The sequence below is a fragment of the Panthera tigris genome, chromosome B1 (assembly GCF_018350195.1).
Source record: "Panthera tigris isolate Pti1 chromosome B1, P.tigris_Pti1_mat1.1, whole genome shotgun sequence".
Taxonomy (NCBI): Eukaryota; Metazoa; Chordata; class Mammalia; order Carnivora; family Felidae; genus Panthera; species Panthera tigris.
Window position 1 is genome coordinate 108,641,470 of NC_056663.1, and position 144,179 is coordinate 108,785,648.

Consider the following 144,179-nt stretch of genomic DNA (forward strand, 5'->3'; position numbering starts at 1 on the left):
CATTTATCTGGTTGACTTCTGTTGCCTTTTTCCAACTCTCACAGTTAAAAAGTCAGCCCTAAGTACTATTTACACAAGATACTTACATAATATGTTTAACCCTTTGGCCTGATTCATTAGATTTCAGTTCAAATGGCTTTCCTTTGTGTTCTCACAGTACCCTAGAGCTCCCCCACTGCAGTGCTTATCTGTATCCACAGTGAAAACACCCATTTGACAGTGTCTTCCATCAGAATGTAAACTCCATGAACACAGCCATCATATCTCTGTTGCCGTATGATACCATGGTATCTCCAGACTTGAATGAAGTTCCTGGAACAAGGTAGTTGCTTAGGAAATATTTTTGCATGAATGAGTAAGTGAAAGCATCCTAAATTATACTTAAACATAAGCATGGCAGCATCAATCATAATTCATTTCTAAATTATAGGTTATATAGTTTTCTGAAACTGTATCAAGCACATGCAATATCCTATATTCAATTTATCCAAGTGCTCACAATTTGTACACTGCACCATCCTAGGGATGTCTCACACATCAAATTCTAATAAGTAAGATGCCATTATATTTATGCATGATCAGCCTGGGCGGCCACACATGGCAGCCCTGATAAATGCTGACCTACAGCACCACCTAGGATCATAATGGAATAACCAGAATGCATGGTGTAAGAGCACAAGAAACCCATTGGGAAGTCCTAATCTTACTAAAAAACATTCATCATATACATACTAATGTTTTAAAAAAAAGTAATGCTTTAAAAAGAGTAATTTGTATTAGATGTGGTTTGGGTATTTTTGTTTTGTTTTTTGTAATGATTTTATTTATTTTTTTATTTAAAAAAAAATTTTTTTTTAACGTTTATTTATTTTTGAGACAGAGAGACACAGCATGAACGGGGGAGGGGCAGAGAGAGAGGGAGACACAGAATCGGAAGCAAGCTCCAGGCTCTGAGCCATCAGCCCAGAGCCCGATGCAGGGCTTGAACTCGCGGACCGCGAGATCGTGACCTGAGCTGAAGTCGGATGCTTAACCGACTGAGCCACCCAGGCGCCCCAATGTAACGATTTTAGAAAGAAATCTTCATATAAGATGTGACTCTGTCCTAGTTAAGATCCTCAAAAACATGAATTTTAAAACTGTTTTCCCCCTATTCATTTAAATCATACCAACCATTGTAGAGAATACTTGATGCTATTCATTCAGTTTTTATTCACAGCTCCAATCACAGATACGGCTCCAGTTTGTATTAGGCAACTGACAAAACCTAATGCAAATTAGCCTGTGCAAAAGTTATAATGTCTTAACTCACATAAGAAGAAAGTTAAGAAAGGACCTGGTTTCAGGATGACTGGACCTGAGGATTGCATCATTATTGCCTAGAAGTGTTGATTTTTCTTTCTGGCCAGTTCTCATCTCTGCTTTTGTTTTCTTTCTTAACCTCCTCAATATGATGGCCAAAATGGCTTTCATAAACCTTCATATCCACCCTCTTTTTAAAAACATGTGCATAAGATTCACACCTACATTGCAACCACTGTTAATCTTTGCAATTTTAATGCAAAATTTCATGTGCTTTTCATAATACAATGAAAAATCCCTTTAAAGTACTGAGTATTGTGGTGGGACAGAGTGTTAAAATAGATTTGTAATAGAATCTAAACTCTTAGAAATATCCTAACTACACAATCTTTTCCATGTTGGAGCAGAATGATTCTTTTTTTTCAAAGCAATACAATAAATAAAACCTGTTTCACCACATTCAAGTTATGTGATGGCAGAGAATAATTCGCTCACTTTCGTGCCTGAGGTCAATATGTATCTTTGTTTTTGTGCTTGGAGAAATTTATGTGATGTTTGTTTAAAGTGGAATGTTTCTATGTGTTGCATTCTCCTGGAAACATGGATTCCTGAGGTAATTAGGATGGAAAGCAATAATATCAGCTACTATAAAAAGAACTCTTTTTTGCTTATGTATGGTCATATGAAATTCTACAGTGATAGCTTATTATTTCTACAACTTGGCTGTTTATGTAAAACAGAGGCTTATTGTTGAGTAATTAGTATCTGTGTTTTCCTGTTGCTGCTTCTCTTTGGAGAATTGTCTCCGTGATGAAATACAGAAAGCATAGTCCCAGATGGCACACTGCTGCATTTATATTGACATGGAAGCACAGAAAACATGTCCAGAACCTGCCCTCCTCATAAGTGCCCAGACAACAGGCATAAATCAGACTACAACATACTTTTTTTCCACATAATATCTGCTTAGGTATGCACCAGGAATACCTCAATATGCCACACAATCTAGAGCTGTCTTGGGTCGTCCCAGTGAATGGATCAGAATGAAGATGGCATGATGGGCAAACAAGTGGTATCTCAAAATGAGGAAGGTAACGAGGGCAGGCAAACCAAGAAGAAAGGAGGTCTAAGTGGAAAGTATGACAAAGCAGCCCAGGTGCTGCTTTTCCCCAAAACTGTCCATAACTCTTGGAGATCAGAAACATGCCTAAAAGGTGGGTATTTGTGTGTATTTGTGTAACCTCTCTGATTTGATAAGCAGTGCATGTATCCAAACCTCTATTTCAAATTATGCTGCCCCCTCCCAGGAAGGCACCATTATTCCCCTCCTCTTGCATTCTCTTCTGCTAACATCCGGAATCCTATAATTCATCCATGCAGAAGACTCTCTGTGGCAGATGGGGCCCTGAGTGCAGAGAACAATTTCCTGGCTTTGGAATGGTTGTCAGACCTCTTGCAACTTCCATGTCTCTATAATCCTTCAGAAGCTGCATTCTCCTGGGCATAGAGAAAATTTACACCTTCACTTAATATTGTGAGCTTTCTTTCTTAAATCAGAAAACTAAAAAGCATGATACTCTTCATGAGTGTATTGTGTGTTATGAGTTATAAATATTACATATGTATTTATATAGCAGATTGCATGATACATTAGTTTTCTATTGCTGTCAAAACAAATTGCCACAAATTTAGCATTGTAAAAAACCCACATTCATGACCTTACACTTCTGTAGGTCAGAAGTCTGAAGGGTCTCATCAAGGTGTTAGCAGGTCACATTCCTATCTAGAATCTCTACAGAGAACTCATTTCCTTGTTCATTCAAGTTGTTGGCAGAATTCAATTCCTTATCATTTTGAACTGGCATTTCCATTTCGTTGGTGGCTGTTCAAAGGCCACTTGAATTCTTTGACTCATGGCCACCTTCTTCCACCTTCAAAGCCAGCAACTGTGAGCCAATTCCTCTCATGCTTCGAATGTCTCCTACTTCTTCTTCCCTTGTTACATCTCTCACTGAATTCTCTTTCTCCTCCAACTAAGAGTTCATGTGATTATACTAGAACCACCAAGGTAATCAAGGATAAAATCCCTTCTTTAAGGTCAACTAAGTAGCAACCCTAATTATATCTGCAAAATCCATTTGCTATGTAAGGTAACATATTCAGATTTGGGGGATTAGGGTGCAGAAGTCATTAGCAGAAACCTATTACACATTTACAAAATTCTCTTTAAAAACGTTTACTCACATAAAGATGGATTCTTATGAATTGGCACATACAATAACCTCAATCAGTACTAGGCACATTGTATTAAACTCTTCCCTTTGACTTGCTTTCCTGTAAAATATTGGTTATTATTTTTCTTTGTTGAAAGTATCTACTGTTAAAAAAGAGATAGCAGGCCCAAAATGGAGTCATTTGTACTAAACTCCATGTCAGCAACCCAAAACTTAATACCCAGTCTAACTGCAGTTTTAAACTCCCTGGAATGTAACCTTTAACTAGTCAATATGGAATTACTTAACACTATAGATAATCTGCTGATAAACTCCTTTCTTGGTTCCCTTTAGGCAGATTCAGTCTTTGCTAATAATTTCCTCTTTCAAACCTATTTTTTTTTATTTTATTTTATTTATTTTTTTATTTTTTTTAACGTTTATTTATTTTTGAGACAGAGAGAGACAGAGCATGAATGGGGGAGAGTCAGAGAGAGGGAGACACAGAATCTGAAACAGGCTCCAGGCTCTGAGCTGTCAGCACAGAGCCCGACGCGGGGCTCGAACTCACGGACCGCGAGATCATGACCTGAGCCGAAGTCGGCCGCTCAACCGACTGAGCCACCCAGGCGCCCCCCTATTTTTTTTTTTTTTAAAGAAGTTGTCTGGACAGCTAACAGACACATGAAAAGATGCTCAACATCATTCATCATCAGGGAAATACAAATCAAAAGTACAATAAAAGATCACCTCACACCTGTCAGAATGACTAAAAAATCAACAACACACAAAACAACAGGTGTTGGCAAGGATGCGGACTATCGGTGGGAATACGAATTGGTGCAGCCACTGTGGAAAACAGTATGGTGGTTACTCAAAAAGTTAAAAATAGAACTACCTTATGTCCCAGCAATTACACTTCTAGGTATTTACCCAACGGATACAAAAATACAATTCAAAGGGATAAATTCACCCCGAAGTTTATAGCAGCATTATCAACAGTAGTCAAATCATGGAAAGAGCCCAAATGTCCATCAGCTGATGAATGGATAAAGAAGATGTGGTATATATATATACAATGGATATTACTCAGCCATTAAAAAGAATGAAATCTTGCCATTTGCAATGATGTGGATGAAGCTAGAGAGTATTATGCTAAGCAAAATAAGTCAGACAGAAAAACAAATACCATATGACTTCACTCATATGTGGAATTTAACAAACAAAACAAATGAACAAAGGTAAGAGAGAGAGAGAGAGAGAGAGACAAACCAAGAAACAGACTCTTAACTATAGAGAACAAACTGATGGTTACCAGAGGGGAGGAGAGTGGGGGAATGGATTAAATATGTGATAGGGATTAAGGAGTGCATTTGTTTTGATGAGCAGTAGGTATTTTATGGAAGTGTTGAATCACTACATTATATGCCAGAAACTAATATACTGTATGCTAACTGGAGTTTAAATAAAAGCTAAAAAAATCCCAGAAGTTTCAATAATATCAAAATAACATCTATAGGAAATCACTGTTATTAAAAATATATAATACTAAAATACATGTTTGTCAATAATATCATGATAAATTATTAATGAGTAGAATATTCATAAGAGTAGAATTTGTTCATCAAAACATCAATATAAAATGCAATTAAGAAACATAAACTATTTTTGTGCCTCTAGTTACAAAGAACAAATTTTGGGTAAGAAAACTTGAAATTTATTGACTCTGCCACTAATTTAAGAAATGTGCTTCAACTGAAAAACAGGTGTTGGCTAGCTCTTATGAATTATTTCTTTGTCAGGGATTGTTAATGACAAGGAAACTCTCCAATTTGGGATAAAATCTTTATGGAAAAAGAAGGACACTAAGACGGATCATATTTCTTCTAGTCTAGAGAACCACAATATATGAAGAATCCAAACTTATGAATTGCCATAGCATTTTATCTGAACTTCTTTGACGAAATTTTAACTTTTAACTAAGTACATTGTGTCATAATTTTTATGAATATGTCTCATCTTCTAAGCTAGAATCAGAGAACCATTGATTTGAATCACTCCAGTTCTTGTCAAGCACTTATTATACAGAAGAATAAAACAGAGTTCCTGCTGTCAGATTAGTGTGGTACTATCTAATTCAATGGGTATAAAGGCTATGTTGGAAATATTCATAGATGTCACATAAAATCAGAGGCAGCTAACCATAAATGATATAAAGATATATGGGGAAGTTAACTCTAGCAAGTTTCAGCAAGGTAAAGAAGAATAAGAGGGCAAAGTAGGTGTCCTTATAATAGGAAACAATGTAAGCAAAGGTCGGGAGATAGGAAACATCCTTTTAGAGTGGTGTTGAGGAACTTACAATGTTAGGCAAGAGTAAAGGAAAATGAAGGTGAATAGGTAGACAGGAGTAGAATTATATGAAATCCTTATAAGTGATGCCATACTGCTCTATCCCTGCCAGCACTGTGCAGGCATATTTGCATTTCCCCCCCAAATTTAGCAGTTCCCTAAATTATCAGAGCTCCACTTCTCCCTAGAAAACACACAAAGCTGAGCACCTTTATGCTTCCTCTCCACTACAGGACATTTGATGTGGGATTGAAAGCCTGTTTTCAGTCTCACAGTCCCCTTCACTATTTCTCTCAGGGAGTCTAGGGATGCTTGTGAAAATGGAATCTGATGTTGTCTCCTTTCTTATACTAGAATTCCTTGGATGGGTATGCCCAATATATTTATCATTCTGTATATACTGCCCATTGTACTTCACACATATAGTATTCATTCAGTAAATATTAACAGAATAGAAAAGGGTTAGTCAATCAATCAATCTGGCCTGGTGCATACTAAACCACTCAATAAATACATTTTTTAAAGTAAATATGTTTTAAATGAGAGTGAATAAGTACATACAAAATTAACACCACTTAAAATGTAAATTATTTTGAGATTAAACTGCCTAAAAGGGATGAGGTCAGTATATGAACAAAAATTATTAAATTCTAAGTCACATGTTTGAAATAGGTGGTCTAAAAATTAATTAAAGGAAGACAATAAAGTCCAAGAAAGTGTATGAGGAACTGGAAACATAAGATGTGTTTCAGAGGATATAGTGATTTTTAATCACTCTATATATTATACAGATAAATGATGGGGTTGGCTTAAGGAAAATTAAAACATTTTTTTTGACAAAGGCCCAGGAACAAAAATATACAGAGAGAATATTTGAGGATCCCAAGTTACCTGCCTCATGCTCTCCATCTTTAATAGAAAAGTCACCAATCTTTGTAGATTTACTCCATTCCACTGTTCTTCATGGCCATGGATTCAAAGGCTTTGAAATTACATAGCCTTTTCCCTGCCACAAACCTGCTAACAGTGTCATCAATTACTTTCACCCAGGGCAACAACACAGTAACTGTTCTATATGGTTCAGCTGAGATTGTTAATATGCCTCACAGATCTGGAGATAAAGACTTTAGACCAATGATTTATAGATGTAGATTCATGTGAATTTTTTCCAGTATCCCACAATAATGCATTTATTATGCATTGGCTGCGAACTATAAAAAGATATATTGGACAATATATCAGACGGAGCAGAACAACAAGCCTTTTGCTAAACATGAAATCGTGATCCAATATCTACAAAAAAAAGTGATTCAGAGATTCTCTGCAGCATTCCATATTCAGAAAGCTAGATGAATGAAAGATTATATACAATATATTCAAACAGTGAAAGATTATTCATACGCATAGGTTTGTGGAGAATAATGGAACATCTTTAAGTATCATAATTAGATTAAAAGAACAGTCAAAACAAATCAAGAGACTAGACTGGAACAACAGGTATGAACTTGAAGATACAGTTCATTAAAAGGTCTATAAAATCAAATCCCTAACTCTACTGTCAGAAGGGAAAATGAGAGAAAGACATAGACTATTTCAGATCTATCTATCTATCTATCTATCTATCTATCTATCTATCTATCATCTACAATTTCAACTTATTTTCTGATGTCACTTTACTTCTAAAAGATGCCAGCCTAATAATTCCTGGAGTAAAAATTTAAGCCATGATACTAAAAATTGTCTTATTGATTTTATTTATTTTATATTCACTCTAGGTTTTAGTAAAAAAAAATATCAGATTATTTGATTATACTTCAAACCAGTAGAGCTATGCTTTTCAACATTTTACTAAGGAATAATATACATACAGAAAAGTGCATATTTCATAAACAACTCATAGCCATACAATGAACCTGGAGAGAAATCACAAAATGGTCCAAAGTATCCTTCAATGAATACATCTTAATTATTATCATCTATGATAATAAGGTTTACATAAGGCTCATAAAACTACTGCAAATGCATTGATCTTTCAGAACACTTTATCTCATAATTGTCTTCATAAATTTATTATTCTTGGGGTGCCTGGGTGGCTCAATTGGTTAAGAGGCCAACTCTTGACTTTGGCTCAGGTCATGATCTCATGGTTCCTGAGAAAGAGCCCCACATTGGGCTCTGCACTTACAGGATGGAGCCTGCTTGGGATTTTTTCTCTCCTAACTCTCTGCCTCTACTCCTGATCTCTTGCTCTCTCTCAAAATAAAGAAATAAACATCAAAAAACTTACTATTCTTTGAAATTGCTGCAACAAAATAAGTGAAATCTCTCCTTGTTGTTAAATTAGAAAAATAGAACTATATCCCCAATTGTGTTAGTATGTATTTCTGCATAACAATGTTACTATGAACTTTGCTGCTAAAAACAATCCAGATCTATTATTTCACAGTATCTGTGGGTCAGGAATCTGGCATGGTTTAATTGGGTCCCCTGCAAACCTGCAATCTAAGTGTCAGACATGACTGGGTTCTCATCTGGGGCTATCTAGGAAAGGATGTACATTCAAGCTCATACAGGTATTGGCAGCTTTCAGTTTCTTGCAGGTTACCAGATTAAGGGCCTCATTTTTTTGTTGGCTGTCAGCCTAAGGCTGTCCTTAGCTCCTTGCTATGTGGTCCTGTTCACATGGCATCTTACAATATGGCAACTTGTTTCTTCAAAGCCAGAGAAGAAAGTCTCTTAGCAAGATGGTCATTTCAATCTCTTGAAACATAACAATGGACATTCTATCACCTTTGGCATATTCTGTTGATTAGAAGCAAGTTGTAGTGGTTTTTTTTTAAATTTTTTAAATGTTTATTTACTTTTGGGGGGGGGGGGGAGAGAGAGAGAGAGAGAGAGAGAGAATGAATGTATGTGTGGGGGAGAGGCAGAGATAGATGGAGACACAAAATCCGAAGCAGGCTCCAGGCTTTGAGCTGTCAGTACACAGCCTGACGCGGGGCTCGAACTTACAAACTTAGGACCTGAGCTGAAGTCGGACACTCAACCAACTGAGCCACCCAGGTGCCTCAAGTTGTAGTGTTTTTAATTCAGATAAATTAAAAGTTTAAACAAAAGGGCCTACAATAAAATCTCCCAAATATGCTTACTGACATACTTGGGATAGACTAAATCACACTGTGCTAACTAACTGTTGCCAAAATATCAGTGGCTTAAAACAAGTGTTTATTTTTCACCTATACCAAATGTTTACTACAGGTCAATCAGGAATCTAATCAGAGTTAAAATCTGTTTGACAGCCATATTTTACAATATAAAATGTATCTGGGGCGCCTGGGTGGCTCAGTCGGTTGGGCGTTCGACTTCGGCTCAGGTAACGATCTTGCAGTCCGTGAGTTCAAGCCCCGCGTCAGGCTCTGGGCTGATGGCTCAGAGCCTGGAGCCTGCTTCCGAGTCTGTGTCTCCCTCTCTCTCTGCCCCTCCCCCGTTCATGCTCTGTCTCTCTCTGTCTCAAAAATAAATGTTAAAAAAAAATTTTTTTTAAATGTATCTGCCCAATTTTCAGAAACACAGATATGAAAATTAATCTTTCAAATAAGGTAAATTATTTGTGAATAAGTTTATTGAATAATAAATCTCATACAAATATTAAACTTCACTTTACATTTACCAAGTGAGTCAACTTACAAATGATTTTGAGGAATTTGCCTATTGAATAGAATTACTCAAATGCATCATAAACAATAGTCTTTTGATAACCCAAATTAAGTAAGTCATGAAAATTTCCTGAATTTTCCTGAAGATCATTAACAAAGATAGACATGGAAAAAATTCATTAATTTTTAGAAGAAAAATAGACATGATAAAGAGATGAGGAATTATTAAGATGATTTTTATTCCTTCCTGCCTGTACACAATAGGGTGTATGAGATAGCCATACCAGCTTTCTTTCAACATGAAAAGTATGACTGCACAACTTCAAACTATAATCCAGTAAGAATGGGCTTCTAGGAATAAATTTTGCTTTCCTTACATAAAAAGATGAGTGCTTTTGTCCAACATGAAAGAATGATGCTGTCAAGCAGTCATTTGTTTGAATAACTATGTCTTCATTTTGTTAAGTGACTGTTCTTCTTTGGGCATATTCCCAGTAAAATTTCCTAGCGTTGGACAAAACTATATAATAATTATAAAATTTGACCAAAAGCCTGCCTTATATAAATCTGTTCAGGCAACAGAAACTTAACAAAAAACAGAACTTAATGCAGTATGCCTGGCCAGATTGATTATATTGAAACATTTAAACTATGAATGATGCCACAAATTTTAAGAGTGCCAACAGAATCAAAAGCATGGAGTTGTGACTTACAGGAATTTCCTATATAAAACTTAATGTTTTTGCAATAATTTAGGCTCTGGGGGTGCCTGGTGGCTCAGTTAGGCGTCTGACTTCAGCTCAGGTCATGATCTCATGGTACGTGGGTTTGAGCCCTGCGTCTGGCTCTGTGCTGACAGCTCAGAGCCTGGAGCCTACTTCAGATTCTGTGTCTTCCTCTCTCTCTCTGCTCCTCACTCACTCACACACTGTCTCTCTGTCTCTCTGTCTCTCTGTCTCTCTCTCTCTTTCTCCCTTTCAAAAATAAATAAACATTAAAAAAATAAAAACTAAGGGGTGCCTGGGTGGCTCAGTCAGTTAAGCATCTGACTTCAGCTCAGGTCATGACCTTACTGCTTTTAAGTTCAAGACCCGCGTCAGGCTCTGTGCTGACAGCTCGGAGCCTGGAGCCTGCTTCAGATTCTGTGTCTCCCTCTCTCTCTGCCCCTCCCTCGCTCATGCTCTGTCTGTCTCTCTCTCTCTCAAGAATAAATAAAACATTAAAAAATTTTTAAAAATAAAAATAAAAAGTAAAAGAGAATAACTTAGGCTCTGAATTTCTCTTTTAAGAACCTACTTTAGGGGCAGACCTGGGAAGATGGTGGCAGAGGAGGACGCTGGGCTCACCTCATCCTGCTGATCGCTTAGATTCCACCCACATCTGCCTAAATAACACAGAAAACTGCCAGAAGTCTAGCAGAATGGACTCTCTGGAGCCAAGCGTAGACAAGAGGCCCATGGAAGAGGGTAGGAAGGGTGGAGAGGCAGTGCGTGCTACACAGACTGGCGGGAAGGAGCCAGGGCGGTGGAGGGGCAGCCCACCCAGCAAGACAGAGCCCCCGAAGTCTGGCTTGCAAAAGTGGAGGGGCTGGACACTATTGAGTTCTGACAACCAGAGGGACTTAACCTCTGGAATGTTAAAAGTTAACAGCTCTGCTCTCGGAGAGCAGGGAGGGCGACAGGACGCCAGGAGGAGAGTTGTTGAGCTCTGGAACGCAGAGCTCAGCTAGGCCAGGAACAAAGGTGCTGGCAAGTGCCATTTCCCTCTCACACCCCCCAGCCAAAATTCCAAAGTGAACCAGTTCCCATCACCGAACTTGCTTTCACCATGCAAAGGCCCAATGCTGTGTTTCTGTGGGTTCCACCCCTTAGACAGGCCTGCCTCCCTCCGGGGGCTGCAGGGGACCACCGACAGCAAAACGAGCTAAGCCTGCCCCTCCTGCCCCTGTGCACCTTGCAGATCCACCCCGGCTAATACACCCTTGCCCAGATCCCATCAAAACAGCACCACAAGCCTGGCAGTGTGCAACTAGCCTAGACAGGGGCCACGCCACTCCACAGTGAGTCCTGCCCCTGGGAGAGGGCAAGACAAGGTACACACCAGTCTGACTACGGCCCCAGTGGTGGGCTGGGGACAGACATCAGGTCTGCCTGTGGCCCCGCCCACCAACACAAGTTACTCCAGACAGCACAGAGGAAGTGCCCTGAAGTTTGGAGCTACCACGGGGACTACCCAAAATGACTAAAAGGAAGAATTCTCCTCAAAAGACACTCCAGAAAGTAGAGACAGCTAATGAATTGATCAAAAATGATTTAAGCAATATAACAGAACAAGAATTTAGAATAGTCATAAAATTAATCACTGGGCTTGGAAAAAGCATAGAGGATGGCAGAGAATCTATTGCTACGAGATCAAGGGACTAAGAAATAGTCATGAGGAGCTAAAAAATGCTATAAATGAGGTGTAAAATAAAATGGAGGCTGCCATAGCATGGATTGAAGAGGCAGAGGAGAGAATAGGTGAATTAGAAGATAAAATTATGGAAAAAGAGGAAGCTGAGAAAGAGAGAGATAAAACAATCCAGGAGTATGAGGGGAGAATTAGAGAACTAAGTGATGCAATCAAACAGAACAATATCTATATCATAGGAATACCAGAGGAAGAAGAGAGAGAGAAAGGGGCCAAAGGTGTACTTGAACAAATCATAGCTGAGAACTTTCCTGATCTGGGGAAGGAAAAAGGCATTGAAATCCAAGAGGCACAGAGAACTCCCTTCAGATGTAACTTGATCTTTTGCATGACATACCATAGTGACACTGGGAAAATACAAAGATAAACAGAAAATTCTGAAAGCAGCTAGGGATAAACAGGTTCTAACTTACAAAGGTAGATACATAAGAATGGTAGCAGACCTATCTACTGAAACTTGGCAGGCCAGAAAGGAACGGCAGGAAATCTTCAATGTGATGAACAGAAAAAATATGCAGCCGAGAATCCTTCATCCAGTAAGTCTGTCATTCAGAATAGAAGGAGAGATAAAGGTTTTCCCAAACAAAAACTGAAGGAATTCATCACCACTAAACCAGCCCTACAAGAGATCCTAAGGGGGATTCTATGAGTGAAATGTTGCAAGGACCACAAAGACATCACTACAAGCATGAAACCTACAGACATCACAATGACTCTAAACCCTATCTTTAAATAATAACAATAAATATAAATGGACTAAATGCTCAAACCAAAAGACATAGGATATCAGAATGGGTTAAAAAAAACAAGACCCATCTATTTGCTATCTACAAGAGACTCATTTTAGACCTGAGGACACCTTCAGATTGAAAGTGAAGGGATGGAGATCTATCTCGCTATTGGAAGAAAGCTGGAGTAGTCATACTTATATCAGACAAACTAGACTTCAAATTAAAGGCTGTAACAAGAGATGAAGAAGGACATTATGTAATAATTACAGGTCTATCCATCAGGAAGAGCTAACAATTATAAATGTCTATGCGCCGAATACGGGAGCCCCTAAATATATAAAACAATTAATCACAAACATAAGCAACTTTATTGATAAGAATGTGGTAACTGCAGGGGACTTTACTACCCCACTGACAGCAATGGATACATCATCTAGACACAGGATCAGTAAAGAAACAAGGGCCCTGAATGATACATTGGATCAGATGGACTTGACAGATATATTTAGAACTCTGTATCCCAAAGCAACAGAATATACTTTCTTTCTCGAGTGCACATGGAACATTCCCCAAGATAGATCACATACTGGGTCACAAAACAGCCCTTCATAAGTATACAAGTATTGAGATCATACCATGCATGCTTTCAGACCACAATGCTATGAAACTTGAAATCAACCACAGGAAAAAGTCTGAAAAGCCTCTAAAAGCATGGAGGTTAAGAACACCCTAATAAAGAATGAATGAGTCAACCATGCAATTAGAAAAGAAATTAAAAAATATATGGAAACAAATGAAAATGAAAACACAACAATCCAAATGTTCTGGGATACAGCTAAGGCAGTTCTGAGAGGAAAATACATGCAATCCAGGACTATCTCAAGAAACAAGAAAAATACCAAATACAAAATCTAACAGCACACTTAAAGGAACTAGAAGCAGAACAGCAAAGACACCCCAAACCCAGCAGAAGAGAAATAATAAAGATCACAGCAGAAATAAACAATATAGAATCTAAAAAAACTGTAGAGCAGATAGATCAATGAAACCAAGAGTTGGTTTTTTGAAAAAATGAACAAAATTGATAAACCTCTAGCCAGGCTTCTCAAAAAGAAAAGGGAGATGACCCAAATAGATAAAATCATGAATGAAAATGGAATTATTATAACCAATCCCTCAGAAATACAAGCAATTATCAGGGAATACTATGAAAAAATTATATGCCAACAAACTGGACAACCTGAAAGAAATGGACAAATTCCTAAGCACCCACACACTTCTAAAACTCAAAAAGGAAGAAATAGAAAACTTGAACAGACCCATAAACAGCAAAGAAATTGAATAAGCTATCAAAAATCTCCCAACAAATAAGAGTCCAGGACCAGATGGCTTCCCTGGGGAATTCTACCAGGCATTTAAAGCAGAGATAATACCTATCCTTGTCAAGCTGTTCCAAAAAATAGAAAGGGAAGGAAAACCTCTATACTCATTCTATGAAGCCAGCATTACTTTGATTCCCAAACCAGACGGAGACCCAGCAAAAAAAGAGAAATACAGGCCAATATCCCTGATGAATATGGATGCAAAAATTCTCAACAAGACACTAGCAAAACGAATTCAACAGCATATAAAAAAAAGTATTCGCCATGACCAAGTGGGATTCATTCCTGGGCTTCAGGGCTAGTTCATCATTCCGAAATCAATCAATGTGATATATCACATTAATAAAAGAAAAGAACCACATGATCCTGTCAATCGATGCAGAAAAAGCATTTGACAAAATTCAGCATCCTTTCTTAATAAAAACCCTCAGGAAAGTTGGGATAGAAGGAACATACTTAAACACCATAAAAGCCATTTACAAAAAGCCCACAGCTAATATCATCCTCAATGGGGAAAAACTGAGAGCTTTCTCCCTGAGATCAGGAACACGACAGGGATGCCCACTCTCACCGCTGTTGTTTAACATAGTGTTGGAAGTGCTAGCATCAGCAATCAGACATCAAAAGGAAATCAAAGGCATCAAAATTGGCAAAGATGAAGTAAGCTTTCACTTTTTGCAAATGATATGATACTATACATGGAAAATCCGATAGACTCCACCAAAAGTCTGCTAGAACTGATACATGAATTCAGCAAAGTTGCAGGATACAAAATCAATGTACAGAAACCAGTGGCATTCTTATACACCAATAATGAAGCAACAGAAAGACAAATAAAGAAACGGATCCCATTCACAATCGCACCAAGAAGCATAAAATACCTAGGAATAAATCTAACCAAAGATGTAAAAGATCTGTATGCTGAAAACTATAGAAAGCTTATGAAGGAAATTGAAGAAGATACAAAGAAATGGAAAAACCGTCCTTGCTCATGGATTGGAAGAATAAATATTGTTAAAATGTGAATACTACCCAAAGCAATCTACACATTCAATGCAATCCCAATCAAAATTGCACCAGCATTCTTCTCAAAGCTAGAATAAACAATCCTAAAATTTGTATGGAACCACAAAAGACCCCGAAGAGCCAAAGTAATATTGAAGAAGAAGACCAAAGTGGGAGGCATCACAATCCCAGACTTTAGCCTCTACTACAAAGCTGTAATCATCAAGACAGCATGGTATTAGCACTAAAACAGACACATAGACCAATGGAATAGAATAGAAACCCCAGAATTGGACCCACAAAAGTATGGTCAACTAATCTTGGACAAAGCAGGAAAGAATATCCAATGGAGAAAAGACAGTTTCTTTAACAAATGGTGCAGGAGAATTGGACAGCAACATGAAGAAGAATGAAACTAGACCACTTTCTTACACCATTCACAAAGATAAAGTCAAAATGGATGAAGGACCTGAATGTGAGACAGGAAACCATCAAAACCCTAGAGGAGAAAGCAGGAAAAAATCTCTCTGACCTCTGCTGCAGCAATTTCTTACTTGACACATCTCCAAAAAGGAATTAGAAGCAAAAATGAAGTACTGGGACCTCATGAAGATAAAAAGCTTCTGCACTGCAAAGGAAACAATCAACAAAACTAAAAGGCAACTGATGGAATGGGAAAGGATATTTGCAAATGACGTATCAGACAAAGGGCTAGTATCAAAATCTATAAAGAGCTCACCAAACTCCACACCTGAAAAACCATAACCCAGTGAAGAAATTGGCAGAAAACATGAATAGGTACTTCTCTAAAGAAGACATCCGGATGGCCAACAGGCAGATGAAAAGATGCTCAACTTCACTTCTCATCAGAGAAATACATATCAAAACCACACTGAGATATCACCTCACACCAGTCAGAGTGGCCAAAATGAACAAATCAGGAGACTATAGATGCTGGAGAGGATGTGGAGAAACGGGAACCCTCTTGCACTGTTGGTGGGAATGCAAACTGGTGCAGCCGCTCTGGAAAACAGTGTGGAGGTTCCTCAAAAAATTAAAAATAGATCTACCCTATGACCCAGCAATAGCACTGCTAGGAATTTACCCAAGGGATACAGGAGTACTGATGCATAGGGGCACTTGTACCCCAGTGTTTATAGCAGCACTTCCAACAATAGCCAAAATATGGAAAGAGCCTAAATGTCCATCAACTGATGAATGGATAAAGAAATTGTGGTTTATAGACACAATGGAATACTACATGGCAATCAGAAAGAACGAAATATGGCCCTCTGTAGCAACGTGGATGGAACTGGAGAGTGTGATGCTAAGTGAAATAAGCCATACAGAGAAAGACAGGTACCATATGTTTTCACTCTTATGTGGATCCTGAGAAACTTAACAAAAGACCATGGGGGAGGGGAAGGAAAAGATAACAAATTTAGAGAGGGAGCCAAACCATAAGAGACTCTTAAAAACTGAGAATAAACTGGGGGTTGATGGGGGGTAGGAGGAGGGGAAAGTGGGTGATGGGCATTGAGGAAGGCACCTGTTGGGATGAGTACTGGGTATTGTATGGAAACCGATCTGACAATAAATTTCATATTAAAAAAATAAAAATAAACAAAATGTCAAAAAAGCAAAAAAAAAAAAAAACCCACCTTAAAATAGTACATAGTCTGATGTGTTATTGTTTCTGCTTTGTTAGTCATGGCATCATTTTTTCATCTTGACCAAAGTAACTGAAGTTTATAACATAATCCTCACCACAACACCATGTGATGACTAAGGTTGAAGACAAGGTAGCTTTATACAAAATGTGTAAGCTAGAGATAAAACAAACCAACAAAATGGGTAAAGCCATGGGACTGGATGAATACTAAAGGGAGTCACTGAAGGAAAAATTAGAAGTCATTTCAAGGAGACTAATCTGGTAAAGAGGATAATGAGAAGTGTCCATAATGGTGGCATAAATAAATGAGAAACTTGTAGAGATAAATGAAGCTTCCATGAGAGCGTCAAGTGGTGGTTTTCAAAGTGTGGTCCTCAGAACAAAGGCATCAGACTCACCTAGGAACATGTTAGGAATGCAAATTCTCAGGCCCTACCTCCATCCTACTGAAACATAAACTCTGGAGTCAGACCCAACCGCCTGTGTTTCTGTGGATTCTGATGTATAATTCGAGACCCACTGGATAGAGTCTTGGAAACACACACAAAAAAACCAAGCAGGGAACAGTTTACATGTTGAATGCTACAGAGAACTTGAGTACAAGGACATGAGAGTGTTGCAAAGGTGGAACTAGGAGAGAAGGGAAAAAAAAAGTCTGGATATGAATATTTTGTAGGCATTTATTCCTATCTGCTAACTTGATAATCTAAAGGCCTAGATAATCCTCCTAAGGATTAATGGGCTGATGTTACAAGTATTATTAATGGCTCTTTCTTGACTATTGCTTGGCTGTGTAAGTCACCAAGTTTTCTGTCTATGGAGAGATAGAGAGGCAGCATTGGGTCTCGGTATAGTCAAAATAAGTTGATTCAACACCAGCTGCCACACCACTGGGAACTGTGTCTAGGGCTCAGTGTGTTCACAGTGGCCCCCTTCCAGTCATATGCATTATTATGCAAGGACCCCCAATATACTGACCAAGGTAGGTTGTCCGTCCATATCCATGTGCTTGAAAGTAAGGACTGTTTCTTGACTCTTAGACCAGTAATCCCAGTAAGAGAAGGGAGTCATATTTTCTATTAGACAATGATCACCTACACATGGGGCATGGGTCATTTCTTCAGGTCAAAATGCCAGAACAAAAGCATTCTTTCTTTCCCTCTCAGTATTCCCTTCCTTCTTTTTTCTCCTACTTACATGGAGATGGTGAAAACAAGGGAAATGACAAACTATAATACTAAGAAAATATGAAATTTCTTATTGAATTCTCATTTTTTAGAATATCCTGGAGTTATACTCAGAGTTTATATGGTTACTGAGTTAGAAATACTTAGCAAAGATAGAGAGTATGAAAGTATAAAATAATGTACTATAATCCTACCTCTTATTATCCCTGGAAAAGAGGGCAAAAATGTTGGGGATGTATGCTTGCTCTTTAGAGAAAACAAATCCATTTTCTTTTCCCAATAAACCGAAACCCTCCATAAGACAATGTTAAGGCAAATGAATTTTTAAGAATTGTTTTGCAGTGCTTCATTTATTCTGTGGCCTGTATTTATAGTGATTTATTAGATGTGATAAGTGAAAATAAGCCATAATACTGTTTGCCTGACAGAACCATCTTACCAACAATTATAAATCATGTGTAACCACTTGGAACATAACACAATGTATTCTGACAGAAATACAACTGTACAGGACATTACCCCTCTGATTATATAATATTTATAGAAAACCAACAGCACCTGGAGCACGAAATAAAGTCCCATATTATTTTATATCTCAACATTCTAAAGGCAGAAACACAAATTGGAATGCTCAGCTCTTTGATACTGACATCAGGCTCTCTGTGAAAGTTCAATGACCTGAGGAATTAACAATGAAGATTAATGGTCTATTATAGTTCAAAATAGACTTTTTGCTCAAATAAAGAGTTAAATTTTTCCAGTGTCTGCCACAGAAAGTTAAGAAGAGCATTTCTCTCAGATGACTTTGCTAATCATAGAACTATTCTAACCAACCTACCATAAATTCATGCTGACTATTTTCAATTGGGTTCTCAAAGCTACTTGACAATCATATTATTCATTTCTAGATGATAAATTAGTCCATTCCCTACAACTCAAATTTTAAATCTTCTCTCATCTTCTCAAGTCCTCTTGGCTAACTTTCCCATATACTCTAGATTGTCAGGTATCCTTGCCTTATTGTTTATTGAAGACATTTTTTTAAAGTGTACTCTTCAATCCCCTTCCTCTATTTTGCCCATCCCCCATCCACCTCCCCTCTGGTAACCATCAGTTTTCTGTAGCTAAGAGTCTGTTTCTTGGTTTCTGTCTTTCTTTCTCACTTTTTTCCTTTGCTCACTTGTTTATTGAAGACATTAATATTAAGACTATTAAGCTGAAGCTCTCACTTCACTTAATATTTTTATCTATTTATTAGATATTCTTTGCTTGTATCTCTATGGCTTTTTTTCACTGATATTGTAATTATATGCTTATTGTGCTACAATGATCATATATATGATTATATTTTCTTTCATATTATAGACTTCTCATGTACCAAAGCCATACCTAATACAAATGAAAATCTCCCACAGAGCAAAGCTTTTTACACTAACAGTTCTCAATTAATATTTGTTAAATAAATATATTTTGGGAAGAAATAATGATACTCTAGCTTCCATGTCATTGATCTTTATTTTAAAATAAAAACAACGTAAAGTTATTCTACAGATTGTGCAATTTATTTTCAAATTCAAAAGCCAATAAAAGAAAAAAGAAACAAAATTACCTTGTGTCTGAAGGATCTGAGAAGGAAATTTTAATATACATGGATAAAGATGAATGATTCCAGTATCTATTTGCATATATTTTAATTACCTTATGGTAGGTATAGCCAAAATCTTTAAGTCTGTCTGCCAAAGTATGCTTTTAGAACACTGGTGTCATTCATGATGTTAAAATATATTTTATAAAAAGAGTTTTGTGATCAAGGGTGCCTGGTGGCTCAGTCGGTTGAGCGTCTGACTTCGGCTCAGGTCATGATTTCGCGGCTTGTGGGTTCGAGCCCTGCGTCGGGCTCTGTGCTGACAGCTTGGAGCCTGGAGCCTGCTTCTGATTCTGTCTCCCTCTCTCTCTGCTCCTCCCCTGTTCATGCTCTGTCTCTCCCTCTCTCTCAAAAATAAATAAACATTAAAAAAATTTTTAAAAAGAAGTTATGTTAAATGGTATGATCTACTCTAGAAGATTCATATTGTATAGTAAGCTATTAGAGGATCTAAGGAGCCCTGTAATAAAAAAAATCTCTTTTAACCCAGCATTTCTAGAGATCAAGAATTCTATTCTGTAAACATCTACTAATGTCTCACAGAACATTAGTATTTAGTGAATCATAATTTGGGAAATTCCACCTTAAAGGAACTTGGAGAGAGTGGTATGGCTTTATTTGGCTATGTAATCTTCTGAAAGTCCTCTGGGATTTGTTTTATGTCATTAATTAGTTAATGTATTCAAAGACTTTATTAGGCACCATCTATGCATCAGCCTCTCTAATAGATACTATGATTACATTGAAACAAAATCCCCTCACTCAGGATTTTTAACTTAATTGGGATACAATGATTCTTTCTAAATATCTGAGGAAAGAGTAGAATTTACTAGGCAAAGAAAGTTATGGGAGGCAGAAAATTCCTCACAAAGAAAATAACACGTCTAAAGGTCACTTGGTGGGAGGGACCATGGATATTCAACTCACTGTGACTAGAGGCAGACATCAGGAAAGAAAGGGCCTGGTAGCGATAGGGCTGGAGCAGAATGTAGGGACAAAGCCATACATAGCATTATAGGCAAAGTTTAAAAAATAATTTTTTTATCTAAAAACTAATGTAAAACCATTTAATTATCATCAGCAGAAGAGTGATACGTGTTTTAAAAAGAAGATTTCAGCTACAATGACAACCATTTGGATAGGTACAAAAGGGGATATAGGCAGACCAATTAGAAGGTTAATTTAGTAGTTCAGGCAAGAAATAATGATAGCTTGGTGCAATGGACTGAACTGTGTTTCCCTAAAATTCATATGTTGACACTCTTATCCCTTCAAATGACTATATAGGAAGTAGAGCCTTTAAGGAGGTGATTAATCAAATGAGGCCATAAAAGTGGAGTCCTGAACCAATAGAACCAGTGTCCTTATAAAAGAGGAAGAGACACCAAATATCTATCTCTCTCAGCCATGTGAAGACATAGTGAAAATGTGTCTGTCTGTAAGCCAGGAAGAGAGCTCTAAAAAATTAAACTCTGTTGGAATGTTGATTTTGGACTTCCTAGTCTCCAGCAGTATGAAAATATTAATTTGTGTTGTTTAAGCCACCCATAAAATGACTTTAAGACTAGCAGAACAAACTCATTAACTCAAACTAAAGACAGAGAAGAGGTCATATAGAAGAGTGTAGGAAAGGCAGAGACACCAGGGACCTGAACAGACCTCAAGCCCTCTGGAGAAGGGAGGGATCAATGAGTGTGGAGAAAGGATAAAAGCAGACCCTCACACCAGGGAGCCCACACAGGGAAGAAGAATACATATAACATTTGGCTTTGGAAACAAGAGGGGCTGAATTTCATGAATTCTTATAACTAGTGGGACATAAAGCTTAGAATTTTAAAAATCATCAGGCTCCATTCTCAGAGAGACTGGAGGATGACAGGAAACTGAGTCTCTGTCCTTAAAGACACAGCACAACAAATAGCCTGCATAGATCCAGCATAGCCCACAGCACGTTGAAAAATACCTAGGGCATACAGAGGGAGAGTTACTTGCTAATCTCAGAGCTTAGAGAGGGACAGAATTCACAGAGGGTCTTCTCCAGGAACAAAAGAGCTGGCAGACTCCTTTTCCCTTCCCTAACCCCCCAGTATAAATACAGGGCCATCTGCAGGAACCAGCACAGGGGACATTTACTACCTAAATTGTTTACACCAAGCCCTGATCCCCTGTGGTTTGGTGGATCCACCCTTTCCAGTCATACTTGCTTCAGTCCCAGCACTGAAGGTCCCTGCTCCCAGAAGACCAATGCAAACCTTGCTAATACCAACACATTTCCACCAGGGAGCTAAGTAGGGCCTCTGTTCCAGTGACAGTAAGCCCCCTCCACAGAAGAGTGGTATGGATCTTGTTAAAATTGTGTTAAAGATCAATGCTTTGTTGATCTGTCCCAGTCATCCAGTCCTGGAATAGCTGTGGTGGGAGGTCTCAATTTGCAAGCAGACCATCAGATACCTTGTTAAAACATTGTGTTCTGTATCCTCCAATACACTCTTGACTGGAACCCGTTCAAACAAGGTCCATGTGCAAGCAGCCCTAACAGGGGCCAGAACAACTCCAAATAGACTCCTGGGTGAGAGGAAAATTACCACACATACCAGCCAGGTGGTGGCAGACCCAGCAGTGGGCTCAAAGCAGATAGCTGATCTGATTGCTGGCCTTGACAACCAAGAAAAGCTTCTCAGGGGACAACACTGGGTAAGTGCCCTGTAGTTTGATGCAACTGTATCTCTGGAAAATGCCTGGACTGACTCAATTCAAGCCCGATGTGGGGCCCCATACTGGCCCACTAACACGACAGAGAGCAAACACTGCACATGACGAGAAAAGAGAGCCACTGGAGATGACTGGAATGGAAGGAAAAAGTGGCCAAGACACAACAGCAGAGTGCATGCAAAACAGAGAGAAGATGTCCCTGAAATGCCAGGTTATGGTGAAGAGGGGACACTAACTGCATGGCACAACAGGACCTCTCCTTCATAAGGCCATTACCCTCAAGAACAGAAGACACAACTGACCTTCCTAACAGAGAAAAAGACACAGAATTAAACAAAATGAGGAGACAGAGGAATACGTCCCAAATGAAAAAATAGGACAAAACTACAGCAAGAGACCTAAGCAAAATAGATATAAGCAATATGTCTGATAGAGAATTTAAAGTAATGACCTTGAAGACACTCACTGGACTTGAGAAAAGAGTAGAGGATATTAATAAGACCTTTAACAAAGAGAAATAAAAAAGAATCAATCAGAGATGAAGAACACAATAAATTAAAAATATACTATATGGAATAAATAGCAGTTAGAGGAAGCAGAAGAATGACGCAGCAACCTATTGGACAGAGCAATGGAAAGTAATGAGCTGTGCAGATGAGAGAGAAAAAAATTATGCAAAACGAGAATAGATCTAGGAAACTCAGTGATTCTGTCAAGATTAGTAACATTTGCATTATAGAGATCCCAGAAGAAGAAGAGAAAAGAGGGCAGAAAATTTATTTGAAGAAATAGTAACCAAAAAATTCCCTAATCTGTGGAAGGAAATAGATATCCTGATCCAGAAGGCACAAAGATCACCCAACAAAATAAACCCAAAAAGGCCCACAAAAAGACACATAGTAATTAAAATGGAAAAAGTAGTGATAAAGAGAGAATTTTAAAGCAAAAAGAGAGGGGAGGAAAAAAGATAGTTACATATAAAGGAAACCCCATAAGGCCATCAGCAGATTTTTCAGCTAAAACTTGGCAGGCCAGAAGTGGGTAGCATGATTTAGTCAAAGCTCTGAAAGGGAAAAAAAACTGTAGCCAAGAATAATCTATCTAACAAGGTTATCATTTAGAAGAGAAGGAGAGATAAAGAGTTTCCCAGACAAACAAAAGCTAAAGGAGTTCCTGATCATGAAACTAGCCCTACTAGAAATGTTAAAGGGGATTCTTGGAGTGGAAAAGAAAGACCTTAAGTAAGACCTTAAGAAAAGTAAGAAGCACAAAAGCAGTAAAAATAAGTATATCTATAAAAATCAGTTAAGGGATTCACAAAATAAAAGGAGTATGAGATGTAATTATTACATCATATACCTAAAATATGGGGGGCTGGGGACGAGGACTAAAAAATGGGTACAAATTTAAGTGACCATCAACTTAATATAGATTGCTATATGCAGAAGAGTTTATATACAAATCTAATGGTAACCATGATATAAACCTAGTAATAGATATGCAAAAAATAAAGAAAAAGGAAACCAAGTATATCACTAAAGAAATCCAGCAAACCATAAGAGAAAAGAGCAAGAGAAGAAGGATCAGAGAACTAAAAACAAACCACACACACAAAAAACATAAAATTAGTAACAAAGTGGCAATAAATATATACTTAGCAATAATTATTTTGAACGTAAATGTACTGAACACCCCAATAAAAAGATATAGGGTAATATAATGAATAAAAACACAAGAATCACCTATATGCTGCTATAAGAGACCCATTTTAGATATAAAGACACATGTGGATTGAAAGTGAGGGGATGGAGAAACATTTATAATGTAAGTGGATATGAAAGGAAACCTGAGTAGCAATACTTATATCAGCCAAAATAGCCTTTAAAATAAATATTATAACAAGAGACAAAGGAAGACACTATATAATAATATAGGGGACAATCCAACAAGATGATATAATAATTATAAATATTTATGCACCCTATATAAAAGCACCCAAATATCTACCACAGTTAATAACAAATGTAAAGAAACCAATTGATAGTAACACAGTAATAGTGGAGGACTTTAACACCCTACTTAAATCAAAGGATGGATCATCCAGTCAGAAAATCAACAAGGGGGCATGTCTGCATGGTCAGTCAGTTAAGCACCTGACTTTGGCTCAGATCACAATCTCATGGTTCATAGGTTTGAGTCCCACATTGGGCTCTGTGCTGACAGCTTGGAGCCTGGAGCCTGCTTCAGATTCTGTGTCTCCCTCTCTCTATTCCCCTTCCTGGCTAACATTCTATCTCTCTCTCAAAAAAATAAATAAACATTAAAAATTTAGAAAAAAAGGAAAATCAACAAGGAAACAGTGGCTTTGAATGTTACACCAGACCAGACGGACTTAACAAATATATTCAGAACACTGCATCCTAAGAATACATATTCTTTTCAAATATACACTCAACATTCTCCAGAATAAATCACATATTTGGCCAAAACAAATTTCAGCAATTGAAAACAACTGAAATCATACCCTACTTTTTTTCTGACTACAATGCAATGAAACAAAAATCAACCACAAGAAAAAATCTGGAGAGAGCACAAATACATACAGGTTAAATAACATGCTACTAAACAATGAATGGATCAACTAAGAAATCAAAGAAGAAATCAAAATTTACATGGAAACAAATGAAAATGAAAGGGCAACCGTCCAAAAGTCTTTGGGATGCAGCAAAAGCAGTTCTAAGAGGGAAGATTATAGCAATATAGGCCTACCTCAAGAAGCAAGAAAAATCTTGGGGCACCTGGGTGTCTCAGTCAGTTAAGCTTCGACTGGCTCAGGTCATCATCTTACAGTTTGTGAGCTCAAGTACTGCGTCGGGCTCTGTACTGACAGATTGCAGCCTAGAGCCTGCTTAGGATTCCGTGTCTCTCTCTCTCTGCCCCTCCCCTAATCATGCTCTGTCACTCTCTGTCTCTGTCTCTGTCTCTCTCAAAAATAAACATTAAAAAAAAGAAGAAAAACCTTAAATAAACAACCTAACCTTACACCTAAAAGAGTTAGAAAGAGAATAAACAAAACCAAAAACCAGCAGAAGTAAGGAACTGATAAAGATTAAAGCAGAAATAAATGACAGAAAAACTAAAAACACAAACAAACAAAAAAACATATCAATGAACATATGTAGAATTTATAATTATAATTTATAATATATATAATAAATACACACACACATATATATAATGGACTGTTATTCAGACATAAAAAAGAGTGAAATCTTGCCATTGGCAACAACATGGATAGATATGGAGTGTATAATGTTAAGCAAAATAAGCCAGTTAGAGAAAGACAAATATCCTATGATTTCATTCATATGTGGAATTTAAGAGACAAAGCAAACAAAGGGGTGGGGGGGGAGAGACAAACCAAAAAAACAAACTCTTAACCATACAGAACAAACAGATGGTTACCAGAGGGGAGGTGGGTAGGTTGATGGGTAAAATAGGTAAAGGCATAACACTTATCATAATGAGCACTGAGTAACTTATGGAACTACTGAATCACTATATTGTACTCCTGAAACTAATGTAACACTGCATGGTAACTACACTGGAATTAAAACAAAACAAAACAAAATATTAATCTTCAAAAGAAAAATTTATTTTTATTTTGGAAAATATAAAATAAAATAACAATTAAGCTTTAAAAAGATGGCTTCTGAACTTTAAAAAAAATAATAAACTAGGGGCACCTAGGTGGCTCAGTCAGTTAAGTGTCCGACTTCACCTCAGGTCATGATCTCACAGTTAGTGAGTTCAAGCCCCACATCAGGATCTCTGCTGTCAGCACAGAGCCCACTTCAGATCCTCTGTCTCCCTCTCTCTCTACCTCTCTCTATAAATCAAAATAAATAAACAAACTTAAAAAAAAATAATAAAGCTAGCATTTTACATTGCATGTTATGGTATTATTTTTACTATTTACATCTTTTTTCTATCTGAAGTTATATCACACATACGGAGTTAAGTTTGTAATCTCCTCAATTTTCCTAATACCTTGAAAATTTTCACATTAATTCTACAATTGTTTTACAATTCACCTTTACATCTCTGGCATGAAATGACAATTGTGCTACATTCTAAATTTCATTTGGCCTTTAAGTCTATTTCTATACCACTTTGCTGTCTAAATCATGAATCAGTAACACTCTGTCTAATGGTTTGGCTCGCCTTTATTTAAAGCCTTATTCTGTGGAGGTGAAAACTCTACCCTGCTCCTGTACTCACTTTTCAGAAGGCTTCCTGCCTATTCTTCAATGTGTACCATTCCAGTTGACTATTAATATAACCATATCAAGTTTTACAAGTCTCTTTTTATTTGGATGACATATTTATAGATTAATTTAGGAAGAATTCACATCTTTACAGCATTAAAAATTATTATCCAAATATTAGGTGGATAATTTATTCAAATATTTTAAGTTCCTTTCCCTTATCAGGAGCAAGAGAAAACTATTATAATCTTCTTCCAAGGATTATTATTATTTTTTTAAATATTTATTCTTTTTTTTTTTTTTTTTTTTTGAGAAACAGAGAGAGAGAGAGAGAATGGGGGAGGTGCAGAGAGAGAGGGAGACACAGAATCCGAAGCAGGCTCCAGGCTGTGGGCTGTCAGCACAGAGCCCGAAGTGGGGCTCGAACTTATGAACCACATGATCATTACCTAAGCCAAAATCAGCCGCTTAACCGACTGAGCCACACAGGCATCCTCAAGGATTCTTATTTTGTATCTGAATATTCTTTATACTATTTTTGTTTCTCTTATCTTCTACTCAATTATAAGCTTTTACTTTTGGTAAAGTATTCACAGAGGAAAAGTTCTTAAATATCATGAAGAAAAAAAACCTAGTAAACCTCATTCAAAACGTTTAAATGTTAAGCCATTAAAAACAAAAAGAAATGAGGACACTTACCATCATCATATCTATTCAACATCTTTTGGATATTCTAGCAAATTTAATAGGTCAAGTAGAAAAAAAAAAAAAAACCTCATGTAATACATATTGGCCAGGAATAGATAAACCTTGTTCTTTTTAGCATCAACATGTGAAGTTTCCATTAGCTGCCTATCCAATGGCCATTCCCACCATTCTTTTTTGCTAACAAAACCACAGTCTTACTTGGTATCTTCCCCTTTCCTTGTTACTCATGGGTATGCCCTGTTTGTGTAAGTCAATCGTGGGGTCCCATTTACCTGTTCAGCTCCTGCTTTTGGTATGGGCATGTGACACAAGTATCACTAATTCATTTTTATGAGAAGGGCCCTGGCAATATTTGGGGAAAGTGTTTTTCTCAATGTTAAAAAGGAATACATGGAGAAAAGTTTCTCCCTTTGTGTGGCCTCTGTACTTTTGATAGTAATATTACTGTGTGATACATGAAACTGTGCCCCCATCCCATAACAATGAGTGGAGCCATCTGAGAGGAAGCTGACACAATGACAGGCACAGCTGAAAAGTAGAAGTAATCCGAGTCTTTGTGCTGCCGAATTAAACAACTGTAGACTCTCTCTACCTACAAGGCTCTGGTCATGTGACAAAATTAATTTTCCTTATGGTCTATAGCTATTAAAGTGGAGTTTTGTTCCTGTTACTTGCAGCAGAGAGTATATCAATGCTATACTGAGAAAAATCCAATAACTTCTAGTAAAAATAACAACAAAAATCAAAACTACTAAACTGAATTAAGAAAATATTTGGAAAATATTTGATATAAGGAATATTTGTAGAAAACGTTAGTTTTTCTCTAAAGGAATATTACCAAAGAAAAAAACTTAAGCTCATTTACAATATAAAAAAAGAGGGGCACCTGGGTGGCTCAGTCGGTTAAGTATCCAACTTCTGCTCAGGTCATCTCATGGTTTGTGAGTTCAACCCCACATTGGGCTTGCTGCTGTCAGCACAGAGACCATTTTATATCCTCTGTCCCCTCTCTGCTCCTTCCCTCCTCATGCTTACTCACTCTCTCTCTGTCTCTGTCTCTCTCTCAAAAATAAACATTAAAAAATTTTTTAAAAAGGTTAAGAACACACTTAACAATTGACAAAGAGGTATATATTAAGAAAATTATAAATTTTATCAAGGAACTTTAAAGTTAAAATCTGTATGTTACAGAATGAGGAAAAAAAAGAATAAATATATCCACTGAAATACCCACACAGACACACACTTGCACGCACACACACACACACACACACACACACAAAAGTAATCTATGATAAACTTATTTCAATTAATTTAGCAAAAGACAGCTTACCTACAAATAATGCTACTACCACTGACTCTTTATCTGGGGGAAACAACAACAAAAGTCCTATTGTAAACCACTTATATAGTCAATCTCAATAAATTAAAAATAAATGTAGAAAGTTTTTAAAAAGTAAATTAAAAAATGAAAGAAGAGGGACATCTGGCTAGCTCAAGTTGGTTGTCTGACTCTTGATTTTGGTTCAGTCGTGATCATGTGACATCTGGCATCACATACTACTCATATGGCAAGACATTGATCTTTTATCAAGTTAAAATTCATTAGAAATATTTGCTCATCTTGCAGAATACTTGCAGAACAACTTATTTGCAATCCAAGGTTTTACTTATATGCATATATATAACCTATTATATTACTCATGCTTATTTGTTCTTCTATACATTGAGATTGTCTATTTGACCTTCATGGGATCATGCAACAAAGTTTGATATAGATGTTGTGTTTCTGTGGATTTTTATCTTATATTTCATCCAGTTTTTGATTTGTGAAATTTGAGGCTATGTTATTAATTGGATGACCATTCAAGCAATACCTTCATAGTTTGTTTTTATCTTTTTATATTTCAAAGAGCACTTGTGAGATATTTTAATCTTCAATTTTACTTTGCTAATTTATTTTTGTTTGCGTTTGCTTAGTGTATTTTTGCACATCCTATTACTTTAAATCTTTCCTTATTTTGTTGTAGATGTACTTCTTTCATATGGTAGTTAAATACTGATTTTGTTCCAGAGAATTTTTATTTTATTTCATTTTATTTTTTTTTAAGAGAGAGAGAGCACTTGTACATGTGCATGAGTCGGGGAGGGGCAGAAGGAGAAGGAGAGAGAGTATTTTAAGCCCAGTGAAGAGCCTGACTAGGGCTCAGTCTCACAACCATGAGATCATGACCTGAGCTGAAATCAAGTGTCAGAGGCTGAAGCAAATGAGCCACTCAGGTACTCTGAGAATTTTTATTTTAAAAGGTATATTTATCTCATTTTTAAATTTAATATAACAAATAGTTTTATCTTAATTTTGTTATCTTACTTCACATAATATGGTCCTCATTAAATGTCTTATTCATTTTGTTTATTTTCTCGCTTAATTTTTATTCTCCTTGAGGGGTTTGTGTGTGTTCTCCATTTGTAATTTTTAGTATTTTTTAATTGTAAGAAAAAAATATATAACATAAAATGTATCATCTTAACCATCTTCACCATTTTTAAATTTGTTTTAGTGTTTACTTATTTTTGAGAGACTCTCTCTCTCCCTCTCTTTCCCCTCTCTCTCCCTCTCAAAGTAAATAAACTTTTAAAAAAAAGAAAAAGAATTTAAATCTTTTCTGTGGGATTCTTGCCTTGCTCACAGTATGAATCCTGTTGCTATGACTCCTTTCTTATCTCTCCTTATTTATTTGCATTAGTCCAGCTATATCTTACTCTTTTTTTCTCCTATAAACTATTAATATTTTTTAAAGGTACATGTTTTCCTTTCCCCTCCCAAGCTCTATTGAGATATAATTCACATATAATACTGTATAAGTTTAAAGTGTACACTGTGATGATTTAATACATGTATATTTAATGAAATGATTGCTACAATAATAAGGTTAGCTAACACCTCAATCACCTGGCATAATTCCTTTGTGTGTGTGTGACCAGAAAATTTAAGATCTATTCCCTTAGTAAGTTTCAAATATACAATATTGTTACCTATAGTCACCATGTTTCATATGACATTCTCAGAACTTACTCACCTTATACCTGGAAGTTTGTACTCTTTGAGCAACATCTCATCCCCTCCCCACCAGTTCCTGGCAATGACCAATTTACTATTTATACGTCTTAGAGTCCAATATAAGCAATGCCATATAATATTTGTCTTTGTCTGACTTTTTTCACTTAACATAATGCTCTTAAGTTTCACCCATGCTGTCACAAATGGCAAGAGCTCCATCATTTTTATGACTGAAAAATATCCCATTATATATCTTCTCTACATTTTAAGAGGCACATATTTTATCTCTAATATAATTGGATTCATATTTTCATTGTCTATGGCATATGCTAGTGTTTTATATAAGATAGTGTTTTTACAGAGAATATGCCATACAAATTTACACTGTTTTTTTTGTTGTTGTTGGTAACAGACTGCATGTTATCTCATCTGTTATGAAAATGAAATGATAAAGGAGAAAAGAAAAATAAGGAGGAATCTAGGAGCATGAGAAGAACAAGAAAAATAAGGAATGCACAGACACGAGATAATAGTGATTATAGGTCTTTTGCAGTTAATGTCTTTTCATGAACAAAAACCAACAAAAAATAGTGATTAAATATTACTCCTTATTCCATTTAAATAATAAAAATGAATTGTTTTTATATAAATACATGTAATACCCTAAACATGCAAAAGAAAATATATTGTTAAGATATTGTACAGTTAGTACAGCTAATAGTCAAGATTAAGAAGTGGCATAAAATTTAAATAAGTTAATATTCAAACACTCTACAGCTGCAAGTATATATTTATTTTTCTAAAAATATATTTGATGTTAAAGAACTTACCTTAGTATATGACTCTGACTGTTTCTATCTTTATTTTCCAAAATTATGTAATATGATTAAATAATCAGCTCTTCCAGACCAGTTAAAAACACCAAGTCTTCATTCCTAAGTAGCATCATTTTGTAAGAAAATTCAGGAGATGATTAGAATAAGAACTAATAAAAGAAAGAATGTAAAGAAAGAAAAAAATGAGTAGGTATTTACTAGCATGGAATCAGGATTCCTATCCAGTTATTTTAAATAGAAAGCAAGCACAAGGGAACTCTTAATAGAGTACAAATTACTTGGCAGGACACTAAGACAGTGTGTAATAAGATTTGTTACACAGTTATTCACTAAAAGAAAAGAGAATTGGGGATAATACCAAGGGTTCGATCTAAAAATTATTTAATCTCTCAAATGAGTTGGGGTATAACTCAAACTACTTCTCTTTCATGAACTTTCTTTGTCCTTTAAACTCAAAGCATTTACATTATCTCTTTTTGTAAAATTCTATACTGCTTTATGACATCTCATAAATTTGATTATTATTTAATATTTAGTGTGAATTCAAAATGATATCACACCTAGTTTGTAAGTTTCAGTATGACAGGGCTCTTGAAGCCTGACACATGCCTAGTATAATGGTGTCCACTTCCTGCTGTAATTATCTCTGTCTCCATTCCACTCAGACATTCATTAATGGATATACCAGATTATCACAGTTCTCATTCTACCCCTGTAGAAAAAAAATTATTTTTTCAGATATTAAGACTTTTCTTTCAGAATAAACCATATATTTGTGTGATAGGCTTATAAAAAAAACCCTGTCATCTTTATCTTGCTTCTACAAAGAGCTCCAAATTTCCAATATTATAATATATAATTGCAATAAATAAGTAGACATGAAAAGCTATTGTCTCATTTTTCTTCTACAGCTGCAAAGATTCTCACTGCATATCTTTTCTCTGCGACCTGAGTACATTAGAAAGTCTAGAAAGTAGTTTTTTCCAATGATGTTTCTTCAGAGATGCAAATCTCTCTGTTTTACATTTTAAGGTACTACACATATTTAAATTTTTATCTTTATTTTTATTTTTAAATGTGTATTTATTTTTGAGAGAGACAGACTGAGCAGGGGAGGGGTAGAGAGAGGGAGACACAGAATCCAAAGCAGGCTCCAGGCTCTGAGCTGTCAGCACAGATCCCAATGCGGAGCTCAAACTCACAAACCACAAGATCATGACCTAAGTCGAAGTCGGATGCTTAACTGACTGAGCCATCCATGCACCCATATTTAAATTTTTAGATCTTCACTTTCCTTTCTCTTAAATGTTCTTACTCCCACAGTCACAGAAATACAGCACTTCTGGAAATATATATTGAACAGCTAATCTGACTATTGATTAGCAGGAAGCTTTATAAAATAGGAAGGGAAAAAGACATAAGAAATTTGGCAGCAATAAGAAAATTTCCATCTAAAGATCTTTTAATTTGGATTTACATATTATGTAGACCCTACCTAAGCTACATAGTTATTAGGATATTCCCATCTGGAAGGCTATGGTAGAAATTTTAATATCTGAATTTATGCAAACTAATAATATTTGTGCATGCTTACTTCCATGTGTATGTATTATATGAAGCATCCACAAGCATACATAAATGTGTAAGGGTGAAGAGGAGCAAGACTGAATCATACAAAGTCAGCAAAATTTACAGATCATTAAGTGATTGGAATTGGAAGTGATTGGAATTGGAATTGGAAGTGATTGGAATTGGAATTGGAAGAAAATTTTGAGTTAAATTAGTATTTTTCCAAAAATATATAGATTTACAAGTATACTGTAAACTAGAAGTGAAAAACTGGTGAGCCACAGTAAAACTCCATGGCACGGATTTATTTCAGTTGTCCAAACACCATGTCACAGACATAATAGTTTCATAAATTTTAAAAAATTATTTGTTAACATTTATGTAATGTGAATTCTCATAAAATCTAGATTTTGGACTCTTGAAAAACCAAATTTTTGGCAACACTAGCCCTGGGTTCCCAAAAGGCAATGACCAGCTAGAACTGTTACAGCTTGTCTTCATGGTTTTATGGCATTTTAGGGCAGTCTTCCTATTGCCTCTGCTGGACTAAGAACAAGTGTCAGCGTCCTAACATTTAGATAATTTTTTTTTTTTTTTTAATGAACACTTCTGGTCTCCATATTCTGCCAAAAATGGGAAAATGGAAAGATCAGCAGCGAGGGCTATGTATTTCAGAATAAAGTGGGAGTGAGGAAGGAGAAAAGCATATGGTAGAAACACAGACTGTTTCTGCATGTTTAATAGCAAGCAATAAAAGAAGATTTTGTAAAAAGTAGTCTTATCTGCTCTACTCATTTATTCATGCCATTTAAGATTATAAACTTTGTTTAAAAAACTTATCTGTTCCTGTTTCCCTATCAAATTGGAAAGAACAGAGAATATTCTAGCACTGCCAAATCTAAATTCCACTTGATTGCTATTTCTTACCCAACCCTACTTCGATTTCACCACTTTTGTTAAAAATATTACCAAGTGTTTAACTCCATGACAATCATTTTCAATCCCAGCTGCATACTAGAGTCACCTCGGGCACTTTAAAAATACCACTATTGTGCCTCCACACCTAGAGGTTCTTATTTAATATTTATCAAAATGTGTCTTTTGCCCCAGTGTTCTTTAAAAAATTCCCTATATGATTCTACTGGGCATCCACAATTAAGATCACTGTTGTATAGATTTTGCTGCCTGTTAAACAGTGGAGTATACACACTCTCTGCCCTCTCTCCTTTACAAATTTCAAGAGTGGATCTAGTCACTTAACCTGCTTAGTATATTTCTTTATAAAATGCTATAGGAGGTGTCACAGGGCCAGTTCTTCTGGAAGCCAATCTAAGCCAAGGATTCCAGTGAAAGGACATATTACAAGCTTCCAGAAGCAATCACAAAGGCTGTGAGGAGAACAGAATAAGGAAAGGAGGCAAACCAAGCACAGGCAAATTTTCAGGAAAATTTCCAGACAGCCTGATACCATGAGGAGTTCTGGGGTGTTAATTATACCTCAAAGTTGATCACAAAGGGAGGCAAAGAAGCTAGGCTTTGTACTCTTGCACCAGTCAATGTCTATGGGGGTTTGGGAGGTGAGGGATGTCCTAAGAACCGCCAGGGCATCCAGCAACTTCTCCAGGTGAAAAGGCTCCATTACAATCCTCCAAAAGTCACAGGTTAAGAGGCATTAGCAGGAAAGCACTCAGAAGCTGGAAGATGAACTCAGAGAATAAGGGGTCCCAGGGGGCACCTCTGTGGGACACCATGTAAATGCATTCATTACAGCCCATCTATGCACTCCTACATAAGAGAAAATGCAAGATGGTGGTGGAGGATACAGAGGTGCTCAACTAGATCTCTACGACATTTTCTAGCTTAAAAAAATAAAGCTATAAAATGCTATCTGAAACAAGCCTTGGGGAGCTTTATTTTCTAACAAATATTTAAAGCTTCTACTTTCTTTCTGCTTCAATAATCTTTTGATTCCTGTTTTAGTAACTAACTGCTTGACAGTTTGACAGGGATACTAATTAACACCTAAACTTAATTCTTTCAAGGAAAGTTAAAGAAACACCCTAGAGCTTTAAATAATGAAAGAAAACATTCTTCACCATGGCACTTGTTCACTCTTACCAGCCAGAATGCTATGTTATTTGTAGTCAAATTTGAAGCCATGTGACACAACCGATTATTACATAAATGCGCATGTATGTAAAAGATAAAGTTTTACATTTACCAAATATTTATTTAAATAATTATGAGTACATCAAAATAATGAATGCATTAAGAAAGAGGCATCTATTACAGTTTAGTCTCTGTCATCTGTTTTAATAAGAAATCCCATGACTATGTAAGACTAATGTTCAGATGATTTAGGCTTATAGCAATTACATTTCCTTACTTGTAGAGAATTAGTAGAACAGAAAGTAAGAAAAGCTTTTCAGGCAGTTTAAACCCTTTTGCTATGGAAGACTATAATAAATGAAGCACTGCATTTTCACTGAAAATGAAAAATGGCAACTAAGTAATTTACCCTAAAAAGTAGAGCAGTAATCTTGAGGATAATATTTTCAAGCATATTAAATTTGACTTGTTGAGAGAATGTCTTGGAGAAGCAACAGTGTTGTAGGAATTCATGGTAGAACCTCAGCATTCAGCCACAGAAAATCAGTCTAGGAATTCTGACCAAGTTTTCTGACCACACTCTCTGCAGCTTTACTTAACCCTTTTAAAAACATGTCACTTTTTGCTATTGTCAGCAAATTGCCAAAATACCTGTATCAAATAAATAGGACAGGACTAGTATATAGTCAAAATTTAAATTTCTTGACAATGTATTAAATTAGTAATTAAATGAAATAAATTAACAAGTTATAAGAAGAATGAACATGTGTGTGTGTGTGTGTGTGTGTGTGTGTGTGTATTAGGGGGAGGCTAAGTAATTTTAAGTATCTATTTGCCTACTTTACATCATACACATTATATAAATTATCTCATTTAATACTCAACACATCCCTAATAGATACATTAAGCATAATTACAGGATAGGACACTAATAATTAAACAGGTAAAAGCATTTGGCCTAGGTGACACAGCTATGTAACTCTGAAGTTGAGACTGAAATTTGTCTACCTTCAAAGTTTGTGCTTTTGTCCACCACATCAAGAAAGAAAAAGGAAGTATGCGATTCTAAAATATATGAATACCATGAAACTTTCTGCCTTTTCTGAGATCAAAATCTACCATTACAAATTCTGGTTTCGATTTAGGTGAACAGGTCAATCCTGATGGTCCTTCTTATCTTTTGAAAATTTTTACTTTTTACATTGCAATGAAGAAAGTCATTTTTGGAATTTCTCTGAAGAGGCATCAGAAAATGCATAAGAAAAATAAAGAATGGTTGCCAGCTGACCTTGTCCTCCAACTGTGCTCTGAGAGCAAGAGTGGAAAGGATTCATGCCAGCTTCCTGACATCTGAATTTCTTTATGCTTGTATAATGAATTCTGAAAACAACCCACACTTTCTTTGTTACTTGTATTTTGTTTCAAAAGGAAACATAAAAAGGAATAGAAAAACATTGTTTCCTTGATACTTTTCTTAAATTTGGCAGCAATGACAGAAGCATTTGTTTCCTAACAAAAACAGACACTTACAATCTCAGGTGCTCAGTGTTTTGAAATGACAACTGAAAGTAAAGACAGAATTGTTAATCAGGATTCCAAAAGCAAAGACTGTCAGTAAAGAGAGTGATTTTTGATGTGAAAGAGAGGGTTTGAGTTTATGTAGACATTTTCTTCTGATATCTTAATTTATGTTTTTGATGAAGAAATTCAGTTTCTTTCATCTTGTTCTAGAAGCATATTTTCTTCATTTGGGCTCACTGAAGTACACAGGTTTCTGTGTAAAACACGATGATACCTATTACAAGCACCTACCAGGATCCAGGACTTCTCCTAGTATTCAAGAAATAAGAATGAACAAAACACAGCAACCTTACCCTCAGGGAGCTTACAGTTTAAAGGGGAGGCAGATGATAAGCAAAATATACAGCATGTTAGAGATAATGGTAAGTATTATGCAAAAATAAAGCAAAACAACAAAACAAAACAAAACAGGAAAGGGGATCTGAAGGATTGGGGCTGAAATTTTAGAAAAGGTGATGAGGGAAGGCTTCACTGAGAAAGTGACTTTTTAATAAAGAAAGTGCCAATATAAGTATTAGGAAAAGGGAATTTCAGGTAATGTGATAGCAAGTGCAAATGGAAAGTTGTAAAGCAGCCTAGTAGATGGGCAATAGATAATTAGTAGTCCTACAAGAAGGAACTGAAGTTATACTAGTGAGAAGACAGTAAGTTACTTAGTCTACTAAACTACAAATACAAGTACCCCAGGAAAGTTTCCTTTGATACAAGTAGTTTAAATTTTTAAACATGCTTAAATTTATTTAAAAAAAAAAAAGAAAAGAAAGAAAAGAAAAGGAAAAGAAAAGAAAAGAAAAGAAAAGAAAAGAAAAGAAAAGAAAAGAAAAGAAAAAAAAGAAAATTGTTTTGGAAGGCCATTAGAGTATTTCAAGAAACCAAAAGAAATGGGACCATGACAAATGCCAATATGGAACTGAAAACAAATTAAATGGTGACATGGAACACTAATTACAAAAGGACAATCATCATTTAAACAAACGGCCACCTAAAGCAATCCCTTTCCTATTGAATCACTTTCAACTAAGGTGTACTGTGCAGCTTCATCTATGGCTGTCTGGCTTCCTTCTCCATCTTGACTTCTCTGAGTTGTGGGTTCCCGACTCCTGGTATAATGTAACAAGGATTACATTTACAATCAGAATGCCCTCCTCCCTAGTTCATCTTAGACAAGTTGCTTCACTATCTTAGACCTGTTTTTTTAAACCACACTTCCTTTCAGTTATATTTTATGACTTTAGAAAACGTATGGGGGCTAATTGATTGTGTTCCACTTGGAATTAACCCTTTGTAATGAGATCACTCAAAAAGGAATTTTAGAAGAATAAAAGGAAAATTAAAAAATTAGAGGGTAGAAAAAAGACAGATTAGGAGCATGGAGAAGAATCAGAAGAGTAAAAGGAGCTCCTGGGTGGCTCAGTCGGTTAAGCGTCCAACTTCAGCTCAGGTCATGATCTCATGGTTAGTGAGTATGAGCTCCACATCTGTCTGTCTGCTCTCAGCAAAAAACTATCTTTGGATCCTCTGTCTTCCTTTCTCTCTACCCTTCCCCCACTTGTGTGTACTTGCTCACTCTCTCAAAAATAAATAAAACATTAAAAAAAGAGAGAGAAGAGTAAAAAATAATCTCAGAAAGTAATAGAAGACACAGTCATAAAAAAGACCTGGAGATCAGTAGTATCTTCTGAATAGGTATGAAGGTCAATCACTCAGAAATAACCATTAAAATTGGTGTCAAGATTATTTGATAACCAATATGGAAAACAGGTTTGGAGTGACAAAGAGGAAACAAAGAAAGGGTACTAGAAGTAAAGGAGCCAAGTTGCAACAAGTTTTATAGTAAATGGGTGATGACTGTAGAAATGAATACTCATTACTCTTTTGAAAATTTGGTTTAATTTCTTTAAATTAATTGTAATACTGATCATAATCCTTCTGACAAGCTCCATTTCTTTCAAACATGAATACAGTCTAATGGCAACAAGAATATTTCATGGACACATGCCAAGCACAATTAACAATGCTATTGCATGTTCCCTATGATCCCTAAGATTGTCTTCCATAAAATTTTGGCTGTGGAAAAATTCCTAATAAGAAGCAGATGTTCTCTCATTGAAACTTTCTGTACCTTTGAAAAGTAATCAAGGAGATTAGTTTAAATAGCATCTTCCCTGCTGTACTCACTCGGGTGGTCATCTCATTATATGATCAGGACACATGCACTCTGTTATTAGCCTTCAAGATATCACTATTTTTAAATACGAGGAATTGAAAGATAGTAAGCTTTTTATTTCCCCTAAAATCCCACATCTCCACATGATCAGAAGCTTGAGTTTTCAATTATTTATTTGAAAGAGAAAAGAAAATGACTTTTTAATAACTGGATATCTGAGTTCTAAAAATCAAGAAATCTTTCCCAAACTAAATACACTTACTGATTCATTCAAGAAGGAGATGGTTATGGGATTCAATTTTTTTCTCCTGAAATGGATTATAATTCTTAACAATACCATGAAGGACTCTCTGTTTGGATCTTGGGCAGGTGAGATTTATTATTTTTCTCACTCATATATAAAGATGCAGATTTGGACTCTGTAAAACAACAACAACAACAACAACAACAACAACAACAAACCAAAGAAAGCTCTATAGGTTTTTATTTATTTTAAATGCCAGGTTTAGAAATAGTTTTAACCAAATAGAATAAATTAAATAAAAATAAAAAAGAAAAATATTTTCCTTGCCATTTCCTAATCCTTTCTGCTCTGTTATCCTTAATTTGGATGGAATTATAGTATTTTTAGAACTACAAGAGAATTTAACCACCCAGTTGAACATTCTTATATTTTTTTATAAAACCTTTGAAAAATAGATATGTTATGAATACATATGTTCATAGTTATGTTCCTAGAAATGTTCCTAGAATGTTCCTAGAAAAATGCATATGCACACATAAAAATAACATTTGCATATAATTTTAGAGTTCTCTGAATCCCAGAATAAGAACCTTGAACTAACTAAACCCTGTAGTTTTAGAAAGAAAGAAAGAAAGAAAGAAAGAAAGAAAGAAAGAAAGAAAGAAAGAAAGAAAGAATCAGTCGCTAGGAAGGTAGTTTTTTCAGACAACCAACTTATATATAACATGATGGAAATTTAAAGATCTGTGTTAAAATAATCCATTCAATACTCTTTCTACAATGCCACCTCTATTCTCTGTGAACATGTTCTGTAAAAAACAATTATATTTATCCAACAAACTTTAGCTGTACTGAAAGTAGAGTACACACAAGAGACTGGGGTAGATGCACAAACAGATTAACAGAGAGTGGCTTCTGGAGGCTTGACACACCAGCTGTGGGACCCCAGATGGGAGACTACCTGATACAAGTGTTGTCTGCTCATGGCTGATATCTCTGAAACCTTCCTAATGGTGCTTTTGGAGAATTACACATGATAATACATGAAAAAAAGCTATCAATGTTCTTGGAACATAGTGGCAAATAAATAACAAGTTAACTGGTAGTAGTAGCAGAAGTATTATGATGACTAGGTTATACAGAAGTTAAATTGGCAGGATCCCCTGCCTTGCAGTCAATGGATTGATTAGGTTATACGTAAATTTTTAACAACAGAAGCCATTAACAAGCATTTTGACAGGTGCTCTACCTTCAAGTCCTAATATTTATAGGGTTTTAAGTATGGCACTTAAATCCCCTATATTGGTTCAAGTGTCTAAGGTAAGCATACATGAATAAGCCTGTTTATTTATCTTTTAGGCTTATAATTGCGATTCAAGAATCAGTCACTAGGTGAGCACTGTTATGGTTTCATGCTATTGCTTTATGACCCATATGTCTCAGTTTTCTCATATATTTAGATAAGTTAGAGCCACAGGAAGCTAATAACATGTTTTTACTATTTAAAAATAGCAAAATATTAAGGTCAATCATTTTAAACAAACAATACAGAATTTTATAATTCAAACACCGGCTCTTGTGGCTACCCTGCTTTAAAAGTACATGGCTTGCCACCCAAAATTTGGTTCATGTTGAGACCAATGACATCACACACACACACACACACACACACACACACACACACACAGGGTGTGAAACGGTTTACTGCTTATATAATTGAGGAATTTCTGAGGAGAGGAGGGCAGTCCTTCAAAGCAGGTGTGAAATAGCTTGAAAGAGCAAGGAAAGGAAAGGGGTTAAGGTTTTTATTGCAGTTAGGGGCTAGGGCTAGAGTGAGGGTTCCCATGCATGGGCAAGAGATTTCATTATTTGAATCACCAGGGCCAAAGGAAGGAGCACCTGGACTTTCTTACCAGCTTGTCTAGTACTGGAGGAAAGAAAAAGACACAGTGTGGGGTTAAAAGCTGCCAGCAATCAAAAAATTAAAAAAAAAAAAAATGGAGTCAGCCTTCATCACACTGTATGGTGAGGTACCATCACACTGTAATTAGCCACTACCAGTGCTTAACCACTCTCAGATGATTAATCTGGCCCTATTTAGGGAAACCATGAAACTCATCTTCTGGGTGCCCCAAACCTCCTTTGGAACAGCTTCAACTATTAGGGCCACAGGCCTACAATTCAACTGAAACTTAGGTTTCTTACAGCACTGCCTTGCCCATTTATACCAGGCTCTGTCCTTGCAAATGATTTAGCTACAGTTCTGGAAGAGGGAGAAATCCCTTCATATAGTTAGGGAAAAAGTAAATAGCTAAAAATGATAGCTATGCTTAGCATATTTATTCAGGACTATCTTTTTTTGACTCGGTAGAAGACTTTGCTTACATTCCAAAGATTTAAAATTGAATATATTTAACTTCTTTACCAAATTATACAGATCTGTCCAAGTTTGCCTCCACTTTTAAAAATACCAGATGCATTTTCCTGCAGACCACTTTAAAACAGCATGCATAGCTGCACACCAAACAACGGCAACTGTGAGTAACAGTGACAGACAATAGTCTCTTTCCACTCTAAGTGGCAAATTACCATATAGTATACAACATAAATGCTTTAGAGGAGAGACAAATCTACTTGAGATGGACTGAACAGAAGAGATCTGAGAGAAGATTTAGATAAATTATATGGTATGAGGAGGACGGAATTTCAGATAGCGAGTAAAGCATAACACATGCATGGGTAAGTGTTAATATAAGACCCCAATTTGAAAGAAATGTATGTATTTTAAGTATACTGGCACATGGGGCCAGGATAAAAAACAGAGGGAAAGTGATTATTTCTTACATATTCAAGGAATGTGTAAATTCTTTACGTTATTTAAAAACCCCTTTTTGAAGAAGTCCTTAGATATCAGCTGAAATTATGTCATCTGCTCTGAGACAAGATTTACAAAACACAAAACTACATGAGAAATAAGAAAAGTTATAGAGATTTTATGAGGGCTTTTAAGATTAAAGAAAGGCTATTGAAAATATAGTATATGTAGATGAGAAAGGCTAATCAAGATTTAAACAGACCTTTGAGACAGTACCATCTGTCAGGAACCATGTCTGAACTTTATACCATGTTACTGGTATATGCTTAAGTTCAACACAGTAGATGATCAATAACTGTTTTTTGAATAAATTAACAGCTTTATCTTCTTGGGAATATGCAAAATACACTGTATTAACACACTGAGTTAACACACTGAGTTAATAAAACCTTTTGCACAGTATGGTTAGAATCTAATTCAAATCCAATCTTTTTTTTTTTAATAGACCATATGTCTGCAGCCTGCCAGTCACCTTAATTAGAAGACAAACTACTCCCATTAGAAGGCTATCCTCTTCTTTAAAACAGTAAATTAATGTTTCAATAAAAGCATTATTCTGAGAAAATGCACTGAGTGAACATGGGAATTGTTTGGGGCAGTCTAGAAGGGCAAGCGTCTGTATGTATCAGCATTCAGATAGGGTTTCAGTTAAGCAAATTGAGGACAGAAAGTTCTCTTCAACATACTAAGTGGAACATGTTATTACCAAAAGAAGTTGTTTTCCTTTGCTTTAGAATTATTCCTCAATAGAGTTTATTATCTCTTGTGCAATGTATAAGTCATATATGTTCATTTTAGAAAATTTAAAGTAAACTCCTCAAAAATATAATGAAGATGGAAACTCATAATCACTCAACCCTGAGATAGCCATTACATATATAAGACTGTCAGAGCCAAAGATGAAAGGGCCAGATCGCCATATGCAGTCTTCCCACACAATACCCCCCAACAAAACTTGTCAGCTTTGGTTGTTAGTCTGTGATTTTCATAGATATTCTCTGAGTCTAGGGGGTACTTGTCAATCACAATCCTTCTCACGTAGGGAGTTAAAAATTAGAGAGGTATACATAGGAGCTGTATAGGAACTAGAATGTAGCACTAGCTTTGTTTTTCAAGGTACAAGTTTTTTGGCAAAACTAACTTTGAGAACACAGCTTGATTCAAAGATCAAAATAAAATTTTCATTTATTCAAAAAATACTTATAGAGGTATGCCAAGAACTATTCTAAGCCCTGGGGATAGAACAGTTAACTTACATTTTTAGGAAGCTTTCATTCTAGTTGGGAAAACACACACAAGGAAGAAATGGACTATATGGCATATGCAGGAACAGGTAGAAAGGGTGCTAGTAAGGGGACTGCTATTTTAAATAGGGTGATCTGGAAAGGCCTTATGAAGAAGGGAACATCTGAGCAAAGACCTGAAGGGCACACATGAAGGCACAGCATTCCAGGTAGAGTTAACAGTGAATGCAAAGGCCCTAAGCTGACAGCTTTCTGGTTTTCAACCTCTATCTTCCTGCATTGGATTGCTTTACCTATAGCTGGAAAACTACAGTCTACCCTAGTGGGCCACAGAACAGCATGACAATCCCCATCCTTCCCATTCAACCACTCAATCTTGCTTCATTCTATCGTACACCCCATTGGAACAGAAGCACAGAAAGGGCATGTTTACCTGTAATCTATATAACAAAGAGAAGCAGAATCAGGATTTGAGGCTATGCTGGAAGAATGTTGTTTTCTCCAATATCACCAAGTACAAAAAGACATCCCCTAGGAATCAGAAGTGACCCTAAACTGAAAAACTAAATTTATTTCCTTTACCTCTTTCTGAGGGTGGGGAATTGAATAAGTGTCTTCCTTATATTTTTATATTATTTTACATTATATATCTTCTTCAAATATTGTAAAGGAATTGGCATCTCTATTTTAAGTCAGCATGAGTAAAATTCTCTCTGCAACAACAGAATTACTCCCACTGACTATTATTCAACCACTTGGGTTACTCAATTGTACTGAATAAACATGTGAATAATTCTCTACATAGAGGATGAAATCTTGGCAAAAATCTATGAGAGAGTTCTGTTCTAATGTCAACAGTTACCCCATACTTTTTTATTAGGAGAAGTTATTTTTCACTTCTTGAGTTCAACTAAAAAGTAAGGGATGCGGGGGGGTGGTCACTGACTCGGAACTCTCAGACCATGCAAAGAGTCAGATCTGGATAAATTGGGTCCTCAAACCAAGCCAGGAAGGAGCTAATGTTGCTGGCTATACTTTCTTCTCCATTAGGAATCTGAGCAAGTCATAGAGAAACAGAAATAGATATGATGAATAGATGATCATGTGTATGTTCATTCTGATAATTTTTATAAAAAAGTAATTAGCATTCTACACTACCAAGTGTGCAATCAACACATATTGCAAGGAAACTCACAATTTAGCATTTCAAAATGTTTGAACTATTGTAAAGTAGATTTCTTGTACTAGTTACCAGTTTTCATACAGATAAAATAGTATAATTCTGAACATCAAAGATGGTACACAGGAAATTGAACTTCTCATTAAAATAATGTAGTTGATTGAATCTAGTCCTGGAAAAACATTTACTCATAAAAAGCACTTGAAGCTATCTTGTTTTACATGCCATTTCAGTCCTAGCTCTTAAGATAAAATTTTTCAATAAAGAAAAGAATTCAAGTAATGTTGAAACTTTCTGTGGACAGCAAATTATCAAATTAGAAAGGAGCCTTGTTCATCTTACTTTATGGAAAATGAATAATGTTATCTTCTAAAAAATATACTCAAAGTATAATCTCCCTATTTTGGTCAGAGATAGCTCAACTTGTGTGTTGAGTAAAATTTATTCCTGGAAAATAAGGTTCCCAAACATATATAAAGCTTCCATTCCAGAGAAAATAAGGCAGTCAATGCCAGCAAGATGTCAGCAACATACTATCCCTGCTTACAGAATGTCCCTGCCCACAGGAAGACACAGGTCCAGAGGCCTGGGAGAAGGTCTTCCTTCCTGATAGCATCTGAACAAAGACTTTCAATCTCACAGTTACAAATGCGTTCCAGCTCAGAATGATGGATGGATTCCTTTAATACATATAGATGAACTACCTAGCCTGCTCACAATATGTACTATATTAGATTATTCCTCAATTAGACAAGCAAGTGCTTATGGCAATAACAAAGCATGGATTATGCAAAAATTAAAACATAATAGTATTTGATTATATATATACACACATATATGTTATCAGTTTATTTATGTATATGATTATAAGTTACGTATGTTATGTATATGTATACAAGTTATATATATAAATTATGTATATAAGTTATACATATACATATATGTATATAAGTTTATTTATTTACTTTGAGAGAAAGAGAGCAAGCTGGGGAGGGGCAGAGAGAGAGAGAGAGACAGAAAATCTGAAACAGGCTCCACACTGCCAGCATGGAGCTCGACACAGGGCTCGAACTCACGGAACTGTGACATCATGACCTGAGCCAAAATTCAGAGTCAGATGGTTAACTGAGTGAGCCACCCAGGTGCCTTGATCATATATTTTAAAGTATAATGTGAAGATCATAAAATGGCTGGATTTTTCTCATGCATATTATTTTTTGTGGGTTACATTTAGTGTTGGGGAGGACAGAGGATACACATTTTCTCTTCAAAAATCAGGGCCTTCAAAGGACTTTGCTCTGTCCTATGTGTGTAGTTGTGATAACATTCCAATAATTAGGATACAGTTAACCACAATTTAATAGAAATTGTTTAAATCAACTGTTCTCATTCAGTGCAGCTGGGAGAAGGCTACGTCTCACCCACTTATACTAAAAGGCATGCAAAGCAAAAATCCTAAACATTTAATTTCAGCTGAACCAGCAGAGTTGCTGCTTGTCAAATAACAAAGAAATACAAAACTATATTTCAAGTCAGGTTCCCTAGAAAAGCTGAAACAATGACTACAATACATTTAAGGCAACTTTCACCCAAACACGAGTAGACAAAGATTACAGATCATAGGAACATACTAATTTTAAGGAGTTACACCAAGCCAAGTGTTCAAAGAAGTGGTTTTCATTGAGTACATATTTAGTTAGAAAAACAGAACAAAATCTTGAATGAGCTCTAATGTAAATTCTTAAGGTTTTACAATATAGCACAATGGAACAGAGAACTACAAAATAAATAGTTTTAGGAAACAGAAAATATAGTTTCAAAATCTTAAGTTTTAATAATGAAACTCAGAACTGTTATAAACCAAATTATGTCCTGGGAAGATGAAAGGAAGATATAGAGGAAAAATAATAGAAGGCATAAAAGAAAAGATAAGGGATATGGAACTAATCCAGGGCATCCTAAAAAGAGAGAGGGATAGCTGGACAAGAAAAAATAATTAAACAGATAATGGAAGAAAACTTCCCAGAATGATAGAAAGATCTAAGTTTTTAAATAGAAAGTCTTACTGAGTTTAAATAATTTACAAAGAGGTACCTAGAAATTTGTCTGAATAACATAGATAAAGAGAAAATTCTGTAAGCCTACAGATAGAATATATTACAGAAGAAAGAGAATAAAAGTTTCTCATGTAAGCTAAAAACAGAAACAAAAACCAAACAGATTTTCAGAGAAAATCACCATAATACAAGAATGATCTCCTAGCAATTTTTCAGTCTAACAAGACAAGACAACATTTAAGGATATGCAAGAAAGCTAAAATTATACCAATTTTATAATAATTGTAAGTGATTAATGAAGTTCACCAGTGTGAAAATTAAATCAGGGCAAAGATTTCTATCTGGCTGTCTTAATCTGTTTAGGCTCCCACAGCCAAAATACGACAGACTGGGTAGCTTAAACAACAGAGACTTATTTTCTCACAATTCTGGAGGCTGAAAGATGACAGCATGGCTGTTTCTAGTGATGGCTCTCTTTCTGGTTTGTAGATGTTGCCCTCTCCTGTGTCCTCACACAGCAGGGACAGAGGAGAATGTAGCCATCTACAAGCTGTGTTTAAGAAAAGGGAAGAGGGGCACCTGACTGGCTCAGTTGGTAGAGCATATGATTCTTGATCTCAAGGTCATGAGTTCAAGCCCCATTGAAGTGTAAAGCTTACTTAAAGAAAAAGAGAGAGAGAGAGAGAGAGAGAGAGAGAGAGAGAGAGAGAGAGAAAGAAAGACTCAAAGGTGATTCAGCGATTATCAGAGTTGCTACTTCTACCAGAGGCTAGAGTGCACAGGCCCCAGAGAACAAGACTACCTCCAGTTTCAACCAGCAGGCCCACCACCCAGCAGACCCTTGTGGGTGGACAAAGTAAGAAGCAGTGATAAATCTCCTACTCTCATTGCTTCTAAGGAACTCCTCCATCTCCTTCTTGCTTTGCCTCCTAGCTGGTGAACTTCTTGGAATTTTTTTCCCTTTAATGTAGGTATGATTGTTGTGTTTTGCTTTTTTTTTATTAATCCTTTATGCTAAGTCTTTATTTTTTATGTATTTTTTTTAAGTTTATTTATTTTTGAGAGACAGAGAGAGATAGAGCACAAGCAGGGGAGGGGCAGAGAGAGAGGGAGACATAGAATCTGAAGCAGGCTCCAGGCTCTGAGTTGTCAGCACAGAGCCCAAAGCGGAGCTTGAACCCACAAACTGTGAGATCATGACTTGAGCTGAAGCCAGATGCTTAAATGACCGAGCCACCCAGACACCGCTATGCCAAGTCTTTTAAAACATGCCTGACAGCTGCTGAAATAGTAGGCTCCTTCTGTGGTGGTTCACAACTTTCCAGCATATTGGCAGCTATTAGAGTGATGTGATAAGAAAGATGGTATTCCTTGCTGGTATCATTCTATTCATTGCCCTAAGAGATCTCTTTCTTGGGGTATTCACAAATGCATTTTTACTTCCCAGTTTTAGTTGGTATTTTTAACATATGCTAAAACAATTCTTAAGGGCTCTGCTTTTTATCTGAGTGGCAGAGAACAAATGTCTACTAGAAATTAAACAGTTTAATACAGCATCAAGAATAGGCTTCATCTTAGACTCAATGGTGGGCAAATATCGTGAATTAAAAAGGAAAATCTAACATAAAAGTCTTCATCTGTTTGAATATCTCCACAGAATGAAGTAAAACTCAACAGAATAGATAGCAGCCTCTAATTGGATAGGCCTATGCACGCTTGGGTAAGACAGAATATAAAACGAAGATTGTGTCAATAATCCATGGATCCACCACATATTAGAAGACTGCTCGGCTTCTCTGGATTGAAATCCTAATTGGTGTTGAGGGATATTAAGAACCTGATATTCTCTGGAGATGAGTTTTAGTGCACTTAGTCTACTATAACCATTTTGCCTTGGTCATCAATGACTAGTTTGGGGTAAATCCCAAGGTGATCAGAGAACTTCTATGGATTTACATGCTAATCGTAGTAGAAAAGAAAATCACTGAATGAGTTAATCATTCGACACAAACACAAAAATAGAAAAAGCTAAAAAAAACAAAACCTAAAGAAACAGAAAAAATGAATTTGGAAAAAAAAACCCCAAAACTAATAAATCAGTTCCAGAGGTACTTCTTTGAAAAAACACACAAGCAAAATAATAATTAAGCCCATATTTAACCTAATTAAGAAAAGAGAGAGAAGATATAAAACACAAAGAGACATAAATATTAAAAAATTATTATAGATGGGAAGGAAATTAAAATAGTATCATTTCCTCAAATATATGCAATTAAATTTGACAATGTGGAAAAATATGGATGCTTTCTTTGGAAAATAATTTCTAAAACTGACCACAAAAGAAATAAAGATACTGAATATTATCTAACATTTGTTGAATGAGAAAAATAATAGAGCTGCTCTGTAGAAATGATAGAGACCAGATAGTTCAAAGTGAACTCCATCACACTTTCAAGGAATAAGTAACTCCAACTGTCTAAAATGTTCCAGAATATGTGATAAAGGAAAGCTTCCAAATGTCTATGAATTCACTATACCACTGATCACAAAACCAGACAAAAACAGTAAAAAAGAAGAAAAAAAATTAATAACGTTAATGCAAAATGTTGGCCTATAGCTTTGAGTAAGATATTCGAAAAATAACATGAACTTGAATTCACTCTAGAAAGCTGTTATGATATTTCAAACTCTCATAATATAATTCACTATATTGATAGCATTGCAGGTTTTGTTGACCATTTCTCTCAGTAGCCATTCAAGTCCTCTTAGGGGTGCGCTTCCCTTGTAAATCAGAGGCTGGGAGTCTAAAATCTGCATTACCCAGTCACACTTAAATCTATGAACATGGGTGTGATTTTGTTTTCACCAGTCAGGAATGCAAATGAGATTTTGAGGCTTGAATTTAGAACTGAGTTAAGCAGGAAGAGAGGTAGGGAATGGGGGTTCGCTTTGTAATATGGTTTGAAGTAGAACTTTGTGGACCCAGGGACACCAGCTTCCTGATTCATCTTCACTTGAATGGCATTGGCAGCTGCTTTCCAGATGAGGGCAGCGCAGCAAGTACAATACTAAAAGGCTGGGGCCTTATTTGGAATCTCAACCTAGAGCCAGCAACTCTGGCTCTTCAAAAGATTTTGAAAGCCGTTAGATATCTGGTATGAAATCCCTTTCTGCCTAAACTAGCTAGAGTGGTATCTGTTGCCTACAGTTGATAAATAGGTGAAAGGAACAAGAACACATGGCCAGGACCCTTGATGTCTAAAAGACTTTGAGAAAATGCAACTACCTTGATTCCTGTTAGAATTTCTTAATGAAATGGTGATATAGATGGATACTTCCTTAAGGAAATAAAATGTATGTCTTTAAAAAAAATTGGTATTGGGGGCATCTGGGTGGCTCAATCGGTTAAGCATCCGACTCTTGGTTTTGGCTCAGGGATGATTTCACGGTTCACGGGTTCAAGCCCCATGTGGGGCTCTGCATTTACTCTGCAGAGCCTGCTGGGGATTCTCTTTCTTCCCCTCCTCTGCTCACTCTCTATCCCCCGCCAAAATAAATAAATAAACATTAAAAAAATTGGTATTATGCTTACTGGATGAACACTAAAAGCATTCTCATTGAAGTATAACATGAAGTTGCCCATCTTAACTAGAATTTTTTAAGTTATTTTTTCTGGAAGTACCAGCCAATACAATTAGAGAAGTAAAAAGAAAAAAAATGCATAAATATTGAACAGAAAAGAGGCACCTGGGTGGCTCAGTTGGTTAAGCATCCAACTCTTGATTTCAGCTCAGGTCAAGATCTCACAGTCCTTGAGGTTTAGCCCTGCATTGGGCTCCATCTCACATTTCGTGAGATCGAACCCCACACTGGGCTTAGCACTCACAGCACCCAGCCTGCTTGAGGTTCTGTCTCCCTCTGTTTTGCCCCTCCCTCGCTCACACTCCCTCTCCCTCTCCCTCTCAAAATAAAAAACTAAACTCAAAAAAAATTGAGTGTAAGAAAAAAAATTTTTATTTTCATAACTAGAAAATCCAAGAGGATCATCTGAAACTATTAGAAAGACAGATTACCTAGTTATTAAATTAATATATTGAAGTTAAGCTTTTCTGTTTACAAATAACCACACAGAAGAAAATGGGGAGAAATCCCACTTCTAAGCCACCAAATGCAAAAGAAACTAAACAGAACCTAGAAATAAACATAACAAGCAGTATGTCAATTCTATATGCAGATAACTTTAAGGCTCCAAGAGACATAAAAGACATGAACAGTTTCTTACTGCATATGAGTACTTAGTATTTTAAAGACATCTGAACTATAATCTGTACACTTTATATGACTCCAATAAAAATAACAGAATATTCAATATCCATTTTTTGAAACTAGTTTAAGTGATTAAAACGTTTACAATGAAAATAAGCATTCAAGAAAAGCCATAAAAATTCTAAAATGTTAGAGATGAGATAATTTATGGCAATACTTAATAGCTATGAAAACACATTTGGTAGTGACAGTCATTAAAAGGATATAAAGTACTTTCGTGATTAGATGGTGAGTTTTTAGAAATAGTCCTAAACAAATGTCAACAGTTAGTATATGATAAAGGTGGCCCTAACAATTAGGGAGAAAGATTTTTATTTAATTTGTTTTTTAAGTTTTATTTATTAAGTAATCAAGAGGCAGATGCTCTTCCAACTGAGCCAGCCAGAAGAAAGATTAAAAAATAGTAATAACCTCAGATAGAATGATTTATCTTGTACAAAAATGTGTCTAGTGGCATTATTCATAATTCCCAAAAAGTAGAAACAATTCATGTGTTCAACTGATGAATAAGTAGATAAACTAGTATATACATTCAATGAAACATTATCATCAACAAAAAGAAATTAAGTATTGACAATGCTACCCTACAACATTACAATCTTTGTACTCTACAATCATTACAATCTTTGTAATGATTTATTTTATTTTTTAGAATATTTTTTTAAAAATTTTTAAATTTATTTTTGAGAGAGAGAGAGAGAGCAGGGAAGGGTCAGAGAGAGAGGGAGAGAGAGAATGCCAAGCAGGCTCTGCATGTCAGCACAGAGCCTGACACGGGGTTCGAACTTATGAACCATGAGATCATGACCTGAGCCAAAATCAAGAATCAGATGCTTAACTGACTGAGCCATTCAGGTGTCCATAGAATAATAATTTAAACAAACAAAATAACCCATAAAAGTACTAAAACAAAAAAAAAAAAGGGAAAACTTTATTACAATCTTGTGTCAAGAAATTCCTTTTTAAGTAAGACACAATACACAAAAGCCATAAAGAAAATTTTGATAAATTCAAGTAGATAAAAATTTTGTATGTTAACAATATTATAAACTAAATACAAAGTCAAGTGACAAAATGGAAAAAAAATATATAATTACAGCACATTAGCCAAAGTACAAATTTATTTTTAAAAAAAAATTTGTTTACAAAAATTTTTTTAAATTTTTTTCAAAACCTTTTTAAAGATATAATTTATATACCATATTATTAACCATTTAATGGTTTTGAGTATACTCAGAGAGTTGTACAACCTCACAACTATCAGTTTTAGAATATTTTCATCACCCCCAGAAACCTGTATCCATTAATAGTCACTCTCCCATTTCATCCCAAACCAGCTCCCTCCGCCTAGGCAACTTTCTTTCTGTCTCCATAGTTGTACATACTCTGGGTATTCTATTTAAATGGTATTTATTATTATGTGGTCTTTTGTGATTGACTTCTTTCACTTAGCATAATGTTTTTGAGATCCATCCATGTTGTAGGGTAGCATTGTCAATACTTAATTTCTTTTTATTGATGATAATGTTTCATTGAATGTATATACTAATTTACCTACTTATTCATCAGTTGAACATATGAATTGTTTCTACTTTTTGGGAATTATGAATAATGCCACTAGACACATTTTTGTACAAGATTTTATATGGACATATGCTTTCATTTTTCTTGGGTATATACCTAGAAACAAAATTGTCAGGTCATATGGTATTCTATTTTTAAACTTTTGAGGAACTATCAGACTGTTTTCTAAAGTGGCTGCATGCATTTTACATTCCTACCAGAGTGTAGAAGGGTTCCAATTTCTCCATACACTTGAAAACAATTGCTATTATCTGCATCAAGTATTATGTGTTTTATTTTTAATTTTTTTTAAATGTTTATTTATTTTTGAGACAGAGAGAGGCAGAGCATGAACGGGGGAGGGTCAGAGAGAGAGAGGGAGACACAGAATCGGAAGCAGGCTCCAGGCTCTGAGCTGTCAGCACAGAGCCCAACGTGGGGCTTGAACTCACAGACCGTGAGATCATGACCTGAGCCAAAGTCGGACGCCCAACCAACTGAGCCACCCAGGCGCCCCATATGTGGTTTTAATTTGCATATCTCTAATGACTATTAATGTTAAGAATCTTTTGGCCATATCTATATCTTCTTTGGAGACACAGCTATTCAGTTTTTTTTGCCCACTTTTAAATTGCATTGACTTTTTCTATTGAGTTATAAGAGTTCTTTATATATTCTATACGCTAGTGCCTAAACAGAAATATGATTTGCAAGTATTTTCTCAAATTCTGTGGGTTGTCTTTTCCCTTTCTGGATAGTGTTCTTTGAGTTTGTTCCTCTCGACTTCCCTTTCCCAGCATGAAATCTCCACTCTATGAGCAACCTGGACTGGGGGCAGAGTCCCAGTATTCTGGGCCTGCCATACCTAGGGTAGAGCCTCCATTCCATCATGGGGCAGAAATGAAGGAAAAGAGCCCTTAGCCTCTTTGACCACATCTTTTCAGAATTTTGCCTCTTCAACTTGGTGTTGGAGGAAGTGAGAAATGCTGGTGGCCTGCCCCTCCAGGTGAAATACTATCTCCTTTGGTTGGAGATGAAGACACCTGAAGTCTCATCTATTTGGCCATATACATCTGAAGGAAGCGAGGGGGGAAGCAGCAGGTCATGCCTCAAGTGCCACAGACACTTTTCTTCCTAAGATTTGGTACATTTTTTCCAAATAAATGCTTCTTCATTTGCTTTGTTTGCTTAAGACAATTTCCAGAGATTTTAATTGGTTTTTTTTATGATTTTTACCAATTTTAGTTGTTTCCCTGGGGACACATCTACAGGGCTCCTAATGCCACCATTTAGGAAAATGGAACTCTACTAATTTACTTTTAAAAAGGATTTCTAAAAATTTTTAAAGAAGATAAAAACCCTTTATCTTTAATTTGGCTATTCTACCTGTTGCATCTGAATCACAGAATGTTGCATTTAGAAGGAAACTTTAGCAATCATTTGTTACAGTCACCTCCTTTTTCAAATGAGGTAACTGCTCCTTTAATAGATAAAAGACTTAGCTAAGGTTCACACAGCTACTCAATGCAGAACAAATAGAGGATCTGCTGCCACTTGATTGACACATTTTTTAATGTCAACTTGAGAAGGAGGTCTTTACATGACCAACTTTGTGAGGCCAGGCAGGAGGGAACAACATTATCATTGCTTTCTTTACATATGTATCATACCTTCATGATGTACAGCACCTTTTTTTTTTTTTTTTTTTTTTTTTTTTGCCTGATGTGTTATGTGCTGTGAAGACAGGAAGGCAAGGGAGTGTCCAGAATGAGCACGAGAATGAGTAGGAGGTGGCTGGGGCCACTGCGGCTGACATCTTTGTCAGCAGCACATATGATATCTTTTGAATGGTTATTTTTGACAGGCGAGGAGGTCTGTCATATTGAGGATATGAAGCAAATTATGTTAGGCACCAATTTCAGTCATTTGTTTTATCTTTGTTTTTACCAATTTTAGTCATTTGAAATACTCTCCTACACCTTTTTCTACAATCCAAGTTTACTTAGTGGTTTCAACATGTTTTGTACTAAAAATCGTTTCTGATTCACAAAAGAAATCTTAGGTTAGACTGACAGCATGAGGGTAATTATATAAGTACAAGCAGGACTGATATTCTGGGGATATAAATGTGCCTACAAGTGAATGTTAATTGCGAAAGGTAATCATGTCACTTAATAGCAGTTAATTTGCTGGCTGCAGATAAATATATATTTTTAAAATTCACCAAATTCCCAACAATTGCATCAGTCCACTCTTCATTGTCTGGTATCTACCCTTTCCCACTGCTACCTCTGAGCTAAGAGAATACAAGCACATATGCACAGATGAAAAAAGCCACAAAACCTTCTCATCCTTCAAATCTCTGCTTCCCTCAGCCAGGCAAAATGCCCAGCTGCCTGACTTTGAGGTCAGGTTGCAACACATATTTATGTAAAATATCTCCTTGAGGCTAGCAGTTTTAATATAATATTTCCAGTTTTGAATTACTGCTGAGTTTTGTTTTATTTGATCCTTGATGCAGCTTTTGAAAAGATACAATCAAAAAGCAACTAAAATGTAATACAAATGAGGTAGGATGGGATAAGATGAAATGACAACGTACATTTGAAAGAAATGCATTATGTGAAAGGAAGAAGATGGAGAAAATTAGAAATAAAAAATGATAAAAATATAATGAAGGAAAAAATGACTAAGAGCAAAGTGGACAACGGTGTAAGAAAAACTGGAAAAGATGGAAAAGACAATAAAATGATTGGAAAGATGTAAACATGTAAATAGTATAGTTTCAACTGCTAATTGTATACTTTCCTGTGCTCATATTTCTACTCCTGCTAATCATCACTGCCAGTGTTATTTCTATTTCTTTTCAGCTAGAACATAAAGACTTACATGATATAAGCACCAAAGCATGCCTTTTGGATAATTTTGTATTATCATTCCAAACTTCAAAATAACATCATCCATTGCTAATTCAAAGCAAAAACTTTTGTAGACATATAAATGATGTAATGTACTTAGTATTAGGCTAGATGTTAAACACATAGGAAATATTTTTCTTGATAAAATATTTGGGTTGGAGTAATTGCCTCTTTCTCCCTGCACCAATTCTGAATTATGTCAAGGCATGGATTTGTTACAGAATCAAAGGAATATCTTTGGACAGTATTAATTAAATCTGGATAGAAGCCTGAGAGATTCGCCTGTAAACAAAACACAGGAGATCTGTGGCGTGATCTTTCTGAGAATTCTTTTCACATCTAAGAGAATTTTCCTGCAGAGCTGTAAGAATAACAATTTCATTGCTGCATCTTCCAGGTTAAGAGGTCTCTGGATTTGTGAAGAGCCATTGACCTATTTTCCCCAAGTGTCTCTGTTAACAGGACAACATATCTTGGTCATCTGGTTTTCCTACCTACAACAAATTCGAAGACAAAAATGAGAAAGCAGGAGGTAACAGCTCAAAACAGATGTGACTATTCGGGGATTAAGGAACAGGTGACAATGAGAGATGTGAGAGAAAACTCTCCCAGAACCTGAACATGGGCTCAAAGTTTTTACAGAAAGTATAGAACTCTAGGAGTAATGAAACATAGTTAATACTTTATAAACAGCCAGATGATAGAGATAATATACAGATAAATGAATAGATACGTGATAGAAAGAGGGCAGAGAGAAAAGAAAAGAAAAGAAAAGAAAAGAAAAGAAAAGAAAAGAAAAGAAAAAAGAAAAGAAAGGAGAAAAGAAGAGAGAAAGGAAGGAAGGAAGGAGGGAGGGAGGAAGGAGGGAGGGAGGGAGGGAGAAGGTACCTTTGAAAATAGGTTTGTATCCCCATAGAGTGAGGAAGTTCATGTAGTTCATCCATGGATAGATTGGCTTATCAATTCTAACGCTCTGCAGCTTCAAATCCTAAACTACTACCTGTAGCTTCAATATCTTCCAACTTCTATAGTGGAGGATTTCATTTTGTTAATCCTAAACTTGCATAATGGGGATTTGAGAAGCCAACCTAACATTTTAGTTCCATTTTCACCTTTCCATGAAGATTTAGTCTTATGTTCCACGTTAATGAATGGCTCGGCCTGTGTTCAGGGATCCTGATCCTCTGAGACCGTGACTCCTTCTCCAATTTTCTTGGGTGCTTGATCATCAGCAGGCTGCTCACTGTGGCTCTTCACTGATTCCCACTGCCCCCTTGCCCAACCTTCTCCCACTGCTGACAACAACACTCATTCTACTGCCAGGGGTCTGTCTGACCTTAAACCTCTGGCCAGCCTATCCTGTCATCACTCAGGCCTGGATTATAACATACTGAAACATGGACAGGAGCTCAAGATGTGTTCATCCCCAATGTTCAGAAGGGAAGGATCAGAGTAAGCATTCTCGTAAGATATCATTAATAAATATTAAAGAAAACACAAGGATCTCCAATGAGTGCATTTCCAGATGTCTGGGAAAACCATTCACGCAGGAAACATTGTTTTTTTAACAAAAGTACAGGTAAATGTACATATTTGCTCATTATTCCATTTGGCACAAACATATTTAAGATAAGCATTTAAAGTGCCACTTAATGTAAGTATAGTGCTAGGTATAGAGACATTAAAGCTCTCGTCAACCTCAGAGGCTCTGGTCTGGGCAGGGGCCTGGGGCGAAGTTGCTTCTGCTTATAGAAATGGAAAGAATATTACCAGAAGTGAAAAGTCTCAGCGTTCACATTACCTCTTACATCTAGCCCAACATTCACGTGAAAGACAGAGGTCACACCCTAAATCACTCAGTCTAGATACTTCTCCATATTAAGCATTTTCTCTTTTCAGTGTCTTTACAAAGTCTTCACAGGGAAAGGCTGGCAATCAGGTCATCCTGCCGCTCATGGCTACACCATTAGACTGTGCTCAGGTTTAAAAGATTGGACAAAACCTCCCTGGTAACTGCACCCCTGAGGCTGCCCACATGGATCCTGCCCTGCACAGTGGCCTACTTCAGGTTCCAAGCGCCTTTTTTCATTAGAGCAATTTGCCTTGTCAGGAAAGCAGCAACAGTCAAAAGCCAGTGATCCTATTCCTTTTGCACTGTTCTCCATTCTAATGTGCAAAACAGCACACTTCATCCCTCAGTGAAGAAAAATAATTATATTTTATGATGAAGTCTTTTTATTGAGAGGAAAATTCATTACAAAGCCATTATCTGAATATCAAGACATTCCCCCATATTTGGAAAGAAGTGCATCAAAGAAAAGTTTGTCCCCATTTTTTTTTTTTTTTTTTTGGTCTGTATTGGCCATCTTTATTTTATTGCTGTATTCACCTGAGTGGAGGGTCACCAATAAATCTCAATTTTGTTCAGAGGTAGCATTATGACTGAGAAAATTGAGGAGTAAGGTTCATACCATATGATCAAGGCAACCCATTTATCAAAAATATTCTGACAGAGAAAATAAAGTGAACTATTTTGTGCTATTAATCATGGCACCAAGTATGAATAAAATCAAGGTCGATGCCAGTTACTCTTGAATTGATTCGAAAGGGAAAAACCAAGTGAGTTAAGTAACCCTAAACTGATCACATTAATGCAGTGATGCAGGCAAATATTCTTCATGTCTTATAAATAAATTTTACAAATTTGTAAATACTCCTTGAGCTGTTTCTCAAGTGTATTAATTTCCTGTATCTTTTTTTAACTTGCTTCCTGGGTTCCTATGACATAGTAATAAAATGCTTAAACACTAGACAGAGGCAAAACATGACATACCACCAAACTGCTATGTCCATCACTGAGGAGGCACAGAATCATCAATCAATCAACGATTGACTAGTGAGTTGATAGAGTCAGAACGGACTTGATGCCAGGCACTGTACTACTTATACCGTGACACAATAGGAACTGTGCTATCAACAGGACAGAATTTTGCCTTCAGAAGCAGAGGTTCACTTCTGTTTGACATGTTTTTGACAGCCAAGTGGATTTTTAACTCTGCCCAACTTGTCTTCTGTCCTATGAGACAAATATCAATGCCAGCAAGAGGACCCGTTTTAGCTAGAGGATGAAGTATATTAACTGGCCAAGCGTAAGTAGTATTCCAAGATATTCTTCCAATAAGAAACATACTGAATTTTAGAAACTCTAAGCAGGTTTTGTCTAGTGTTTACACTATGAATTATACATTACGAATGCTTCACATTTGTGTTCTCAAAATTATGAAATGAGGTAATGTACACAAAATTGTCTCATAAATTCTAAAGCTTTGCAGATAAAAATGTGTCTCTGTAATGTTGGTTTTCATAGGAAAGAAACTATAGAACGGAGTTATACTTGGTTAGTCATTACTGATAGCCATTCAATCATTGCAACACATTACAGACAGTCAGATTTATAAGCAGTTTCATAAGAATAAACATGTCTAGTGGCACCTGGGTGGCACAGTCGGTTAAGCGTCCGACTTTGGCTCAGATCATGATCTCACAGTTCATGAATTCGAGACCCACGTCGGGCTCTGTGCTGACAGCTCAGAACCTGGAGCCTGCTTCTGATTCTGTGTCTCCCTCTCTCTCTGCCCCTCCCCCACTCATGCTCTGTCTCTCTGTCTCTCTCTCTCTCAAAAATGAATAAACATTAAAAAGAATAAACATGTTTAACGGTCCTGCCAGAAGAGGGACACACCCTTCCAGTTGTCTCACATCTGCAAAAATCCACATATGGGAACTCTGGAATCCAACCATTAATGGCAGAGCTATCCCATCAACATGTAACTACTCAACCTCTGGGATTTTACTTAAGAGACAAACTGTTTTAATTTGAGCCTCTGTATGTTTGAGACTCTTTATCATAGCAGCTTAACCTATCTCTTAACTAATACTTCCAATCACTATCTGTTTAAATATGTTTATTCCCAAAAAATTGTATAATGTTGCCTTATATGTTTTTTGAAATCCACGAAGACTATCGTGTCAGAGAGGTCATTCTATTTCCATCTGTTTACTCAAACAACAGTGCAGTGGATATTTCTGCACAGTCTTAGTGTGTACCTTTCTAAGAGTTTTGAGTTTTTCAGCTTATACTAAACATGCAGTTGCAAGATGTATAAGCACATTGCTTCACTAAGTAGCTGCCACTTTGCTCTTCAAAATCTCATCAGTTTTTATTGCACCAGCAGTGAATGAAGATCTCTCTTTCCAACACCCTTGCCAACACTTAGTATTATCCAACTTCATAATATTTTTGTCAACCTGGTTGATGGAAATTGGTATCTGTAGTTGTTTTATATTCACCTTATTCTTGCTTATTTGGGTTTTACTGTTACTCTTTTTCTATCTTCTTGAAATAAACACTTATCTCATTTTTTTCAGTTATTTTTGGTACATGAAAAATGTATGAAATGTGTCATTTCCCCCTAAGTACTGCATTAACTATATTTCACATATTTTAGCATACAATGTTTTCCTGGTCATTCATTTCTAAAAATTTAATAATTTACTTACTGAGTTCCTAATTAACCAGATAATTATTTAGTGTCTTTCTCTTTTGTTTTTTGGGTTTTTTTAGTATGCTTCTAGTCACATAGGACTTTTTTATAGGTAGTCATTTATTACTGATTTGTAGTAATACCACATTTTGATTAGGAAATTTAGCCTGTATAATATTAATGTTTTAAAAATTATTGGAGCTCTTCTAGGGGACTAGCATATTGTCAATGTTTGTAAATATTCTATACATTTTGGAAGGAACATGAATTTGGTATTTGTTGAATATAAGGATAAATTTATGTACTCATATATACACATAAATACACATAAATACATACACAAGCTTATTGATCTTACTATTGAATTTTTCTATACCTTTACATATATTTTATTTGCTTAATATATCTGTTCCTGAGTGAGTCCTCTAAACATTTCCAGCTCTTATTCATAACATCCTGCATGCACCACTCCCCACCCCCAGGGACAAATGGGATCAAATAGCACCTCCCAGAAACTAGAAGCTAAACTTATACTCAAGGCTATGTTTTTCTCGTTCATGTAATTTTTTCACCGATACTCTTAAATACTATGTATGATATATACCTAAGGATTTATTTAACTGTCCCTTTGGGGAGATGAGAATTCAGCTGTTCCCTTACTATCACCATTTCTTAATAAAAGAAAATTTAAATATATCATTTAATTAGGAAGTACTCTATGGTAAGATCAAATTACTGTGAAATAAAATAACACCTTTAGACTGAAAAATATTATGTATGCACTTTAATAAGAAAGAGTTGAAAAGGGAAAATAATTAGATGATACATTAAAATGTCTTCCTATTGATTTCTTCTTTGCATTTTCTGACCAATTCCCTATAAATTATGGTAACTTCATGGTAAAGAAATCTTAATTAAAATGCCAAGTGCAAAAGGACAGGATTTGGCTGACAAAATATGTAAATGCAAATAAAAAAGACTGTAGGGAAAGCGAGACTTCATCGAAGGTGACATGATTGCGGAAAGAAGATGTGCTGAGCAAGCACCTCAGCAGAACAAGCAATTTGGGGCAGTGCCATAAGCTGCAGGCAATATAGAAAAAACACACTGAAAATGTAATTGAGAACAGCTTGGGTAATTAGACCCCAAAACGGCATCAATCTTTAGGACTGCAAAGGCAGAGGAAAACAAATTGACAATAAATAAGAAATAATGATAATGCAAAAACAACAAACACACATATAAGGAGAAGCACAACTTGCTTTGACTTTTGGGTAAACAGCATTATAAAAGTCTGTTTTCAAGTTAAATGTATACAGATGTAGATTTATACATATGTGTGTGCTCCTTTATGTGTGTATATGCAAATGAAGAGATATACTAGCACAACATAAGTGTCTTAAAAGCAAAATGGTGTTCTGCAGCCCCCAGAGTCTGTAAAGATATTCTAAAGGAATGTCCCTTCTTTATAACAGAAGTTGGGATAGGGAATCAGGACAAAGAGAGTATACAGTGTAAGAAGTCTTCCAAAAGAAGTCATCCTCATTAGTTTTTTCCCCTAACTAATGAAGTCTTGTTATGGACAAAGCAAAGAGAAAAGTGAAATTGTTATTGTTTCAAAAAATAACATGGAATCTATTAAATGTGAAAGAACAATCAGCGACAGAAGGAAGACTCAATAAAAGGGTGCTTTTCCATCTAGTTTGCCTAAATGGCACCTAGTCTAGAGGCTAAATAACTCTCAGTTTCTATTTCAGAAAATGATCAAACCACAGATATAATTATATAATCTTAGGGCTTATCAAACACAGATTACTTGTGAATATCATATCTTTGACTATACTGTACTTTCCACTTGACATTTCCCACTTACCCTCTTTATATTTCCTTTCTCAGACATGGGTGTATTTGAACAACACTTAATATTAAAGGCATATTCCAAAGGTGGACTTGCCTAAGGCTAAGTACATGGTATAATAACAGTCACTAGGGTAGCCCAATAAATAAATTACCTACTTCTCTAAAACCAGAGGTAGAATAAATTTCCTTAATGAAATTGTCATGTCTCCACTCTCTCAAACTCAAGATTATCTAAGCCGACTCACTCATTCAAAAAATATCTATTGAACTCTTACCATGTTTCAGGTGCTATGATAAGATCAGTATCACTATCTAGAGTATGGAAAAACAAAAACAACACCAAAAATCCCAGCCCTTGGGGCACCTGGGTGGTTCACTGTGTTAAGCATCTAACTTTAGCTCAGGTCATGATCTCACAGTCCGTGAGTTCAAATCCCATGTCGGGCTCTGTGCCAAAAGCTCAGAGCCTGGACCCTGCTTCTGATTCTGTCTCTCTCTCTCTCTGCCCCTCCCTGGCTTGCACACAGTCTATCTCAAAAGTAAATAAACATTTAAAAAAATTTTAAAGTCCCAGCCTTCGTGGAATTTATATTCTATTGTAGTGGCAGACAGTGAGAAAAATAAGAAAAGGTATATAGTACATTAAATGGTGATGATTGCTAAAGAATAATACAAAACAAAGGATGGAGATGGGCAATAAGGTGACAGTAGAAATTCAATAGTAATCATATTTAGGATGTAAAATATAATTTGTGAAATAAAAAAACACATAAAATAGAATAAGTGAAATGAATGGATGAGCTGGTGAGTTAGAAGACTGCATCAAGAAAATTTTCCCATAAAATTGTAGAAAAGGACAAAAAAAATGAAAACGTAATAGTTACATGGTAGGAGAGATGGATATGTTTATATCTGCATAATGAAGTCCTAGAAGGAGGATAATATTTTTTCAAAAGGAAAAAAATATTTGAAAAAAAATGAAGACAAATGGTCTTCAAACTGAAAGGGTCACAATCTAACAACTTCTCACCACCTCCGTGCTACTACCTTAACCCAAGTTGTCACCTCTGACCTGGATAACTATAGTAGCCTCCTAATAGCCTAATAGCCTCTGAATAGCCTCCACTCTTTTCCTCCTAAATCCAGTCTAACATAGCAGTTACAGGAAACTATTCAAATTATAAACCATAACACATCACTGTTCTCTCAAAACCCTATAACTGCCACTCTGATTAAAAGTCAGTATTTTTACATGGAGTATCCAGATACTGGTTTCTAAACCACTCCCCAATAAAAGTCACCAGGGTTCCTTGAAGAAAGGGCTGATTCTAGAACTGAGGCAGGAAACACACAAAATTAACTTGCAGCATCTTGTGACAGAAAGCACGGGAAGTGTCCAAATTAAATACAACAACGGGGGTTTGTCAAAGGGATAGAGGAGCCAACTGAAAGAGTTCCCAATGGCCAGAGTTAGAACAACATAAACACAAAATGTAATGCAGTACTGAATTATAACCTAAAGTAAAAAAAAATAAAAATCTAGGAGTCCATACAGATATAAATATTTAAATAAACAAATACATAAAGTAGAAGAAATAAATTTCCTATGCAGAAGAATCCCAAGCAATTTATGCAGACACCTGCACTCAGGAACAATGGAACTGGTAGGACATAACAATAATGTCAGGTGGAAAATAACACTCTACTCTTTGAATGTGGGCTATGCATAGTGACTTTCTAGCAAAGAGTACAGCATGGAAATGGGAGGGAAAAAGAACAACTTTACAGTAGATAAACCTGATAAGCAGTACTCCATCAAGGTGATCAAGATTAAAAACAATAGTGATAAGTCATACAGATAGGATGTACCGTCAATGTGATAGGATAAAAATGGCACTTTACCTCTGTGGTCTTTCTTCCAAAAACATATATAAGCTAAATCTATCATGAGTTAGACATCAGAAAAATTACAATTGAGGAACATTCTATAAAATATCTGGCCTAGAATCCTTGAAACTGTTAAAAGTTATCAAAAATAAAGAAAGTCTGAGAAACTGTCACAGCCCAGAGAAGCCAAAGTATACTAACCTGAATGGGATCTCAGAACAGAAAAAGAACATTAGGTAAAAACTAAGGAAAAATGAATAAAGTGTGGATTTAGTTCTTTTAAAACATAAATTCTTACAATGATCTGAATTCCTCTACGTGTCCTGGCTTTCTAGTATTTTCTAGCCATATCTCCTACTATTTCTCCCATCTTGATCAGTTCTTTGTTTTGTTTTGTTATGTTTATTTATTTATTTTGAGAGAGAGAGAGAGAGAGAGAGAGAGAGCAAGGAGGGGGAGGCCAGAGAGAGGGAAACAGAATCCTAACCAGGCTCCATGCTGTCAGCACAGAGCCCAAAATGGGGCTTGATGTCACAAACCATGAGATCATGACCTAAGCCCAAATCAAGAATCAGACACTTAACCAGTTGAGGCACCCAGGTATCCATCTTGCTCAGTTCTAACCACAATGTTCCCTACCATTCTTATGCTCCAGAATGTTCTGACCTCAGGCTTTTCACCAGTTGTTCTCATTACCTGGAACTCTCTTCCCCAGTTATCCCAAGACTCACTCTGACTGCCTTCAAATTTTGTTCAAATGCAACCTATTCAATGAAGCCTATACCCTGATTACTGCAGTTAAATCATAAACTGGTCCCCCCAACAATCTCAGACCACTCTAACCTTAACACTGTGTAACAAATGATATACTATACTTATTTATTATATTTATTATAGATCACTACTCCTCATCCTCTTCCCTCTCAATTAAGTTACATGTTCAATAAGTAAAAAATCTGTGATGCTATTTATAGATATATTCTGATATAAATACATTCTGTTTATAGATACATTCTAATAGAAATACATTCTGTTTACAGATACATTCTAAACACCTAGAACAATGACTAGATAGAGTGGGTTTTTAATATATATTTCCTGAATAAATTAATAGATTGCCAAACAGATGATATAAGAAAAAAATACACACATAGAACTATTTCAGAAAAATTTTAAAACACTGCTATGGCCTAAAAGTTTGTCTTCCCAAAATCCACATGTTGAAATTCTAAACCTCAAAGATAATGCTATTAGTTGATGGGGCCTTTGGGAGATACTAAAGTTATAAGGGCAGAGCCCTCATGAAATGGGATTAATGCCTTATAAGAGAGGCTTCAGAGAGATCCCTAGTCCCTTCCACCATGTGAGGATCCAGAGAGAAAGTGCAAGCCATGAACCAAGAAAAAGGATTTCACCAGAATGTGACCATGCTGGCACTTTGATCTTGGACTCCCCAGCCTCCCAAACCGTGAGGAATAAATCTCTGTTGTTTATAAACTACCTAGTCTGTATTTTGTTATAGCAGCCTTTGAACAGACTAAGACAAATATCAAATACAGAAGAAAGATTCTAAAAACTTCAAGACCAAAAGAGCAAAACAACTTCCAAAGAACAAGAATTAGGTTAACATAAGACACCCTCAACAGTCACACAAGGTTTAAGACTACAGTGAGGAAATATTTGAACTATTAAATGAAGAGAACTTTAACATCACAATTTTGCATTCTGCAAAGTGGCAGTCAAATGTGAACGTACAATGAAAATATTTTCAGACATTTAAATTATCTAAAACATTGTCATTTGAAAAGCACACTGAATAGTTTCTGAGGAGCTGGACCAATAAGAAGAGAAAAAAATCCAAGAAATGCTGAAATAGTTAGGGAAAGGTAGCAATAGTGATAAAAATTAATTGGAAAATCTATTTAAATCTACCTAAAACAAATAAAGTAAATATGAAGAAAAGGAAAAATGAAAGGAAGGATAAGAGGGAGGATGGGAAGAAAGGAGGGAGGAAGGAAGGAAGGAAAAGAGGGAAGCAATTTCAAATAACCCAGATTTAAAATTCTAGATGATACTAACGTTACTGAAGGGGTGAAAGGGAGTTCAAGGGGTCTATGAGCATGCCAAGAAGATTCAAACATTCTTATTTTCCTAAATGCAGAGATAGATATAAATGTAACAGTAACAAAGAAAAAAAGGAAAAAAGAAATTTTGTAGGAGAGAGAACTGAAATGAAAAGTAAACAAGTAAGAAATAAGTCCAAAATACCTGCAATCACAATCAATATAAATAAATTGATTAAATTTATTAGTTACAAAACAGAAACTGTTAGATGGCTTTTAAACCTCCAGCTACAGTTCAATTAGAAAATACTCAAGTGACACTTGAGGACAGAAAAGCTAAAAGTGAGAAAAATGATGGTAGGCACATACTATTCAAAACAAAGCTGGTATGGTCATTTTGTTTTCAGACAAATTCAACTTTAAGTGAAAAATTGGTATTATAGATGTGATTGCTTCATGAAGATGAAAGATCCAGTTTATTAAAAATTTTTATAACTACAGATATACTGTACCTAGTAAAAAGTCACAGAATTTATAAAATCAAAATTAATAGACTTCTAAGGAGAAATTGGCAAATCTTCCAATCAGAGGACAAGACTAAAACACAGCTCTTTAAAGGAAAAATAGGTACATCAGGATTATGGAATAGGTATCATACATACAGAGATTATTTGACTACACCAAAATTAAGTTAGAAATTAATAAAAATACAAATAAAAATTCCCACATATTTGGAAATAGAGCGTACTTTCTAAGTAACTCTTCTTTCAAAGACAACATAATGAAAACTGCATAATCATGAAAAGACTGTATGTCAAAATTTGAAGCTACAGCAAAACAGTACTGAAAGGGAAATTAAATATCTCAAATAATTACCAAGTAAACAAACAAATGACAATAATTAATAAGTTCAACACACAACTTAAGAGTTTAAGAGAGAAAAGAATGAAACCAAAAAAATAGAAAAAGTAATAAAGGTAAAAGCAAATATTGGTGAAATAGAGAACAAAATGAGGCTCAAAAAGTCAATGTTGGTTGTTCAAAAAAATGAACAAAGCACAAACCTCTAACAAAATTGATAAAGGAAAAAAAAGAAGATATATATAAATAACATTTTGAATAAGAGGAGATATTATTAGAGATAAAACAGATATTAAAGATGTAACAAATGTATCAATATACTTATGATGAGTAATTTTAAAACTTAGTTGCTTGGAAACATTTCTAAAAAATGTAACTTGCCACAACTGATTCCAAAAAATAGAAAAATGAAGACTCATAATTGAAACCATAGCTTAAAATCATCCCATAAGAAAATAATAGTCTCAAATGATTTACAAGTGAGTTCCACCAAATTTTCATGAAAAAGATCATTACAATCTAGTAGAAACTCTTTTAGACAATGGAAGAAAGACTAGTTTTCAAGCCTGTACAATATTAATGCAACACCTGACAAATAAATTATAGGTTCTTCTCATAAATAACCATACATGAAAAAAAACTAAATCAAGGAGCATATTTGAGATACATATATGAGAATCACACATGAGCAGGTAGGATTTATTCCAGGAATGTAAGGATTGGTTAATATTAGGTGGGTTAACATTTAATATGTAAAAATTTAACATATAATAATATATAGCACTTAATATATAAATGTCACCACTGGTTATCTCAATAGAAAGAGAAAACACAAAGAAATGGATAAACATTCTATGCTCAAGTATCAGAAAAACAAATATTGTTAAAATGTCTACAAAGCAATCTACACAATCAAAGCAATCTACACAATCAAAGCAATCCCAATCAAAATAACACCAGTATTCTTCACAGAACTATAACAAACAATCCTAAAATTTGTATGGAACCAGAAAAGACAACAAATAGCCAATGTAATGAAGAAAAGAAAAACCAAAGCTGGAGGCATCACAATTCCAGACTTCAAGCTATATTACAAAGTTGTAATCATTAAGACTGTATGGTACTGGCACAAAAACATACACACAGATCAATGGTACAGAATAGAGAGCCCAAAAGTGGACCCACAAATGTATGACCAATTGATCTTCAACAAAGCAGGAAAGAGTTTCCAATGGAAAATAGACTGTCTCTTCAGTAAATGGTGTTGGGAAAACTGGACAGCGACATTCAGAAGAATGAAGTTAGACCACTTCCTTACACCATACATAAAAATTAACTCAAAATGGATAAAAGACCTAAATGTGAGACAGGAAACCATCAAAATCCTAGAGTAGAAAACAAGCAGCAACCTCACTGACCTTGGCCATAGCAATTTTTTACTAGACATGTCTTCGGAGGCAAGGGAAATAAAAGCAAAAATGAACTATTGGCACCACATCAAGATAAAAAGCTTCTGCACTGCAAAGGAAACAATCAACAAAACTAAAAGGCAACCGAAGGAATGGAAGAAGATATTTGCAAATGACATATCAGATAAACGATTAGTATCCAAAATCTATGAATAACTTATCAAACTCAACACCAAAACAAAAACAAAAACAAAAAACAAAACAAAACAAAACAAAATAATCCAGTGAATAAATGGGGAAAGCACATGAACAGGCACTTTTCCAAAGAAGACATCCATATGGCTAACAGACACATGAAAAGATGGTCAACATCACTCATCATCAGAGAAATACAAATCAAAACCACAATACAATACCATATTATACCTTTCAGAATGGCTAAAATGAACAACTCAGGAAAAAACAGATGTGGTGGTGATGCGGAAAAAGGGGAATACTTTTGCGCTGCTGGTGGGAATGCAAACTGGTGCAGCCACTCTGGAAAATGGTATGGAGGTTCTTCAAAAAAATTAAAAATAGAACTGCCCTATGATCCAGCTGATTCAAAGGGGTACATGCATCTCAATATTTATAGCAGCACTATCAACAACAGCCAAATTATGGCAAGAGCCCAAAATGACTGGTGAATGGTTAAAGAAGATGTGTTATATACATACATACAATGAAACATTACTCGGCAGTCAAAAAGAATGAAATCTTGCCATTTGTAACAATGTAGATGCAACTAGAGTTTATTACACTAAGCAAAATAAATCAGTTAGAGAAAGACAAATCTCATATGATTTCACTCAAATGTGGAATTTAAGGAACAAAATAGATGAACATAGGGGAAGGGAAGGAAAAATAAGATAAAAACAGAGAAGGAGGAATACCATAAGAGACTCTTAAATACAGAAAACAATGAGGGTTGTTGGAGGGGTGTTGGATGGGGGGATTGGCTAAATGGGTGATGGGCATCAAGGAGGGCACTTGTTGGGATGAGCACCCGGTGTTATATGTAAGTGATGAATCACTAAATTCTACTCATGAAACCATTATTGCACTATATGTTAAATAACTTGGATTTAAATAAAATTTTTTAAAAATGGAATGAGTGGGAAAAAAAAATAAAGATCTTTCAACCAGAAAAAAAAAAAAAAAAAAGCACGGCCTATAGACTAAGATCTACAGTATCAACACCACCCAGGAGCTTCTAAGATTTTCAGAACTTCTAGAGCCACCAGGATTGGTATTGAACAAGAATCCTGGCTGATTTACATGCACATTGTAGATGGAGAAGTGCTGGTCTAGAATAGATTTTCTCACCTTCTCACTGTTGACTTCTGGGGCTGGATAGTTATTTGTGCTGAGTGCTATCCTGTGCATTATAAAAACAAACAAATAGAAAAAAGAAAACTCTTAGTGAACTTGAATTTACTGAAGAGGAGAAACACCTCAACAAATATAAGTTTTTGTCAGTCTTATCAATCAACAGTTTGATAGTAGGTTAATGAATGTTAACTATACTATTTAAAAAAAATTTTTTAATGTGGCCATGCATGGCTCAGTGATGTCAATGGACCACAAATCATGGTTTCTTATGATCTGAATACTAATTCTGAATACCTTAAGTATGCATTTTTAAAATAAATGGAATGTGCATCCAACACACTTTCCAGTGCACTTTTTTAGTGATAAAGTGGGATAGGGGAGGGAGAGAGATGTTTTTCAAAACAGATAATAAAAAAAAAATAAATACAAGGAGCTTTTTAATCACTGACATTAGATTATAGAATCAAAATCTATTTATGTCTGATGTTCAATACAGTAAGATGTGTTCTATAAATGTAATATAATTAGTAGTATATCTAAATTTTCTAATAATATGGCCTTTACTGAATTCAACCACAAAGAAAAAAATGGCAAAATTTTACTATGTGACATGATGGGATGTCTCCCAATGAAAGGCAACACCTATATTATTTAACACACTTTGTAAAGAACCTAGCACTAAGCCCTCATGGTGGCACTTAAAAAGGTATTTTGTTGTTTATGCCTTCAATAAATAGAACTCTAATCACATTCTCACAGTGTAACAAAAAGACATCTTGGCAGAGAAAAACTCATAACAAGCAATTTTCTTTTCCTTCTTAAAGGAGTCATATTTTACACACATCCTACTGAAAATGCAGTCTCCTTAGTTGTCAAGATTTTTTCTTCTGTGCATAAAAGCCCATCTTTGTTTTAAGGCTGAAACAAACCCTTGTGCTCACTGAAACTAGATTCCAACCACAAACTTCTCCATAATTGACTTCCTGAAAGGACCACCTATTAAAGTTTGTGGATCTTATCCTAAGTCTGGATTATATACCCACTAGAAATGACTATATCATTTTGCTTATTATCCTGAAGTAGTAAGAAGACAAATTAAATCAGAAGCAGAGAAAAAAAATTATGTGAAATAAAACATTTGCTCTGAAGACTTTCTTCAGAAAAATATACGCCTATATTGGATTTTCTTCATTAAAATTCTGAAGGTGACTACTTCTAGCTTCTTTTTCTGATGCTGAAAATCTTAAATTTGATTTACCACAGCAGCCATTTCATCAGGATTTCTGAACAACTGACAGTCTAAAGCTCAGTTTATATAAGGAAGAGAAAGAATGTGTAATACCACAAGGGAGAAGGCACTAGAAAGACTTCTCTAAACACTTTAATTTTTACTGATTGAATATTACTAACTATAATCTGTTTAATTCCATATTCAATGTGATTTGACTAGTATAATAGATGCATTTGTATAGTTTAACCATACTGACCAATCAAGGTTTCTTAAAATCCCCAAAATCAATAAAATATTTTTTCCAGTCACAGTGTAAATCAAACTTTTCCTAAGATACAGTAAAAAAAAAAAAAAAAAAAAAACCTTCAGGCAAAAACTGCAGTTTTTCTTGTGACTTTCCTTGCTGTTAATGGATAAGAGACCAGTCAATGAGATCAAAAGTGCTTTACTCTAACATGATACTTAAATATTGCAAAGGTAAGCAAGGAGCATTGGATTATTCCAAAACTGGACATAGTATATTATTGAAAATGACATAGAACTTAACAAAGGATAGAGAATAACTTTTAGGAATGAAGGAAAGTCTGTGGAGTCAATAATCATATAAAAATATTAACAAAAGATAAGTAAGATTACTGGGAGCGACAGACTTGCATATCATGTAATTTGTAAAGTGAAATAGGCCAATATCACTGAAATACGATGTCTGTTCATGAAAGCCTTTATTTTTCTGTGTCAATCATTAGATTATTTTCTAATGTAAGGACAATTTAAATTAGAAAAATTATTTACTATCCTGCTTTTTAATAAAATGTCACTTACTTTTCAAAGAGGTAAAAACATGTTGCCTAATATCATGTGTAAAATTGCTTTGTTAGACAACAGTTGAAGATTCTCAAGAGTACGTAAATTCAATGATTAGCTTAAGGTCACACTACAGTTTATAAGGCAGCTTCAAGAATGTACCAAACTAGTAGTTTGGTACCAGGGTGATTTTATACACAGTGTTTCATTCTAAAGGTTTGAGAGAATTGAAAAGTAAAATACAACAACTAGTATTAGCTTTAATGACTATTATTTCAAGAGCTTTGAGAATTATCTCTTAAGTAGTAATATTTTCCAAGGTATTCATATGATTAAGGGTTATTTTTTTTCAAAATTTCATTTTGGAATTAATATCGATCCACATAAAATTACAAAGAAATTTACAGGAAGATCCTCTGCACACTTCACCCAGCTTCTCCCAATGTTAACACTGTGCATAGCTATAGTAAAATATCAGAATCAGAAAATTGACATGTGTATAAACCATAAAACTTATTCATATTTCACCAGCTGTATATGCCCTTGTGTGTGTTTATGTGTGTACAGGTGTCTAAAATTTTATCACCTATAACCACCACAACTTCTAGCAATTGAAATGTGTCATCCCACTGCCTTCTAGACTCCATGATTTCTGATTATAAAATAGCTATTGATCTTACCAAGTTTTTGTATGTGATGAGTCACTTCTGTTGCTGCTTTCAAGACTCTTTGCTTGGCTTTCAATAGTTTATGATGTCTCTAGGGGAGGATTATTTTAAGATTATTGTACTGGAGTTCATAGAGCTTCTTAAATGGGCAGATTAATTTTGTTCATCAAATTTGGAAAACGGTCACCTATAATATTCAAATATTCTTTCTGCCTCTTTTAATATCTCTTCTCCTTTTGGGACTGCTACTATATTTTTTGTTGGTATGCTTGACAGTGTTTCACATATCTTTGACTCTCATTCTCTTCCTTTATTCATTTATCTTTCTATTCCCCAGACTAAGTAATCTCAATTGCCTCATCTTCTAGTTTGCTGATTCTTCCCTCTGCCTGTTCAAATCTGTTTTTGAGCACTTCTATGAGTATTTTTTTTAATTTTTCATTTCAGCTATACTTTCCACTCCACCGTATCTATTTTTTATTAAATATACATCTACCTGCTTAATGATATTCTCCTACTTTCCTTTAGTTCTCTGATAGCTCATTTATAATCTTTGTCTAGTGAGTTGAACATCTGGGCTTCCTCAGGGACAGTTTGTATTGATCACTTTTATTCCCTATATAAGGGTTATACTTTCTTGTTTCTTCGTATGCTTCATCATTTTTTTGTTGGCAAAAAAAACCATTTTTTTTAAATGTGACAAGTCTTAAAAGGAGCTTCTTAGTTTTCAAGTCTACTAGAACTGGAGAGGGAGAGGAAAGGATGGAAATTGGGCAAAATAAAATGCCACTAATCTCACACCAAGTTTCAGTCACTCTTCTGAATAAATTCTCTGCACATAGTTGTCAGCCTTGTTAATTTTCAAAATTTGGAAAAGTTTATTTTGATGTTTTTTTTTTTTCAAGTGTCCTTGTTGTTTCTGTGGAGGAAAGGATTTGTAGAGGATTTTACTCTGCTCTTCCCCAGGATATCACCTCTGATTACTAAAATTCTATTGAGGATTTTGCAGATATGTTCATAAGAGATATAATTTTTAGTTTTCTTTATGTGTGTATTTGAGTGTGTGTTTGTGTGTGTGTGTTCACATGTGCATGTATATCTTTTGTTATCTGCCTTATAAATTTGGAAGTTAGGAAATGTTTCTTCCGTTTCTGTTTTCTGGAAGTCACTGAATAATACTTTCAATAATTCTTTGAATGTTTCCTAAAATTCTCCATTAAAACTACCTGGGCCTGGATATTTCTTGTCAATAACTTTAAATTATAAAGGTCAGGAACACAACAGGGATGTCCATTCTCACAACTGCTGTTCAACACAGTACTCAAAGTCCTAGCCACAGCAATCAGGCAACAAAAAGAAATAAATGGCATATAAATTAGCAAAGAAGAAGTCAAACTTTCACTCGTTGCAGATGACATGATACTCTACATGGAACACCTGAAAGATTCCACCAAAAAAACCTGCTAGAACTGATATGTGAATTCAGCAAAGTCACAGGATATAAAATCAATGTACAGAAATCAGTTGCATTTCTATACACCAATAAAGAAGCAGCAAAAAGAGAAATCAAGGCATCAATTACATTTACAATTGCACCAAGAACCACAAGTTACCTAGGAATAACTCTTAACCAAAGAGTTAGTAAAAGATCTGTACACTGAAAACTATAGAAAGCTTATGAAAGAAATTGAAGAAGACACAAAGAAATAAATAAACATTCCATGCTCATGGATCAGTAAAACAAATATTGTTAAAATGTCTATACTACCCAAAGCAATCTACACATTCAAAGCAATCCCTATTAAAGTAACACCAGTATTCTTCACAGAACTACAACAAACAATCCTAAAATTTGTATGGAACCAGAAAAGACACCAAATAGCCAAAGTAATGGAGAAAAAGAAAACCAAAGCTGGAGGCATCGCAATTCCAGACTTCAAGCTATATTACAAAGTTGTAATCATCAAGACTGTAAGGTACTGGCACAAAAACAGACATGCAGATCAATGGAACAGAATGGAGAACCCAAAAGTGGACATACAAATGTATGACCAATATTCCTGCTCTGTATGGCTAACATTTCCTGCTTCAACAAAGCAGGAAAAAGTATCCAATGGGAAAAAGATAGTCTCTTCAGCAAATGGTGTTGGGAAAACTGGACAGTGACATGCAGAAGAATGAAGTTGGACTACTTCCTCACACCATACACAAAAATTAACTCAAAATTGATGAAAGACCTAAATGTGAGATAGGAAATCATCAAAATCTTGGAGGAGAAAACAGGCAGCAACCTCTTTGACCTCAGCCACAGCAACTTCTTATTAGACATGTCTCCTGAGGTAAGAGAAACAAAAGCAAAAATGAACTATTGGTACCTTATCAAGATAAAAGGCTTCCATACAGCAAAGGAAACAATCAACAAAACTAAAGGGAAACTTACCAAATGGGAGAAGATATTTGCAAATGACATATCAGATAAATGGTTAGTACCCAAAATCTATGAAGAATTATCAAACTCAACACCAAAGAAACAAAAAATCCAGTAAAGAAATGGGCAAAGCACATGAATAGACACACAATAAATTGTGTTACTGCTTTTGCTTTAACAGTAAAATATGATTAAAGAAACTCTTGAGTTGAAACTCTATTTAGTTTACTTCTGTTTTTACCATGCCATTGTTCTATTCTGAAGGTCACAGCCTCCTTCTATTGTCACTATCTTTCCCTTAGAAGAGCTTCTTTTCATTATTCTTGAAGAGTAGACTTACTAGCAACAAATTATTTTCCTTCATCGGAGAATGCCTTTATTTCCCCCTTCTTATTTAAGGACTGTTTTAACAGATACAGGAAATCAATTTGACAGTTCTGTTCTTTTAGCACTAAAAAAATCTTCCAATTCCTTATGGCCACCATAGTTTCAGATAAGAAATCTGCTATCATTTAGATGATATCTGGAAGACACAGCTCCCTGGCCAGGTAGTGTTTAACTACCCACTTCAAAACTTATATAATTTAGAGGTAACTGGGTAGCTCAGTCGGCTGAGCATCCGACTCTTGATTTCAGTCAGGTCATGGCCCCAGGATCGTGGGATTGAGCCCTGTGTCAGGCTCCATGCTCAGCATGGAGCCTGCTTGAGATTCTCTCTCTCCCTCTGCCCCTTTGCCCCACTGGTGCATGCTCTATCTCTCTCTCTCTCTACCTCTAAAACAAAACAAGACAAAACAAAAATTTTATAATATGTGGAGGTAGTGGCCTGGAATTCAAGAATATTTATTTTCATGCCTCAAGAACTACTTCATTTCAAATGACATGTGTCCTGCTGCTTATGAATAAAATTAGCTAATGTTGGAAGTTAACACGGAAAACAAAACAAAACAAAATCTTTAGATTTTTCTTAATATTATTATTCTAACTCTCTCAGGTGCTTTTATTATTATTTTTTGTAAGTTTGTTTTGAAGAGACCATCTTTGAATGGTAAAATAACTGGATACATTATATGTGCCTTTTTCATTTATAAAGCAATTGGGCACATAAGAGATTTAATCAAACATGTATGTAAATATTTTAAATGGCCACACAAAGTAAGTCCTTTAGTTTTTAGCAATCATTTAGCTAGGTTTCCAGGAAGTAATCCAAGACTTACAGTAAAAGGGCCTGACTAAATTATTCCTTCAGCTTTTGAAATCCACCGTGAAATAGCATTAAGGGTTTTAAAGGTTCAGGTAATGAGGCATTAACAACCCAAAACTATGAGAAATAAAATGGAATGTTTTGAAATGTTACGTATTTCAAATTGAAGATGTAAAGAATGAAATACACTCAATGAATTTCCTTTATTTTTTTAATTCAAGTTTTTTTGATGTATAATTGATATAGAACAAACTCCACATATTTACCTTTCCTAATTTGACAAATTTGCATATATATGTATATATATACACACATATGCATATATATACATACACACACACACACACACACACAAACACACACACATACCCATGAAACCACTGCCACAAAGTACTGAATATTTCCATCAACTCCAAAAGTTCCTTCATGCTTTTTGTAATTGCCACTTCCCTCATAACAAAATTGTTTTGGCTATTCTAGGTCCTTTGCATTCCCATGTGACTTTAGAATAAATTTGTCAACTTCTACCAAAAATAAAAACAAAAGAAAAAGCCTATTGGCATTGAAGTTGAATTTATAATTAACCTGGGAGAACTGACATAGTGATAACTTTGAGTCTCACATCTGTGGATGTCATACATCTATTTATATAGATCTTTAATTTCTCCCAGCAGTACTTTCCATTTTAAGTGTATTCCTTTTAAATCTTTTATCAGATTTATCCATTAGTATATCATAATATGATGCTATTCCAAATGGTATTCTTTTTAATTTTAAATGGCTCATTGCTAGTATATAGAAATACAATTGCTTTTTTATATTGATCTCATATTCTGCAAATTTGGCCAACTCACTTTTCAGTTCTGTAGCATTTTTGAAGATCCTATCACATTTTTCTACATAGACCACATGTCATTTATAAATATAACAGATTTACTCTTTCCAATCTGGATGTCATTTATTTATTTTTCTTCCTTTATTGCATTTGCAAGAATTCTCTGGTTCAATGTTAAACAGAATACTAAGAGTGGATATCCAATTTGTTCCTGATCCTAGGAAGAAAGTATTTAGTTGTTCGCCAATAAATATGACATTAAATGTAGGTTTTTCATAAATGCCCCTTATCAAGTTACGCAAGTTCCTTTCTATTCCTACATTGTTGAGAGTTTATATCAAAAATGTATGTTAGATTAAGATGATCATATGTTTTTTCCTTTTTTTCAAAAGTTTGCTAATATGATGAATTTTGTCCCTACAATGTAAGACAATGTTAGGAGCATATGATCATCTTAATCCAACATACATTTTCCATATTGCTGGATTTGATTTGCTAAAATTTAAAGAGCAATTTTTATATCTATGTTAGGCGAGATATTCGTCCGTCTTTGTTTTTTCTTGTAATGTCTTTTTTCTTATTGTGGTATGAAGGTAATTCTAGCTTTACAGAATAAGTTGGGAAACATACCATCCTTTACAATTTTCTAGAACTTGAATCGAACTGGTATTATTTATTTCTTAAACATTTGGCAAAATTCAATAGTGAAGCCACTTGGGTCTAACTTTTTTTTCTGCCAAGACCTTGAATTACAAATGCAATTTCTTTAATTGATACAAAGCAATTCACATCATGTATTTCTTTTTAGGTGAACTTTGCAAGTTTGTCTTTCAAGGAATTTATTCATTTCATCTGAGTTGCCAAACTTACTGACAAAAAGGTTGTCCAAAATATTTTCTTAGAATATTTTTTATATGCACACAATCTGTAGTGATGGTGTCCCTTCTCTCATTCCTGATATTGACAATTTCTGTTTTCTCTTATTTCTGCTCTGTCTGGAGGGAGTTTACCAATTTGATTTATTTTTTCCAAGAACTAACTTTTGATTACATGGTTTTCCTTTATTGTTTTCTTTTCCTATTTGGTGAGTTTTGGCTCTGATTTTTATCCTTTCTCCTACTTACTTTGGATTTAATTTGCTTTTTTTTTTTTCTAATTTTTTAGAATGGAAACTTAGGTTATTGATTTGAGAACTTTTCCTTTTCTAATATAGGTACTCAGTGGGCTATTAAGTAACCTCTAAGCATTGCTTTGGGACACCCCACAAACTTTGTATTTTCATACATTTTAATTCTTCTTTTAATTTCTCCCTTGAACTGAAGGTTATTTATAAGTTTATCAATTAGTTTCCAAATATTTGGAGATGTTTCTGAGATGTTTAGATTATCTGTTTCTAATCTAATTTTACTGTGGTCAGAGAACACAAAAGCAGGTGTCAGGGGGTTTGAGGGAAGTAGAGAGTGACCACAATTGAGTATGGGGTTTCTTTTTCAAGTGTTTAAAATGTTCAAGGGGCTCCTTGGTGGCTCAGTCAGTTAAGCGTCTGACTTTGGCTCAAGTCATGATCTCACAGTTCCTAAGTTCCAGCCCTGCATTGGGGCTGACAGCTCAAAGCCTGGAGGCTGCTTCAGATTTTGTGTCTCCCTCTCTTCCTGCTCTTCCCCCATTCTCACTCTCTCTCTCTCTCTCTCTCTCTCTCTCTCTCAAAAAGACAAACATTAAAAAACATTTTAATAAAATAAAAATAAAATAAAATGTTCTAACAGTGACTGTGGTGACAGTTGCACAACTCTGTGAACACGCTGAGAAACCCACTGAATTTGTACTTTAAATAGGTGAGTTGGAATTATATCTCAATAAAACTTTTTTAAAAAGCAGCTGTATATTACATAAGCTCAGCAATAATGCCCAAAGCAAATAGTTTAGCATCTAAACAAATACGTTTAGAAAAATAAAATATAGTGGAAATCAGATTATGTATGCCTATATAATCAAAATAAAACTCACAACCTGATCGACAAGGTTGAATTAATCACACTAAAATTAATTAGTCAATAAAATTGACTAAAAAGTCCAGATTTTGGTCAATATTATACATATCAGTAATTTCCTTAGGTTTTATTAACCAACTACAAATCTTAGAATTTCCTCCTTTTAAATAAATGTTAATAGATGGGGCGGCTGGGGGGCTCAGTTGGTCAAGTGTCTGACTTCAGCTCAGGTCATGATCTCATGGTTCGTGGGTTCAAGACCCATGCAGGGCTCTGTGCTGACAGCTTGGAGCCTGGAGACTGCTTCGGATTCTGTGTCTTCCTCTCTCTCTCTGTCCCTCCCCTGCTCATGCTCTGTCTCCCTCTTTCTCTCAAAAATAAATAAACATTAAAAATTTTTAAATAAATGTTAATAGAATTTACATCTATATATGTGTTGACTTGTTTATGGCCTACATTTCCTATACTAATATGAGTTCCATAAAAAGAGTGATATCATTCACTCTGCATCTTCAAGGCTAGGACATGTCCTGGCCCAGGGTTGGCACTCAGTGAAGATGTGCTGAATGAATGTCCAGATGACTGACTGAACTATTAAAGATCTCAGAGAAAACTGATGGTGGGGAGAAAGTCATTTCTTCAAACTCACATATAAAATGTGGCAGAGCCAGGATAACAACTCATTTTCTGAGTGTTCTTTCCATCACATGTCACAAAGCAAAGTGTGGTTAAGTGCCAAAGCCAGGATATGAAGTAAAATTACTTAGGTTTCAGTTCCATTTCCAGTAGAGTAAATTCATTTATATAATCATGGGCAAATTATCCTGGAAATTAAGTTTCCTCACTTGAAACACAGGGATAATGACACCTTATTCACAAGACAATGGTTGGAATGAAATGAAAGTATGAAAATAAACAGACTGGAGGTTTAAAGCATTATGAGAAATTACGCATTGCCATCATTCCCTCCTCTTCATTTTAATTTTTTCCCAAAAAATTAGCAGTACACTGAAAAAAATTAGAATTAAGATAAAATTATGATTATCATGTTTGAGGGGACCCCAAAGCATTTTTGACTGCCTTGGAAATGCTATACCTTCCTTGAATTTAAATCCTAATTAACCTTATTCTTACATGAATTACCTATAAAGTCCAAAAATAGAAAGTTACTATTGGTTTTTATTTTGTCCATATGTCAAGTTCATGATCTTCTATAAAATTGGCTTATTAGAACAATATTTATGAAATAATAACATCAGAAAAAATGAAGTTTGATTACTGCAAATATTTTTGTAATTATAAAATTTAAATACACAATGAGAAATTTTATAGGAGAAGTAAATAAGTAAACATTTACATTCCATCCATAATCTATATGGACCTGAAAGAAGTTTTTCATTTTCCCAAGATCAGTTTGAGCGAACATACAGCAATTATTTCAATTTTTGAATAACTAATTTAGGAATAATAATGGGAAACCTCAAATCCCAATACTTTCTTTTTTTTTTTTTAACGTTTATTTCTTTTTGAGACAGAGAGAGACAGAGCATGAATGCGGGAGGGTCAGAGAGAGAGAGGGAGACACAGAATCTGAAACAGGCTCCAGGGTCTGCACTGTCAGCACAGAGCTGGACGCGGGGCTCAAACTCACGGACGTGAGATCATGACCTGGGCCGAAGTCGGACGCTTAACCGACTGAGCCACCCAGGCGCCCCTCAAATCCCAATACTTTCTATGAATCACCAGAAATGAAACCAGCAGAAGGTTAACTTCAAAGAATATTTAGGTTTTTTCAATCCTAGACTGATTCAAACTAATTTTTTTTCCAAAAAAGTAAAGAAATATATTAATGTGAATGTTTATTGTTTAAAATGCCAGTGAAATTGTGTGCGTCAACAAGTGATGTATCAAATGCCAAGTCTTACCTGAATTTGTTTTGGACCTGACTTGACAATCATGCTGCAAAGCATTTTCACAATGTTTATAGCTTTCAGAATTTATGGTTCTCATTTGGAGGGCCCATATTTCAACTTTAATTTATTCACCTATAATGGATCTGATGTAAGTTACAATGTAATTCACTTGAAAATACTTTAGCATATACAGTGTGATGGTGTGTGTGTGTGTGTGTGTGTGTGTGTGTGTGTGTGTGCGTGTATGTGTGTGTGTATGCGTTGGGGGAGGGGGCTGTTGGATTAAGCTATACTCCTGGAGCAGTTAAGTATTCAAATCAGACATAACAGTCTATTAAGCAACTAACAGCATTCTAATCCGAAATACACAGTCCAAAAACTTCAACATCAAAATGAATAGCAATAGTAACAGATTATCTAACCCACAGAATAAAATAAAGGCTATGAATCCATACTTATAAAAGTAAATATGAAATGAATAAATTAATAATAAGAAGAGAATGTCCTTTCTTTCAGTAGAGAGAATAGAATAAAAGATTAGAAAACCATCATTTGGCAAACATCTTAGTAATAATTTTCTTCAAAATTTAACAATTGATGCTAAAATTAATGACTGAAATTTTAATGAGAAACAAGATACTTTTATGGTCTCAAACTATCTATTTACAAAACACATATTAACTACAAAAGGAAAAATAATAACTTTACAATGGAGAAACCAGAAACCATGAGATTAACCTACCTATATAATGAATTTGAAAGGAAAGAATATCACAATATCAATATGCCAAAATTGCATAATCTGAACTTTACCATGAGAACACATCACAGACACATACACTGAGGGGCACTCTACAAAATCTGTAATTGGTACTCTTTAAAATGGCAAGATTGTGAAAGACACAGAAAGGCCTAGAAATAACCCAAATGAAAGGAAACTAAACTAAATACTGTAAGAATTTTTTTCTTTCGTTATTAAAGTCATTAGTAACAACAATTGGTCAAATTTGAAGAATCTAGGTAAAGGATAATCATGATAACAAGGTTCAGATAATTATGCACATGCATCATAGAGAATTATAAGGAAAATGTAGTAAAATTTTTACATTAAAGGAGCACCTGGGTGGCTCTGTCATTTGAGCATCTGACTTTGGCTCAAGTTATGATCTCACAGTTACTGGATTCGAGCCCCGCATCAGGATCTGTGCTAACAGCTGGGAGCCTGGAGCCTGCTTAGGATTCTGTGTCTCCCTCTCTCTCTGCCCCTCCCCTGCTTATGCTCTTTCTCTTTCTCCCTCCCTCTCTCTCTCTTTCTCTCTCTCAAAAATAAATAAACAAATGTTAACATTTAGAGAAGGTGAGTAAAGAATATATGGGGATACTTTATACTATTTTTTTCAGTTTTTATGAAGTCTGAAGTTATCTAAAAGTAAAAACATATTTTAAAAGAAAAAATTCAGTATAAACATGGTCTGTAAGTGTTCTATCAGAAAGTTCACTGTACTTTGTAGAAGATCGCTACAGTTCTTTCTGTTATTGTATCTGGGGTTGGCACCAAATATTGCACTGTATAAATTAAGGGCATTTTTACTGGTAAACCAGTAGCCTTTTTTAAATTTTATTTTTAATTTTTAAAAATTTACATCCAAATTAGTTAGCATATAGTGCAACAATGATTTCAGGAGTAGATTCCTTAATGCCCTTACCCATTTAGCCCATCCCCTCTCCCACAACCCCTCCAGTAACCCTCAGTTTGTTCTCCATATTTATGAGTCTCTTATGTTTTGTCCCCCTCCCTGTTTTTATATTATTTTTGTTTCCCTTCTTTTATGTTCATCTGTTTTGTCTCTTAAAGTCCTCATATGAGTGCACCCCCATGTTTATAGCAGCACTATCAACAAAAACCAGTAGCCTTTTAAGATGGCCTGCTGAATGTTAGAAATGGGCTTCCACTAGTAAATGAAGTGTACTAATACAAATCAGTCAAAAGATTTCAGACTCCATTAGCATGAACAGAGTACAAAAATTCAGTGAGATGTTATCTAAATCTCTAAGCAAGTCTTTGGTCATCCACAAACAGGATTTTGGTTGCCTGATGCACAGCTATAAGGATGGAAGAACCATTTAGAATCCTGGCTTTTTCTTCTAGTGAACTTTTCCTATAAGTTCATTTTAGAATACCTAACTGAACAGAGAGCTGGTACTTATAGAACAGGTAAAGAAACTTTTTGTGCTTGCTTACCAATAAATGTTTAGTCAATGTCACTGAGATTTAGTCTGAGATTTATTTTTATTATAACCTGTAGCAATGGGGAGTAACTAATCCTCATTCACCTCAAACTCCTTTAGTGGCTAAGATTTACCTACCGAAGAAAGCTTAAAATCATAGGCACCCAAGTTGGCTTAGGACAGTGTCCAACAATGTTGAAGTCAGAATGAAAATCTCTAGGTATTTCCCCACTGTTCTCTACCTACAACCGTTGCAATGATAAGAAAATAAGTTGATTCCTAACTGCAAAATTACCAAGTAAGATATAGGAACAAAAGAAAGCTGAATTGGGGATTTCAAGGTTTAAGCTCACATGGACCCCATATTTTCATAGGATAATAGGAGAATTAAATATTTGTAGATAAAATAGGGATATGTCTGAGGAATCTAGGTAGTTTAATTTCTATTAAAAAATAAGGAATCATTACATGATCTCTCATTCATTTATTCAACAAATACTGAGAACTTTCAATGTGTCAGGAACTATTTCAAGTATTTAAGATAAATCTATTACAAATCAAAAAAACACAAATTCCAGCACTCATGCAGTTATGTTCTTTCTCACTTAAGAAAAATTTTCTGGAGGAGAAAGATGGCAGCAGAGTAGAAGGATCCTAGGCTCACCTCAACCCACAAATACAACTAGATAACTATCAAATCATCCTACATACCCCAGAAATCAGCCTGAAGACTAGCAGAACAAACTCTACATTGAAAAGTAGGGAAGACTACATCAAAGAAGGTAGGAAGTACAAAGACGTGGTTTGGGAGAGAAACGGATTGTGGTCACTGCAGTCACAGAGAAGGGCAAGAGACAGACTAGTACACAAAGGAGCCCTCACAGGGAAAATGAATCTCCATAGCAATGGGTTGGAAAGTAAGAGGGACTGAGTTTCATGAGTTCTTGCAACAAGTGTGGTTTAAGCCTGGAGTTTTAAAAATCAGCAGGCTTGGCTCAGGGACAGTTCTGTTCTTAGAGAGAAGGTAGGCAAACAGCCCACAGATATACAATGTGGAAACAGAGATCTGAAGAGCACCTGGGGCACATAGTGGGGAGGTTATTTGCTCATCTAAGAGCATATCCCAGACAGGCATCATTCATAGAGATTCCTCTAGGAACACAGGAAGCGGCCAGTGCCATTTCCTTCCTCTACTCCTCAGCATAAGCACAGAGCCACCTGTGGGAACCAGGGCAGCATGGACACTGCTACTTAACTTACTTACACCAAGACCTGCCCCCCCATGCTCTGGTGGAATCACCCTTCCCAGTCACATTTGTCTTAGTTGAAGTGTAGCAGACCTTCTTCCAGAGAAGATAGGTCCAAACTCCTACAAAAACTGCCTCTCCATATCTGGGAGTTTTTCAGGGCCACAGTTTGGCAGCAGTGGTGACAGGTCTCATGTCACAAGCAGACCAGAGCACACCTAGTTAAAACTCACCACATTCAGGCCAAGGACCAAACACTGCTCACAACAGGCAAAGAGTACCTCTGCAGACAGCTGGTCTGAAAGATAAAGCAGCCAGGACACAACAGCAGAGTATGCATAATACACACTGGAAACACCTGAAACACCAGGCCCTAGAGAACAGGGACACTAGATGGCAAGGCACTATAGGACCTCTTCTTAGAACCATCACCCTTAAGAACAGAAAACATAGTTGGATTTCCTGACACAGGGAAACAGGCACAGAGATTAGACAAAATGAGAAGACAGAGGAATTTGTCCTACATGAAAAAACAGGACAAGGCCATGGTCAAAGATCCAAGAGAAATAGATATAAGTAACATGCCTGAGAATTGAAAGTAATAATTATAAAGATACTCACTGGACTTAAGAAAAGAGCAGAAGACATCAGTGAGACCCTTAACACAGAGATAAGGGATAACACAGCACAGAAAGGATTCAATAAACAAAATGAGAAACATTCTTGATAGAATGAACAGAAGGCTGGAAGAAGCAAAGGTGTATTAATGACCTAGAAGACAGAGCATGGAAAGTAATCAAGCTAAGAAAAGATAGAAAAAAGAACTATGCAAAACATAAAAAGACTTAGGGAACTCAGTAACTCCATAAAACATAATAGCATAAGTACTACAGGGATCCCAGAAGAAGAGAGAAAAAAGGGGCAGAAAATTTATTTGAAGAAATAATAATTGAAAACTTCCTTAACCTGGGAAAGGAAACAAATACCCATATCCAGGAGGCATAGAGAACCCCCAACAAAAACATCCAATCAGAAATTCAACAAGGAAAGAATGGCTATGAATGACACATTGGGCCAGGTGGATTTGACAGATATATTCGAAACATCCTAAGCACAGAATGTATATTCTTTTCAGGTGCACATTGAACACTCTCCAGAAGAGACTGCATATTAGGCCACAAAACAAGTCTCAACAAGTTCAAAAAGATCAAAGTCATATCATGCATCTTTTCCAATCACAATCCTATAAAACTAGAAATCAACCACAAAAAAAAAATCTGGAAAGACAACGAATACATGAAGGTTAAATAACATGCTACTAAACAATAAACGGGTTAACCAAGAAATCAAAGAAGATATCCAAAAGTATATGGAAACAAATGAAAATGAAAACACAACAGTCCAAAGTCTTTTGGATACAGCAAAAGCTTCCTTAAGAGGGAAGTTAATAGCAATGCAGGCTTAACTCAAGAACCAAGAAAAATCTAAAATAAACAACCTAACCTTACATCCAAAGGATCTAGAAAAATAAAACAAAACAAACAAACAAAACCCAAAACCCACAGATGGAAAGAAACAATAAAGACTACATCAGAAAGAAATGATATAGAAATTCAAAAAAACAGTAGATGAGATAAATTAACCAGGAGCTGGTTCTTTGAAAAGATAAACAAAATTCATAAGCCTCTAGGCAGACTCATCAAAAAACAAAGAGAAAAGACTCAAGTAAATAAAATTACAAATGAAAGAGGAGGAATAACAATCAACACCACAGAAATACAATCATAAAAGAATATTATGAAAAACTATATGCCAACAAATTGGACAACCTAGAAGAAATGAATAAATTACTAGAAACATATAAACTCCCAAAATTGAGGCAGGAAAAAATAGAAAATTTGAATGGACCAATTACAATCAAGGAGATTGAAATCAGTAACCAAAACACTCCCAACACACAAAAGTTCAGGACCAGACAGCTTCACAGGCAAACTCTACCAAAGATATAGAGAAAGTTAATACCTATTCTTCTCAAACTTTTCCAAAACATAGAAGAGGAAGGAAAACTTCAAAATTCATTCTATGAGGCCAGAATTGCCCTGATACCAAAACCAGATAAAGACACCACTAAAAAAGAGACCTACAGGCCAGTATCTCTGATGAACATAGATGCAAAAGTCCTGAATAAAATACTAACAAACAGAATCCAATAATAAATTTAAAAAAAATCATTCACCATGATCAAACGGGATTTATTCCCAGTATATGAGGGTTGTTCAATATTTACAAATCAATCAACTTGATATATCACATCAATAGGAGAAAGGATAAAAACCGTATGACCATTTCAGTACAAGCAGAAAAAACAGTTGACAAAGTACACATCCATTCATGATAAAAGCCCTCAACAAAATAGGTCTGAAGGTAACATACCTCTATATAATAAAGGCCATATGTGAAAAACCCACAACTAACATCATACTCAACAGGGAAAAACTGAGAGCTTTTCCCCTAAGGTCAGGAACATGACAAGCATATCCACTCTCACCACTGTTATTTAACATAGTACAGGAAGACCTAGCCACAGTAATTAGAAAACAAAAAACAAAACAAAACCAAAAAAAAAAAAAAAAGGCATATAAATTGGTAAGGAAGAAATAAAACTTTCACTATTTGCAGATGACATGATACTAAATATAGAAAGTTCTCAAGACTCTACCAAAAAACTGTGAGAACTGATAAATTAATTCAGTAATGTCACAGGATATAAAACCAATGTTCATAAGTCTGTTGCATTTCTATATATACTAAGAATAAAACAGCAGAAAGAGAAATTAAGAAAATAATTTCATTTATAATTGCACCAAAATTAGTAAGATACTTAAGAGTAAACCTAACCAAAGAGGTGAAAGACCTCTACTCTGAAAACTATAAAACACTGATGAAAGAAATTGAATGACACAAGAAATGGAAAAACATTCCATGCTTGTGGATTGGAAAAACAAACATTGTTAAAATGCTTATACTAGCCAAAGCAATCTACACATTTAACGCAATCCCTATTAAATACCAACAGCATTTTTCACAGAACTAAAACAAACAATCCTAAAAAAATTTATATGGAACCACAAAAGACCCCGAATAGCCAAAGCAATAGCAAAGCTGGAGGCATCATGAATCCAGACTTCAAGCTGTATTACAAAGCTGTAGTCATCAAGACAGTGTGGTGTGTTAAGGTATGAAACACAAGAAAAAACTGAGGAGCTGTTACAGATTGGAGAGTATATAAACACAAGTAAATGCAGTGTGGAATTTTAGATTGGATTCTGGTAAAAAAGATATTAGAAGAAAAATGGTCTGCAATATAGTTAATAATATTATACCAACATTAACAATTGTTCTATGATTATGTAATTTTTTAGTATTAGACAAAGCTAATGTAAGAGAAACTGTAATATTTTCATAACTCTTCTGTAAGTCTGAAGTTATTTCAAAAAAAAAAAAAAAGAGAAAGAGTGGATTACACTGCAGAATATTTAATCCAAAGCAAATTGTTAGTTCTACAACATATATTGTAGTATTATGTTTTCTAGAATAACCAGGAACCATTGAAATTTTCTCCTCTGTGTTCTTTCAGATTGAGGCCTGATATGCCTCAATTTTAATTCAGCCACATATTTGTTAGGACTCAATTAGAAATCCAAATACTGTTTTTTAATGGAAAATACACTTTTAACTAAGGTATGATTTTTGTTACTATAATCATTTTGTATCATTATGAAAGCAAGCTACACAGATGAAACAAGAGGTATCCATTTGGCTCAGTTTACATGCTGAGGTATCTATTTAGCTCTTTCCAGATAGACTTCATTTTGGCAAAGGGAATATAGTACCTAAACTTTATAATTATTTTTATTGCAAGCACATAATATAAATGTCAGGGAGTCCTTGTGTGAGAGCTTTAATGGAGCTTGCTAACACAGATCAAAAGTGAAAATTTCCTCCTTAAAAAATACCACAGAGATCTTTGTAACTGAAAACTTGCAACTGAAAAATATTTGAACTTTAAATAACTGTAGACTTTGAATGGTTTCTTCAGGGCATAACACTGCTTAGTTAGAGGACTGTAATGAGAAATCTTAAAGACTCATGAAGAGATATGAACTCCAAATAAACTGAAATATGCTTGCCTTTTCTTTAGTAGCCAATATTTAGCTTTTCACTGCATTTTATCTCTATACATACTAAATACCAAAACTCTTAGAGAGATAATTTAGGTCATTCATAGGATGCCATCTTGAAAGGTAACAGAAGCAGTATCTGGTATATGGCTCTTGATCATTACCGCCTATTCAATTTCACCATTTATTTTTAACATAGAGTTTTATTCATCTTAGGAGTATGTGACTTTATCTTTCTTTCTTTCTTTCTTTCTTTCTTTCTTTCTTTCTTTCTTTTCTTCTTCTTCTTCTTCTTCTTCTTCTTCTTCTTCTTCTTTTTTGAGACAAAGAGAGAGTGAGTGAATGCAAGTGAGCAAGGGGCAGAGACAGAGAATCCCAGGAGGGGGAGAGGGAGACAGAAAGAAAGAGAGCGGGGGAGAGAGAGAGAGAGAGAGAGAGAGAGAGAGAATGAGAGAGAGAGAGAGAGAGAGGAAGGGCTCACCTGAAGCGGGGCTAGTGTTTACCCAAAGCAGGGCTCGTGCTTACTTGATGTGACACTTGAACTCACAAACTGTGAGATCATGACCTGAGCTGAAGTCAGATGTTTAAAGACTGAACCATCCAGGTGCCCAATTTCACCACTTTTACTTAATTTACCCATATCACAAGTTGAAGACAACAAAATTTCTACTTGGTCATTGTTGCAACAATCCATGTTAGTGGAAATAACTTAAATGTCTCAATATTAATCTAAGGTCACGATGATATTATATGTTAAGACTTAGCCTTGATTAACTCTGCAAATAAATTAATAGTCATTCTTTATTTAATCAGAAATTGTCACCTTCACAATTATGTAAAAGATAAATTATTACTTGCATAAATTGTGTAATATTCCATGCAAATTGTCTTCTCATAAGAACAAGCAGATAAGCTGACATCCTCTTTACTCCCTGTGTTTGCTTCCATTTCCTCTGTTCCATAATTCACTTGATTTACACTACTTCTCCATTCATAATCTAAATGACTTCAAGACAATACTCCATAATCCTCAATTTTAACAACTATATTACATAATTACTCTGACCTCTTCCCTCTACTATACAGTAGTCCCACCTTATCTGTGGAGGATAATTTCCAGACCCCGAAGGATGCCTGAAACCATGCATAGTACTAAACCTTATACTATTTTTCTTATACATTCATACATATGAAAAAGTTTAATTTATAAATTAGGCACAGAAAGCAATTAGCAATTGTAACTATTAATAAAACAGAACAGCTATAACAGAATGCTGTAATAAAAATTATGTGAATGTGGTCTCTCCCAAAATATTACACTGTACTGTGTTCACTCTTTTACTTGAGATGGTGTAAGATGACAAAATGCCTACATCATGAGATGAAGTGAGGTGAATGATGTAGATGTTGTGAGATGGCATGAAGCTACTGCTAAACTTCTGACCATATGTTAGAAGGAAGACCGTGGTTGACAGTGGGTAACTGAAACTGCCTAAACAAAACCGTGGATATGAGGGGACTACTATAATTTATATCACAGTTCACACTGATAACCTTCCAAACACCAGAGACCCTAAGTTTTGAAACACCTTGACCTTAACAGCCAACATCTCCCTTCCAGCTTCCCACATAGCTAGCAAACTTGGAGCATATCATCACCTCCACTGATTAACCTCCAAAATCTGATAACAGCAGTAGTTTGAAATCTTACAAGGTGTGCATCCTTCAAAGTCTGAATTTCTCTGCACAACTCTTCATTCCACCCTATAGATCCCTCCTTCTAGCCTCACTCAATTCATTACCAAGCATGACCATGGTCAATCAGTAAGCCATGCTCTCTCATAAGCAGCCAAGAATTGACCTGTTGTTTTACATATCTCAGCAGTTTCTAATTCTATGTTAATATTGCCATTTCTCTATATCCAATTGAAATGACTAAACATAGCAAAATTCACATTATTGTGCTAGTTGGCCTCACTACAAGGCATGGAGTATAACTACAACTGAAATAATGAATATTAATCACTAATTATTACTTTATTTATCTTAAATTGTCTTCAATAACTCCCCTCCCCAGTAGTCTTGACTTTTGCCCATCTCTGAATGCAGTCAAATCTATGAGCAAATGACTTCATCTCCTTGTTCATTTAAAATGTTAAAATTACCCAAATTATTTTTCCTCTTTCTCTAATGTTCTTTAATTCCTCAGTTTTTATTTACTTTTGGACACAAAGGAAGGAGATGACCAAAATAATTGAAAAAAATAAGGATTTGCCATCTTCTTGCTGGGTAACCTTAAGCTAATTCTTTATCACATCAATTTCTTCATGTGTAAAATATATATACCTTAAAGATGTTCTGAAACAAGAGAGATATTCTAAGACCTGACAGAGAATACTCCATGGCTGATTATTTATCAAAGAAGTCCATCCTTTCCCCTTCCCTTAAGCTTTAATTTCATTATCTTTTTTTTTTTGTCCAATCATCTGCTTTCTCTTCTACCTTTATAATTCACCCTGTCTCTTGACTATTTTCATCTCAGTTTCTGAACATATTAAATTTCCCCAGTTCTTAAAAAAAAATCACCTTTTCTCCTTACACTGTGTTTTCCTCAGGCTATTATCCCTTATCTCTACTTACCTCACAGGCATGCTATTCTTGATGATGGTCATCTAGGTTTATAGGCTATGCTTCCTTATTTAACCTTAATTTACCAACCCACTGACACCAGAATTTCTTGTCCACTATATGCTAAAATTCTTCTTTTTCAAGGCTGCTTCATAATTTTTTTAAAGTTTATTTATTTACTTTTGAGAGAAAGAGCATGAGCTGGGGAGAGACAGAGGGAGAAAGGAAGACACAGAATCCAAAGCAGGCTCCGGACTCCAAGCTGTTAGCACAGAGCCCAACACAGGGCTCGAACCCACGAATCTCACAAGATCATGACCTTAGCTAAATTTGGATGCTGAACTGACTGAGCCACCCAGGCACCCAATAGCTGCTTAATGATTTCTTAATTGCCAAATCAGATGGCTGGTTCTCTTCTCCATAAATTCCTGACCATACTCCAATATCAGAACTAGAATCCCCTCCCTACTGCCTCTCTTACCCTTATAACTTTATGACACTGTATTCTTTTGGCCTTTTCTCATGCCTTTAATAAGGGACTCTATTCTATACTCTTTAACGGTTCATTTTTCTTTAGTTACCTCTTAAAAGTATATTACCTCAAATTCAGGACACAAAAATATTTTTAGCTGATATACCAAATTTAGTATCAACTGTACTCATGGTATTATAAACTCATCATGCAGAATACTCCCTAGTGTATATATCAGCTTTGACCTTCCTACTATGTTCCAGTTCCATGTTTCTAAGTGGCTATAATGCTAGCTACACAGTGATACCCTGTTAGAACCTCAAATACATTAAATCAAAACTTGAACTCATATGCCCCATTCAAATCTGTTCCTTTATGTTTCCTTTCAGAGTTAATGGCACTTCCATGTTTCCAGTCACCTTGATTTATTGTTAAAGAAATATTTAAGTCTTTCAGCTAATTTAGTCAATCAACACATCCAGATAATTGTAATATAAAACATTCTGAGATCTGACCCCTTCATTTCACTCACTTTTTATTCTCTCAGATACTTACTTATTATACATTTATTGATCTAAAACCAGAGCTTTTTCTAAAGTGGACTATAACCACTGCCCTATTCATTGTTTCTAATGCCTTTTATTTTTTATCATCTAAAACATAGATCTAATCTACATCACTACTGTACTTTTTTTTTAAGTTTATTTATTTTGAGAGAGAGCATGAGCAGTGGAGGCTAGAGAGAAAGAGGGAGAGAGAGAGAATCCTAAGCTGACAGCACAGAGCCTGATACAGGGCTTGATCTCACAAACCATGAGACCATGATCTTAGCAAAAACAGAGTCGGACGATTAACCAACTGAGCAACCCAGACACCCCAACATCACTATTATCGTAGTGTCTTGTATAACTATCAAGAGAGATGGTTCACATTATGAAAAGAAAAATTACTTTTTCACAGATCAGTTTTGAGTGTGTGACCTAAGCACACCCTAATTGCAAAAGTTCTCATCTGCTATGCCTCTGACCCTGCATCATAATCTCTAACAATGCTGAACTTCATTTCCCTGCCACTGTCCCTGTCCATATGCTCATGATCCTTTCAGGATCACATCCTCTTGTTACATCAAAGCCAACTTTTAATACTCAGATTAAAAAGTCTTCCAGATTCAGATTTGTTTTGACAAAGGAGTACTTTACAACTGCATTCTAGAATAAGCCCAGTTTGCCTTTATTGGAATTTTATATGCATTGGTGGTCCTGTATAAAATTGTCACTTTCTAAGAACATATGTTTTAAAACAATTGTTCAGACTGTGACCTACAGACTGACTGCATCAAAATCACTTGGACTTGCTGTTAAAAATCAGATCTCAGTGCCCCCTTTTGACTAACTACATCACTATCTAGGGATAAGGACCCAAGAATCTGCTTCTTAATAAATTGGTATTATATACACTAAAGTATGAGCACTATCAGTGAAGTGAAATAGTACTAACTTTGTTTTTTTTTTTTTTTTTTTTAATTTTTTTTTTTAACATTTATTTATTTTTGAGACAGAGAGAGACAGAGCATGAACAGGGGAGGGGCAGACAGAGAGGGAGACACAGAATCTGAAACAGGCTTCAGGCTCTGAGCTGTCAGCACAGAACCCGACGCGGGGCTAGAACTCACGGACCGTGAGATCATGACCTGAGCCGAAGTCAGACGCTTAACCGACCGAGCCACCCAGGCGCCCCTAACTTTGTAATCAGATACAGTTTCATCTGGTTCTGTGACTTCTTGGCATAAATTTTCATATCCATAAAAAAGAGAATAAAAAAAATAATAATATGTAGCACATGAATCAGGTGTGAAAATAAATCTAATAAAATATACCTAAAATATCATAGGCATTCAATGATATATAATTTTTCTTCCCTAACCCTATTTCCCACACACTCAGAAATGCCATATTGATATTTTATCAATTGATGAATATCTATCACAATACCTTATACATCTATTTATTTATAAATAGATAATATCTATCACAATACCTTACACATCAGAAGGGCTACAAAATATTTACTTTCAGAGATGTCAGAAAGAAGAGAAAATCTGTTTCTAGAATAACAATTATGCAAGACACTGTAATTAATGGAAATTTTATAAGACAATTTTAAGATCGTCTGTGAACACTTATGAGACCTATCAGTGATAATGAGAAATAGTAATGATTTACTACCAAAAGTCATGGAAGGCTACTTTCACTTTAAGAAGCAGAGAGTATCGTACATTTAGATTTGGATAATGACACTGTGCATTGTGGCTTAAGCAAGGCATTTAATAACAATATAACAATTGCTTTCTAGGTATAATTGAGAAATACAGGTCTGATGATTGTACTGTTGTGTATATTGGTAGATGCCTAACCAACTGTGTTTTAAACAATTATATATCGCATGAAGAGGTAGCCAATGGGCATTTAAAAAATGTTGAATCATGGCACTTGGGGGATAAAGAGATTGAAATCCAGCTCACATTCCATACATCAAGCCTGGTGTCTAGGGTGGCTCCACACCCCCCTGCAGGAAGCACAACCACAAAAGTGCATTTCTGCTCCACAGCTCATCAACCTAGAGGGAGTGCCATTTTTTAACATGCTCAAAACTTTACAAGAGGTCCTATAGATTCATCTCAAGTTGTTCCTACAAACAAAAATGTGGAGATGCAGCAGCCAGAGTTTCCCATACCCCAGAAGCAATAGGATTCTATACATCCCAGTTTAGTGATGTACAGATGATAACCTTGGCCAGCTCCAGTTTCCTAAAGCCTGATACGGTAGAGCAAGGAAAAGGAAGTAGGCTTGACAACTGGCAAGGCATATGGCTTGGGATAAAGGATAACCCAGTAGCTACTTATAGAGATCAGTAACAAAAGACAAGATGGTAATGAGGATAACCCAGCAGTTGACACCAGAATTGAAGGGACACTGAGTAATGGATGCCCTCCCTACCTATGGGCACTCTCTAAACCTCCTGGAACTTAATGAAAGTCCAGGCCAAAGAGTGGATGAACCCTGAACTGGCTAAGATTAATTTTCTTTCAGCTGGAAAAATAAGAGATGAACATAAAAATTAATTTCAGTAATATAAAAAGTAAAACACTGCACGGCCTGAGATTCATACCTGCTATACAAATGTAGACTGAATGTAACTATTTGAAGCTAGAGTAAATTTGACTATATTTATATCATCATTGTACTTATCATAATTAGAAGGAAAAACAGACAACTCAGAGGAAACACCATACAGTTGAATGCCTTAACTGCTATTTTGGAATATATAGACATTTCTAAGAAATGCCTTTATCATTATTCTTATATTTTCTCTCTTGCCTCTCACAAGAGATTATCCTTGTTTTTACGCAAATGAAAAATACACTTTTGCATCCATGCAATAGCACAACTGTTCTACATCAGTAATTTTATTGCATATGAATGGAAAATTAAGTGAAATGTAGTGCTACAAAAATTCTAAAGAAAATTACACTTGCAATTATAAACTTAACTTTCACTATTACACTTTCTACTGTTACCAAGATTGTATAACTAAATCTTCAGCTTTTAGTTAAGAATGTCATTCCCTTTAGGGTCTGACGTATGCCACTGATTAAATCCTAAATCATCCAAAGAAAGATGCAGAGCCCTAAAGCCTGGTCAGTCTCAGTCCTGCTTTTCTATAGCCTGAATATAATTAGTCAATGTTGTATCTGGCCTCTGTACCAAGCTCACAAACTGAATGGAGTATTTATGGTTCTTGCTTAAATGGCAGAGACACCCAAAATTAATGTGTCTGCTCATTGCTTCTGTGCTAGAATTATAGAATTTGACTTACTCCCCATAGACAAGACATGACTTTTTCTTTGCTGTCTCCTCTAATAACATAATTACTTAAATTAAAATGGAATAAAAATAACTCTCTAGCATATGAAAATTAAAATGATGTGCTTAGTAGCATTAGAAATTACATAAAGGAGGGGAACATGGGTGGATCAGTCGGTTAAGAGGCTGACTTCGGCTCAGGTCATGATCTCGTGGTTCCTGGGTTCGGGCCCCACATCAGGCTCTGTGTTGACAGCTCAGAACCTGGAGTTTGTTTTGGATTCTGTGTCTCCTTCTCTCTGCCCCTCTCCCACTCACGCTCTCTCAAAAACACATAAAAAACATTTAAGAAATTTTAAAAAGAAATTACATAAAGGAAAAGGATCAAGATACTTTGTCACAGAGAGGCAAAAATGGAAGTTCTGTGAATCTGAATAATTTATCTTGTAAAGCAAAATATCAATATTTATACAATATCTTTTATTTTTAAGAGTGACAAATACTTTTTGTTGATTATAGAAACATTTGAAAATTCAGAAAATAAACTAAGAAAATTAAACTTACTTATAGTTCATCTGTAAGATATAGAACCCAATATTTTGATGAGTTTCATTCCATTCCCTTCCAGGGAAGAAAAAGTACACAAAAAGTACATTTAGGGATGCCTGAGTAGCTCAGTCAGTTGAGCGTCTGACTTCAGCTCAGGTCATGATCTCCCGGTCCCTGGGTTGGGGCCTGTGCTGACAGCTCAGAGCCTGGAGCCTGCTTCAGAATCTGTGTCTCCATGTCTCTCTGCCCCTCCCTCACTCACACTCGTCTCTGTCTCTCTCTCAAAAATAAACAAACATTCAAAAAAAAAGTACATTAAAAACAAAAAAAAAAACAAGTTTATGTAGTTTGGAAATTTTTTTCTTGGTAATGTATTCTTACATCTTGAAATATTTATCCATAGCACCGTTTTTAAAAGCTGCACAGACACTATTGTAAAACTTTAACACAAATTGATTAGCCCATCTTTTATTCTTAGGCTTAGTTGGTAAATCTATTTAGTTCTGATAAATCATGATTTGATAAATAATTAACATAATGAATATTTATGAGCATCTATAATCAAAATTCTTAAGGATCAACTCTTAAGGCCTAATGGAAGGCCACGGAGTATCTACTTTTATTGTTTTTGTTGTTGTCATGGCCAATATATCCTCAAGAGACTCTCTATCAATATTAATCTCCTGTGCACTATTTCAGAAGATGTTCCCAAAGCTTTACCAACATGGAGCATTTCCCTCATTTTACTACTTCCAGTTTAAGATATGTGTCATATCCGTTTTACTTTGCATTTATATATTTACCAATGAATTTTAAACTTTTTAAAATGTTTATTTGTCACTTGTATATATTCATATACGATTTTTTAAAATCCTTGTTATTTTCACATATTAAATGAAGTGTTTTTTGTTTTTTTCTCCTTATTAAATAATTAATATTTTGTGTAAAGTATATTGCCAATACTATTTTTACCAATTTGTTATTACTCTTTTAACTCTTTATTCAAGTGTAGTATGAAAACAGAAATTACACAGCTTGATAAATTTCACAAACTATATCCATTTGTGCAATTAGCAGCCATATATGGAAACAGAGCACCATGACACCCGGAGACCTTTCTGCTTCTTCTAGTCCTCATTCTCCCCTCCAAAGGTGATTAATATTCTGACTTCTGACAGCTAGCTTCATTTGTTAGCTTAGCTTCGTTTATTTCTTTTAGCATCATGTAACTGAAATTATACTATATGTGGTCTTTTGTGCCTGGCTTCTTTTATACAACATTGAATTCCTGGAATTTATCCATAGCATTGCATTCATTCCACTGAATTCCACTGCATTCTATTGTGTGACTCTAATCCTACTGGTGATAGGCATTTGGGAAGTTTTCAGTTGGAGCTATTAAGTATAGTGCTGCATTAAATATATGATGGTCACAATACAAAATAAGTAGAAGAGTTGGAATATAAAGTTTAGGAAAGCTCCAAGAAAGTGGAAACAAAATTAAGAGATAAACAATGTGGGGAAAAAACACAAGAGAACCAGAAGATAAATCTAGAAGATGTAATAACAGAAAACAAAACCAAAAATATCAAATTGAGAAAATAAAGCCATTTGAAAAATAAAATAAGCAAAATTTCCCTAGCAGAAGAAAAAATAAGCCTTCAGATTGAAAGGGATTACCTTGCAATAGTAGGACAAGTTGAGACCTGACGCATAACTGGACATAACAATATGAAACTTAACTACCTCAAGAATCAAATCATCATTGGGGGACAAGGAGGGTGGTTGGGCAAAATGGGTGAAGGAGGGCAAAAGGCACAAACTTCCAGTTATAAGATAAATACGTCGTGGGTAATTATAGTTGACAATAATGTACTCTATATTTGAAATTGCTAAGACAGTAGATCTTAAAACTACCTATCACAAGAAAAAAAAATTTGTAACCATGCATGGTGATAGATATTAACTATGCTCACTGTCATGGTAATTTTGCAATATATGCAAATATCTAATCATTATGTTGTACACCTGTACACTGTAAATGGTTTTATCAATTTTCAATGTATATATATAATCAATCGTATCTTGATTTCAAAAAAGAATAACATCATCTAAAATGACAGAAAAACATATTACATTCAAAGCAAAAAGAAAACTGGTTTCTCACTGTCCAGCTGACATACTACACAGTGAAGAACACAATGAAGCAATGCCTTCAAAAATGTGAAACAAGTTACTTTAGTCCAAATTCTATACCCATTCACATCATTATTAAATATGAAGGTAAAATAAAGGTATCATTAGACATTCAGAGTATTAAAATATTTATCTCTTACATATCTTTTCAGAATAATTACTTAAGGATTTACTCTGGAAAAAAAATGACAATGTAAACATAAAATAGGAAATAAAGGATCTAACCAAGGAGAGAAATAAAAGGAAGTCCTAGCACTTCAAGTGTTCAGCAAGTCTAGAAAGCAACCATGTGAAGACTCCAGGAAAGACAAAGAATACAAGATGATAATCAGAATCCAAATATAAAGAAACTACTCAAATTGGAAAAGGAATTCAATACCTTTCAATTAGGGGCATGGAACCTAGTCCAAACAATAATGCAAGAAGATGACTCAAATTTTCTGCCTATAAAACCAACTTTTAAGAAAAGCTGTAAAAATTAGGGTTACAAAATAGATTGCAATTTTTATCCACTTTGACCACATATATATACAGGTACAGGAGACAGCTGTTGGAAGGTGAAAAAGGAAGGAAAGGTGGAGGGAAAAGCAAAGGAGAAAGTAGTTTCATCTTTCAGGCTAAGAAAGAGACATTAAACAATAAATAGAAGATTGAATGTATAATTTGTATTAAAATATAAACTTACTACCACTCAGCAGTACAAAAATAACAGTTTTTTTTTCTAAAATTGATCTAATCTTTCTGACAAAGCTCCTTTTAAATCCATTGTTTCCAGTTTAAATCTTTTCTTTTGAATAATTCAGCTTGCTCTAGATAAATGCCTTGTCTGCAAAAAATTTTCTCCCTCACAGACTTTCCTCCCCTCCAACCCCAACTTGATATCAAATCTAAGTAGGAGAGGGTGATGTGAGCTCCTGTACTGCATTCCACTAGGTCCTCTGGCCCCCTCACGGTTGTTTCTTTATGTGCCTGGGTACCCTACTGGCTTCCTTTGCTAACGTTTGCAATGAAGCATTGTGTTTTGTTCTCTTGGCTCCCTTGGGCCTGATGAACTTCCCTCTTTGACTTAACCCCACTTTGGCTCTTTCCAGCTGCCCATTCTTCCAGGTCTCAGCAAAGTCTCCCCCTGTCCCTTGGCTTAGTTCAAATATCCAAACATCTCAAACCTCCCTGCTGAAGCTCCCATGGCAGGCCAGCTGGTTTTCATCTCAGCTATTTCCCCATCCCCACAAGACATGAGGAACTTGTGAATTCATTCTATATCACAAAGTCATAAATTACACCCTTTCTCTCCATAACCACACTGAGCCCCCATATGTGCCCTGCTGTGTTTGTGCAAGAATACATTTCCACAGACTTCACTGTCTTTGGCTTTCCCTCAACCAGACAATCCTCCACCCTCCTTCCCCAGTGGTGGAGAGCTAGGGCAAAGTGTGCAAATAGGGGTTTTTACTGCTTCTCTCCTTTTTCTCTTTCTCACAATCCACTACCTGCCAAGGGTTTTCATTTACTCCACTTCTTATCTGGCAAGCACTCCCTCTACATCATATTCTCCATGTTCCATTTGACTTTCCCTCTTCTTTGACCTATGATGATAGAACTGCTATGGGAGAAATAAGGAATAAAAAAATATATTAGTTTAATGGTTTCAAAATAGTTGACTACCTGTGTAAATTTGAGTAACAGAGATCTTTTTTTTAATTTTTTTTTACGTTTATTTATTTTTGAGACAGAGAGAGACAGAGCATGAATGGGGGAGAGTCAGAGAGAGAGGGAAACACAGAATCTGAAACAGGCTCCAGGCTCTGAGCTGTCAGCACAGAGCCCGACGCGGGGCTTGAACTCACGGACTGCGAGATCATGACCTGAGCCCACGTCGGACGCCCAACCGACTGAGCCACCCAGGCACCCCGAGTAACAGAGATATTTTAAAAGGGTAGCACATATAACTATATTTGGGAAGAAAGAGTACATATGCCAGAACTGAAATAAAAATGCTTAAAAGTATTGCTCTAGGTAAGTAAATTAGGGGTTAGGAGGAGAAAGAAAGGCATGGGACAATTCTTTTTTATTATAAATTTTGGTGTACTATTTAACATATTATTTCACAATCCAAGTTTTTATTTCCTTCTACCTATTATGCCATGAATGCCAGCAGCTCAGCCTTCTTGCCACTGATTCTCAAAGTGAACTGCTTTTAGTAGAGCACACTGGCACTTCAGCTGAGCCAAGTAACCTGTTTTTTTCTCTGTTTTATGATCATTTTCCTTCATATACTTTGGGAATCGATCTCAACTCAGAGAGAGTACTTAATATGCAATACACATATTATTTTCTTGTCAAGAATCATGCCCTTAACTTGCTTAATGTTATAAATCCTTCCAATTTTACCAAGGTAATATTTGTGGAGCAAAAGTTAAAAGATTTTAAGAAAATTATTTAATATTTCTAACCTCAATGTCTCTATCGGCAAGATAGAAATGGCAGGCTCAAAGAGGGGCATTAGAGATACAAAGACATATCAAAGCTAAATTCCTGCATCTAAGTGTCTTGAGTGCTTGATTAATTATTTCATATTCTTGAAAAAAATAAAATTTGCCATAATATGTCTAATTTATTTTTTCATTTATTTTTCTTGGTAAATAAGGAAAATTTTTAAATCATACTCAGGTGATTTAACATTCTATATTTCAGAATATATTCCTTTTATGAAAGTATTTGCATGGCTTGCTTTTTCCATTTGTTTTGTTTCTTATTTATAAATACATTTTTTTTCTTATATTAGGTCACTAAATTAAGACTTCTTGAACCATAATAATCTCCCTTATCATGGTCCTTCCATCAGATGCCATTTCATTTCAAGAGATCTATCCAGTTTGTTTATTACATCACTCATACAATTTAAGAAAATATTTATTCTGTTCTTTAGTGTTTTATTCAGATTTCAATTATGCTATTAAATTTTTAGTTTCCTACTAAAAATTATAATATTTTCTTATTTCCCAGCTTCCTTTTTATTTCCATCTTTCATGTTAAGTGAATGGTTCTTTACTCTTTCCATAAAGTCTGATTCCTTGAATTTTTTTACTAACTCAATGCAGAAAGGTTGTAAAATGTATTTTAATTTTTTGTAGTAAACCTTTTTTAAGTATATGTTTTTTCCACATCTTCTATATTATGTTCCTTTCAATGTTGAAGAGTATTCCCATAGACCTTAATTCATTGGAATATGATACATATTCTGTTGACTCATCCTAGAATAGAGAATGATTTATCCAGGACAGATGTTGGTGATAAACAGAACAGAGGGCTCTTAGAACCATTCATTGACCACCTGATTGCTGTTAGAACCCTATTCTCAGATTTGAAGCTTCAGCTAGAGACTAGTTGATAAAATTTCACTTCCCTAGTTCAGTGAGACTTGGAGCCTCAGGAAGAAGCCAGAGCCTTTGAAGGGCAACTCAGTCTCCAAGCACATGTCTCTAATTTTTAGTGAAGCTACAACACTAATGTCTTTTTTTTATGATTTATTTATGAGAGACAGAGCATGAGCAGGGGATGGGCAGCAAGAGAGAGAGGGAGACATAGAATCTGAAGCAGGCTACAGGCTCTGAGCTGTCAGCACAGAACCCGACGTGGGGCTCAAACCCACAAACTGCAAGATCATGACCTGCGCCAAAGTAAAACACTAACCGAGTCACCCAAGCACCCCAAGATAGCACTAAATTCTAACTCTGGTTTTCAACTTCTTTGCTGTCCTGCCTTCTCTGTCAAATATAACTTCTGATTCCATTGCTCTCTTTTTGGTTATGATACCATCCAGATCAAAGAGGAGGATGTATCACCCTTCTGGATTTCTGTAGTGGAGTTATGACCTCCCTCACAGCTTCTTTTTAATGCAGTAGCAAAAGGAAATGTCTCTCTTTGGTCCTTTGTCCTTATCTTTCCATTTTAGGGGATTTTTCTCTCTTCAACCAAGAAAAATAATCACACTGCCATTAAAAGTTTAGATTGTATTACAAAATTTTTAAAAAGATGAAATTTATTATTTTTCCCTATGTATTCTGTAAAATATATTTTTTTAATTTGTTTATATAATCTTCAGGAAAAAACTTGGATTTCCTTGAAATTGTATGCCACATTCGGAAAGTTCAAGTACCAATAAAGAGTTAATATATGAGGGATTCACAAAATATTTGCCTTTGGCTCATAAGTTCTATTGTTTATTTAATAATCTTGGCCTTTCCAGGATCTGTTTGCACTGAGATCCTTCCCTTGCTGCTTTCCTTGCTTGCCTTTGTATCATGGGGGTTAGGTGGCTGTAGGGGTGGGAGAGACCATGTCCTGCCAGCTGCATTTTTAGGCCCCTATGTCTTTTGGCTTCTGGCTGGTTCTGACAAGGAAGGCACTGGAGGGTCATGGGAAAGTGGGAAGAAAGGGAGAGGCAGCCAGCTGTCTTTCTTCCTCTTGGCCACAGGTGGCATTCCCAATACATTTTTACTCTCTCTCCAACTGCCAACTCCAACTGATAAACCTATTATGATCACATCTTATCACAGGGGACCCTGTGCTCTGAGCTTTGGTAAAGCTACCTCTACTCTTTGTCTCTCCAGCCCACGGATGATGGCTTTCTGCAGTTATTAAATTCTGAGTTGCCTTGCCAACCTGATGGCTTCCTAATTCTTTTATCACCTATGTAACTAATTACCTACATTAAATTCCTTTTGTTTCAAATACTTAGTGTTTTCCAATTAATATCCTGACTGATATCCAAGCCATTACATAAATATATACTATGGGGAAATAGGTTCTACTTACATAAATAGGTTAGAAAAAAGCTTAGGGTGAAAAGCCGCCACCACAGTGCCTGAGATTGGCTAGCAAGATATTGTAATGGAATCACGAGTAACTTGTTATATCACCTGCAGGAAATTACTTTCCATCTGACACCAATATACTATATCGTACTTTGATCACAAACTCCACTTGCCCCCCAGACCCTTTTCTTCTTACACACACAAGTTAATGATTACTGTCTGATTGTTTTCTCCACGTTCACGTGCGTAAGATAGTATTTTCTTCATGCTCACCATGTGTGTAATATCTTGTGAGCTCCATAAATAGAAATGAAACCCCCGTTTGGGGGCTCTTGTCTCCTCCTGGACATTGCCCTCTCTCGTATTCAATTCTGTATCCTCTCTCTTACTGGACAAGAGAGAACTCCAGACTCACAATCTGCGACAATATATAGCAATCTCAAATTTATATCCATTGTAAGTTGGTGCATTTTAATGTTATGTTCTCTTTATGGCTTTAGTGCTACTGATGGTGTTGATTACAATATGAAAATAATGAATATTTTTAACTCTCTGTCTTGGATTCCTCCTCAAAGGGGAAAAAAAGTTGGTAAGACATTTATGAAATGTAAAACTGCCAAAAAATAAAGATAGGAAGCACCCAAATAAATAAATAAAGTTGTTTTTACCTAAATAGGAGTTTCCATTTTAAAGGACTATATAATAGCAATACTAGGCCAAAAAATAATATTTGTGTACTTTTGCTTTATATGGAGTAGTTTTCACATCAAGTAGTTTCTGAGCAACAAAATATTTTCATACAATATGCAAATTTTTCATTTTTTCATAAAATTGAAATAATTTTCAATTGAAAAAGTGCCAGATTTTATCTCCATGTTAAGCAAGGGTATCAATTCCTGTTTTGCAGTTGGATAATGGATAATTGTAAACCTCACGCATTGTATTTTATAAAAATTATGTGACCTGGTTAAGGAGAAATAGCAATTCATAGTCAATAAAACCCAGTATGAAATTTCCCTTAGAGTCACTTAAAAACTGAACCAAAGCCAATAGGTCTTGCCTTGTAACGATAGAATGGCCCATTTACACAGCTTCTGCTAATGCAGTAAGACTTTCAATGGGCCAAAGTCTTCTGAATTTTTGCCAACAGACGTGGAAATTTCCTGTAATTACTACATCTGGGTATTTTGCCGGAATGATGTATGTGAAAAAGGATCAGAAAAGTTTATGGGTAAATTGATAGGATAATTGCTACAGCTTTATTACAGTTTATCATTTTATTATGGTTTATGAGTTCAGTTGCTAATGGCTTTGGTTATTTTCTTTGTACAAGACTTGAATTTTTCCATGATATGCTTTCTGCTCCTACCTAAATGATTCCTCCAGGGGAATCATCCATTGATGCTCTGGTATAGAATTTTTCTCTAGCTAGAATGCTATAGACAGAACACATCAACACCCTGAAACAGTGAGAAAATAATGGATATACCTTGCTTGATCCACATTATTATTTGTACAGAAACACAAACTGTCTAGATAATTAATACCTGGAGATTCCCAACAGTTACTTTACTCACTGCCCTACCACATTACTCAATACCCTTTTCTGTGATATCAAGTGTATTTGATTACCTACTGATCTACCTGAGAACTCTTCAGAAAGCAGTCAACACTAAATTAACTCAATTTCACTGTCAAGCTGGGGGTGAAATTGTCTTTCCCATACAGTAAAACAGGTAGTTATAAACCATTTTAACAGGAAAATATCACAAAGTAACTAGAAGTAACAAGCAAACCACTGTGATCACAGTTTGGGCAAAGCATAAGATGGAAATGGTATGTAGACAGGAATGAAAATGTGAGAGGTCAGTGTTAAGGACTCTAAGAGTATGAAAGAGGGGCGCCCGGGTGGCTCAGTCAGTTGGGCATCTGACTTCAGCTCGGGTCATGAGCTCACAGTCTGTGAGTTCAAGCCCTGCGTCTGGGCTCTGTGCTGACAGCTGGGAGCCTGGAGCCTGCTCCAGATTCTGTGTCTCCCTCTCCCTCTGCTTCTCGCCTGCTCAAACTCTGTATCTCTGTGCCTCTCTCTCCCTCTCTCTCTCTCTCTCTCTCTCTCTCTCTCTCTGTGTGTGTGTGTGTGTGTGTCTCCGTCTCTCTCTCTCTCAAAAATAAACATTTAAAAATTAAAAATAAATAAATAAAAGTATGAAAGAGTAAATGAAGGAGTAGTGAGTTGTAGAGGGGAAATCCCCTGTGCCACTAAGTTATTGCCGTTCCATTACAAACCCACCTTACTCTTCTCTGCATTCTGATATTGAAGGTGAGACTATAACCCAACATTTCTGTTTTGCCAGAGGAAAGAAGTGCCAGAGGAAACTAGGAGCCTAGTGGAGGGAGAAGGAACTTGAACCTTCCTGACTGCTTCCTGTGGACCTCCTGGCTTCCTCTTGATTCTGTGAGTATCATCCTAGCAATTCTTTTTTACCCCAACAAGGGCAGTCCCTTCCCATAGAAAATACTGAATACAATTTGCAGTGCAGAACCAGCTTTATCTCATGTGCTGCTCCTCATGGCACTGGGACCAGCTGACTGGTGCTCTCTCTTCCAAGGTCTGGTTCCTGCCCCCTGGGGCTTCTTTTAAGTTTCTAAATTTTAGTAATTCCAGTCTCTTCCCAAGAATGGTAGCTGTTTCTTGCAGTTGCTACCTCCATGAGAGCTTATCTTTCATTCTCTTTTTACCCTCTCGGTTACTCAGCTAACAATTTTATGCCTCATTAGCAATTCATACAACCTCCTCTCTGTTCAGGGGTGCCTGGATGGCTCAGTCAGTTAAAAGTCCAACTTCAGCTCAAGTCATGATCTCACGGTTCAATACGTTGAGTTCCAGCCCCGTGTAGAGCCTGAAGCCTGCTTCAGATTTGTGTGTGTGTGTCTCTCTCTGCCCCTCCCCCATGTGTGCTCTGTCTCACTCTCAAAAGTAAATAAATATTAAAAAACAAAACAAAAAACATTCTCTCTGTTCAAATGTGTAACATCATTTCAGTTTCCCTACTGGACCATGGCTGATACTGCATTTAAAGAGGCAATCAGATTACTAATTATTCTTCGGATGATTGTAAAACCCACCTTACCAAGATGAAAAGGTGAAAAGAAGGACCGAGGATGGAAAAAGCAGTGGAAAACCATGGAAGATAATAGTTGTCATAAAAAACACTTGAGCGAGATTTTTTTGAAAAATGCACCACAAATAGGGAGCAAGTCAGTGAAGGTTAAAGAATTAAAATGAACATGACTTTGAGGGGAGTTAATAGCACAGAATTTCCGCCTTCTAGTGCATCAGAATTCACCCACCTCCTATCTCATCTATGCTCCCATTCTACTGACTGAATTTCATAAAGATATACAGACACCCTGAGTATAAGGACTTCATGAGATATTTAGCATTAATGCTAGAACATAGTAAAACTAAAATTTGTTATGTAGCTCTTCAGTTTATTTCTATAACTCAGCTAATACTCTTTTTATGGACAGTAGGTAAGACTACCTTTTCCATTAATATGTTAATACTTTTAGAAATTCTGGGAGTATAAACCACATGAAGTTAGCCTTCACCAAATTAATCATCATGAAATATAATTAAAAAGTGTGACTGATTCAGAATCTAAAAGACAGAGATTTACACATTGGTTCATTTGTTATTTCCAATAGGACACATGTAGAATAAAGAGCTTACTGAAGAATTAAAGAACTGAAAGAAATGTACATAAATATACGTGTTATTGGGAATGGAAAAGAATTTTTGAAACAATGCCAGAGAACATTAACAAGAAATTATAATTTATAGATTTAATATTAAAATTTGAAACATCAGTACCTCAAAAGTGACCACAGATAACAAATAAAAGACAAAATATTAATGTACAAACCTTAGTCTATTTCATAAATAAGCAATCATAAATCAATATAAAATGATGAGTACACTTACAGAAAGAAGGAAATGGTGGTTAATATATAATTTTTAAAAAGAAATACAACTAGGAAGATGGCAGCGTAAGAGTACGCTGGCCACTGACCGCATCCTGCTGACCACTTAAATTCCTCCCACATCTGCCTAAATAACCCAGAACACCACCAGAAGACTAGCAGAGCCAAGTGTTCTGGAGCACTTGCAGAGAAGACTCCGGAGCCAAGTATAGGCAAGAGGCCCACGGAAAAGGGTAGGAAGGGCGGAGAGGTGGTGCGCGCTACCCAGACTGGCGGGAGGGAGCCAGGGCAGTGGAGGGGCAGCCCCCGGGGCAAGGCCGAGCTCCTGAGTCTGGCTTGCAAAAGTGGAGGGGCCAGACTGCTTGAGTTCTGACAGCCAGCGGGACTTAACATCTGGAATGTTATAAGTCAACAGCTCTGCTCCCAGAGCAGAAGGGCTAGAGGACAACGGGAGGGAGAGGTGTCGAGCCCCTGAGGACAGAGCTCAGCTTGGCGAGGAACAAAGGCCCTCACCAGCGCCATCTCCCTCACCCATCCCCCAGCCAAAATCCCAAAGGAAACCAGTTCCTGCCAGGGAAATTGCTAGCCCCCAGCAAACACCCAATGCTATGCCTCTGCAGATCCATCCCTCCAACAGGTCTGCCTCCTGGTGCTGCAGGGCCCGGCCTGAAGCATACCGCCTAGGGCAAAGAGAATTGAGTCTGCCCCTCCCACCCCTGTGCACCTTGCGGATCCACCCTGGCTAATACCCCAGATCCCATCAAAGCAGCACCACAAGCCTGGCAGTGTGCAAGTAGCCCAGACAGGGGCCACACCACTCCACAGTGAGTCCTGCCCCTGGGAGAAGGGAAGATAATGTACACACCCGTCTGACTGTGGCCCCAGCGGTGGGCTGGGGGCAGACATCAGATCTAACTGCAGCCCCGCCCACCAATGCAAGTTACTCCAGACAGCACAGAGGAAGAGCCCTGCAGTTCTGCACCACTCCAGGGACTATCCAAAATGACAAAACTGAAGAATTCTCCTCAACGGAAACTCCAGGAAGTAGCAAAAGCTAACGAACTGATCACAAACGATTTAAGCAATGTAACAGAAAATGAATTTAAAATAATAGTCATAAAATTAATTGCTGGGCTTAAAAAAAGTATAGAGGACAGCAGAGAATCTATTACTACAGAGATCAAGAGATTAAGAAATAGTCAGGAGGAGCTAAAAAATGCTATAAATGAGCTGCAAAATAAAATGGAGGCAACCACAGCTCGGATTGAAGAGGCAAAGGAGAGAATAGGTGAACTAGAAGATAAAATTATGGAAAAAGAGGAAGCTGAGCAAAAGAGAGATAAAAAATCCAGGAGTATGAGGAGAATTTTAGAGAACTAAGTGATGCAATCAAACAGAACAATATCCATTTAATAGGAATTCCAGAAGAAGAAGAGAGAAAGGGGCTGAAGGTGTACTTGAACAAATCATAGCTGAGAACTTCCCTGAACTGGGGAAGGAAAAAGGCATTGAAATCCAAGAGGCAAAGAGAACTCCCTTCAGATGTAACTTGAATTGATCTTCTGCATGACATATCATAGTCAAACTTGCAAAATACAAGGATAAAGAGAAAATTCTGAAAGCAGCTAGGGATAAACATGCTCTAACATATAAAGGAGTCTGATAAGACTAATGACAGATTTATCTACTAAAACTTGGTAGGCCAGAAAGGAATGGCAGGAAACCTTCATTGTGATGAACAGAAAAAATATGCAGCCGAAAATCCTTTATCCAGCAGGTCTGTCATTTAGAATAGAAGGAGATATAAAGGTCTTCCCAAACAAACAAAAACTGAAGGAATTCGTCACCACTAAACCAGCCCTACAAGAGATCCTAAAGGGGATCCCGTCAGACAAGGTACCAGAGACATCACTGCAAGCATGAAACCTACAGACCTCACAATGACTCTAAATCCATATCTTTCTATAATAACACTGAATGTAAATGGACTAAATGCACCAACCAAAAGACATAGGGTATCAGAATGGATAAAAAAACAAGAGACTCATTTTAGACCTGAGGACACCTTCAGACTGAAAGTGAGGGGATGGAGAACTATCTATCATGCTACTGGAAGTCAAAAGAAAGCTGGAGTAGCTATACTTGTATCAGATAAAATAGACTTCAAATTAAAGGCTGTAACAAGAGATGAAAAAGTGCATTATACAATCATTACAGGGTCTATCCATTAGGAAGAGCTAACAATTATAAATGTCTATGTGCCGAATACCGGAGCCCCCAAATATATAAAACAATTAATCACAAACATAAGCAACCTTATTGATAAGAATGTGGTAATTGCAGGGGACGTTAATACTCCACTTACAACAATGGACAGATCATCTAGACACAGGATCAATAAAGAAACAAGGGCCCTGAATGATACATTGGATCAGATGGACTTGACAGATATATTTAGAACTCTGCATCCCAAAGCAACAGAATATACTTTCTTCTCCAGTGCACATGGAACCTTCTCCAAGGTAGATCACATACTGGGTCACAAAACAGCCCTTCATAAGTATACAAGAACTGAGATCATACCATGCATACTTTCAGACCACAATGCTATGAAGCTTGAAATCAACCACAGGAAAAAGTCTGGAAAACCTCCAAAAGCATGGAGGTTAAAGAACACCCTACTAAAGAATGAATTTCTTAGAGAAGAAATTAAGAAATATATGGAAACAAATGAAAATGAAAACACAACAATCCAAACACTCTGGGATGCAGCAAAGGCAGTCCTGAGAGGAAAATACATTGCAATCCAGGACTACCTCAAGAAACAAGAAAAATACCAAATACAAAATCTAACAGCACACCTAAAGGAATTAGAAGCAGAATAGCAAAGACACCCCAAACCCAGCAGAAGAAGAGAAATAATAAAGATCAGAGCAGAAATAAACAATATAGAATTTTAAAAAAATTTTGAGCAGATCAATGAAACCAAGAGTTGGTTTTTTGAAAAAATAAACAAAATTGATAAACCTCTAGCCAGGCTTCTCAAAAAGAAAAGGGAGATGATCCAAAGACATAAAATCATAAATGAAAATGGAATTATTACAACCAATCCCTCAGAAATACAAGCAATTATCAGGGAATACTATGAAAAATTATATGCCAACAAACTGGACAACCTGGAAGAAATGGACCAATTCCTAAACACCCACACACTCCCAACTCAAACAGGAAGAAATAGAAAGTTTGAACCAACCCATAACCAGTGAAGAAATTGAATCAGTTATCAAAAATCTCCCAACAAATAAGAGTCCAGGACCAGATGGCTTCCCTGGGGAATTCTACCAGACATTTAAAGCCGAGATAATACCTATCCTTCTCAAGCTATTCCAAAAAATAGAAAGGGAAACTTCCAGACTCATTTTATGAAGGCAGGCTTACTTTGATTCCTAAACCAGACAGAGACCCAGTAAAAAAAGAGAACTACAGGCCAATATCCCTGATGAATATGGATGCAAAAATTCTCAGTAAGATAGTAGCAAATCGAATTCAACAGCATATAAAAAGAATTATTCACCATGACAAAGTGGGATTCATTCCCGGGCTGCAGGGCTGGTTCAACATTCACAAATCAATCAATGTGATACATCACATTAATAAAAGAAAAGATAAGAACCATATGATCCTGTCAATCGATGCAGAAAAAGCATTTGACAAAATTCAGCATCCTTTCTTAATAAAAACCTCGAGAAAGTTGGGATAGAAGGAACATACTTAAACATCACAAAGGGCATTTATGAAAAGCCCACAGCTAACATCATCCTCAATGGGGAAAAACTGAGAGCTTTCTCCCTGAGATCAGGAACACGACAGGGATGTCCACTCTCACCGCTGTTGTTTAACATAGTGTTGGAAGTGCTAGCATCAGCAATCAGACAACAAGAGGAAATCAAAGGCATCAAAATTGGCAAAGATGAAGTTAAGCTTTCACTTTTCGCACATGACATGATATTATACATGAAAAAATCCTATAGACTCCACAAAAAGTCTGCTAGAACTGATATATGAATTCAGCAAAGTTGCAGGACACAAAATCAATGTACAGAAATCAGTGGCATTCTTATACACTAATAATGAAGCAACAGAAAGACAAATCAAGAAACTGATCCCATTTACAATTGCACCAAGAAGCATAAAATACCTAGGAATAAACCTGACCAAAGATGTAAAAGATTTGTATGCTGAAAACTATAGAAAGCTTATGAAGGATATTGAAGAAAACATAAAGAAATAGAAAAACATTCTGTGCTCATGGATTGGAAGAATAAATATTGTTAAAATGTGAATACTACCCAAAGCAATCTACACATTCAATGCAATCCCAATCAAAATTGCACCAGCATTCTTCTCGAAGCTAGAACAAGTAATCCTAAAATTTGTATGGAACCACAAAAGGCCCCAAATAGCCAAAATAATTTTGAAGAAGAAGACCAAAGCGGGAGGCATCACAATCCAAGACTTTAGCCTCTACTACAAAGCTGTAATCATCAAGACAGCATGGTATTGGCACAAAAACAGGCACATGGACCAATGGAATAGAATAGAAACCCCAGAACTAGACCCACAAAAGTATGGCCAACTAATCTTTGACAAAGCAGGAAAGAACATCCAATGGAAAAAAGGCAGTCTCTTTAACAAATGATGCTGGGAGAACTGGACAGCAACATGCAGAAGATTGAAACTAGACCACTTTCTTACACCATTCACAAAAACAAACTCAAAATGGATAAAGGACCTGAATGTGAGACAGGACACCACCAAAACCCTAGAGGAGAAAGCAGGAAAAAAACCTCTCTGACCTCTGCCGCAGCAATTTCTTACTTGACACATCCCCAAAGGCAAGGGAATTAAAAGCAAAAATGAACTATTGGGACCCGATGAAGGTAAAAAGCTTCTGCACTGCAAAGGAAACAATCAACAAAACTAAAAGGCAACTAACGGAATGGGAAAAAGATATTTGCAAATGACATATTGGACAAAGGGCTAGTATCCAAAATCTATAAAGAGCTCATCAAACTCCACACCCGAAAAACAAGTAATCCAGTGAAGAAATGGGCAGAAAACATGAATAGACACTTCTCTAAAGAAGACATCCAGATGGCCAACAGGCACATGAAAAGATGCTCAACATCACTCTTCATCAGGGAAATACAAATCAAAACCACACTCAGATATCACCTCACGCCAGTCAGAGTGGCCAAGATGAACAAATCAGGAAACTATAGATGCTGGAGAGGATGTGGAGAAACGGGAACCCTCTTGCACTGTTGGTGGGAATGCAAATTGGTGCAGCCACTCTGGAAAACAGTGTGGAATTTCCTCAAAAAATTAAAAATAGACCTACCCTATGACCCAGCAATAGCACTGCTAGGAATTTACCCAAGGGATACAGGAGTGCTGATGCATAGGGGCACTTGTACCCCAATGTTTACAGTAGCACTTTCAACAATAGCTCTTTATGCAAAGAGCCTAAATGTCTATCAACTGACGAATGGATAAAGAAATTGTGGTTTATGTACACAATGGAATACTACGTGGCAATGAGAAGGAATGAAATTTGGCCTTTTGTAGCAACGTGGATGGACCTGGAGAGTGTTAAGTGAAATAAGTCATACAGAGAAAGACAGATACCATATGTTTTCACTCTTATATGGATCCTGAGAAACTTAACAGAAGTCTATGGGGGAGGGGAAGAAAAAAAAAAAAGAGGTTAGAGAGGGAGACAGCCAAAGCATAAGAGACTCTTAAAAACTGAGAACAAACTGAGGGTTGACGGGGGGTGGGAGGGAGGGAAAGGTGGGTGATGGGTACTGAGGAGGGCACCTTTTGGGATGAGCACTGGGTGTTGTATGGAAACCAATTTGACAATAAATTTCATATACTGAAAAAAAAAGAAATACAACTAGTCAATAAACATCCAATAATTAAAAATGCATTAAATGAGATAATATTTTCTTTCCATGCATCAATCTAACAAAGGGGTTAAGAAAATGAGTTTCCCACACATTACAGTGGGGTTGAGGGAGAAGATATTATTTAAACATTTTCATCAAATAACTTGATAAGAGTTTTTTTTAACTTTAAAGTATTCATACCATTTAAGCTAGTAGTTCTTTTCCTACATATTAATCCAACAGAAACTATCAGAAATATGCTCAAAAATCTATAGTCTATGAAATATTCATCTCTGCCTTGTTTATAATTCCAAATCAACTCAAATATCTGCCTTAGAGAGTTAATCATATTCTCATAATACTATGAAAAATTAAAATATTAAAAAACAATTTGTACTGACATTCAAAAAGTCCTGTATATATATATTCCTTTTGATGCTATTACTAGACAGCTATATTCTGTCAATATGCAGAAATATGCCAGAACGATAAAGGCTATTTCTGAGTGGTGAAAGATTGGTGATTGTAAAAATTTGCGCTTTTCTATTTTTTTTCCAAGATTATATTTTTGGCTGATTTTTTCCCCATTCTCCTTGCCTTTCCCTATGTGTTCAAATGTAGTATTAAAATTACTATGTGCCTGGGTTTCTCAGTACCTAACCAGACTGCAGTATTTTGTAGTTGTTAATCATTTCCTTTTTAGCACAGTTAGGGAGAAGTGAATAAAGAAACCTATAAACTAAAATATTCACAAAACTAAATAATGCATTCCTAAGTTTAAATTTTATTATTTAGGGTTTAAATTAGATAAACCCTACATGATCCCAGGGATTGTCTACAAATTACTTCATCACAGAATTTTTTATTCTCTCTCTAATTTAAACCCTGATTCTGAACTCTAGTTCTTTTTTCTGATTAAATGATTGGGGAAATACTGTGCATTCTTTGAAGAAGAACTAACCTCTCTTTATATAAAATTATACATGTCACATTAACAGTTTCCCAAATATATAGGTGTTTACTTTGAGAATGAAACTATTCCTTTTTCATTTTCTTTATGCTAGAATTTTAAAAGTATAAAAATTAAAATAGTTAAGCTTTTTTTAAACGAGATAAAGAAAATACTTAAAGATATTTCTCTCTAATCTCAGCAGTCTTCTTTAATGGAAAAAATAATAAATATTTAAAAGTTCTACATGATTGTCAACTTAAAATACCTAAATTTTAATCAATAATATAAGCAAAGTACTTTTCCCACATTTCCTAAACACATTAAACAGAGGCAGGCACAGATGTGTACATTTTCTCGGAAGAATCTAGAGTATCAGGACATTATTTAACCAGAATGAAAAACAAAAAACAAAAAACAAAAAACTTCTATTACTCCATACTGTTGAAACAGTCACCAGTGTTTTTAATGAAAAAAGTATATATATATATATATATATATATATACACACATATATATATATATGTGTGTGTGCATATATATATATATACACACAGAAGATGAATGAAATGCCTTATCAAGTTAATTTCATGTTATTTCACTATAAATTCCTTTTAGCCCTCTGGATTTTATATATTATGGCATGGTAGTAAAATACATGTTAGAAAATGGTTATGCCATTGAACAATTACTTGAGGGCTACATTAAACTTAATAGATGCTAGTTGAAATACGTGCCATTGTAAAGGCTGCTTTCTAATCTATAAGGGAAGTATGATTTGGTTGGTTATATCTGAGGTGGTTTCAATCTAGCAGAGGAATTAATACAAGAAAAAACTAGTAACATAGAAAGAATCACAGTAAAATTGTATATGCCAAGCTTTCTTTTATTTGATGGTAGAATTGGAAGAGTAGAGAATTTAAAAATAACTAAAAACAAATAAAGACAACTACTTCTCATTGTATATAAGTACTAAAACAAGCACGTTCAAGAATAAAGTGTCCTTCACAGAGCTAGGACAAATAATCCTAAAATTTGTATGGAACCAGAAAAGACCCCGAATAGCCAAAGCAATCTTGAAAAAGAAAACCAAAGCAAGAGGCATCACAATCCCAGACTTCAAGTTATACTACAAAGCTGTAATCATCAAGACAGTATGGTACTGGCACAAGAACCAACACTCAGATCAATGGAACAGAACAGAGAATCCAGAAATGGACCCACAAACATATGGCCAACTAATCTTTGACAAAGCAGGAAAGAATATCCAATGGAATAAAGATAGTCTCTTCAGCAAGTGGTGCTGGGAAAACTGGCCAGCAACATGCAGAAGAATGAACCTGGACCACTTTTTTACACTAGACACAAAAATAAACTCAAAATGGATGAAAGACCTCAATGTAAGACAAGAAGCCATCAAAATCCTTGAGGAGAAAGCAGGCAAAAACCTCTTTGATCTTGCCCACAGCAACTTCTTACTCATCACATCTCTGAAGGCAAGGGAAACAAAAGCAAAAATGAACTACTGGGAACTCCTCAAAATAAAAAGCTTCTGCACAGCGAAGGAAACAATCAGCAAAACTAAAAGGCAACCGATGGAATGGGAGAACATATTTGTAAATGACATATCAGATAAACGGCTAGTATCCAAAATCTACAAAGAACTTATCAAACTCAACACCAAAAAAACAAATAATCCAGGGAAGAAATGGGCAAAAGACATGAATAGACACTTCTCCAAAGAAGACATCCACATGGCCAACTGACACATGAAAAAATGCTCAACATCACTCATCATCAAGGAAATATAAATCAAAACCACAATGAGATACCACCTTACACCTGTCAGAATGGCTAACATTAACAACTCAGGCAACAACAGATTTTGGCAAGCATGTGGAGAAAGAGGATCTCTTTTGCATTATTGGTGGGAATGCAAGCTGGTGCAGCCGCTCTGGAAAACAGTATGGAGGGTCCTCAAAAAACTAAAAATAGAACTACCCTACGACCCAGCAATTGCACTACTAGGCATTTATCCACGGGATACAGGTATGCTGTTTCGAAGGGACATGTGCACCCCCAAGTTTATAGCAGCACTATCAACAATAGCCAAAGCATGGAAAGAGCCCAAATGCCCATCAATGGATGAATGGATAAAGAAGATGTGGTCTATCTATCTATCTATCTATGATAGATAGATAGATAGATAGATAGATAGATAGATAGATAGATAGATAGATAGATGGATATATGTACAATGGAGTATTACTCAGCAATCAAAAAGAATGAAATCTTGCCATCTGCAACTACGTGGATGGAACTGGAGGGTATTATGCTAAGTGAAATTAGTCAGTCAGAGAGGGACAAAAATCATATGATTTCACTCATATTAGGACTTTAAGAGACAAAACAGATGAACATAAGGGAAGGGAAACAAAAATAATATAAAAACAGGGAGGGGGACAAAATAGAAGAGACTCATAAATATGGAGAACAAACTGAGGGTTGCTGGAGGGGTTGTGGGAGAGGGGGATGGGCTAAATAGGTAAGGGCATTAAGGAATCTACTCATGAAATCATTATTTCACTATATGCTAACTAATTTGGATGTAAATTTTGAAAAATAAAAAATAAAATTAAAGAAAAAAAGAATAAAGTGTCCTTGAATATGCACCATCTTAATTGCAAATCACTTGTATTTTCCTTTCCTTTCAGTAAAAAAAAAAAAAAGGTAATTGTGGAGAAAAAGTGGAACAAATGGCCTCAAAATAAAAGCTCACTCTACTGATAGATTCAACACACTTTCTTACAAAACCAAATGATTTATATCAAGTAAAATTGCAATTTACATCTGGCACAGGCACATCTTTTCTGACATTCCTTTACTATTATACAGTACATGTTTACATTATGTGATATCTGTATAGGTATCATATGGATTTTACCTTTTCTATTAAGCAAAATCAAGTTTTTCCAGAATGAAAAATAATTTTTCTTCCAATGCCCATGCTTTTCTTTATAGTAATAATTCACAACCTTTTACAAGTGAAGAAACTGCAACACTTAAATGCTATGAACTTGAAATTCTCCTAGGGGATGCCTATGCCATAGAGTCTACAGCTACACAGAAGAAGCACACACTGCCTAACCCACTACATAGCAAATGAACCATTAGCTTAGTATTTTCTAAAATTACTCTAAAACCAGTTCATTTCCTACACTGTGAAAAATACTAAACTCAGACCTTCAAACTCTGTTGTGATTTATTTTGCTCGGAGTTTCTAGTCAAGGCCTTGGAGAATATTCTCAGTGTGACAGCTCTAGTATCAGAAAGGATGCATGAATTGAGCTGTCAGAGCCTGAGGACTGTGACTTCACTACACTTTAATGCCAGGCCCAAGGACCAAACTAGGTACTACATATAAGGAGAGATTATGCTCCTCCACAAACATGACTGTCTGGTTAGTTTTTCTTGAATATAAAATAACTGATTTGGAAATCTCTTGTTTTTGTTTATGAAATGAGGCAGAAAATGAAAACCTCTAACAAAAAGCCTCATTAAGACTGTTCTTTAAGGGGTGCTATTAACCTAGCTTTTCATCTCTCTTGGCTGCAGAATTGCCACCCTATTAGTCAGGAAAGGATCTCTCAGTTCAGCTTGCTACCTAAAAACAAATGCCTTAATTCTGATTGAACTTACAATCTATATTAATATTATGAATTACATATAATTTACCTATCCATGGTTATGTATAAAGTAACCATAAAGAATATACAAAATGCAATTCTGATATCAGGATATAAATAGCCTCTCCTCACTTAGGATCCGTGACATTTTTAAGCTTCGAGTATTCTGAATTTACCTGGTTCTTTCAGTTGATACTGAAAAGTATGTTTCTTATTCTAAGCTTTTTTTTTTTTTTTAAGTTTATTTATTTCTGAGACAGAGAGAGACAGAGCATGAACAGGGGAGGGGCAGAGAGAGAGGGAGACACAGAATCGGAAGCAGGCTCCAGGCTCTGAGCCATCAGCCCAGAGCCCCAGAGCCCCACGCGGGGCTGGAACTCACAGGCCTCGAGATCGTGACCTGAGCTGAAGTCGGACGCTTAACCGACTGAGCCACCCAGGCGCCCCTCTTATTCTAAGCTTCTTAACCAGACAATGTAATGTGAGTCCTCAGTGTCTACGGTCTGACTGTGCTTGATATTTTTCTTTTGGTTCAGTATCCAATAGCCAAAGATCTTGGGAAATGGATGTCAAAATACTTATTGGAAAAAAGAATCCATCCGTAATAGGGATGGAAGCTGAAAACAGATGAAATATCAGACTTATAAAATGAACACAACTGTACTTCTTTTGCTATTGTAAATACTATTTATTGTCCCCACGCATCAGCCAGAATAGCATCCAAAAGTTTTACAGAAGTGAATTACTTTATGTTCATTATCATTCGGTTTACATTGTACTTTGACCCCATACAAATTATAGCTAACCACCTTTATGACTTGAAAATATGTTTGCTTTTTATATTTACGCATTTTATATTTAACTCACCTCACCCCTTCCTCTCTTTTGAGAGCATGAACCATAATAATAAGCAGTGGACTTTTTTTTTTTCTGACTGGCATTTCACATATTTAAAGATAGTTCTAGGTGATAGGTATAAAAGTACTGAACAGGTACAGAAACCCAGGTAAAACTCTGAATTATGTTAGAGGTGGGGCTATGTTGAAACGAAGTAGTTCAAGAAGGCCTTAGGGACAAATAATTTCAATATAAAATTTATTTATGACATTATCCAAATAATTTACATCTTTTTTGTTTGTTTCCTTGACCTGAAAAATTCTCAAGTTAAAAAATCTTCTGCTTAAAAAAAAAAATAAAACTCTTCTGCTTTATTTGCTTGTAACTTCTCCCTCTCTTTTACATTTTTATAGTTTTAATAATTTTACATTACATATTTTCAAACTATGACACTTGGAACATGAATATTTGTGATATCTAGATTTTATTTTAAGATTTATACCTAGGGGCACCTGGGTGGCTCAGGTGGTTAAGCATCTGACTTCAGCCCAGGTCATGGTCTTGCAGTTTGTGGGTTCAGGCCCCACATCCGGCTCTGTGCTGACAGCTCAGAGCCTGGAGCCTGCTTCAGATTCTGTGTCTCCTCCTCTCTCTGCCCCTCCCCTGCTCATGCTATATCTCTCACTGCCTCTCAATAATAAATAAATGTTTAAAAAAAATTTTTTTTAAAGATTTATACCTAAATTTTATTCCAAGAGTTTTATAATTTTAGCTTTTGTATTTAAATCTTTGATTTATTTTGAGTTTAGTTTTGTATCTGGTGTGGGGGAGAGTCTGACATATTTTGCATGTGCTGCATATGTGATATCTATATTTTAATTATAGACTGGACATGTTCAAATATGTAAAATTCTCTTTGACATTTTCAATACTTTTGTCCTGAATTCTTATATCATCTGTCACTAATATTTCTGCCCTTGATTTCAATGACTGGGTAAAACTGGCAACTTTAATTTTAACTTTCTTTTAGTGTAATTTTTTATTTTGTGTATCTTATAAACAGTATGTTGAATCATCTTATAATTTATTTCTTTTAATAAGTTTTAAATTCAATCATTTATTACAAGACTGCTTATTTGTAATTGTATTTGATATGTATTTGACATTTGTTATGTTTCTTTAATTTTTGTTTTTATCTTCAGGTATTACATATGGTTTATTAGATCATACTTTTCCCCTACTGATTCAGATGTTCTGTATCTCTATTTAACTTTATTTATAATTATCTTCAAATCTTTTAAAAATATGAACATATATTTTTCAATATTATCAATAAAGAAGCAATAGCAACCCACTCCATCATTTTAAAATAAAAACTTTATTCTATCCCAATCACCCTCCTTATACTTCTTTTTGTTGTTGTTTTGTTCCAGGAATTCAAGAACCTAGCTTCAGATTTTATCATTACTTTACACTATTTACCTTTACTTTTAAACTATTTGATAGCTGCATTATTTTGTAATAATATTAACAACCTTTAGACACTAACTTTTAAGTTTCACTGGTTCAATGTCTATTTTTTATAATGCTACACCTTTTCTAATCTTGAGCTCGTTTTAAAAATTATTTCTCAGTTGGCATAGTTTTTCAAAGCTTTCCTTTCCTTTTCCTTCTCTTCAGGGAGATTAGGGGTGTGGTGCTTTTTCTCATTTCACACATTCCTGAGAATGTCTTTCAGTTGTACCCTCCCCCAATGAATCAATTCAAATAATAGATGAAAATAATGATTTCCCTCAAAACTATACAGGTTTTTCCCCCCAAAAGAATTGCATTAAAGCATGATATTAACTGTTTTCTTTTATAGGCATTGTTGTATTGTTTGAGTGATATAGGATTCTTCTCTTTACTTTCTGTCTCTCCAGGCTACCCATACATGTTTCCCGCTCATCCTCTTCCCTAGCAGCCCTTTTTGGTTGACAAATTATTCCATACACCAGTAATGTATTTTCCCCAAGAAATTATAAGTAGTTTCAAAACATACCTTATAAACCACTTCATCTAATAAGCCTTCTCTTATTGTTATTAACCTGGATTAAAGTTTACCTGAGTTTGAAATCTAGCTCTGTTAGCCGTTGGTTGTATGATTTTGGACACATTGCTTAACCTCTCTGTGCTGTTGTTTCCTCATATGTAAAATGGGTATAACATTTACACATTGGGATTGCTCAAAAGATTAAATGAGATAGTAAACAAGGTGTCTTAGTTAATAACTTAAAATGAACACAGTAACCATCTTCTTATAAGGGGCAATTATATGATAATTGTTATTGCTAATACCATCCATTGTAATAATTATGCCTGGCTATTAAATGGCCAGAGCAACTGTAACAAAGTCTTGTTTAATAAACTTTAACCTATTAACATTACCAAGGTATATTAATGTGAGAGTCTAGCCGGGCTAACATAACAGCTAAAACACTTAGTGCTCTGTGACATAATGGTGCTTTGTTTCGTTTTGTTTCAAATAGGAGTCTAACCATTGTGGCTAATAATACACAATGACAACACATTTCAACCAATGTGAACATGTGTGTGGTGATGTAAACAGCATGATATTTCAGTTTAGGAGGGGAGGTAATAGCTGCAAGAATGCCTCATCTTCCTGTTCATGAATCATTAGCAGAGGGGGATGCTTCATGTTTCCACAATAGAGCATAACATGTCTACATTACTTCTTTCCTGGCAAAATTCCACCAGACAAATCTGTTTGCTATTTCAAAATGATATGGATATCTTCCCAGAATTGATTTCAGAGAAGAGAATTGAGCATATTCTCAGATTTTAAAGATCATTTTCTCCAGTTTGTCATGACCAGATTTTAAGGATACTGTTATAAAAGTCTGCAGGGAAAAAAATTCTTCTCTGAGAAATCTCAGTTTAAAATTACTTCATCTGAAAGAAATCCCATTGCCGTATGTTTGCTTGGCCTAGATTTCATTCAATAAAGCTTTCCTGCTTGTACATTCTTCAGAGGGAAACAAAATTAAGAGCAGTGTAGGTGCCAGCCATTAAATGCCTATGTCCTGTGTCAATTTTTAATAAGGTCTTGTCAGTAACTTTTAATGGACTCTTGCTTTATAACCTAAAATTGTAGAGAAAGCAACGTGATTAGAATTTATAAGGGCAAGAAAATTCTTAGTCCCTTGCTTTTCTTTCTGAAAAATATTGCCTTCTTCCTTCCTTGCAGAAATTCAAAGTTCCTCCCATGTTCACAATCCAAGATTACTTTTTTTTAAAACTTTTTCTTTTTTAACATTTATTCATTTTTGAGACAGAGAGACAGAGTGTGAGAGGCAGAGGGGCAGAGAGAGACGGAGACACAGAACCCAAAGCAGGCTCCAGGTTCCAAGTTGTCAACACAGAGCCCAACGCAAGACTCAACCCCACAAACTGTGAGATCATGACCAGAGCCGAAGTTGGATGCTTAACCAACTGAGCCACCCAGGTGCCCCCAAGATTACTTATTTAAAATGGATGTGGTACCTTCTTCTTTCTTGTTTTAATGTTACCTTTGATGTTTTGTTTACTTCCTATATCCTTGTGTGGATTAGGCACTGTTGTGAAAAATCAATGATATTTAATAAAATAATGTGTAACACCATAGCTCTTGACCCACAATGTATACTCAATGTTGAATAAAAATGGAAGAGATAGGGCAGGAGGAAAGAATATAAAACTAAAGCACTGGGTGAATGAGCTGATGCAAAATTATCACTTCTACTTGAAACTAAATGATGACAGAGAAATTTTAAGAGTATAGATTTAATAGCTGAGTTACCACAGCTAAATTAATGTAATATAATTGCTTAAAATATAATAATTATAAAACGTTTTTAAAGAACTTTGAAAACTTATACTGCATCAACACTGAAAATTATATTTATGAAAGCCTATTACTATTACTTCTGGGCTGAAGTTTACAAATAGCATCATATGTGCTGGGGTAGAGGTTTTGGAACGAGAGACTAGATAGTTTGTCATGGCCATAATGATTATGTAGTAAAATTAAAGCCTATTACTTATCCTAAGCAAAAGTTAGTCACTGATGGAATCATAGCTAAAATTCAGGTCTTTTGTCTCCTAATCTAATTTCCTCTTCCACGACTCTGATAGATCCTACCAACAAGAGGACCTATCAGTGTCTCCAGGGGAAATTAAGCTCTCGGCACAATTCTATGGCATGTTCTATCCTCACTCCTCAGATGCTGAAGTTCAAATATACGAGGTATCAAGTCAAAGACAACATTGGCTAATTGTTCCAAATACACACAGAAAGGTGTTCAAGAAGATATGAATTGAAATTGCAGTAATGAATCATATTTAGATCTATATTTAGATTTAGATCTATATTAGACTTCAACGTAATAGTCAAAGCTAAATTTATGAAGTGCTTTCTGTGTAGCAGACTGTTTTAAGTGCTTTACATCAATGCTCTCTTTTACAGGCCTCAACTGTAAAGTGGATAGTCTTATGACCCTACCTTACAGATAGGAAAACAGGAACAAAGATGATATGATTAATTGTCCAAGGTCACATAGCTATGAAGTAGCAGAGTTAGGGTTTGAATACAGGCAAGTCTGTACCAGAGTACTCATTCTTAACCACTCTTGCAAACTTTCAATACTTAGTTCATAATAGTGAATCAGTGTGTCAAATCAATGTTGAAGTTGGAGGCATCACCATGGGGCATAATCTCCTAACTCTTCCTTTCTGGAGCACACTTACGCTATCTAGCACATGAATGGCCAGAACTTCTCTTCCTCTTCTATTCTCCTTATAGAATCACAGGCTATAAATATGGAGAATTTATCACCACAGAATGTCAACTAGAAAGTTTTGGCTGAAAATGATTATTCACTATCTTTTTTACTTTTTTTTAATTTTTTTTAATGTTTATTTATTTTTGAGACAGAGAGAGACAGAGCATGAACAGGGGAGTGTCAGAGAGAGAGGGAGACACAGAATCCAAAGCAGGCTCCAGGCTCCGAGCTGTCACCAAGGAGCCCAACGCAGGGCTCGAATTCACGGAGTGTGAGATGACCTGAGCCAAAGTCAGAAGCTCAACTGACTGAGCCACCCAGGCACACTATTCACTATCTTAACATAACATTTGATCAGTTGTTAAGAGTCAGGATCCGGATGAGCACTGGGTGTTGTATGGAAATCAATTTGACAATAAATTTCATATATTGGAAAAAAAACAAAAAGAGTCAGGATCCATCTGGTTTTAAGTTTCCCTTCAATTATCAACAAGGCCATCAATAGCTTCCCTGGGATGTTCTTTAACATGTTCATAAAGACCATGACTTTTAAATTTTCTACTTCATTTCTCGACAGGATAATTTGCTTTTATAAAGTTGAAATGTTGGTAATTATAAGCTTCCATGCCTTGATACATGGGGATATATCCCATAGGCATTCTGAAGATGTATAAATGACTCTGGTGTAGAGTACTTTAAGGAAATCTCCTACATATTTCTATAAAACTCTACTAGACTCTGGTATACAGGGGACTTAACCTGTCATGTTCCATGTACACTATTCAATGTTGAAGTTTAAGCACAGAGTGAAATAATATGGTATTTTGTTAACTAAGAGAAAACAAACCAGGTGGTTTTTTACTTTTGAAAATCAAAATTTTGACTTTAAACTGGGTTTATTATTGTTAAACCTAAAAGACAAATGTAGGGGAATGATTTATTTAATGACCCATCCATATGCTATACTAATGCCAAAATACCAATAATTTGTCTAGACATTTTCTCTTAGGCCTTTGTTCTAAACATTCTTAGTTAAAATGCATCTTCCCATGCTATTTAATAAGGATTGAGCAGAAAGATGCCAGTTATTGTCTGCTCTCCTCAAAGGAATTCTTTCTAATTGCATTTTGAAATTAGCTACTAATGAAACGTGAAAATGTATGCAGAGCCCTGGAAACAGAAGAAAAATTAAAACTTCGAGAATTCACCTAAAGGAATAGAGAAAATACGAAAAGCAAGTGCACTCCAGAGGATTATATGAATAAAATATTACATAGTAGAATATGAGACAAGTGTTTTATGATAACATCGAGTAATAGTTAATGGAATTTAGACCACTGCAAAAAAAGAAATCTTTTTTTTTTTTTTTTTAAGGAGAATTTTTTTTTTTCTTGCCCTTTCATTGTTCCTTCATTTATAACAACAAAAAGAAATCAGTGCAAAAACTGCTGAATGATAGAAGATGACCTGGGGGCTGTTGAGTTTTGTGAGCTCAAAGATAACAGACAATGGGAAGGAAGAGCCAGGAGAGGGTTACAGGGAAAGAAAGCAAGTAAGATGTGTGAAAGCGGTTAAAAGACAACAGCAATTTGCAGCAAACTAAAAGTCAAGTACTGAAACCAAAGATCTCTGTGGGACATTTCAGAACATTTCTCCAAAATCTTTAAAGAAATTATTTAATAAAAAAAAAAAATGTATTACAATCTCCACTTGGTCTAATGAGCTGTTTTATGACATCAACTCTAAAATACTATTTTATTTTACACTTAAAAACTCCCTCTTCTATTATTTCATTTATTATGCTTTTGGTTCAGTATGGCTTACAATAGAATCCGGACAAATTATCATTCTTTTTAGACCTTTGGAAAAAATTTTGAGTAATAACATATTAGAAACAAACCAACAAAAACAACTAGTTTAAAATAATTCTTATACATAGATTTGTTTTTTCATCAGTATTTCCAAAAAGCAGGGTAGTGTACATTGCTGTAAGCAAAGACTGGTTATTAAGAACAATTTCTAAGAAAAAAAAAAAAATCTGTAACACCCTCTCCCAAATAAAAGCAATACATATTCAGTGATTCATTGTAGAAAAAGAGAACTTCTCTTTTTTCGCTGTGTAATACTACATAACTATTTTAACCCAATTTCCTACCTGTAAACTAGGAGTAATCATGTTCCCTTTACTTGTCATAAGGACTAAATGTGGGATCCTGTGTACAGTGCTCTACACATAATAAGTTTCAGTAGGATTTTGTCTCCTTGCCTGTCTGTTCTGGGTAAGATACTGTTGCATCCCTCCTAAATATTCTTTATTGACTATAAAGATTTTAAATTGGTAATTATAAAAAAAAGAAAAAACTCAATAAATTCTAAATGAGTGATCGCAATGCCATTAAAGACATATTCTTATTGAATATGGTATAAAAGAATGTGTTTCAATTTAAGGAATAATCATTCTAAATTAGGTGACTTTGGTGAGTTTAAAAAATACATACAGAATCTGAGATTTTACGAAGCTACCAACTGGCCATTAAGAGTAGGGACTACAGTCAATATCAATGACCAGATAATGGTGTGGTAGTTTTCTCCGAAAAAAATATTAAAAATACTCTCTCTCTCTCTCTCTCTCTCTCTCTCAAAAACAAATAAACATTAGAAAAATAAATAATAATAATAATAATAATAAACATAAAAAACTAAATTCATTAATCAGCTGCTCCCATAAGTTTCCTCCCGAAAAGTGTCCTTTCAAAGGAGGCATCAGACCAAGATGGCGGCGAGGAGACAGAACCCAGCCGCGGTCTCCCCACAAATGTCAACAATTACAAAGATATCCACCAACCAAAACACCTCTCCAAGAGTTTTGGAATCCACTTTAGAAACTTCAGCAACGCCGCGGAACGAAAGGCCTGACCATCACCACACAAAAAGAGAAGGAAAATAGCTTCATTTGCCAGCATCATCCCATCCCCCAAGCCAGCTTTGCTCAGCACCGAAAAAGAACTTCCAGCTAGAAAGAATTCTCCTCCCTGAAAAATGAAGAGCTAGTGGGGTGAGCAGTTTTCCTGGCCTTTCGGGGCACGAAGGTGCCACTGTGATTTCACCCTATTCGGCAAAGCCGAGAGCTATACAGACAGGAACATGAAGAAAAGCAGGGCCTACCCGTAGCAGCCACACAGCAGAAGGATCGTCGTTCACGGGCAACTCCTTTACAGATCAATCCAGCGGTTTTCACCCCGGAAGAAGGAGCCACAGGCCAGCACAGCTGCCATGGATCCCCTGCAGATTTTACCAGCATCTGCCCCACAGGTATTCATGTTCGCGAAAGGCAGCAGCCTTAACCCGCGTCTGTTCCCCTGGCCCTCGGCAGCTCAGAGCGCCCTGACTTGCGTGCGAGCTGGCCTGTGCGGTTGCGCAAGCGCAAGACTCTCCCTCGAACCAGAGGGCTGATTCCCACTGCCCTGCTTGCGCTCAAGACTCACCGCTCCAGCTGTGAACCTGCATGCCCCCAATACAACCCGCTGCGCTGGCCTCTGCCGCTGTGCGCCTGTGGCAAGACCCATCAGCCAGGTAGTCCATGCCGACAGCCAGGACGCCTGCAGCTACCAGTGTGCCCACAGTGAGCCCCAGCCTTTGCTGCCCGTGCAGGCCTACACCTCTACGTCTGTGTCTGCAGCTGGTGCTTGCCACTACACAAGCACCTGCAGCTGACTCCTGCAGCGGAGTGTGTGAACACCATCCGTTCTGGCTACCGCCGCTGCCTGCCTTGATCCCTAGCCATTGGAACTGGAAGTGCCACTAAGGACCTCAACAGACCTTGGAGCCGCTGTAGACCCACGCCCCCACCCCTCATTCCCCCACCCTCACCCCTCAACCTCCCGTGCAGCCTTCACCAAGGACCACAGACTTGTAGACGCTGTGGACTCCAGGCCTGAGTTGAAGACATATCGTGCCCTGGGCCACAGGACACCCCAGCATGCCCCCACCCACAAGTGAGAGTCAGAAAGACCAAAGTCAGTCCATAAAGACTAGAAGATGAGGCTTCTTCTTCCATCTGGTAAACAATCTCCAAAATATTATTTATTTTATCTTTATAGAACTCGTACAATTCAGCAGTGGAAAAAAAAATACGATTTTTTAAAAATGGCCAGAGTAGACATTTTTCCAAAGAAAATATCCAAATGGCCAACAGGTAGGTAGATAAAAATGTTCTCAACATCACAATTAGCAGGGAAATGCAAATCAAAATCACAATGGTGGGGTGCCTGGGTGGCTCAGACGGTCAAGCATCCGACTTCAGCTCAGGTCATGATCTTGCGGTTGGTAGGTTCCAGTTCTGCATTGGCCTCTGTGCTGACACCTCAGAGCCTGGAGCTTGCTTCAGATTCTGTGTCTCTCTCTCTGTCCCTCCCCCACGTGTTCTTTCTGTCTCTCTCTCTCTCAAAAATATATAAACATTATTTAAAAAAAAACAAAAACAAAATCACCATGACATATCACTGCACACCTACTAGAATGGCTATCATTGAAAAGACAAGAGATTACAAGTGTTGGAGAGGATGTGGAGAATAGGGAACCCTTCTGCACTGTTAATGGTAATGTAAATTGGTAGAGCCATTGGGGAAAATAGTATGGAGACTCCTCAAAAAATTAAACTCCCATGTTCATTGCAGCATTATTTACAACAGCCAAGATATGGGAACAACCTAAGTGTCCATCAATGGATGAAGGATAGATGTGGTATATATATTCAATGGAATATTATCCAGCTTTAAAAAAAGAAGGAAATCCTGCCATTTGTGATAAAATGGATGGACTTTGAGGAAATTATGCCAAGTGAAGTAAGTTGGCCAGCAAAAGACAAATATGATCTCACTTATATGTGGAATCTAAAAAAGCTAAACTAGGGGTGCCTGGGTGGCTCAGTTGGCTAAGCAGCTGACTTTGGCTCAGGTCATGATCTCACGGTTTGTGAGTTTGAGGCCCACGTCAGGCTCTGTACTGACAGCTTGGAGCTTGGAGCCTGCTTCAGATTCTGTGTCTCCCTCTCTCTCTTAGCCCTCCCCCGTTTTTGCTCTGTCTCTCTCTTTCAAAAATGAATAAAATAAATGTTAAAAAAAATTAAAAACAAATAAATCAATAAATAAGTAAATAAGCTGAATTCATAGAAACAGATAGTAGAATGGTGGTTACCAGGGACTCAGGGGTAGGGGGAATGGGGAAACGTCAGTCAAAGGGTACAAACTTCTAGTTATAAAGTGAGTAAGTTCTGAGGATCTAATGTACAAACATGGTGGTTATAGTTAATAGTACTGTATTACATACTATAAAATTGCTAAGATAGTATATATGTTCTCACCACAAAAACGAAATGATAATTATGTGACATGATGCAGGTGTTAGGTAATAAATACTATGGTGGTAATCATTTTGCAATATAGAAGTGTATCAAAGCATGTCGTACACCTTAAGCTTACAGTGTTATATGTCAACTATGTCTCAATAAAGCTGGGGAAAAAGGAAAACTGCCATTTTCTGAATTTATTATGTGAGATAGAATATAGGGCACAACTAAAGAAACAGAGAAACCAGCACAGAAAGCTTAGAGTCTAATTATTTCTGTTGCCTGCTTTCTTCTCATCTTTTCCCTGTTTTTGACTAGAGACACTGATGTTAATCTCTCCAACTCATGAAAGAATAGAACCAAATAACATGTATGTTTGTTTCATCTTATACTGGATGAAATATCAGATTATTGAGTTAATAATGTTCTGATAGACACAAACGAGCTTTAGGAGGGGGAAGAAAACCTCAGTTTTACATTCTTAAATATCTGTTTTCCCTCTCTAAGAAAACCAAAAAAAAAAAAAAAAAAAAAAAAAAAAGCCCCACATTCCTGCTCATTCATTCATTCAACACTCAGTAAATTTTATTAGGTACTAAATATGTGCAAGGAACTCACCTAGGAACTGAATATATACTATAAACAACACAGAGATCCTGCTCTAGTGGAAATTACATTCTAGTGAGGGGACACAGAAAAAAACAACAACACACAACTAAGTACATAATATGTTAGTGGTGATAAGTGGTAGGAGAAAACTAAAAGAGAAGATACACTGTACGGTCTGAGAGTCTCCTTTGACTTCCTTGAAAGGCAAAGTTTGAGGAGGCACCTGACTAAAATAAGTAAGCTCTGTGTAACCGAAAACTATGCTGTGGAGCAAGCTATGGGCATCTGGAAGTAAAATATTCCAGGAAAAGGGCATAGTAAGTGGTCTGAGCAGAAACTTGCTTGGGGTGTTCACAGAAGGCAATATAAGTAAGCAGTGTGAAGAAGGGTATATATTTGCTAGGGTTGCCATAACAAAATACCAAAGACTGGGTGGCTTAAATAACAGAAATTTATTTTTTCACAAATCTGTAGGCTGTAAGTCCAAGGTCAAGGTGTCAGCAGGGTTGGCTTCTTCTGAGGACCTTTCTTCTTGACTTGTAGATGGCTGCCTACTCACTGTGTCCTCACATGATCTTTCCTCTGTGCGTGCCTGTATCCTATTCTCTTCTTACAAGGACGCCAGTCACCAGTCATATTGGATTAGTGCCCACCCTCATGACCAGATTTAACTTAATTACCTATATAAAGGTCTTATCTCCAAATATAGCCACATTCTGAGATACTGGAAATTAGACTTCAACATGCAAATTTTAAGGGACAAAATTCATCCCATAGCAGATTGGATGATTGTGGGAGAGAACAGCTGCTTTTGTTTATTTGTGGTTTTGGGGTGTGTGTGTGTGTATGTGTGTGTATGCAATTTTTGCTTTTGTTTTTGTTTCTGAGTGATTAAGACTGAGACCAAGAGACAATAGGAGAAGTGGGAGAGTGAGTTTGGGTAAGTCTGTCATGGAGTTTTGCTCTAAAGTAGAACAGTAAAAACAGTATCCTAAAAGCACATGGCAAAAAAAGGAGGGCCCTTTCTAAGCTGAAATATTGTATATTATACTTCTGTTCTTATGGAGAAAAAGGAAGAGATAACTATAGAGAAAAGATGCCTGTAACAAGGTCGGTATAGGATGAACTGTATTCATGAAGTATTTGAACTCACATAGGAAGATGAACAAGTGATTCCTTCTCTGTTACATCATTCTTGGGCTTCTCCATCTGTCTAAATGCATCATTATCTCCTACTACTTCAAGTTTTAAATATTTTAAAAAGCAAGTAATAAAAAATTAAAAGAAAAAAGCAAAGAAGGAAGGAAGACAGGAAGGGAGAGGGGTTGATTGTTTATTGGCTCATAAAGGAGAATTTCTTCTTCTTAAGAGTTGGCCTAAAAATTCTTAGGAAAGGAATAGTCTTTACTTGGAAATGACTTGTTTAAGAGTAGAACTGGTGGGGGCGCCTGGATGGCTCAGTCAGTTAAGTGTTCGACTTAAGCTCAGGTCATGATCTCACAGTTCATGACTTCAAGCTCCACATCAGGCTCTGCTGACAGCTTGGAGCCTGGAGCCTGCTTCAGATTCTGTGTCTCCCTCTGTCTCTACCCCTCTCTCACTCATGCTCTGTCTCTCTGTGTGTCTCAAAAATAAAATAAACGTTACATTTTTTTCAATTTTAATTTTAAATAAATTAAATAATAAATTTCAATTTTAAAGAAATTAAATAATAAATTTAAAAAATTAATTTTTTTATGTTTATTTTATTTTTGACAGAGAGAGAGAGAGAGAGAGAGACAGCATGAGCGGGGGAGGGGCACAGAGAGAGAGAGAGAGAGAGAGAGAGAGAGAGAGACAGAATCTGAAGCAGGCTCCAGGCTCCAAACTGTCAGCACAGAGCCTGACTTGGGGCTCGAACTCACGGACCGTGAGATCATGACCTGAGCCGAAGTTGGACACTCAACCGACTGAGCCACCCAGGCGCCCCATAAAAAAAATTTTTTTAAAAGAGTAGAACCGGGATTCTGAAGACTTACTAGATCTAGGATTTAGGAAAAAAAAAAAAAAAAAAGAGCAAAGTAAAAACTAGGCCAAAACAAAAGGAGAGGACCTTTGAAAAGAGAGAAGAACAGAAACTTAACATCCTAAAATGAGTAAGCCAAGGAAACTTCAGTGGCTAAAAAGCCAGAAAGCAGCTTTTAAGGAACAGAAAATGCTTAATACATGATTTTAAGTTATTTTACTACTTCTTCTAGCCAAGATAGATTAACAGGGAGCAGATTTTTCCCTCCTGCCAGAAACAGTGAAAGAACTGGACAGAATATAAGAAGCAAATATTTTTTAAGCAGTGCAAGACAGTGATCAGTGAAAAAGAAGAAGAAAATCTGGGTTAGCCTGGGTGGCTCAGTTGGTTAAGCATCTGACTTCCCCTCAGGTCATGATCTCGTGGTCCGTGAGTTCAAGCCCCACAGTGGGCTCTGTGCTGACAGCTCAGAGACTGCAGCCTGCTTTGGATCTTGTGTCTCCCTCCCTCCACCCATTCCCCACTCACATTCTGTCTCTCTCAAAAATAAATAAACATTAAAAAAGAAGAAGAAGCAACTGAAACCAATACTCAATTACTCCAGCCATTGACTGCAGAGTTTTGAGTGGCAGCCTACAAGGCGGAAATCCAGGCAGATCCAAAGACTCTGAGAGGAGTAGACAGCGTCTGGAGTTCAGAATAGGCCAAGCTGGCATTTGCATAGCTTAGTACTGGAAGGGTGAGTTACACAGAGAGAGAGAGAGAAAGCCACAAAGGAGTCTCTGAAGAGCATATGTACACGAGGAAACCACCTAAGGCCAGGGAAAGAACCACAAAAAAGAACAATCCCTCGAGCTCATACAAAGCCAGGAATGATTTATATTCTCACTAGTCAGATTGGGAAAGCTTTGTAATTCACAGGGCATCAGGTAAAGTACTTAAACAGCACAGCAAAATTAGCTTAGGATAAAGGTTGCTTTTGGTCCCGCCTTTAAAAAGAATGAAAAAATAGGGGTGCCTGGGTGGCTCAGTCGGTTAAGCGGCCGACTTCGGCTCAGGTCATGATCTCACGGTCCGTGAGTTCGAGCCCCGCATCGGGCTCTGTGCTGACAGCTCAGAGCCTGGAGCCTGTTTCAGATTCTGTGTCTCCCTCTCTCTGGCCCTCCCCTGTTCATGCTCTGTCTCTCCCCCTCTCAAAAATAAATAAAACGTTAAAAAAAATGTGTTTAAAAAAAAAAAAGAATGAAAAAATAAGGAAGAAAAAAATTCTCTAAAAAAAGTCTCTAAAACTCTTCCCACCTAACCTAACTACATCCCAGATCAAAACTCAAAACTTCCAACAAGGTAAAATTCTGTGTCTGCTGTCAATTCAAAAATTACTAGCCATGATTAGAATCAGGAAAACACAACCCTTAATGAGGAAAAAAAAAACAAACCCTGTATCAATAGACACACACTCAAAAAATAATAGAGATGACAGATAGATGATAGTATATTAAGACATAAATTATTATAACCCAAAATGTTAAGAAAACTATACCAAAGCATATAAAACTCAAACTCCTTTTAAAAAGACATAAAAGGAAGTCTGAGGGGCACCTGGGTGGCTCAGTTGGTTAAGCATCTGACTCTTGGTTTTGGCTCAGGTCATGATGTCATGGTTTGTGAGTTCAAGCCCCGTGTCAGGCTCTGTGCTGACAGCTGCAGAGCCTGCTTGGGATTCTCTCTCTCTCTCTCTCTCTCTCTGCCCCTCCCCTGCTCAGTCTCTATCTCTCTCTTTCAAAATAAATAAGTAAACATTAAAAAAAAATCTGAAAAGCAGCCAGAGGGATAAAAAGACATATCATTTACACAGGAACAAATAACCAAACATTTCATGTCACAATGTTGGAGAAGTGGATAAAGCACACCAAAGATGGCTGATTGGACTAAAACAAACTCTGGTCTGTATCTTAGAGACCCCTCCTCCGGGTTCTTCCTTTGCTGCATGTGTGAAAACCTCTCCCCTGCCCCCACAAATATGGAGGCTGATAACTATAAATTACCCTTCCCACTCACATTTGGGGCTCAGATCTTTGGAGAAACGGTCTCCTCTGAGCCTGCCGGTGTTAAATAAATCTCCAAACCACCAAGGTCTCCAAGTGCTGCTTGGTTTTTCTGCCAGTGTTCCAGCCTGATTCCATAACAAATTTGGTTCCCTGACCGGGGAAATCCAACCGCGCTGGCCCATTGTTGCCACCAGTTTGGGAGAACAGCGGTGAGGGAATGAGGGACCACAAGGGAGAGTGTGCGTCCTGCCTAAATTTCAGCAGTCTCCCTCTCTGTCCCCTTCAGGCTGGCCCTGCTTCTCTGTTCCCACTGGACTCGAGGAGATTTGGCAGGAGAGGACCTGGACCTTACATCAGAACTTGTAAGGCTGGGGCCCAATCTAGTCAGGCCCACTTGCAAGAGTGGAAGGGGGACCTGATCACTCCCTGAGACTTCAGAAGTCTCACAGGTAGGGATTCTATGGTAGGGAATATAATAACCTCTGGTGTGTATGTGAATGTGAATGTGTAACTTGGTCTAGCTTGCCTGCCAAGTTTGATTCTGTGGCTCCACAGGCAGGCGCTCTTGATGTCCTCAGGGGGCCACGGAGTCTGAGTGGGCCCATCTGTGATTCCATGGTGGATGGTGCTTGGTCTGTGGTGATATCAGAATGGTTTCTGATCGTGGGTCGCAGGGCTGGGACCTGTGGGGCTGAGCATCACCTGGGTTCCTTCAGGACACGGCCAGACGGGCATCTGGCTGGTCTCCTCATTGGAGGGGGGTGTCCCTGTCCCTCTGTCTGTGTGACTCAACCTCATGGGAGCATTGTGGGGTTGGGACAGAGCCACAAGAGCCAGGCAAAGGTTTTAGCCGCTTTATCCAGAGACTCACCCAGGGAGCCAAAGAAGTGACCCACAGCTCCCCTAATGTTCCCTTCTTCATGACTCTTTAGGATCCCTCCCTCCTCCCCTGAGCTTGAAACTCCTCCCCCCATGGACTCACTGCTGACCCCCCCCCCCAACTGCCAGCGCTGGTTGCCCATTTCTCCTCCCCTTCCAGGCCAGAGAACCCTCCCCAACAAGGCCTGGCAGCCAGATTGCACCCTCGGCCAGGTGCAGGTGCTTTCCAGGTGCCGGTCCACATCCACTGATATCAAAAGGCTCTCAGGGGGGATCAGAGCAGGCTAAGAAGGCCATAAATATGCCCAGCAGCAAGGGGGGAGGCCCAGAACCTCCTTAGCAAGGGGTCAATGAACCTACTGCAAGGGGAAAGGACATTAAAAAGAATAAGTGTCCCAACCAGGGAAAGTCCCAAAAACCCAGCAGAAATCAGGAGTAACCTCAAGAAGGGGACCTTACTGGTCAAGCCGAGATGGAACCAGACTAGAAGGGGACACTGAGTCTCTCTCCCTGTTCCTCTGCTTAATAGACATGAGGGATTCTCCCTCATTTCCCAGGTTAACAGCTATAATTGGAGCCAACTGTGGTTAGTCTACCTCAGGACAGGGTCTTTAAGGAATATTCCCAAGCAGTTGCTGCTTCTGTGCTCCCCTCCCCCTCATGTTTCTGCACCAATTTGGGTGTGGTCCTATACCACCCTCAGTGTCTCAGACACCATTGGTTCCTCCTCCCACTCTCCAAGTCAAGGAGTAAAGTGCACCCCCCGCTTGGACCACCCATTTCAGATATCTCCACTGGTGCCCCAAATGAAAATTGACAATGGGGAAAAATTGATTGACTTTTAGGTGGATGCAGGTGAAATATATTTGATGTTTAAACTAATTTAAGTTTATTGGACCTGTCTTTAAAGTTATCAGCAAAGGTCAAATAAGCTCATGTCATCTCTGTTGCAATTTGTTGATGATAGTTAATTTTTTCTGTGTCAAAGTTTTCATGGGTAATTGTTAAGATAACTTTCAAGGTCGTTGGTAACCTGAAACTTTCCAAATAGGATGGAATGCTAAAGCTTTGATTATTGAACATAGGTTTGTGTTTTTAACTTCTTATTGCTGAGAAATTAAGGCTATTCAGACCTATTGGAAAACATGCTTTGTACTTCATAGGTTCACGAATTTACCATCTAAAAAAATTCTGATGTTAACACCTCTCAATTAGTTACTAAGTCCTCAATTGGAGACTAAGGTTTCCTAAGAGTTAAAATTCTGCTAAATGTACTTAAGACTAATGAAAATAAAGAAAGCAACTCTGTATGTAGGAAAATAGGAGGTATATAGGAAAGATATAAGGAATGGAAATACAGTTTCATTGAGGGTAAGAGAAAGTAATTTTGTCCTGAATGAGATTGGTTATTTGGAAAGAAATGGCTTTGGGACAAAATTTAGAAGCAAAAGAAAGTTATAGAAGGTTGAGATGAATGGAACTTTAGAAGTACACTGGTATAAGGTTGAAATCCTGCTTTTCTCTCTGCTCAAATGAAAAAGTTTTCTTGAACTATTGATCTGCTTTTGTAAGACAATGCAAACAAAGGTTTATCCTCTGGGAAGATCAAAGTTTTAGGTCTCATCTCTATCAGGTCTTTGATTACTTAGTTAAAACTTCTGAATGTTAAAGGAGCTAGGTTTTGATAACAACTGTGTAATGCTATACATTCACCTTTGGGATCTTTTATTGCCACTTTGGTTGAATATATAAAATTGTAAGATTTGTAAGATCTGTAATCCTATTTAGGATGCACTTATGACTTCTGGGGTTTTAACAAACTTCTCAGGATTTAAATGGGAAATGAAGTCTCCTTGACCAATTAGGCCCTTTTATTTGGGATGTTAAGTTACTTGGAAAAGCTCTGTCATACAATGGTAAACCTTAGATTGTATTGCACAGGTAAATGTTGTAACTGCCCGAATATATGCAATTCCTAAAATTTTAATGTTTTGATATAAGGTCATCACCTAATATTCTGATTACTTGAGATGTTATGTGTCACAGAAATAACCAAATTTCTTTGTCAATTCCATCATAATGAACTCTCATCAGATCTTTAACGATGTCTATTTCTGAGATTTTGCCATTTATAATTGTTCTTATTCTCTCACAAAACGTGTTTCTTCCTCAAGGAGATTTATAAAAAGGGCTTTGGGGATAAATACGGGTATTCAACATCTTTAAGATTAATACTAAAATGGATAAACATTTCCAGAACTAAAAAGCTGCATTCAAATTGAACAAGAATTAGGAACATGGGATTAAATGAACTGAGAAAGGTTATAGTTTTGTGATTCTTGTTGAAAATATTGCTGGTTCCCTAATGTTTCCTCTTCCAGAGTAAGGAAACTTTCTCTTAAGGTATCTATGATATACAAAAATGTCATAAAGTATGCATTTGTAAACTGAAGCGTTTATCTTTTCTCTCTACATAATTCCCCTGAAATTCAAAACTCTCAATGAGTATTCTTTCTTTCATGGCAATTACAATTTCTTGCATAAGTTCAGTAAGAATCTGTTCATCTTATAACAGGTCACCATTTGGAAATACTGGTTATTTTACCAAGGTTTTGACTGGAATGTCATATTTGAGGGCGACATTCATAGACTCAGATATTACCAGGCAGCTTTAAGGAATTAGGGTTGGCTTTATAAAACATGGAGCCATAAAGCCCCTTGGAAATGTTGGCCTGGTGCCTTGCTTACAGAGTTCCCAGCAGCCTTACCAGGTAAGTAAAGAAGGTCACTTCCTGGCAGGTGCAGGAACCTCAGGATATCTTGGGGACCTCATGAAGAGGAATTCGCCCAATTCTACAGGTATTGCAGACCTGTCTGGTGGCAAGTATTTGGCTTGGCTTCTGGCCTGGAGAGGCTACTAAAAGTTCAACCCGGAGATTCCTTATAAAAGGTTCTAACAAAACAAACTTTAAAAGATCATCATGATCAATCTCTATTCTTGCTGAGCTTATGTAAATAATTAGGCCAGATTAAGACTGGATTTGTTTTACAAATGCATTGGTCTCAATTTGTCTATCTCTGGAAAGGGGGGGTTTTAGAAAGAACAACTATGTTTCAGTAATGCACCGTTATGGATGTTAAATTCTCATTATGATTGCCTTTAAATTTTGAGGAATCAACATGTGGACCGAGCTCAGGGGTTTGGATGCAACTCTGCCAGCCCTTGCCCCTCACTGGTGTCATAGCCCTGATCTTACTTCTTATTGTTGGGCTGATAGAGATTGCACCAACAAGCTGGACATGGGACAAAAGATGCATGCTGGGTCTCACATACCTCCTCTGGATGGGAGGATTATTAAGTATTGCCTGTATATTATGATAATCTCTCTCACCCTCACAACTGCCACTTACCCACTTTGCCCCCAGGATTGTTATATGACAATAAGGGGGTCAAGGGTGTTCAGTGCCTTCACCTCCCTCCACAAAGATTGCTACAAGGGAAAAACACCCACTCTCTGTCAGTCACCTGGTGCCCCAAGGACTAAGTATTGGACCATAGAGATAACCCAAAATGTCAGGAACCCATGTCACAACAAGGGCCTCCAGAGAGGGAAGCTTGCTACACTTACCTTCCTCAATGGGGGATCTCAGATGGGGGAGGGGTGCAAGACAGGGCCCTTCAAAAAGCTATAAAGGATACCCAGGATAGGGTAATACAAGCCATAAAGGCAACCACTCCCCTGGAAGCCTACCAAGGTTTGAACCTTTCAGCCCTCAACCATATGCTTACCAATTCCCCACTCCAGCGTTGGGCCAACACTACTCTACAAGTCTTCCATAAAATAGATAATCACACCCAAACCTCCTGGGTGTGCTTGCCCCTCAGCCGGAGGGTTTACTTAGCCACTCCTATCCCTTTGACCTGGGAAGTTCCTGAAAATCTGAAAACCAACACTTCTGTCTTAATTGGACCCGTGGCCACTGGGATCCTTCTCACAAATGCCAACAATCTAATCTGTACAGTCCCTGAATGTGTGAATGGTACCTCTTTATACGGAAAAAAATATAACCTTAAAGAGGAATATAACACTATGTTCAACCCCTGAGGTGTTCTATCTATGTTCTAATTTGGCCTACCGATGCTTACAGGCCAACTGGATATCTCTGGGGTTAGGAAGATATCCTATATCCATATACACTGAAGATCAGCTCCTAACAGCCTTTAGCCCCAAGTCCCAGGCTAAACGGGCAGTCCTTCTACCCATTCTGATAGGAGCAGGAATTGCGACAGGAATAGGAACCAGAATAGGGAGAATAGATTCATCCATAGGACTATACCATAGACTATCTCAAGAGTTAAATGAAGACATGGAACAGGTGGCAGATTCTCTGGTAACCTTACAAAGCCAAATAAACACTCTGGCGGCAGTGACCCCCCAAAATAGGCGAGCCCTCGACCCCCTCACTTCAGAAAAAGGAGGGACTTGCATCTTCCTGGGGGAGGAACGTTGCTATTTCATAAACAGTCAGGAATAGTTACAACTAAGGTTAAGGAACTCAAGGAAAGAATTCAACATAGACAACAGGAAAATATCAATAAATGGAAAGGATGGGATCTCACAGATTGGGCATTCTGGCTTCCTGCCGTGGAAGGGCCCCTCCTCTCCATAATTTTACTTGTATCCATCGGCCCCTGTATACTGAATGCCGTGGTACGTTTTATTGAAAATGCTGTTGCTTGCCAAACTACTGCACATATCTTAGCCTTCTGAGAGTACCAACCTGTAAAACAAAGGTGATGCCGACTAAAAGTTTTTTTTAAAAGGCATCAATGGGGGGAATGTTGGAGAAGTGGATAAAGTACACCAAAGATGGCTGATTGGACTAAAACAAACTCTGGTCTCTAGCTTAGAGACCCCTCCTCCAGGTTCTTCTTCCTTTGTTTGCTGCGCCCATGAAAACCACACCCCCGTCACAAATATGGAGGCTGATAACTATAAATTACCCTTCCTGCTCGCATTTGGAGCTCAGATATTTGGAGAAATGGTCTCCTCTGAGCCCACCAGTGTTAAATAAATCTCCAATCCACCAAGGTCTCCGAGTGCTGCTTGGTTTTTCCACCTGCATTCCAGCGTGATTCCATAACAAGAACAGGGCAAGACAGAAAACAAAATAGTAGTGCCTTTAAAGTATTAAAAGAAAAAAAAGTGTCAACCAAAATTGTATACTTCCTAAAAATAATTTCCAAAAAGGATAAAATAAAGACATTTCCAGATGTGAAAAGCTTAACAGTAGGCCTGCACTGAAAAATTATTTAAATTGTATAATGTTATTATATGATAAATAATGTAATTTCTATTACACAAATGATTTTATTATTTAATAATCATTATTATTTTATACATTGTATGTACATATAAATCCCTTTAGGCAGAAGGGAGATGATCATAGATGAGAGTCTGGATGCTGAGGAATTTTCCTCCAATTGTCAAGTATTGTGAAGAGTGTGAGAGTTTACCCTGCTAGTAAGCTAACAACTTAGCCTGCTGAAGTTTCCTGGGTGCTGGCAGAAGACTTGAGCCTTTTGGGTCAGCAACAAAGACTTGATTAGTCAAGGCACTACAAGAGGCACTAGCATTGGCATATTTCATAGCAGTTCTTAGGGTCCCAATCTCCACAGGGCGACAGGAATGCTGCATAACAACCACACACACTGTGGGATGCAATGCAAGAGAGAAGCTGGAACTTAGGGAACTCAAACCTTCTACCATGAGCAATAAGCTAGCCTGTCCTCTGCTCCAGAGGGAGACACCATCTCTGTCTTCCAAGGCTGTGCCTGTACAAACATTTCTGTAAACATAGTCCGGCACAATGATCAGTCAGTGCCTCTGCTCACAAGATGTTCAGGAACATGAGACAACCATATTGTCTCCCAATAATATCTACCCCCCTCTTCTACATCATCTTGACTTCTGGTGAATTCTTTCATGAGTATTCATTCCATTGGCCACTCCGATTAATCTGACCTACAGAAGGTGGAACAAAACCCATTCAATTTGTTCCACATAACATTCCATTAGAGCTGCTATCACAGGATAAGAGCAAATTAGAACTACCATATGATCCAGTGATCCTACTTCTGGGTCTATATCCAAAGGAGGAAATGATATCACTATTTCAAAGAGATGTCTGCACTCCCATATTTATTACAAGGTTATCCATAATAGCCAAGATAAGGAACAATGTAAGCATCTATCAATGTCTGAATGGATAAAGATATGGTGTATATATATATATATATATATAGTACATGTTATATATAAAATATTATAATATTAATATAACGTAATTATAGATAATTACATTTATGTAACATTAAAATATATATAATATATACATTATTAATATATATACAACATATTCTTTATATATATATATGTGAATGTATATATTTATGAAGTTACTCAGCCATGAGAAAGAAGGAAATCTTGCCATTTATAACAACATGGATGGACTTTGAGGACACTATCCTAAATGAAAGAAGTCCAACAGAGAAAGAGAAATACTGTATGAAATCACATATAATCTCAGTACTTTTTCTAACCAGATGACTTACATCACAGGGATAACTGCCAACAGAGCATATGTAAATAATGAGTCAGTTCTCTATCCAGGAAGCTCCCCAGAGAAAGTGACGATAGCTTCATTTTGGCAAGAACTCCACAGTCATCTGAAAACTACCTGATCTACTGATGAGGCTTCCTTAAATACTAGAAGGTCTCAGATGACAACCTCAAAGTTATAATTAGCTGTGTATTCAGGAAGGAGAAAAATTAATGCCTGACTTCCACACAAAAATTTCAGTCCTGAAGACACATATGGTACCCCTAGAAAGAAAATATTGCCAATTGTTAAGCCCGACATCATTTGGGGAAGCACACATTGATAGTGCCTCCAATGTGGCCTGATAGCTAAGATGGACCTCAGTTCAGTTCCAATAATTGACTCCAGTCCTTTTGTCTGGAGAGATTGTATAAAGGCAGTCAGTCCAATCAATCCTTTTGCCGTCCATCACCAGCTGGGTGGCATTTGCGTGCCCCACAGAATGTCTGAACAACAGCCATAGGAGTGGGGCTGGGGCAGACATTCAGAGATGGTGATAAATGTTTTGCATGGAAGGTGTGGGAACTGAGCCTACCCCTTTCTATTTCCAATCAGTTTCTTAGTAAGAGTAAGGGGAATGATGATCAAATTGTAGTCAGAGCTGTCTGGCAGAAGATGGCAACCTCACCAGTAAGTTAAGTATTGTTGCAACCATTTGCCATGACAGGCTGTTTCTCCATGAAAAAATCCCCAGGGCTGACTCTAAAAGCAAAAAAGATCTTTAGTGCCAAAGTCTAAGAAACTCCATTTCAGTGCCAAAGTTATTCTCCCTCTACTGTGGCAAAATTGATGTGCCCCTTTTCCAGTAGCTATAACTTTACCTTTTTCCAACTATTCCCTAATCATACTTAGATCAGGCCCAAGAGAAATAAGACCATTCCTGTAGAACTTACACAGACCCATTGTGTCCCCTGCTTTGTCCCTCATGGACCTCTGGAAAAGAACTCAGCCAGCAGGTATACTTAAACAAGTAGTCATTCTTTTTATGACTGAAGACCATGTCAGTCCCACAGAACAATGCAAATGGCTGAACCAGCAGTAAGTTTGAATACACTAGCCTCCCTTTTGACTAAGCTGTCCCTGGAAAGTATATCAATCAAGCCAACCTGGGATTGTAAGTAAGGAGGGAAAAAGCATCATGTCCAGGGAAGATCAGGTTGAAATCCCAAATTTTCACAACTGGCATATAGAACCCTCTATCTGTCAACCTGCTCATTACCCAGTGTATTAGCTACCATACCAAGTGATCACAAACGTGGTGGGTTAGAAGAGTAGAAATGTATTCTTTCATGGTTCTGGAGATAAAAAGTCTGAAATCAAATGTCAGCAGGGTCATGCTCCCTCTGAAGTATCTAGGGGGAAACCTTTCTTCCTCTTCCAGCTTCTATTGGCTCCTGGCATTCCTTGGCTGGTAGTGACATAACTCCAATCTCTGCCTCCATCGTCACGTGGCCAGCTGCCCTCTGTGTCTTTCTGTGGCCAAATATCCTTTCCTTTCTCTTTTAAACACACCAGTCATTGAATGTAGGGGATACAATTCAACCCAGGAAGTGTGCAAGAGAAAATAATACCCTTCAACGGACAGCCACATTCAGTGATCAAACTGCTTTACAGATATGTAGAGGAGGAGGAGGAGGTAAGAGGTAAAATCCGAATACTTTTTAAGCCAATTTTTAAAGAAGTCAGTTAAATTATACTGCTTAAGCTTAAGTATTGGTGAGCCAAATTCGGGCATTTAGGGGAACCTCTGTGAATTGAGGGCCACATTAAGCCAACAGCATTACTACCAGATTAGAAGTAAGTTTTCTCCTAAAGGAATGGTCATTACTTTTTAACATAAAGCTGAGATGCCACTGAAGCCAGACCAGCTATATTTCTGACTATTCCATTTCCATTTGACAAGAGAGGTATATTGAGCTCTTCCCACTTTGTTAGTCAGAATCTAGTTTACCCATCCCAAAGTGAGACTATCAGACCAGAGGGTCATAAGGCTTTATGGATTAGCATTCAATTTCTATAAGACCATAGCAGCAAGCTAATAGCTGCTCTCTGGAAGAAGTTTACCTGATAGACGCACCATGGAAGTGACAATACAAATACAGCCCACAGGATGCTTCTGGATAAAGATCGTCACCCATTGCCAGAGGCAAAAATCAGCAAAATAATCAGCCACAGAAACATTTAGCTCAAAGGGATGACTAAGTGGTGGGGCCCCAAAGGTATTAAAATTTCTGTATATGCAGTTCTTACTGATTGAAGGACTCCTTTCTGGCATTTATGGTATATGGATATACAAGCATATAGCACATTAATTACTACTATGCATTCACATATGAATCTACAGTAATAAGAATGCTGAGTTGGCTGAATAGGGCATGTTCCATGAGGTCACATTAGTTTCCTATCACCACTGTAGAACTTGCTCAGATCCCATAGGTTGAATTCAGATGCCCCTCTCGACATGAAACAGGATAGGATGCAGACTTGATTTCCTGACTTCAACAGATCCATAAAAGTTTGAGTCCCTCCCATTTCTAAAGCTTCCCAGCATACTCACACAGGTGCATATTGCCTCTGAAACCTTCTAGGGATAGGGAGACCTCTGGTCATCTTTCTCCTATAGTAGCTAAGATCAGGTAAAGGAAAAGGCAAGGGACCAGGGGATGTGGAAGCAGAAAGCAGCTTTGCACTAGCAAGCAAGGCATATTTGTATTCTGTCTCAAGTAGTACAGGAGCTACTCACAGATCCATCAGACAAACATCTAATGTTTTATTCCTTCCAAAGTCCTATATTGAGCAGCAAGGACATCATTACTGACACCAGCTACTACGGGTTTGAGGACCTCTTGACTAAACAGCCACAGCCGTGTTGCTTTCTGGCTAAGGCTGCTGGTTTGTGCCATTTGGCTGACTTGGGCTTGAATCAAACAGCAGCACCTCTTGTTAAGGAGTCCACCTTAAACCAGGGCTTTTGTTGCTACATTGTCATGATAACATCTCTCAAGTTTTCACCAGTTTTAACATAATAAATAAGGGAAGTTTATAGGGTGGCAGGTCTGACCACAAGAATTTATCTAAATTCTTTTGGATTGGGTATTCATATTCCAGTGGTTCACTTTCACCAGCCCTACAAATCCAATCCAATGCAGTAAGAGGCCAATTACCACTCAACTGCCTTACTTACACATTTTCATGAGAATTTACCTATCTCATAGAAGTATTACTGAGAACACTGAAACTTCCTTATAGCAACTACAGCCCAGTGCAAAAAACAAAACAAAACAAAACAAAACAAAACAAAACAAAAAACACTATTATATCTGAATGGATCTAAATTTGGCATGATGCACTGTGTTATAATAACAGAGCTAACCTATCTCTTTCCAGTCTTCCTTGACAAGCATTACACGCCTGCCCCTTGTCCTCCAGGTGACTCAAGTAGTTATAATGATTTGCCAGGCTTCTGACAATAGACGTCACAAATTTCTCTCCTGTTGCATTCAGTTTAGGTGCATGTCTTCTAACTTGTCTGGAAGGTGCTGTATTAGTCAGGGTTCTCCAGAGGAGCGGAACCAACGAGTGTTGGGGGTGTGTGTGTGGATGTAAGGGGGTTATTTTAAGGAATTGGCTCTTGCAATTGTAAAGGATGGCGAGTCTGAAATCTGCAGGGCATGTAGGTAGTTTAGAGACCTAGGGAGGAGATGACATTGCAGTCTCTTTTTTAATGTTTTTATTTATTTATTTTTACAGAGAGAAAGAGAGAGAGAGAGAGAGAGAGAGAGAGCAGGGGAGGGGCAGAAGGAGAGGGAGAGAGAGAGAGAATCCCAAGAAGCCTCAATGCTGTTAGTGCAGAGCCCAATGCAGGACTTGATCTCACAAACTGAGATCATGACCTGAGCTGAAATCAAGAGTTGGACACTTAACCAACTGAGCCACCCAGGTGCCTCAACATTGAATTATTGAATCCTAAGGTAGGTGGAAGCTGAACTCCTTCTTCCTTGGAGGGCCTCAGTCTCTTCTTTTATAGCCTTCAACTGACTGGATGAGACTCACCTATATTATAGAGGGTAGTTTGCTTTACTCAAAGTCTACTGATTTAAATGTTAATCACATCTAAA